This window comes from Macrotis lagotis, chromosome 8 (genome assembly GCF_037893015.1).
Source record: "Macrotis lagotis isolate mMagLag1 chromosome 8, bilby.v1.9.chrom.fasta, whole genome shotgun sequence".
Lineage (NCBI taxonomy): Eukaryota > Metazoa > Chordata > Mammalia > Peramelemorphia > Peramelidae > Macrotis > Macrotis lagotis.
The window spans coordinates 187,826,495-187,970,673 of record NC_133665.1 but is presented as its reverse complement, the minus strand read 5'-3'; the positions used below and the strand labels follow the sequence as shown (position 1 = coordinate 187,970,673).

The window sequence follows — 144,179 nt, the reverse complement described above, 5'->3', positions numbered from 1 at the left end:
AGATTATCAACCTCCTAGGAGGTCAATTTACATGTTACTCTTTTTAAATTGGTTGCTTGGAATGTCCGGGCCCATTTTCCCATAGAAATCATGTTGTAAACAATGATCAGATTCCCAAGGCAGGTCACAAATACTTATTTAATGCACAATGTAGCTGAAATCCTGAACATTGAGAGAGAAAAGTCTTTAACAACCAGATGGTCTCTAAGTTCCATTTTAGCCTTGGATTTATGATTATTCAAGTGATCTTGGTTGAGTTACTTAATGCCCCTGGTCTCAATTTCCTCATTTATCTGTAAAATAGCCTGGTTAGATGAGTTCTTACTCAAAGGTCCCCATCTCCTCTTTCACCTCACTCCTCTTAGTTTTTTTTGGGGGGGGGGATATTTTTAGGTTTTTGCAAGGCAGTGGGGTTAAGTGACTTGCCTAAGATCACACAGCTAAGTGTCTGAGGCCAAATTTGAACTCAGGTCCTCCTGACTCCAGAGCTGGTGCACTATCCACTATGCCACCTAGCCATCACCACCTCACTCCTCTTTATGGTACTGAGCTCCTCTAATACTTTGGATCCATTATTATAAAAAAATATTACCCCAGCACACTAAGACAACCGGGTGGATTTGTGTCAGGTGAAACTTTTGCTGCTACTCATTGTTCTCAGTGACCTACATTTCCCAATTAAGAGGTAGCTGAGATAGGCAGCTAGGTGGCGCAGTGGATAGAGCATTGGCCCTGGAGTCAGGAGGACCTGAGTTCAAATCCAACCTCAGATACTTAATAATGACCTAGCTGTGTGGCCTTGGGCAAGCCACTTAACCCCACTGCCATGCAAAAAAAACTCTCTAAAAAAAAGAGGTAGCTCAAAGCCCTAAGACCATATAGATGAGAAAGGTCTGAAGAGCTGTGTTCCTCTCCTTAGGGTTGGAGGAGTTTGCCCTTCTCGCTGCACCCCCAGCATCAAAGTCCAGGGCTTGGGGCAACTTCTCTGATCCTAGTTCAAATGTCACTGCCATCTCAAGACTAAGAACATACCAGGCTCTTCTTTGGACTCCACATGTTTGACTCTCTTTATCATGATCTCAATGGTCCCTGAAAGTGTTCGGTGGGGGCTCTGTGTGTTTCTCTTTATCTATCTTATTCTCCATGCCTTTCCTATTACTAGTTGCTATATCACCAATTTTCCTGACCAGAATCTATCGCCTAGCTCTGCCTTTCCGGATTAAGTTTTCTGTTCTACATTTTGCTAAGTGGAACCCACTCTGAGCACTAGAATTCTAGTATCAGAATGACGTCTTCATGAATCCAGTTCTCTTCCACAACTCTCACTTTTCCTACAGTGGGCTTTCATAGATAGCTTCTATGTGTCTTACAGGTCATTGGAGGTACATGATTAGAGCACATCTTCAGTTGGGAGTCCTCCCCCATGCCTTTCTTTCTCCTTCATTCTGCTTTCCCATTTCCTTCCTCTCTCCTCTTTTTTTTCCTTTTCTCCTTCCTTCCCTCCTTCAATCTTTCCTTTCCTCCCCTACTCATTTCCTTCCTTTCAACCTCCTTCTCCTTTCTCATTCTTATCCTTTCTTCCCTCTTCCTTTTCTCCTTTCCTTTGACTCTTGCAAAGACAATAATAAGCTGAACTACAAGGAAAAAGCAAAGATAAAGAGGATGCTAACCTGGACTAAGAATTTTGATATCCAACTGGGATTTATTATCTGGTTCTGGAGGCATTTCTTCCCTCTAAGTGAATCAGTAAGAAAAATCTCACCCTTTGGACTTGACGATGGGGTGTTTGTTTTTGTTTTTAAAATATTACTCACCAGTTGCTTAATTTCTTCTACCCTTTCTTCATCCACAGCACTTGGTCTTATTATCAATACATTGTATATATCCTCTAGGATAAAAATAGATTTTTCTTACAAAATGACAAATGAGGGGGTTTTGTACTAGAAAGTATACTCTGAACGTCTAAGCCACCTTTGTCTCTGATTGTACTATTTTAACAAGGCCTTCTTAGTTCCACCATTCTTGACAACATTGAAGTTGTCTCCCAGTGCCTTCAAATTTCCTTCAAGTTGTTTGAATAAAGGCGAGCTATAGATCACCACCACCACCACCTCCACCACCACCTCCACCACCACCTCCACCTCCACCACCACCACCTCCACCACCACCTCCACCTCCACCACCACCACCACCTCCACCTCCACCTCAACCACCTCCACCACCACCTCCACCACCCATCTTCCCAACCTCTTTCTAGCCAACACAACAGTGGTCCTCAAGTGGGTCACAGGAAAGAGGTGACAACTCTCTTTTGAAGAGATCAGCATACTCTTGATAGAAAACTTTGGTTCCAAATGAGTGATTTAAAATGGACTGGAGCCAACTTGCCATTGTGAATGGAGTTGTACCTATCTCTTTTTATAGTTAGGAAGACCTTATCTTGAATCTTTCCTGGGATACTTACTAGCTAAGTCACCCTGGACAAGTCACTTTACCTCAACCAACTTTGGTTTCATCATCTGTAAAATGAGAACCATAGCATCCGCCATCATTGTTGAGGATTCAAAAAAATTTATGTTTGTGTTTCTCTACAAACTTTGAAGCACCATATAAATGTTTGCTAGTATTGTTCTTAGCTAACTTTTTTGTTAACAGTCAAGAGATATTTTCTGAACTTTGGAACAGAACCTGAAGAGCAGCCTAAGATCTTGGAGTAACAGAATTCCTTTAGAGCTGGAAGAGGCCTTATATCTAATTCATCTCCCTCATTTTACAGATGAAGAAACTGAGGCTTAGAGAGGTTGTGTGATTTGCCAAAGGTCACACAGGCAGTATATGGCAAGACACAGAACTAGGAAGCCAAGAGTAGTTTGTTGTGGACTGAATTCTGGTAGGTGACAATCCTGGTCTGCTATATTCTTGTTGCTGGACCTGATTAGTTGTGAGAGAATAGCCTTCTTGTTCTCCTCCCTTTCTTTCCTTTCATCCTTTCTGCTTTTCTATCTCTCAACTCAAAGCTGTCAGACTCTTTTGTGTTTGTGACTGTGTGCCTACCAGTGTCTCATTCTGGCTCTATCTCTCTGTGCCTGGCTCTCTCTCTCTCTCTCTCTCTCTCTCTCTCTCTCTCTCTCACCACACTTTCACACACAGACATACATGCACATACCAGGTGAGGAGTTCTTATGGCCTTGTGGCCTTGTGTCCTTATCATAAATATACTATTAGATCTTTAGAATTCATTAAAGATTCTATTTTCATTGTATATAAAGGTCATTTGTGTTATATTTGCCCATTGTTTCTGCCCTTAGATAGTTCTCCTAAATAAAATCCCTGTGTTTAGCTATATTTTTGGTGGTCCTTGTTTGCTTGCTTTGTTTTTGGTCAGTGATACATAGTTTCCCCCACTAACTCACATGGAGAAATTATTTATATCAGATTCTCTTTGTCCAATGCCTATTAGATTTATTGTGCAAACAGGTAGGAAAACAGTGGCACAGGATGCTGTCAATGTTTTTCTCAATGCATCCTCCTCTTCCAGTAGCTTCATTAACCCATTTCAACCCCCAAAAGGTTTCCTGCCCAATCTCAAAGAGGTACCACTGACCAGGTATGTGTCTGGAAAGCTCACAACCATCATGAGGTAGGCTCTCCACATGGCCTTGTATAGTAAGAATTAACTTGATTGCGTTGAAATGTTGAACTGAAATTACTAATATTCCCGCTGGTGCCAGGAAGTGACCCTTCAGAAGAGGATATGATCTGGCAGATTCTGCCAGGAGGTTGAGAATGGGCAATAACATCTAAATAGCAGCTGAGGCAAGCTTGGAGAGTCGCCCTTATACTCCTCCTGACCCCAGCCACATAGAATGCTGGTCCCAGGATAATCAAATGCTTTTTGTATTTGTCTTGCATTTCCCAGAAGTCTGGATCCTAAGATTCAGAGAGATTGTTATCTGAGTCTGTAGATGGAGTGGCCCACTTAGAAGCAATTATGAATCTTTAATTGCCAGAGCTATTACAAATTTTAATATTTTATTAATATTAAATATTAATAATAATTAAATAATTAATTAAGTGAGTAATGATAAATAATACTTAACTATTGATATTAAATTTAATATAAATATTAAAATATTTGATTTTTTTAAAGTGCTCAACATACATTATTTCACCTGAAGTTCATGACAGCCTTTCTGAGGGAGGTGCTACAGATATTTACCTCTATTTTACAGATGAAGAAACTGAGACTCAGAGGAATCCTGTGACTTGCCCTTAGTTACAAAGCTAATTAAAATAGAGGAGGTGGGATTCAGAGACTTGGGTCTTCTTAAATCTAACTGCAGTACTCTATTATCCACCATACAGCTCTCTTCTTTAGAAATACTAAAGAATATGATATGCTAATAGGAGACACAAGTCACAAGATAATCAGAGATAGCTTATTGACTTAAAACTGTAGTTCACCTGCATATACCAAGGGACAGTATATGGGGAAAGCCAATGCTGGAGTCATCCTCTTTGCCATCCTTCTCAAAAGTTAGTTGTATTCCCTAAACATTCCTAAATTTCTTACCATATTCTCTTATATATTTGCCATTTTTTCTAAACCATGAACTTATGAAATATGAACTTCATATTTATATTTATATTATTCATATTTATATATGATTGAGTTATTATTTCATATTAGGGATTTGTAAAGAAATAGTATTTGGAAGGTTTTGAGATTTGGGTTTTGGGGATTTGGGGGTTTCTTTTTTTGGAGCATATTGTAATTGTGCAAGTTGGTAAACAGTGGTGTCAATTAGAGTTTCACGGTTTGAACAATGAGAATTGCTGTATGTGTTTTTAACTGATTCAAGAGGACATAACAATTCTTCCACTCAATTATGGTTTTTCTTCATTACTATATTTTAGGTTTGGTGGGGGTTTTTTTTTAGGACTTTGAAAGGCAAATGGGGTTAAGTGACTTGCCCAAGGTCACACAGCTAGGTCATTATTAAGTGTCTGAGGCCGGATTTGAACTCTGGTCCTCCTGACTCCAGGGCTGGTGCTCTATCCACTGTGCCACCTAGCCACCCCCATTACTATACTTTAAAGGATGATAGGAGCAAGTTTTAAAGAAATACAAACTAGATACAACTATGTTCCTTTTCCATTTTTCTTTAATTTCATCCTTTCTTAATCTGATGCTGGTTCTATATCTGGCTTAAATATAACTATTCACCCCTGCCCCAGATGGCCTGCGATTTGTCCAAAGTTTTAGAATCTTTGATGAGGTTTGTCCAAGTTTCAAAATATTCCAATCTTTAAGAGTCACCTTCCAGCTAGGTTAACTAAAGAGCTTGCTTTTCCCTGAACTCTTCATTTTTACATAACTTAGAACTTAATTCCCTCCTAGCTTTTACCCAGCTTCCAACATTTTTTGAGTTCTTGTCTTCAGAGCTGCAGATGTCTGCTCTTGCAGACACTTTCTCAATTAGTTACTGAAGAAACTCTCCAAAGATTTTCAGTCCCTTCTCTCTTCAGGGACTTTCCTTGCCAATCCACACAGCTCAGGAATCATCCAGAAGCAGGAAAAACTGAAGGCCACCATGCTTCTGCACAGGAGCACTGAATTCCTGTATCATCTTCATTTCAAAAAATTCTCTATAGCTATTGGAGCACATCTCTCAAGTTTAAGTGTGAGATTAACTGATTAATTAAACAGCTCTCTGTCTCTGGTTTTAAAGACTGTGCCTCTCCTCCCAGGCAGTCATTAAAGAAAACCTTTTAATGAGAATAGAACCAGATTAGAATAGTGATATAAAGTTACCTTTACATCTAAAGATCCCCCACTTTAATCCTTTTAAAACTATGGTAATATTTAAACAACTTCTAGTCATCCCCCAGGACAATGGAAAGACATATGTCTTGCTTGAAAATATAGTGCAAATGGTTGCAATATATTATCAAATGTAACAGGGCTTTGACACAGAGCATCTCTGAAGGTGGCAACCCTATGGGAGATTGCAGGGACTTGAATCAGGGAGAGGGCATCCTACATTCCTGAATTGGTTAATGGGTGGGAGTAGCCTCTTTCTATGAGGTGTCTAGTTAGGACTGCCTTCATATTTTAATCTACCTGACTAAGGCACAGTCACTCTTTTTCTGATGGTATCCAGTGGGGAACTCATTCACTCATAATGGGGGCACTTCGCCATAAGCTGGGCATGGAAAGTCTGCCCTCCCCCTCCCCTTAGCACCTGACTCTGAAAAACTGTCCCCTGGAATCTCAGCATTTTTTGTCTTGTTTCCCTTGCTCTTTTCAATTCTAGGTACACAAAATGGAGTCCCCCAAACTGAGAACTCTGTCCAAGAGAACCTTAGAGACCATCCAACATCTGGATTCTATACCAGAGGCTGTAACCAGCCCTGTACAGAAAACCTAAAAAGCCAGGGTCTTGGGTTTACAGTTCCCCATGGCTGTAGTTCTGAGGTGGGGAGGGGGAGTGAGGGATCCTCCCCTAACCCTAGAACTGAAAAAAACAAACAAAACAAGACAAAAGACCCAACCCCATTTGCTGGGGTGAAACACCACCCTTACTCATCTAGCTTACAGGCAGCTATCCCTCCTATGAGTGAATGAGCTCTTCATCCCTGATGCCACCAGAGAGAGAACTAAAGGAAGGCTCCAACCATCGAAGGATATGACCAAGAGTTATACAGGATTGGGAATCATCTTTGAGGAGGCCTCTTGTTCAGAAGATCACAAGTTGGTCAAAGATTAGAGATAGATAAAACTCACTCCAGGATTGTAAAAATATCTTAAAGGCAAAGAGTTCCAAGGTATTTTTAACCCAAGTCAACTCACACTAAGTTTAACACCATAGACTCAAAAAGAGAAGGAAAATAAACTTTCATAATGCACCTACTACTGTGCACTTTATACATTTTATCTCATTTGACCAAAAGGATATGCTCTGCATTGGTCTTTTAACCCTAAAACTTAAATAAAGGCTTTTAAATCTGACTAAATTATCCCAGGCACCCAAAGAAAAGAGTCATGGATCCCATGCTGCCTCTCTTTTTAAGAATAAAGACTAAAAAAATAATAAACTAAGGGAAGGCATGGTTCCCAAAAAGATCAAAGATGCTCTTCATCTTTGAAAGATGGTGACTCTTGAATTTTTTTCTAAATTTCCTTCATAAGACATATTAGAATCATAAGCAAGTCTCTTTTACGTTGAAGAGATGCTGTGTTTTGTGGGTCACCCTAGTCAAAGAATCCATTAACTGGTGAGTGATTAATCTATCAATGGCCAGTCTCCCCATCCATAAAGAGCGGAACCCTCAGACCACGGATTCCAGCTCCCACCAGGACCATATCAGAAACCTGTCAGAACTGGACCCTGCTGGTATAGCCCTCAAATGTGCCATGAGGAGGATTTTTGTAGTTGGGAGAATCACATTACACTCAAAAACCAGGGAACTTTTGCTTAGTTTTTCATTTAATAATAAATATACTTGCCCAAAGGTACTTGTGAAGTTTCTAGTGCGTCTTCACCTTCATCTGAATCGATCAGTGCTAATTCCGGAAGCTATGGAACAAGTAAAGGATAATAACTAATTTGATGATCTGTAATTTTTTTTAAAAAACTGAGCTACTTGAATAAAGAAAATAATATATAAAACTATAACAGTTTAATATAAAAATTGTTTTTAAAAAATCCAGAATTGTGTGTAATTAAATTAGGCAAAACTGATCTAAGACAAAATTAGAGGAAATGCAACTCATTCTATTTCATTGCAAAGTTGGGGGGGGGGGGCACAGCTAGGTGGGGCAGTGGATAGAGCATTGGCCCTGGAGTCAGGAAGAGATGAGTTCAAATTTGACTTCAGACACTTAATAATTGTCCAGCTGTGTGATCTTGGGATGAATCCAAATTCTAATAGCCCACACACATCTCATAACTGACAATGACATGAAGGTGATCTTTTCCAAACGGGAAAATATTACATATCAAAAAATGATTCTAATTACACAAGATGTTTACTGTATGCAATAAAGAAATAGGAATACGACCTTCAAAAAGGTGAGATATATGATTACATTCCCAAAATGACCCCCCCAAAAGTTAAACTTTCTTTTCAAGGTTTTTATCAATCTTAATGATACCAGTAGCAAAGAGCTGTGGCTAGTAAGTCTTGTACATAGAGTGAGCAGCAGACTTGTCTAAGGAATGATCACAGTACAGTGGAAGAAGGCCTGGGACACCAGGAGATTTTAGCTGTTCAGGATGGGGGGAAGCAACAATTGATCTATGATCATTAACATTCCTTAGAAAATATTAGTAGGGGGCGGCTAGGTGGCACAGTGGATAGAGCACCAGCCCTGGAGTCAGGAGTACCTGAGTTCAAATCCAACCTCAGACACTTAATAATTACCTAGCTGTGTGGTTTTGGGCAAGCCACTTAAACCCATTTGCCTTGCAAAAAGAAATCTAAAAAGAAAAAGAAAATATTAATAATAACTACTAAAATGTAAACGTGAACAGTACCTTGCAGGTCTGTTCAAAACATGCAGAAATTTCATATAAACTAGTTTGAGAAGTTTTATATAAACTACTTCTCAGGTTTTGGAGGGGATCACTAAATCTTCATCATAACAATGGCAATGCTACTTTTAAAAATATGTTATACCAAAATAAGTAAAAGAAAGCAGCAAAAAGAGAAAATATTAATATTTTGTTGCATTAACTTTTATCTGCTTTCCATTTTCATTGTCAATAGGTTGTTTGAATAGAAGATGTTGTATTGCCTCAATTCTGTACTATACTTTCTCATTTTTAATCAATCTTATCTTTTCACTATCATGTTTATGGCTTATCAAGACAGAAGGCTAATTTGGAACTATCTCACAAAAAAGTATCCAATAATTTCCTATCTATTAAAATATAATAAATCTCATTTTGGGGGTAATATTGTTGGTTTCTCGTCATGTTCAGCAACTTCAACTCTATGAAGAAAGTATATGGGAAAGGTGACTACAGGGGATTGGTATTGTTGACAAGCCTCCCATCCTATGACCTGCCACAGAGCTTTGCCACCTCCTTCTATGGCTACTTTCACATTTTAAAATTGACACCGTTTACATTTGCATATACATATAAAAGTATATCATTTTTTTAAAGTATATATTGCCTCAGAAGCTCTTATAATGAGTTCAGAGGATTTCTCAACTTCATCCTCAACAAAAAACATTAACACACAAAAGTTGCAAGGATCTTCAGGTGATCTTTTTGATGATATTTATCATAAGCATTGGGAATAAAAGATGATCAAAGGTTCTATGAAATGACATTTTGAGTTGACTCCAGAAACAGGATAAAACCAGTTCTGCCAACTCCTTTACTGTCTTTCCAATGAGAAATTGTGAGGCATCCTTCCTCTGAACTAGAACATTCTTTGGTCTCTTTCCTTTATAGCAAGAGACAGAAGAAGAATTAGCTTTGTTCAAATTGGAAAGGGAAAGAACTAGGAACCAAGGTAGAAAGTGGAAAGATGTCAATTTTGGTCTGAGGTGAAGAAAACCCTCCTGATAATGAGACCAAGTCCAAGTGGAATGGATTACCATGAGAAGAGTGGGTTCTCTCTCTCTCTCACTTGGAGAAGTCTAAAAGGTAAAACTTCAGGCTGTTGTTAGGTGAAGACCTCAGAACCATAACTGAAGCACCATTGCTGCATGCTAGTAAAGGGGAAGACTAGGGAGAAGCACCTGCTGTTTGTCCTAAGAATTTAACAAGATGATACAAAGACTGTATGTATCTCTTGGAGATTTTTGAAACTGGTAAAAAGGATCCTTGTGATTGTGTGTTCTGTGCTTACCAAAGTCTGGCATACAGTCAGAATTTAATTAATGCTTTTTCATCATTCATTCATTCATTTATTCATTCATTCAGATCTTGCTTTGCAAAGGGGTCTTTGACCTTGCTTCCATAACATAAAAATGCTGTCTCTATACCTTCAGCATTTTAAACATGGATGCTAAGCCATAAGTCATTACTTTGCATATTCACAAAACTATATAAAATCTCCCCAGGCTCATCTATGACTTGGAACTCTCTGACACTGTAGCTATATACAGAGCCAGGACCACTTGTAGCTCTATGCCTACCCATGAGTTCACTCAGTTGGTGTGGTAGACCTCTTTCTGAGATCCTATCCAACTTTGAAATTCAAAGAGGATCTCAATGGATAGGATCCTATCTTTCCCATCATAATTTGACATACTGGTGATTATGGGAAATGGGGACATCCAGGGGGTACTTTAAGTACCCCCTGGATGGCCTCAGGGTGCCCCCCCCAGTCACAGATCTCTGACTTCCTCATCTTACATTTAGTATTTGAAAAGGTAAATGAATGTTTATAAAGTCTACAATGGACCTTAAGTCAGGAAGGCCTGGGTTCAAATCCAGTCTTAGACATTTTCTAAGCATGTGACCCTGTGGAGTCACTTAACAGTCATTTGCCTCAGTTTCTTCATCTGTAAAATGAGGATAATGATAGCACCTTCCTACAAGGGTTGAGAGTACCAAATGAGAAAATAATCTTGAAGAGTTTAGGACAGGGGCTGGTACGTAGTAATCACTTTATCATTATTTATGATTAACATTGAAAGAAATTTGGCTTTGGATTCAGGAGAGTCGGGATCAAATATTGGCCCTGCTCCCTAACTACCTATCAAACTTGTTTTCTCATCTAAAGATGAGAGAATGGGACTGGATGGCTTCAGGGTGCCCCCAGTCACAGATCTGACTTTCTCATCTGACATTTAGTATTTGAAAAGGTAAATGAATGTTTATAAAGTCTACAAACTGTGATTCTTTGTCCCAGTTATTTTCTTCCACTCTGACCCTGCCCCTCCCTCGTGTCTGGATCTCCAAATCTCAAAATTCATCCTCAAGTGACTAGTCTACTGATGATAAGGTTCTTGGCACTCAACTCCATAATTATATATTGGAATAGAGCCACAGCCATCACTGGGACTGTCCTCAAAGTTTTTCCAGCTTAGAAGAACCTGTCTGAGTGGGTATTATTTGAATATCGCTCCCCCTCTCTGCAATGTGGAGTGCTAAGGGAAGACTTGGTGTCCCTGTGCAAACCAATATAAGTTGGGCATCCTAACCCATAAAGATTTGTACGCAGATTTGTAAATGGAAAATCTAGCTTATACTAGCCTGCCCTCATATAACAAGTAAGTAAAGAATCCGAACAAGGAGTACTCCAAGAAATGATCAAAATGATCAAAAATGATCAAAAAATTGTTCAAACTCATTATTAGAAAAATGTCATTTCAAACCAGTCTGTGACAGTCTTTTATATTTCAATCTTCAGATGGGTCTGTGAGCTAGTGGATGTGGGCTTGTACTCCCAGGATACAGGTTCTCTTCCTCCATCCATGTCTTTATACCCTACATGAATTTTCAATCAGCCAATCAACAAACACCTGTTAAGTGTTTCCTCTGAGTTGAGCATGGTGTTAAGAGCTGCCCTCGTGAACCTTACATTCTAATATGAGTTAACCAGCATATAAATAAGCAGGTACCAATATTTACAGATTAGATGTAAATTAACTTAGAAACCAAGGTTCCATGAGCTTGGGAAAAAGTGAAAGACCTCCCTCGTAGGAGGCAGAGGTAAGGATTCTGAGTTCCCATATATCAATCATAAAGGGTTCATATGAGCAGAGACCTTCCTCTAATGCTCACAACTAGTCACAGCCATTGATGGAACACAGGAGCTAACTTCAGTTCTACCTCATGATTGCTTTTCGACCAATCCAATGTTTTCCCATGGCATAGTTCTCCCATGACTTCCATGACACAGCTTCTCCTGCCCAGTTCCTTGTTTGCTTGCTTGTACTCAATCTTCCTCTTCCCTTCCCCATTCCCTTCTTAGCAATAATCAACTTTAGTTCTTTAGAAATGTGCTCTGTCTCTTGATGATGATAAACAAAGAAGACAGGGACATCAGGGAGCTGATGCCATGACAAGCAGGTGAACTGGATTTGAGTGGGGGATGCTGTGCTTTGTCACCAGCCTCACTTTCTCCTCCAGAACCATCTGGGTTTAGTGACCAAATATGAATCAGGATGACTGGAGATGGCCCTGGATGGTAGGCAATCAGGGCTAAGTGACTTGCCCAAGGTCACACAGCTTGTGAGTATCAAGAGTCTGAGGCTGGATTCAAACTCTTGTCCTCCTTACTCCAAGGCCAGTGCTCTATCCACTGCACCACCTAGATGCTCCATTCTATCTTTTAGAGAACAAATTAATGTTATAGCAGTTTGTTGTTTAAATAAATCACTTTTTGATCCACAACTGACAGAATAGAACTATCATCCAAATAGTTTTTTCCCCAAAAAAAGTCATAGGAATGGATTAAGGTTATCTAATAAAAATAACTGCTGTAGGATCACATATATATTTGTATATAGGAATGCATCTGTGTGTTTATACTATATATGTATATTTGCAAAGGATCTTAATATGAGTCCGCATTTTTACAGATGAGTAAACTGAGACTCAGAGGATTTAAGAATAACTTGCCCAGAGTCACACAACCTGGAAGAGGCAGAGATGAGATCTGAATGTCATTACACTTCATTACCCTTTCCAGAGGACTACATGTTGCTTTGGGCATGAAGGCACCCCTGGTCTTTTATCATTTAGCACTGGCTCTGAGATGTTTTCATAGATGGCAGGGAGCAAAGGGGCTCAGTGAATTTTATTGGTAAGCCCAAGGTGTTTTTAATTATCAGATTAATTATTCAGATTACTTAAAGATTTAGATATTCGTCCTCACAGATGATAAAGACCTCCAATCTGCAATCCCTTCTTCTGTTTTCTACTGCGAAAATAATCAAAGGCAACTTTTGAAAGCCTCCCCCCAAAGAAAGATTCTTATTCATCCTTTGGTCAAGTAGTTTCCCCTCCCCTCAAGTAACAAATTAGTGATGTGACAGTTTTGTTCAACTGAATGCTAAATGCTAGGTAACTGTTCCTAATCATGAACTGTGGACAGAAAGAAGTTATGGGAAAGACTTTGGAAGAAGCTATCTGTCTAGACTGAGATGGGCAGCCGTCCTAACCATAACTAGGTTATGATAACTAGGTCACTACAGTGACCAGAGCCTTGCCCCAAGCTGGTCCGTTTAGGGGGTACCTACAGTATTTCCAATTCTTCAGCAACATAGAAACAATAAATGTGGAACCCACTTAGTGAGAACAATTAGCTCTTCCCCAAGATGGTGTCTATCTCCCACCAGTCACCATGAAGGAATGTCAGTTGCCCCAGGAACAGTTTCAGTGCAACATCCTGAGACAGAATGATGAATTCTTGTGCTCCTTTGCTGCCCCTACTTTATTAGAAAATCAAAATAAAATCTCCAGTGCAGTGGAGTTACACATTTACTTAGCTTTAATCACTGACTGGGTATTGCCTCAGTCAAACCGAGACCTGGGAAAGATGTTATCTTAAAAAGACTAAGACATCCCACTGTATCCAGAGCCATCTCCAGTCATCTGGATCCATATCTGACAACTGCATCCAGATGGTACAGTCCAACTGCAATTAAATTCAATTTAAAAGTATCGGGGCAAGTATGGGGGAAGCTAGGAGGTGCAGTGGAGTCAGGAGGACTTGAATTCAAATTTGGTGTCAGACAATGATTACCTAGCTGTGTGACCTTGGGCAACTCATTTAAAAAAACACAAGTATGGGGGCAGCTAGGTGGCACAGTAGATAGAGCACCAGCCCTGGAGTCAGGAGTGCCTGAGTTCAAATCCAGTCTCAGACATTTAATAATTACCTAGCTGTGTGACCTTGGGCAAGTCAACTAACACCATTGCCTTGCCAAAAAAAAAAGAAGAAAAAAGAAAGAATGAAAGATAAACAATAACATAGGAAATATGGACAAGAATGAAACATGATGGGGAAGCTAGTTGGCACAGTGGATAGAGCACCATCTCTGGAGTCAGGAGGATCTGAGTTCAAATGTGAGCTCAGACATTTAATAATTACCTAGCTGTATGACTTTGGGCAAGTCACTTAGCCCCGTTGCCTTAAATTAATAAAATTAAAAAGGAAAAAAAAAGAATGAAACAAGATGAGAAAGAGTATAGTGTATCATCTTTGTTTCCTTAGTCCCTCTTTCCTAGGATCTACCCTGTTGCAGTTCCCTTGGGTCTCTTTTTAATGTGCCTCATTTATACCTACATATGTGTGTGTTGTCTCCTTTGTTAGAGCCCTTATGGGCAGGTACAATTTAATTCTTACCTGGGTTTCCTCACACAAAAGGTACCTACTAACTGACTGGTGATTGAGGGGCTATATTAGTTTACATTGGTGAAGTGATAACTTTATCAGTATCTCATAGTCTCCAAATATCTCAAGTAGAAAGCAAGGTTTTTGGTAAATTACCACTGGGCGGATCATTTCCCCTGCTAAAATTTTTCTTTCTTCTTCAATCAGTTGAATCACTTTAGCATTTACCAGTGGTGCATTTACACCTCTAACCATTGATACAATTTTGCCATTCTGAAAGAAAAGAGGAGAAAAACCATGTTCTCAGTGTAATTCCATGATCAGTTTTTCAATTATAATTATGAATAATTATCAAAGTCTTTTTCCACTATTTTAATTCATTGTTTTAAAATAAGCCCCCACTCCTCTCAGTAGACATAGATCACTAGAACAAAGTGTCCTCGGATACCATCAGTGTATGCGCTGTTTTTACTTAAACATCTCTCATTGTAGCAAGAAAGCATTGCATGGAAACATCAGAAGAAGTGGTGCAAAACCAAAAGGTATTAATGAAATCTACTTTGACAAAAATAGCACTAGATGCCAATATCCCATGAAGCCTTGCCTCCTTTATCTTCCCACCCACACTGCACTTTTTGGGATGCTTTGGCTCCAGTATGGACTACTGGATGAATCTTTGCTCCAATTAAAAACCTATCAATAAAATTCAGACTAAATGTAAGACACTGCATTGAGTGCAGGAAATAGATTGTCAAAAACAAAAGCATCCAAAATAACACTTAGGGGTTTACATTTATTGGGAGCAGGTAGAGAATTACAAGTACACAGAGTTAGGGGCAGCTAGGTGGTGCAGTGAATAGCGCACCAGGCCTAGAGTCAGGAGTGCAAATCTGACCTCGACACTTAATGATTACTTTGGGCAAGTCACTTAACCTCATTGCCTTACCAAAAAAAAAAGACAAGTACACAGAGTTAGAAAAAAGATTATAATCTGAGATTATACTGAAGAGGAATGATTGGGTGGGAGGATCCCATAGGAAGAAAATAGAAAACGTTTCACCCAGGAGATTGAATCTAAATTGAGTCTTGAAAGTGACAACAGGGACTGGTAGGTGGCACAGTGGATAGAGCACCAGCCCTGGAGTCAGGAGGACCTGAGTTCAAATCTGATCTCAGACACTTAATAATTTACCTAGCTGTGTGATTTTGGGCAAGTCACCTAACCCCATTGTCTTGCAAACATAAAAACAAAACAAGAAGCATTTTGGATTTCGATGGAAAATCTTGGTGCCAAAAGACAGGAAAAAAATATGTCTTTGCCTAGCTGTGTGACCTTGGGCAAGTCCCTTAACCCCATTGCCTAGTAAAAACCATATATATCTTATGTCTCTTCTATACAGTGGGGAGCAGGGGGAGCTGGGGGTTGCAGGTTGGAAGCATTGCATATACCTTCAAATTCAGGTAATAGATTGGTAAGCTTTGTTGAACTGCCTCCCCCCCTTTTTTTAAACCTTAGCTATATGGGATGACTCACTGGCACTAGAGGGTGAAGGGATATATTCAGCCATGAAGCTGATATGAAAATAAGATGTCAATAATGGTTTTTAATGAAGCATTCTGGAAAGATTTATTGCTTTATTCTTAGTACTTTACCTACTTTTGAGGTCTTCTATAAAATGAGTAAACCAGACTATTATTCTGTAATTTGTCAATAATTTACCCCAAGTTTGAGATGAGCTAGTCCCATTACAATTGATTCCCACTGTACTATCCAACACCGTAGAAATTACAGATTTCCAAAAGTGGAATAGTTGCCCAGAGTGGCAGAAAGTTTCCCCATATGGCAAGACATCAAGTATGGGTGACAGCGGAATGGTACTCGTGAGGGATATTTTAGAAGGGATTTCCATTCAATTACTTGGACCCTATGATGAGCCCAATTTCCAGGATTTCAGAAGTCTATGAAATGTTAATTGAGTGGATAGAGCCAGGAGTACCTGAGCTCAAATTCGGCCTTAGACACTTAATAATGACCTAGCCGTGTGGCCTTGGGCAAGCCACTTACCCCATTGCCTTGCAAAAGAAAATAAATAAACCTGAAAAAAATGTTAATTGAACACCTAATGGTTGGTTGGACACTGTATGGTGAGATAAGTCATGCATTTTATCTGACCTCAAAAAGCTTAAAGACTAGGAAATAGTGTGGTGGGCAGAACAGGGACATCCTTCATCATCAGTGAATTCAGCCATTGTCTTTTGGCCTACATTTCAAATTTTAAAACTAGACAAGACAATGGTTTGCATAGGTGTGATACTTACAAGACTAAAGAGGAAAACAGGCTCACATTTGTCTCTAAATGGCTGCAGGCTCGCCAGACTGTCCGCCTCTGCCTGAAATAAAGGCAAAAATTTTATATATTCACAGGCTAGTGTCTACACATCAGGTTCAAAACTGTATAAAATCCATTTCTGCATTGATTTAAAACAGTGGAAAGAGAACTCAACTTGAACCAGTGGATTTCACAGTTCTAGAGAAATCAGTTAGTATCCCTGGCCTCAGTTTCTTCATGTGCATGATGAGCATAGTTGATTAAATGATCACTTTTTTCTGGTCCCTTCCTACTATAAAGCCTAGACACAAAGTCAGGTGCAACTGATAAGGCAGCTTGGGATGATGAAGAGGATGCTAGACAGTAAAATTTGAGTTTGAATCCTGTCTCAGACACTTATCTCTATGACTATAAATCACTAATCTCTCTGGTCTCAGTTTCCTCATCTGCAAAGTGAGAACGATAATAACATCTTCCTGACAGGGCTCTCTTGTGGATCAAATGAGATAAGATTGGGGTAGTCAGGTGGCACCAGTGCTGGAATCAGGAAGACCTGAGGTCAAATGGGACCTCAGACACTTGTTACAGGAAAATGATTTATACTTTGAAACCTCCCCTCACTCCTCTCAACATGCCATACATATCCAGAGCTTCATTTTCATTTCCAAAAAGTGTTTTCGAGCCCCATTGATAACTGAGACTCAGTAGTAAGAGTAAATTAAAGCACTAACACTGATGCATTCCATGAATGTGGCTCTTTTTTGGAATAGTGTCTATCAAAGAAGATAGTATAGTGAAGAAAAATGTTAGTGCATTTTGCATGAAAAATATTAGTGCATTTTACATGACTATTTGTGACCTCCATCAGTGGTTCTAATTATGATGTTTATTTTCATGAAATAGAAAATTTTAAAGAAAATTTTTGTTGAATTTTACACTAAAGTTTAAATTGTTATCTTTTTATAATTATTTGTTGTGTTGGCAAAACAAATAAGTAAAAAAATGGAATACATTCTATATTTCATAGTGCCTTGAAACCTCAGATATAATAATTGTATCTTTCTTAAAATTAAAATGATTTTATTAAACATGCAAATTATAATTTATATTTATGAGATTATAATTTAATAAATTAAATTAAATGGAAATTATGCTTCAATTGTTAATAGAAACTTAGAAATGTTTTCATGTCATATTATTTATAATAGCTCAAATAAACATAACTATGAAAATTTTTAATCCAATATTCCAGTCTATATACAAACAAACCAATCACCCTTTGATCACAAACTGATGAACTTGGATATACATACATTCTGATGGTGACCTGTCATTAATCTGCCCATTATAAAAACATGAGAATTTTTTGATTTAAACATTTTGCTGCTACTGTCATAACATGATTATTATATATTTTTTTAAAACATAAAGGAAGAATGGAATATTTTGTGAATCATTATCATTTAGGTAAAAACCCCTAGAATTTTTAAGCAGTCAGTGCAGGATCTATTAGAAATTTCTAAGAAAAAAATAGCTGCTTCTATCTATATTTCCCTGCCTCTTCTTCTGAATGAAAGTATTCATCAAATCCACCTACATCATCAAGGGTTACCTCAAAGCCATGAGGAGGCATCCAAATGGAACTTCAGTGGAAATACTAGAAATATAATCATTTTTCCTTTGTAGATGAGGAAGAAGATGAATAATTCACCCAAGTTAAAGTAGCTGCTCTTTGGCAAACATAAACCAGGCAGAAGGAGGAAGGGCAATATTAAACACCATGAAAAATATGCTTCAAGAAATTCACCTCAGTTTTTCAGGATGTTCGAAGGACTGAATAAGAGGACTTTAGGGATCCCTTTCAATACTACATCTGAGGCCTATAGACGTAAGTCCTTACCACAGCGAAATGCAGAAGCTCCTCCTCGGATGAAAGCTCATTTCTTAGTTTCCGGAACAAAGCCTGTATTGCTTTACAAGGTCCACACCAAGCTTGATAAACATCAATTACTAAAACAGAAAAGTTTAGCAAGGATTAAGCAACCTCAGTGACAGCTACAGACCCATCCAAATCTGGGCTAAAGGCAGGGGTCACTTTTGACCGGTCAGCACATGACATCCATAAGTTTAGAGCACCCATCCCAGGTGTTCATAAGGACTATTTGTGCCCAACCTGTAGTAGAGCATTCAGAGCTCATATTGGGCTAATCAACCACAGATGGATACAACTGTCATTTGTCTCCAACATAGTGATGTCATTTTCATCTTCTCTGATAACAAAAACCCAGAACCAACCAACCAACTGGGTGACTATTTGTGAACCTTAGCAGAGGGGCAGGGAGAAAGACACTAAAGGGCAGTCATTCCCAAAATACCTGTTAGGCCTTTGTTCTGCAACATTTCATCCCAGAGTGTTTCATTATTGATGAGTGTCTATAATAAGGAAAATATTATGTAAGTACCCGGGATTAAGCCACAAATGAACCCAAACTATCAAATGATTTCATAGCTCATGATACGTACCTGTAACTGGATGTCTTTCTTCTTGCTTGCCATTGGCTAGCTAAATGGGTAAGAAGAGAAAACCAGAACTCACTGAAGAGAACGTGGGAAGATAACTGTATTTTATCCCACAAAGGGTTGTATATGTCTAAGGGGTCGTGGCCACACAGTCCAACCTAACCCAGGCAGGTACTGCAGTCAGTGGAAATATGCTTTTCATTCTACGTTGGGTGGCCTCCTTCTGACTGCTCTGACCCCAAAGTCTAATCTCTGCCGATAAATGTTCCTTTTCCTCTTCTCCTTTTGAAGAAGATCTAGCAAGAACAGAAGTTACCAATACAGTCACCTAATCCAGGGGGCACACTCTCCCTTCTATGCCTGCAGAGGCCACTGTCTTATTGTTGGATGAATTGAACTATAATGGCCCTAGATTTCCTGAATCACGGAGTGAGAGAGTTGGAAGGAAACTCTATGCAACCCACACAAAAAAGGAGTCACCAACATAATAGACCCAACAGGTGGTCATAAAGCATCTGCTGGAAGACCTCCAAGAAGATGCTAGGCAGATAACGCATTTCACTTTTGGATAGCTCAAATAGGAAAGTTTGGCGGTTCCTGTTTTCCTTCCCTTTGCTTCTGATTCTGCACAAAAGAGAAGTTTATACCGCACTTAGCACATGGTAGGTGCTTTACAAATATTCATTATTATTCTACAACATGGTGTTATTTCTTCTCCTACATGATAACCCTTTATATACCTTGACATCATCCAGAAGCATGCTTTTCCTACAGGTTAAACTTGCCCTTTTCTTTGATTTCACTCTTCTGACTGTGCTATCCAGTTTAGCAGGGTCCTTCTTCAATTGCCAGAATTAGAGACTGTCCTCTTAATTAGGTCAGGCAAAGGTAGAATAGCAAGGATTCTCCACTCTCTATTCCTAGAAGCTATGCCCCTCCTATTACAGCCCAAGCTCAGAAGGGAATTTTTGATAGCCTTGCCATACTGTTGACCCACATTGAGCTTTCAGTCTATGAGAACCCCAGATCCTTTTCTGAATATGTTCATGTCTATTCATGCCCTTCCCATCTTTGGCTGTTTTTGTGCCTAGGGCAAGATGTCACATTCATCTTTACTGAATTCCATCTTAGTATGTTCAGCTTCACATTCTCGCCTTTGGGATCCTGACTCTATTAGCCAATTTGTTAGCTAGCCCTCCTGGTTATGTGTCATGTGAACATTTGCTGAGCAGGCCATTAATGTTTCTATCCAAGTCTTTGATGAACCAAGTCCAGACCCTAAGGTACTCTCCTGGAAACATCCTATCCCTATGACTCAAACCAGTTCTGAATGCTTCTGTTATCAGATTATCTAATACAAATCTCACTGTCTCCACAAATATAAAATGTGATGCTTTATCAAAAAAGCTTTACTAAAATTGTTGCTCTCTTCTGTTAGCTTAGTGACACTGTCAACAAAGGAAATGAGGTCAGTCTGACTCAATTTATTTTTGATGAAGCCAAGGATTTGGCTGCTTTATAATCTCTGCTTCCCTTTCCGGGGACTGGTTCCTCAGTCATCTTTTTAATGGGTTACATTATCCTAAGAACCAAACTTCGATTCACTGATCTCTAGTGGACAGTCTCTGTTCTTTGTTTTTGTTACTGTAATTATTTAGCACCTCTCCTATTTTCTATGATCTTTCAAACAACATTGACAGGGGTTCTACCCTCCCAGCTGCCACTTCTGTTAGGAATGGGGATACAATTCATCTGGGCCAAAGGATTTAAATCCATCACTGGGAACTGGCTTCTCTTTTACTATTTCCTTATTTATCTTGGAGAGCAACTCCCTGTGAGTCATTTTCGGTCCCTCCCAATCCAAAAGTCTTTTTCTTTGGTAGAGAAAAACAAACAAAATGGGAATTGGGCAGCTCCATCTCCACTCTCTAATAGATTATTAATCATCATCCTATCTTCCCCAAACAAAGGTCTAATGCTTTTTCAGATTCTTCTTTGTCTCCCAATATAATTTTTTTAAAAAGCCCTTGTGTTGTTCTTAGGTATTTGTTATTGTACGAGAAAATTGCCACTGTACCTTCCATTTAAGATGAAATGTCTATATTAACAATCATTGATTGAGTTGCTTGCCATCTTGGGGAAAGGGGAGAGAAGGGAGGGAATAAACACTGGAACTCAAAACCTTTTTTTTAAAAAAGGGAATGTTGAAAGCTACTTCAGAAAGTAAAATTCTATTTATAAAAAATAAATATGCTACATCTGATATCTAATATTCTCCAAATTTAAAAAAAAAATAGAGAGACAAAAAAATGACTCACAGGGAACTACTATCAAAGATGAATAAGGCAATAGTAAAAGAGAGCCCAGTTATCAGGGATGGATTTAAATTCTTTGGCCCATTGATTGTAATGCTTCTTGTTCCTTTGCTCAAAAAAGTGTTCAATTCACTTTGAAGTATAGCTGCTGTTCACCTCCTAATTTTCATGCTTAAAAGATCCAAAAGATTTGGTTTCTCCTTTGCAAAAAGTCCCCTGGGCCTCTGCTCTCCTACTGTGAGATGGTAATCAATTCGTCCAATATTATTCCAAGTTAATTGTTACCATAGGCTCATTGATCTAGAGCTGAAAGAGACCTCAAAGTGGCCTTGTCAAGCCCCATCATCTTACAGATGAGAAAACTGGACCCCGAGATTTATGGTTTGCCCACTATCACACAGATAATAAATGAGATATAAAACATTTGAACCAGTGTTCTTTTGACTCTCATGATAGGCGGACTTGCCACCCTGACAGGCAGTCAAGAGTCCACCAGGTGACTGAATAAGTGTCACTCTTAAGCTAATTAATATATACCTTTTCTCTTGCACCCCAATAAAAACTCTATACCATCTGGGCAGCTAAGTGGTGCAGTAGATAGAGCACCAGCCCTGGACTCAGGGAGACCTGCAAATCCAACCTGATACTTAATAATTACCTAGCTGTGTGACCTTGGGCAAGTCACTTAACCACTTTGGCTTGCCAAAAAAACACCTCTATGCATTTAAAGCTGCTAATAACTTGACTGAAGGACCAGTGATAGTGAAGAAAAGCTAAACCATATATATCCATGGGTCTCTTAGACCTCAAACCTCCAAAGCCAGTTTTTAAGAAACAGAATTTACTGGTAAGTGATATCAGAAACAAGAATTTTTTCCCTGTATAAAGGAGATTAACTTAGCTAGAACTAGAGGCAGCCAGGCAGGCTACTGAGACCAGACAATTCTGTCTTATTTTCTTTGTACTTTGTACTATTATCTCATTTGATCCTTAGTTAAGTTTGTACAAAACAGTTGTGGTAACTTGAAATGTTGAAGTTCCTCAAGAACATTTCACTGATTTCCAAGATCTGGACAATCCAGATATCTAAACTCCATATCTAAAATTATATAACTGGTATTTTTAAGCAGGATATAAACATCTTTTAATAGCATTTGTGTTCATGAGACCAAAGCAAACATCAAAACAAAAAAAATATGTTTGCTTCCTTGGTGGCCTGAACTTGGTGACCATTAATTTGGACTTGGGCTCAGGAGATGTCAATGCTTCTCACACTTACTATCTAAGCCTTGGTTTACTCAACTGTAAAATGATCACCCCAGTCGTATTTATCTCAAATAGTGATTTTGAGATCACTTGAAATAATACATTTAATACTGAACACTGAAAAAAGCCAAGAATGAAGGCCAGGAATGGATTGTTAAAAGTAATTATCCATTTCTTCCCATGTCCAAAGTGAAGCAACCTGCTGAAGTGGATCAAGGTTGACCTCAGGGGAAGTCTTGAAATCAAGCCTTACCTTTGATCTATACTGGCTGGGTGACTATGGGCAACCTCTCTGAGCCTGTAAAATGGGGATAATAATATTTCAAAGGACTCTTATAAGGTTCGAGTGAGATGATGTAAAGAGCTTCACAAACTCTAGTGTTTTGTGCAGCATCCATTGTCCATTGAAGGATTAAGAACCAGACAGGACCAGAAATCCTCCACCCCAGGTACAGGAAATCAGGAAGATCTAGGAGAGGTTTGGTTGTCAGGGATGTAGGGATGGTGGTCGTACCGACTTGAGGGCTGAGGACCTGGCTTCAAATCTCTCTGGTACTTCCAATCGGTGTGACGTTAGAATCATCACTGATACCCACCGAGAAGTCTTCTCCTCCACCACTACCACCACCACCCCTCCACCATCCCTATATTTCCTTTCCTTTGTTCTTTTCATATACCTGAGGAGTCACACCACAATGTGTAGAACTACAGGAAAGATGGAGAAAGGGAGACAGGATGGTAGGAGGAGAGGAGTCTGGACCGTCTTGGGGCAAGATGGAGACGGGCTGCTGCCCCAATGGCTGATCTCATGGAAATACCGAATCCAAGGCTCCGGGAAGCTGTCCAACCCCAGGTGCCCTCGAGCTACTGCCAACCACTGGCCTCGAGCCTAGAAGGCCAGGAGGCTTGGGTCCCGTGCCTCCCTTTCACTCCCCCTCTCAACACCCTGTCCTAGGGTGGGTGGGGGGCGGCTCTGACTCTCCGCTCTTTGTGCAGCTAGTTCTCCGTCCGCTTGGCCCCTGACCGGCCCTGACCGGCCGGATCTAGGACCCTCCTCTCGTCTTCTCCAGGGGCGACAGAGACGCCTCACAGTCTGGAACGTTCTGGACTAAGCGGGTCAAAGAGCGACTGTCACTAAACTCTAAGTGTACCACAAAGGTGGTTGAAATAGGCTTTGTAGTCTAATCAGATTCCAAGTGTCCCACAAAACCTATTTCAAACACTTTCATGGTCATTGGAAAACATTGTTTCCTTCTGCCATTTCACTGAAGAAAAACTTCCCATGCTCGAGATAGACGACCCTCAACTCAACAAAGGGTTAGAGACCCCTTCATGACCTTCGATCTGCTTTAGCCCATCTACCAAAATGGTTTATGGAAGTGTGGTTCCCGCACTTGTAGCAGCTCCTTGGAGTCACGGGTAAGATGTGGCTGAATCAGATGGTTACCAAAGGTGGAAAACAGCCCTGAAAAGGACTTGGTAGCCCCCATACAGAGATCCTGGTCTTCCCAGTCCACAACCTATACCCCCAGCCCATAGTATGTGTCAATAGATACCTGTTGGCTAATGGCTTGTTTGACTGAGCATGATGTAATGGAAAATGGGTAAATGAGCCCATTTGAATGCCTACATTTGAATCTGGTTTAGCACCTAACCTTAGTCAAATCATCTCACTTATATGAGTTCTCTGGGACAGTTTCCTCAACTATAAAATAAAGGGGTAGATTTCAAGGATTCTTAAGTTTAACCTGTAAACTTGTTTTTATAGATATTTTAATAACTATTTCAATGTAATGGGTTTCCTTTGAAATCCTATATAGTTTATGAATTTAAATAATTTTTCTGAGCAGTCCATAAGCTGTACCAGATTGCCAAATGGGTTGCACAAGAGGCCGCAGCCAGTTCTACAACTTTGTTTTTAGAAAGCCATCCAAAAGGTAGCTCTCCAATCTTCACTGCCTTTTCCATTGTAGCAAATTATTATTTATGAATGAAGAAGATCATGTAGCTTCCTGGATAGAATTTAACATTAGACTTGAAATTATAACACCTGGGTATCAATACCATCTCTGACTCTCACCACCTACATAATTGTGACTAAGTCACTCAAACTCTCTGAAATTCAGTTTCTTCATCTGTGAAATGAAGGGGTTAAACTATTATATGGCCTCTGAGGCCTTCCTTTCCTAAATCTATGATCTTCTAAGTCATTCATTGAAACTTCAGAAGGAGAGTTCACTATTCTCTCCCATTCTACAGTACTAATAATTTTGTAAAGGATATATATATATGTATATATATATAACATATATTCATATATAAGTAAGAATATAGGAGATGATATTTATACTCAGAAATGCTTTGTAAAGACTATTTTGGAGAAACAAAAGTGGATTCAAATAACAAATGAGGGGCGGCTAGGTGTCAAAGTGGATAAAGCACTGGCCCTGGAGCCAGGAGGACCTGGGTTCAAATGCGGTCTCAGACACTTAATAATGACCTAGCTGTGTGGCCTTGGGCAAGCCACTTAACCCCGTTTGCCTTGCAAAAAACAAAACAACAACAACAAAAAATGAATTCATCAAGGTTAAAACATATATGATGTGCAAATCAACAGTCCAAGGAATAGTCTACCTGTCAGAGTTATGAAAAAGGGAAGAATTTATGATGAATGAGAAATAGAGAGCATTACCAAGCATAAAACAGATCCTTTTGATTATAGTAAATTAATAAGGTTTTGTACAAACAAACCCATTGAAACCAAGATTAGAAGGAAAGCAAGAAGTTGGAAAATAATGGTTACGGCAAGTATCTCTGATAGAAACCTCATTTCTTAACTATATAGCAAACTGAGTCAAAATGACAAAAATACAAGTCATTTCCCAATTGATAAATGGTCAAAAGATACGAACAGATAATTTTCAGATGAAGAAATCAAAGTTATCTATAGCCATATGAAGAAATGCTCTAGGGAGCAGCTAGCTGACGTAATGAATAGAGCACCAGTCTTGGAGTCAGGAGGACCTGAGTTCAAATTCAGCCTCAGACATTTATTTACTTAGCTGTGTAACCTTGGGCAAGTCACTTAACCCCATTTGCCTTGCCAAAAAAAACAAAAAAAAAGAAGAAGAAAACTAGCTAGAGAGGAGGTGATTGTTAAAATAAATTTTAAAAAGAAAAAAAAGAACCAGGAGAACATTGTAAACAGTAATAGCAACATTGTGTGATGATCAGCTCTGAATAACAGTTCTTTTTAGCAATACAGTGATCCAAGACAATTAAGACAAAAAAGACTCATGATCAAAAATACTATCCACATCCAGGAAAAAACTGCTGGACTCTGAATTCATAGCAAAGCATATTCTTTTAAATTTATTTATTTTCATCATTTTTTTCCCTTTTGGTCTGTTTCTTCTTTCATAACTATAACTCATATGGAAATATGTTTTATATGAGTACACATATATATACATTTATGTGCATATATTTATAACCTATCATATTACATACCATTTTAGGAACCAGGGAGATGACTTCAACTACATTATTGCATTTGTATCAATTTTTGCTCTGAGCAGGGCCAGTTATCTAGGTGGTTATGGGAGGTAGGCACCATAGTGACTAGAGCACTGGGTCTCAAATAAGGAAGATTTGATTCAGTTCTAGCCTCAGATCCTTACTAGCTGTGATACTGGGCAGATCACTTAAATCTCTGTCTGACTCAGTTCCCTTATTTATAAAATGGAGATAATAACTTCCCCTATTCCCAGGATTATTGCAAAGATCAAGTGAGATCATAATTATAAAATGTTTTTGCAAAGCTTATAGGGCTATTTAAATGCTTAGTATTAATAATATTTTCATATTCTCACTTTTTACTGCCTTATTGTTCTAAGTATTTTCTTTTTTTGAACATTATTTTTTTTTAGGTTTTTGCAAGGCAAATGGGGTTAAGTGGCTTGCCCAAGGCCACACAGCTAGGTCATTATTAAGTGTCTGAGACCGGATTTGAACCCAGGTCCTCCTGACTCCAAGGATCCACTACGCCACCTAGCCACCCCTTGAACATTATTTTATTTCAAATTCATGAAAAGATCCTTGTCAGCATTCATCTTTTTGTAAGCTTTTGAATCCCAAATTTTTCTATAACTCTCTTCCTTCCCTCCCCCCTCCCCATGTCAGAAAGTAATCTAATATAGATTACACATATATAATCATGTTTAACATATTTCCATATTAGTCATGTTGTGAAAGAATAATCAGAACTAAAGGGAAAACAACCATGAGAAAAGGAAAAAGAAACAAGTGTTATAAAGTGAAAATAGTATGCTTTGGTCTGCATTGAGACTCCATAGTTTTTCGCTAGATGTGGCTGGCATTTTCCATCCCAAGTCTTTTAGAATAGTTCTTAATCACTGAACTGCTGAGAGGAATACATCCATGATAGTTGATCATAACACAGTGTTGTTATTGGGTATGATGTTCTGGTTCTGGTCATTTCACCCAGCTTCACTTCATGCAAATTTTTCTAGCCTTTTCTAAAGTCTACCTGCTTATGATTTCTTACAGAATAATAGTACTCCATCATGTTCATATATCATAATTTTTTTAGCCATTTCCCAATTGAATTCCTTATTTTTCAACTCTTTGCCACTACAAAAAGAGATACTATGAATATTTTTGTACATGTGGGTCTTTTTCCCTTTTTATGTGATCTCTTTGGGATACAAATCAAGTAGTGGTATAGCTAGCTGGATCAAAGGGTATGCACAGTTCGATTGCCCTTTGGAGGCAGTTCCCGATTGCTCTACAGAATGGTTGGATCAGTACACAACTCCACCAACAATACTGTAGTGTCTCAATTTTCCCACATCCCTTCCAACATGGATCATTTTCTTTTTTTGTTATTTTAGCCAATTAGATCACTATGAGATAGTACCTCAAATTGTTTTAATTTGCATTTGTCTTTTTTACATGAATTTAGATAGCTTTAATTTCTTCATTTGAAAACTGCCTGTGCATATCCTTTGACCATTTATAGGGGAAGATTTGTATTCTTCTAAATTTGATTCAGTTTTCTAGATTTCTTCTACTGCAGACTCATCATTAGTTTTTCTTTTGTATTCTGTTCTTTCGTATATGTATGCCGATATATACATAATATACATATATATATATATATGTATATATATATATATATATATTCATAAGGACTATTTGTGCCCAACTTGTGATAGGGGATACCAAGCACAGTTGAACACACTGAAACTTGACTCTAACATAGTGATGTCATTTTAGTCCTTTTTGAGAATGAAGGGCAACACCCAGCCAACCAACCAACCATACATCTATATACATTCACAGAGAGAGAGAGAGAGAGAGAGAGATAATTCTTTGCTACTTAATTGTTTTTTTTCTTATGTCAAGACGTTTAAAGCTATAAAGTTTCTTCTGACTCCTGCTTTGGCTGTATACCATAAGTCTGCATATATACCTGAATTATCCTTATTTTTAACAGAATTTGCTGTTGCATTTATAATTTCTTATTTCATCTAATCATTATTGTTATTTTTTCTTTTCACATGAACATAACTATATATTGTACTTATTCTTCCATTATTTAATATACTTTATAGTATTTGAACTAATAAATGTTGATTGTAAAACATGTTGTCCATATTTAACTATACTTGTCCATGACCTATAACATGAAAAATTTTTCTGCAGGTTTTATGTTCATTAGAAAGAGAGAAAAAAGAAAAATAATATTCTTGCCTTTTCCATTAAATTCAAATGATATTTATATATATTCCTTTAATAGTCTTTCTAAATCTGTAGTCTCTTTCTTATCTTGTTTAAGATGTATCATATTCTGATCGTGTGATATTAAAAACTCCCATTATTAAAATAATAAATATAATATTCTTGTAATAATATGAGCTTCTCCTTAAAATTTTTATTATGGGATTATGAGGCATGATATATGTGAGTATTCCAGGATAATGGTGGAGTGAGTAGGCCCTCAATCCTTATTTCTCTACTCCATAGGCCCCAAAGTAATTTAGAAATTTAGGAGGAAAGGAAAACAGCCACGAAGTCTTAAAACAGAATAGCATCTCAGATAACAGCAACAAACAGCAGGAAAAACAACAACAAAATAAAATAAAATATCCTGAAGAGGTCCTAAGGAAGGACAAACAATAAATTACCACAATGGTGACCCTGTAAACATGTAATTAGACAAGGAAATTTAAAGAAAATGAAGGAGAAGCTTATGTGAATCAAGTGGGATCTAGTGTCAGTACTGAAATTGGAAGAACTCTCAGTGATCCTCTGATCCAACCATGCCTGAGAATTAATTCCCACCACAATGTGCCCAACAAGAGGTCATCCAGACTCTTTCTGAAGTCCTACAAGAAAGGGAAGTCACCCCCTCCCCTCCCCCACAACCCATTTCACCTCCACAGCAGTTGTTCCTCACATTAAGCCTAAATTAACCAGTTTGCAACTTGCAACCAGGACTCCAGGGACTACACAGAACAAGGCCAATCCTTCTTCCAGGTGATACCTTTTTGGATAGTTGAAAACAGAAAGAAATCATCTTTCTCAAGTCTTCCCATTTGAAGGCAGAGTTGAGCCTCACCTCTGATAGCAAATGGTTGCACACATCCAATTGTTGCACACAATACAATAAATGTGTACCAGATATAAGCTCTCAACCCTTCCAGAGTGAGACTCAGTTCTACCTCACCTGGTGCCCCCTCACCTCAGGTCCCTATCATGCAGATAGGGTTCAAAGTTCTTTACCATCTTCATTTCCCTTCTCAGGACGCACTCTCCATGTCATATTGAAACTGTAATGAGTAAGATAAGCTGAGTGAAATCTGCACACTAAGGCTAATACCTCTCTAGTCCTGGAAGCTATTCCTCTATTAATGAAAACCAAGGTCATCTTAGATTTCTCATCTACCATTTCTCACCATTCATGTTGAATGTATTATAAACTTTTGATCTTTTTCAGACAAATTTCCTCTCCATCTTTTATGAACCCAGGGAAACGAATATTTATTATTATGTACCAGTCACTGTGTTAAGCTCTTCATAAATATTATTTCATTTTATTCTGTTTTGAATCTACTTACTCAAGCTTTCCTGAATCCACCTATGTGTGTAATGCTTTAGACCATACCTCTCTGTCCACAAAAATAGTGTGAAATACTTGATCAAATACTTGCTAAAATCCAGTGGAATAAATAAAGAATAAGAGCTGGATAAACTACATTGACTAAGTTTGTATTGTTTCCTTATTCAGTAATACTGCCTGAAAAATATAATATTGTAAGATTATTCTTCCATGATCAACTTTTGATGAAGTCATTCTGACTCTTTGCCATCACTACTTTTTTCCCTAGATATTCATCAATCTTTTCTTTAAGGAGTTATTTTACAATTTTCCCAGGAATCAAAGTACAGTTCCTCCTTGGCTTACACTTTGAAGACTTTGCTATTCCTTGAACATAAAGGAAGACATCTTTCTGGAATGGTGCAGTACATGTCATTTCTCCATATTATTTGAATTATCCCTGATAGTGACTCCAAAGTCATATCTGCCAGTTCTTTCAGGAGTCAAGGATTGATCTTGACTGAGCCAAGGAATATAAATTCATCAAAGTTTCCTAGAGGCTCTCATAGATGTCTTATGTATCTTGAGAATCAACTCTCAATTAACCATCTTTGTTCTGCCCCTTCTGGCCCAAAGGTCATTCTCATTGGTCAGAGAAAAAAAAAAACAGAATCAAAATAGCATTGAGCATCTCCCTCTTCCTCCTGCTGGCAGTTATCACTGTCCCATTCAAAGAAGGCACTGATGTTCAGCTTCTTTGGCCCTCTTGACTTCCTCATCCACAGTATAGTTTATTTAAAAAAAAAAAAAGAAAGAAAGAAAAAATCCTGTTGTCTTTTGCTTCCCCGGCCTGCTACCCTCCATTCTTTTTTTTTTTAGGTTATTGCAAGACAAATGGGGTTAAGTGACTTACCCAAGGCCACACAGCCAGGTATTATTAAGTGTCTGAGGCCAGATTTGAACTCAGGTACTCCTGACTCCAAGTCTGGTGCTCAATCCACTGTGCCACCTAGGCACCCCTTACCCTCCATTCTTCTTTTTTAGGTTTTTTTTTTTGCAAGGCAAATGGGGTTAAGTGGCTTGCCCAAGGCCACACAGCTAGGTAATTATTAAGTGCCTGAGATCATATTTGAACTCAGGTACTCCTGACTCCAGAGCCGGTGCTCTATCCACTGTGCCACCTAGCCGCCCCTCTTACCCTCCATTCTTAACCTTAATGGTCCTGACATTATCCATATAGGAACAAGTCAGAATATTATTTTAGCTCTGTTACCCACCCTTCCTTCCATTATGTATATATAGCACATATATGCACATACAAAAGTATGTATGTGTTGAAGATGCAGAACAAGAGAGGTTGGAAAAAGTGTGAACAAACAATGACACCAAACACTCTTTGCCATCAAGTTCCTCAAGGAAATCCCCTCAGAGTTGATATTGTCAAAGGGCACAAGATTTGAGCTAAAATATACTTGGCAAGCGGCTAGGTGGCATAATGGATAGAGTACCGGCCCTGGAGTCAGGAGGATGCAAGTTTAAATGTGGCCTCAGACACTTATTAATGACCTATCTGTGTGGCCTTGGGGAAGCCACTTAACCCCATTGCCTTGGAAAAAAACCTAAAAATAAAATAAAATAAACTTGGCCTGCTCTCTGATGGGTTATGGCATTCTATTGCTCTGCCATAAAGCATCAACCCCAGGGAGAGGAAAATAAATCCTCTCCCACACAGCTCCCTGCATCTCCCATACTTGGAAATATTTACAAAGCAAAAACAAAGGATTCTCTCTCAAGGATGAGGGTCTTCCTTCAGAGCTGACTCTATTCTCAAATCCCAGAGATTACTCATCTTCAAGTTTATCCTTGCTTTTTAAGACTACCAAGGATGTGGCTAAGCTTATAACAATCAAGTTGGCAGAGGAACATCTTCAAAATGTCTAGAGAAATAAATGAAAACAATTCACACATACTTGACACTAGCCAGTAAAAGTCTAAGAGAGACACACCTTTTACAAGCTCTGAATAGTCAGTGAATAGATGAGTTACTTAAGGCTCAATGTACTTTATAAATATTTAATAAGCCAATCCAAATATTGTACCCTCTATAATATGTAAATAGGACATTCAAGATTATGATTCAATTATCTGAAACAAAACTTCAAATGAGCTTTGCCCCACACCCCTACACTAGAAACTGGGTTGGTGCAATAGGTGTGTGTTGGAATGTCTTAATTTATAAAGAAAGGGGGAAGGAATGGAAAGATGTAAATTAAAAAAAACAATAACCAAAATGATAGTTGAACTACTCTGGAACACGGGTTTAGAAATTTAGGCAAATCCCTGATTTGTTTATGAAGAACTAGGTGTGTTTGTAAATTATGCCTAGGGTTGTTTATGGGTGTTATTGGAAGTGGTTATATAAACAGGACTATGTTTGAACTAAAAGGAAATAAGGTAGATCTTACATTCTACTGATAAAACAAAACTTCCCAACTTAACATGAGAGAGGAAAAATCAAATTTAACACTAATGACTTAACATTAATGAACTGAATTCACCTATAAAAAGAAAATGAACTACAGAATAAGTAAAATGACAATGACCCCCAAATTTGTTACTAATAAGAAACATACCTAAAGTATAAAGACACAGATTTTAAATGATGTGAGAGGAAAGAGGAGAGGAACTCATCAATATTCTGCTGCAACCAGTTCAAATTTCTTCCTGGTCCTGGTTTGGAAGTTTCACCTAATTATTCAAGGATAACTGTTCTCTGTTGATGCTGCTGCTGCCCCTAGCATAGCGAAGCATTGTAATTCTCTTAGAATAAGACCACTCTAGCCACCTCTTCTATTCATCATATTTCTAGTTATGTTTGTAGGCTGATAATTCAATCTGGAGGACCCACAAATGGGCTGCTCCAGAAGTAATGGAGACATCTTCACTTGCTTTTTTCAACAAAAAGTACTCTTGTACTCACTTCTAGTCATTAGTGTGACTTTATTTCATTCACTCCCTTTCTCCCTGGCTTAAGGCTCAAGTAATTTGCCCCATGTGTATATGAGATAGGAAAGTGGAGGGAGAAAGGAAGGGAGAGAGAGAACTTATTCAGTGCTTAACTATGTCCTATATCTGTGCTAAATACTGATCTAAACACAAGGAAGCAAAATTGTCCCTACCATCAAAAATTTTCTAATTAGAATATGCTCTAGTAATGAAAAACTAACATATAGCAGAGCTGGAAAGCAGGAAGTAAGAGTATCTTCATGGGAGGAAGGCTGCTGATAGAGATGTAGACTTATCCAGAGTGGAGCTATGAATGAATCTAGCCTGGCCCAGATCCCTCATGAAATGATGGGTGGGGCTGAAAGGGAGGTCTCAGGGCCCAGTGAAGGGCAGAGGAACTCTAGTCTGGAGAATGAGTGGACTTCTCCTTTTCAGTCTTTTTTTTTTTTGGCTAGGCAATGGAGTTAAGTGGCTTGCCCAAGGCCACACAGCTAGGTAATTATTAAGTGTCTGAGACTAGATTTGAACTCAGGTACTCCTGACTCCAGGGCCGGTGCTCTATCCACTGCGCCCCTCCAACTTTTTGATAGTAGAAAACATTCCTCTTTCCATTTGTCTTCTGTTTCCTACATCTATTCTAGTGAGTAGCAGCAGATAGATAGTACAAATTACCCCAGGTGCCAAGAAACATAAAAGTAACATACAGAGACTGTAGAAGAAGGGACAATTGGTAACAAAAAGGATGCAGATTCTAGAAAAGACTGAGGACCCTGCTTCCAGAAAGCTATAATGAAAAGGTCCTTCCTCCTGATCTGAAGCAGGCACAGGGATTTTCTAATCATTTCTAGACTAATAACCATATGGTAAAGAAATGGACTGTTGATTGGCTGCACAACTAGCTTACAATGGGTTAGATTCAAAAACTATACCTGGGAAAAGGTAGGATCTTCTCTGATTCTTCTCTGACTAGTTGTGTTCAAATTTAGAGGCAAAGAATGCTGCAAACCTCTCTCTAATAAGCAAAAAGGCCTCAGACTTTCATCTCAATACCTGGGCCACCATGATGGTACCTGGGATCTCATGATGTGACTGTTGCTATTGTGTCTATTCTTATAACAAAAGGAGTATTGGGGATAGCTACACCCCTGTAAATTTCCAAAGTCCAAAGTTCTGGGAAACAAAATCTATCCGTTTTGTGGACAGCCCAGATGGTAAGGAACAAAGTTCTGAGAGACATTTTTTAGTAATATTTTGTTTTCCAATTGTATACAACAGTAGTTTCTACCTATCGTTTTCTATAAGGTTTTGAATTTTACAACTTTGCCCCCACCCTTGCTTCCCTCTCCCCATCCCCCCACAGAAGGCAATCTGATAATTTTAATATTGTTTCCATATAATATGGAAAACATATTGGTTGAAAAAAATATTTGAAATTGAATGTATTGGGAGAGAAATTATCTCCTTGAGGAGAAAATAAAATATTAGAGATAGCAAAATTATATTGTACATAAGACAGTTTTTTTTCAAATTGAAGATTTAAAGACTTTGGTCTTTGTTTAACATCCACAGTTCTTTCTCTGGACACAGATGGTTTTCTCTGTCACAGGTGCTCTAAAATTGTCCCTGATTATTGCAAAGATGAGCAAGTCCATTAAGATTGTTCATCAGCCCCCATGTTGCTGTTAGGGTGTAAGATGTTCTTCTGGTTCTGCCTGAGAAACATTTTTGACCCAATGTCAATCCAGGGCCATTAACTATGATGCATTGGGGAAAATAATTGATCTTTTCTTGATCTACCTTCACAGAAAATATTTCTTTTTAATTGGCTAACTGAAATGAGTACAGATCACTGATGAAGAAGACACAATAGAATGGGTACTTGAACCAATAACATTAGGGAAAAAAACACTTTTGAATTCTCCTAGAACCCTAAAAGGGGAGATGAAGTTATACTCTGCAATCCCAAACTGTGTGTGTGTGTGTGTGAGAGAGAGAGAGAGCGAGAGAGAGAGAGAGAGAGAGAGCGAGAGAGAGAGAGGACGAATACTCAATTTCTTGTTAAAATTCAAATATGGACATTATGTTTATAAAAATTGATTATACCTAGGTCCTGAAGAAGTTAAAATGAACCATGAATAAGTTGTTAGATGCTGGGAACACAAAGAAAAATAAAAACCATTGTCCTTGAGGGATTCACATTCCAATGGGGAAGAAAACATGTAACTAAGTACATAAACCCTATATATAAGGGCTCCTACATAAAGTCCTTTTTCTCTTCTATCCACCATATCAAAAACTCTGTATATATCTTCTCTCTCCCTTCTCCATTTTCCTTATCAAAATTCCTCTACTCAGAAGTCTATTGTTGGTAACCTCTATCTCTCTTGGAGGCTTGCCCCAGTAATCACTATTTTCTCCATCTTCAATTCTTTTTTTTCTTTGCTCTTTCCAAATTGTTTTCATATTAATTCAAGTCTTCCCCTTTGTAAAATAAAGTTTTGATATGATTAGCCCATTCTTTGATGCAATGATAATTTTTTCTCCTTTTCTCAAACTCCTAGAAAGACTCTGTAAAAACAGCATATGAAGGTCAAATTTCAGAATAATTGAGGGCAATTAGAAAAACTAAGACTAATGAAAGTTTTAGTGGAAAGTTATAGTGGTCAGTTAGGTGATACAATAGAATGCTAGACCTGGAGTCAGGAAAATTCATTTTCCAGAGTTCAGCTCTGGCCTCACACTCTTAGTTGTTCTTTGCCACACCAGTATCTTTCCTTAGAAATTTCTAAAATGGGGTTGTGGAGAGGCAGGTGTGTCTGAAATGACTGAATGAAATGTCCAAATTTATCTATTCCTCATCATCCTTCTCCATCCTCTCCCATGAGCCTTTGCTTCCCTTATTTAATTTTTTGGAATTTCTGAAAATATTAGATATTCTTAAAATATTATGGAATCTATAAAAGTCAACAAACATGACTTTTCCTATATATACAAAGGAAGACATGAATATAATATTGTTCCAGAAAGTGAATATTATGTCTAACTTGAATTTTCTAAAATATTTTTTAAATTTAATATGATAGTAGCAACGTAGCTTCCTTCTATGAATCTTCCCTTGCCACACAGCTTAGTGTAGTGTTCTGACACACTCCTTCAGGGCCGGCCTACAATAAAATATCTTCAGGGCAATTCGGTATCTAGAAGGGACTGAGGAAGGGGGAATATTCTTTATTGCCATCAGCCCCCAGAGTTTCTACAGAGTAGTGGTGATGACTGGAATGGGTATCACCCTCAAAGAAAAAACTTAGGTGTAAAAGCTGAGATTTTAATTCACAGACCTGCAAAGTTCACAGATTAAACTTTATCCAGAGAGACAAATTAAATGAGAACAGGTTGAATAATAAAAGTTGAAGCTTAAATGCTGGAGGGAAAAGAGAAAAGGAGACAGAAAAAAAGCTGTTAAGAAATGACCTGGCTTAGAACAGAGTCCATCCCCAAGTTGAGTCCATATTAGTAGTTATAAACCCAGAAGTTGGGAAAGAAGTGACATTAAAAGAGAGAAGCTTAGATCGATATACATCTAGCCATATGGAGCTGGGGCCATATCGTTACAGCCATATGGCCAGGCCATGTGGGTCTGGCTTAGAGAGAATGTACAAGTCAAGCTCCCATCCTAAAGGAGAAAAGCAAAGAAGGAAGAAGGGTCTAAGCCTGAGTAGAAGTCCACTTAAATACCTTTCCAGTGGGCAGAACAGTGGTACTTGGGGAGTATTCCAGGTATTCTCCAATGGATATGCCACAGGGGTGAGCCCCAAGGAGTGGGGATTGTTCTACTTTTCAGGCAGGATTACATGATTGCCCTCTGCTCTGCTTCAATAGTCCCAGCAAATTCTTGTCCAGAACCTTTTTTTTTGTTTTTTTTTTTTAGGTTTTTGCAAGGCAATGGGGTTAAGTGGCTTTCCCAAGGCCACACAGCTAGGTCATTATTAAGGATCTGAGGCTGGATTTGAACTCAGGTTCTCCTGACTCCAGTGCTCTATCCACTGTGCCACCTAGCCGCCCCTCTTGTCCAGAATCTTTACCAGGTGATCCTACCAGGTAGGATCACTGAAGGAACTCCCGAAAAGTTCTTCTTGCTCTTTGGGGGCATTATTTCTACACTGGCTGAGAAATATGGGTTCAATCTAGACTCCCAGATTTCTCTCTTCAAAATTCCTAAGGTCACTTCCTTCACCAGAAATCAGGAGCAAAGGCATCACCAAGATCCCCAAGAGGAAAATGAGGCAAAGCCAATTGGCAGGGGTGACAGGACTTTTTGAATGTCCGTACAACAAGTGAACAGTCAACTGAAAAGAGTTCAAGAATGTCTACTCATGTCCCACAATCTGTCTTTCCAAGGCACTTCCCTTGCAACATCATAATTATCCAGGAAACAGTTCCCTGACATTTTCCATATGAACAGCTATCTGGGCATAAACTCATTACTAAAGGAGAAAAAAAAAGAAAACATGATAATGATGGTAAAGATGATGATGATGGTCCTTTGTTCTAGAAGACATCAGGAAAGTGATGCTAAGAAATGCACAGGAATTGGATTTGAATGAGGGGGTGCTATGCTATATCATCAGCCTCACTTTCTCCTCTGGAGTCATCTGGGTCCAGTGACCACATATGAAGCAGGATGACTGGAGATTGCCAGGATGTGAGGCAATCAGGGTTAAATGACTTGCTTGAGGTCACATAGCCAGCAAATATCTGAGACTGGATTGGAAGGTCCTTCTGACTTCAGGGGAAAAAAGAAAATATAAAAACCAAGTCAATGGTGGCAGCTAGGTGGCACGGGAGTCAGGAGGACCTGGGTTCAAATTCAGCTTCAGACATGTAATAATTACCTAGCTGTGTGGCCTTGGGGGGAGGGAGAGAGAGAGAGAGAGAGAGAGAGAGAGAGAGAGAGAGAGAGAGAGAGAGAGAGGGGAAGAGAGAGGGACCTCTCCCCAAAAGGCAAAATTTGGGCCACTCCCAGGTCACCACCCCCTCCCATGGACTCTGGGAGAGAATTTAAGGAGATCAGGTGAAGGGGCTAGTCCCTTTGACCCTCCAGTCTCCCTGGCCAGCTGACCTGGCCAATTCAATCAGCAGTCCAAGTGATCTTCTCTTAAAACAAACTTTTCTATCCCTTTCTTAATACGCTGTAACTTCCTTTAATAAACTCATTTTTCTTTCCAAAACCTGCATTCCTGAGTCTGAGTCATGATTCTTCTTGGAGCAGAACCGAATCCAAGAAACAAATCAAGGGCTACACTAGAATTAGCTTTCAGGCTCAAAGGACCTTAAAGATTATTGAGTCCACTGCTTTATTTTTCAGATACAGACACTGAGGTCCATCAAAATGAAATGACTTATGCAGCTAGGAAGTAACAGAGCTCTGCTTTGAGTCCAGATCCTCTGACCCCAAATTTAAAGCTATTTCTACTAGACTTGACTACCTTTAATGATATTAATTGCAGAAAAATACAGGGATTTGGGGTTTCAAATTCAGTGAATCTTGCAGGCTACATTAATGGTGCTACATTGACTTTTATTTATTTTGTTAAACATTTTCTGATTACATTTTAATGAAGGGGAGGCTGATTTATGCTTCAGGCCTGACAATATACTGTCAGATGACTAGGGGATTGGTTGAAAGGCAGACCCCAAAGATTAGTCATTACTGGTTTTTTGTCAATCTGGCTGGATCCCTTTTCAGGCCCTCCTCTGTTTCACATTTTTATCAGTGACTTGAATAAAGCAATTGATTCCCCTCTTATCAAGTTTAAAGATAACACAAATCTGGGAGGGAGGGAGAGCTCAGAGGGTAGAGTCAGGGTCCAAAAATATCTTGACAGATACAGTAATAAGAAATGTCATTGAATGAGCCAAGACTGCTGCTGCCTGATCCAGACATGCGCTATCCAGTTTGCCTACACCAATTTATAAAATGATTAAGAAAACCCATGAGAAAAAAAGAACAAGAGAAATCTGGCCTCCAAGAACAGCAAAATAGGCCAGCAAGAAATCAGAGACAATAGAAGGAGAAATCTTGCCACCAATACAAGAGTCAGAGAGAAATTATATGTAGCCTGCAAGACTCTGCATCATGGGCAGCAAGATCATAGGAGTCCTCTGAGAAAGGTATCAGAAAACCCTAGCATAGAATTCTTGGGTTATGAGCAGTAGCTGACATTGTCTAGCAAGGTCCTAACCTTGTGAAGCGTCAGCTAGTCCACAGATCAAAACAGCCCAAACCCTGAGATTCTGTGGTCTCAGACATTCAAACCTGAGATAGTGGAGAGGTCCTTAAAGACCCAGCATTCTGAACTTCAAAGATCCAAGAATGAGCAGACCCACATGTGACCAATACTCCAAGAACCCAGGGGACTCAGGGAAAGATTAAGCAGCGCTGAAGACTCCATCCAAGTTTGGATTAGAGCCTGGCCTTGCTGAAATAGAAGAAATATTAAAAGAAATATTATCTATAAATAATGTGTTCTCTCTGCACTGAACATAGTCTGACATTTAACACTGATCTCCATTCCATTACTCAAGGTCATTGACACACCTAAGCACCCCTACCCCATCCCATTGTTGAAGGAGATGAGGTCAATGAACTTTAGTAAAATATCTAGCTCCTCCCTGGGAAGGACCCATAAACTCCTGTCCCCAGGCACCAGACAGGCCCCAACAAAACAATGGATCCCTGTGCTAGCTTGAAAGGATTTAGTCTTTGAGCTAATCCCCTCATATACATATCCTTAAGTATCTCATCTTTGCTCTTTAAGCTACATACAACCCACCAACTAAATATCCCTTGGGACTTCTTCCTGCTCCTTTAAAAGTTCACTTTCTCCTTAGATGAGAGAATGGTCTTCCCTTAGGGAAGCCAGCTCACTCTTAGGGAGTGTGATCCCCCAAATAAACTCTCATGAGCTTATGTCATTGTGTAACTGCCCTTTACTTTTCCTGCTTTATTGCTATGCCAAATATTTCCTTCTATGCTGGCCTTGCATATCCTGTACATATTTAATTTTCATCTCATTATCTAGATAAATAGCTGCCATTGTTGTACCACCAGGAACTTTCACTCTAAAAGTTATCTTGCAGAAGGGGGAGATTGGCATTCTTATTCAGTATACTTTCATATTCAGAGAAAGATACTTTGGTGTGCCAAAGGTTAACCTATCAAAAAGGGAAACTGAGATATAAATACCCTAACTCCTTCCTTACCCTCTTCCCAGCACATACACCATATGCGTTCCTGTATAAAGCTTGCCCTTATCCCCTGCTAGCTGCTGATTCAACCCAGTTGGAATCATCTTGCAACTATTCTTAATTTCTTTATGCTATCTCTCCCTATTCTGCTTACCCCCTGATAAATGCTGCTGCTGATCAACCTAACATCCCTAATTACTTTACTAAACTTCCTTTACTGTTTACTTAGTCACTTTCCTTTACTACCTTAACAGAATAAATCTTTTTGCTCCTAAATACTTCTGGGTGGAGTCAATCCTTTCACTGAATTTATTCATTCATTCTCAAAACCCAACATATTTTTTTCTTCTTCAAGAAGAAAGAAATGAGGGGCAGCTAGGTGGCGAAGTGGATAGAGCACCAGCCCTGGAGTCAGGAGGACCTGAGTTCAAATCCAGACTCAGACACTTAATTACCTGTGTGGCCTTGGGCAAGCTACTTAACCCCATTTGCCTTGCAAAAACCTAAAAAAGAAAGAAAGAGAGAGAGAGAGAAAGAGAGAGAGAGAGAAAGAAAGAAAGAAAGAAAGAAAGAAAGAAAGAAAGAAAGAAAGAAAGAAAGAAAGAAAGAAAGAGATGACCCTTCAGTGGAATAGGAGGTTAAGTATTGCTGATGAATATGCTGGACCTGAGAAGGAACTTTGAAATACCAACATGAATTCAGAGACACTGAGAAAGGTGAATTTATTTGAGCAATAAGAAAGAACTGAATAAGGATCTAATGTTAATATTCTAATGGAGGAGGAAAAGTTTCCTTCAGAACTCTAATTTATTCAAAATATTGAGGGAGTTAAATAAAAAAAGGGGGGGAGAGAGAACCTGGGGAGAAATGGGTTCTGTTTTGAGAGTTTGAAGTGGGAAAGGAGGGAAGAAAAGGGAGGATAATAGATTGAAAGGACTTATACAGTAAGGCAAAAGAAGGGGGTGGAATTTGATATTTCTTCAAATTAGGGTGAAAATAGGCAGATATGGCATTAGAAAAACCTCACTCTTATGGACAAAGAAGGGAACACACCAAGTTCGGTGAAAAATAAAAGGAAGTAAGTAGGATGGGGACAGGTATTAAGAGGAAAGATAATATGGAGAGGGAATAGACTCAGGAAGATTTAGCTTCTTGACAGATGAGTGGAGATTAAAAAGAGGGTAGGAAGAAAAGAAAACAATTAGTAGAAATTAAGGGAGTGCTTTCCATTACCTCAACTGTGGAATGGTTGAAGAAATTGTGATAAAAGAACTTTACTGGGCCATAAGAGAGAACAAGACATTCTGGTTCACATGACTTGTAGGACTGAAGGAAGCAGAAACAGGAAAATAATTGATGCAAAGACAATATCATGGTAAAGAAAAACAACTTGGAAAGACTGAAGGACTCTGATCCAAATCATGACCGATAGTCTCCAAAGAACCTACGAAGCATACGCCCATCTTCTCAAAGGAAGGGATTAGATTATGAAAGTTACAGTAACCAGATTGTACATTTTCCTTTTCTTTCACTGGTTTGAAGAGTGTCCCCCCTCTCAATTATTTGGGGAAAGGTGAGAAGAGAATGTGGAGGGTGTTTGGCCAAATAGTGATGACAAATAACAACAAAAAAGAAGGCACATTTTCAAATGCACATATTATCAGTGGCTTGTAAATACTTAGTCCAGAGTGAGTAAAATGGCTTTTATTAAGACATCTCAATAAAAGGACCACCTGGTTCTCTTTTTTTTTTTTTACATTTTTGCAAGGCAAATGGAGTTAAGTGGTTTGCCCAAGGCCACACAGCTAGGTAATTATTAAGTGTCTGAGGTCAGATTTGAACTCAGGTACTTCTGACTCCAGGGCCACCTAGCCTCCCAGCCCTGACCACCTCTCTCTTAAGGAAAGAGGGGCACCAATTCAGGACAAGACTGGATCTTATATGCAATTTGAAAGGCTTGTTCCTACCCCTTTATGCCAATCATTGGCCAGGGTCTCAATCTAATTGATACAATCACCTCCATACATTCTCTGGACCTGTTCCTTATACCAATGAACACAGGGGAGTGAATAGTAATCTCCTTGAGTATTCCCAAAGTAGGACACAGACCCTAGGTTAACTCAGAACTAGGTAGGGCAGGTTTTGATCAGGTTGAAGCTAAGGTTTTTGTCTTACACTTACATAACTGTCCACAGGCACCAATACAGGCAGATCCAGTCTTTGTAATGTAAACTAAAAATCTTCCTTCACATTCATGTGGAGACCAAACATCCCCATAGTCCTCATACGCAGAAGAGAATAGAAGGAAATTCAGAGGGAAGCACAGACAAGCAAGAGTTTTGAAAGTAATATGCCATATTTATTATGCTATTTTAAAAAGCAAATCTTGTGAAATGGAGATTCATTGTTTCATTGAATCCTCCTTTGTCTTCTACTTTATATATTGACATTTGGGGGGGTTGTGTTTAATTTAGAATTTAAATATAAAATTGAAAAAGAATGTAATTGGATAAATGCAAATTCTCAAACTTGGGTTCCAAAAATTGACTTCTCAATAACAAGATGGAGAGACATGAAGGAGACAATCTCTTGGAAAAAAATATGGAAATTGGAGAGAATTGCGATCACGCTCATTATGAGTCAGTCACATGAGGAAGGAGCCAAGGAAATTAATGTGATTTTTTTTTAATTTCCATATTAGTCATGTTGTAAAAGACATGAAAAACAAAAGAAAAACAAAACACAAAAAATTAAAGGAAGTGAAAAATAGTATGCTTCAATCTGTATTCAGAGGCCATCAGTTCTTTCTCTGGAGGTGGAAAGCATTTCTCTTCATAAGTTCTTTGGAATTGTCTTTGATCATTTTATTGCTAATAATAGCTAAGTCATTCACAGCTATCATTGTCTAATATTGCTGTACAATGTTCTCCTGGTTCTGCTCACTTCATTTTATTACCAGTTTATGTAAATCTTTCCATATTTTTCTAGAATCTACCTTCTTGTTATTTCTTATAGCACAATAGTATTCCATCATAATCATAAACCGCAAGTAGCTTAGCTGATTCCCTACTGATGATTATCCCTTCAATTTCCAATTCTTTGCTACCACAAAAAAAGAGAGGTTATAGATATTTTTGTATAAATAGGTTCTTGACCTACCCCTTGACCAAAAGATATTTAATTATCTTTGGGGTACAGAATATGATTTCTTTTTTGAAAAAAAGCAAACTTCAGTGTCTTGGGGCTGGACTAAGAAAGGCCTAGCTCTCAGAAACAAACAGATGAGAGTCCTAATATTGGCTGCCCTGGTCAGTACACATTTAGGTGGTTTCTAGGCACCAGGGTAGGAAGGATATTGTAATCTGGAGAGTGACCAGAAGAGGGTGCCTAGGGTGCAAAAAGCCCTAAACTCATGTCCTATGATTTATGAATAGCAGAAAGAAGGAAGTTTCACCTAGAGAAGAAATGACTTAGGAGATGATGTCATAAATCTATTTAAGTTATTTGGAAGAGAGATTCCACTAGTTCTGTTTGGCCCCAGACAACAGAATCAGGGGCAATGGCGGATTGTTGCAGAAGGGCAAATGCAGGTTCTATGTCAGGAAACAAGATAGTATTGATTGGAGCAATAACCAAGGGACTTGGCCTTTCTCAAAAGGCCCTTCCTGAAAGGTCTCCAACCAAGACTGGGGCCCCACATGTTGGGCATATTGTGGGGGGGGGGGGATTCTTTCCTGGAATGGTTAGAATTCACTGCCTTCTGAGATGAGATCAGTTCCAACTATATCTGTGATAATGTACAATGGCAGAGAGAGAGAGAAAGAAAGAGAGACAAAGACAGAAACAGAGAAAAAGAGAGAGACGGAGAGATAGAGACAGACAGTTACATAGGTATGCACACACACACACACACACACACACACACACAAGCCAAATCATTCCTCCAAGTAACTGTCCATTGATTATGGAAGTCAAAACTAATTCAGGATGGTTGGGAAGACCTTCTGATTATCTTTGGAGATATCCAAAAAGGACTGTTAATTTTGGTTATTTTTTATTTGCAAATGAGGTCTGTATCCCATTGTTTTTTGTTCTTATTGCAAGGTGACTTGTCCAGGGTGACACAGTTAATATGTATCAAGTATCTGATGCTGGATTTGAACTCAGGTCCTCCCAGCCCTAGGGCTGGTGTTCTATTCACTGTGCCATCTAGTTGCCTCTGTCCCATTGTTTTCAATGGTAGCCTAATAGTGTGACAGTGTCTGGAGAGAGACTGTGCTAGAAGGGGAAGGACCAAGAGAACGTCTTCCACCATAAGCTATCTGGTCATCAAGAACCAGACCTGCATAAATGGTTGAAAGGTATGAATAAACAGATTTTGAAGGAAGAAATCAAACCTATATATAGTCATATGGAAAAAATGCTCCAAATCATTATTGACTAGAGAAATGCAAATTAAAACAACTTGAGATACCATCTCACCCTTATAAAATTGGCTAAATTGACAGGAGAAAGTGACTGTTTTCAATGGCCCATAATTATAAATACTTAGTCCAAAGTGATTAAAATGGCTTTTATTAATTTCTTTGCAAAGAAGGACCATCTCTCCTAGCAAGAGAAGGCAGTAAATTATGACAATGTATAGCATTGTATACCGTTTGAAAAGCTTGCTTCTTTCTCCCTTTTGTGCCAATCATCGATTGGGGTTACATTCCAATCAATAATCTTGGCCCCATATTATTCTCGAATAATGTTTCCCCACCCCCGTCATTATGCTAATGAGCACGGAGTTGTACAGTGAAATGTATGAATTTCATTGAGCGGATACAAAGGACAAGGACACAGACCCTAGATCAACTAGGAAGCAGGTGGGCCGCGTCTGATCTAATCGCAGTTGCCCACAGAATGTACAAGGAAATTGTTACTATAAATATATATATATATGTCAATTCTTTTATCTTACACTCACATACCTGCCCATAGGCACAATCACAGGCAGACCCCAGTCTTTGTAATGTGTGTGTGTGTGTGTGTGTGTTTATTTATTTATTTGTTATTTAAAATAACAATTTCCTCTTCCATTCTGTGGGAGTCAAACACCCTACATTCCTTCAATGATAAATGTTATTGGGGGTGTAGAAATTTGGGACACTCAGGCACTGTGAACTAATCCAACCATTTTGGAGAACTATATGGAATTTTGCCCAAAGAATTATAAAACTGTATATACCTTTGAACCAGCAATACCACTATTTGGTCTATTTCCCAAAGTGATCAGGAAAAAAGGAAAAGAACCTCTATGTTCTAAATTACTTATAGCAGCTCTCTATTTAGTAGCAAAGAACTAGAAATTGAGGGGATGCCCATCAATTGGGGAATGGCTAAATAAAATGGGGTAGGCAATTGTAATGGAATATTTAAGAACTGATGAGCAGGTTGATTTTAGGAAAACATGCAAACAACCAACTTGCATGCAACAATGAAGAGTAAATTAGCAGAACCAAGCAGTAATAGCATTATTATTCCAAGAACATTATAAATGAACAAGCTATTCTGAGAAATATAAATATTCAAATGAATTTCAAAAGCCTTGGGAAGGAAAATGCTTTCCACCTCCAGAGAAACAACTGATATATATGGAAGGATAATTTGTATAGTTTCATGTATATATATCTGGGTCAAATGATGCTCTTCCCTAGTGATGGTTTGGGAGGAAGGGAGGGAGACAACTAGAAACGCAAATTTAATAATTAAAAATATATAACATTTAGCAAACATCATATTACCTTCTGTTGGGAGGAGGGGAGAGGGAAAGGGGGAAGGAGAAAAATTTAAAATTCAAAACCTTGCCAGAAAAATGATTGGTAGAAGCTTAGCACTATATGTAATTGGAAAAAACAAATAAAATATTTATATAATAAAAAATAAATAGATAGATATGTAACATTTCTAAAGGACATAAAAACAAAAGAAAGAAACTTTCATAACCTGATACAAAATGAAGTCAGCAGATCTGGGAAACAATATATCCAATCAGTATAACAATGTCTATGGAAAGAACAGTAACCACCAAACAGTTGAAAGCTGAATGCTACAAGATTATAAAGAACCAGAAGACACTTCCAAGCCCTACCCCCCCCCCCCCACCTCTTTGGTAAGGGTAGTGGGACAATGGATGTGAAACCACCCAAATTATCAGATTTTTTTTTAATGGTTTGATTGCTTTTTTTTCAGATTTTTTTTCTCTCCTTAATTCTTTGTTTTAAGGAATACTCTGGAAGTGGGAAGGGTGAAGAATAATGCAGGAAAACTGGATGCTGTTAAAATAAGAGATAGCCATAAAGTGACTTTTCAGAGTTTTCATCTTCAGAATCTCTTGGCTGATTAGGAGTCCTATGGGGCTGAGCGAGAATACCCCAGAAGACAGGATCAGAAAGTATTACTAAATTAAATCCTTGGGGGGCAGCTGGGTGGTGCAGTGGAAAGAGCACCAGTCCTGGAATGAGGATGACCTGAGTTCAAATCCAGCCTCAGACACTTAATAACTACCTAGCTGTGTGATCCTGGGCATATCACTTAATCCCATTGCCTTGCAAAAAACAAAACCAAATTAAAATTAATTAATCCCTTGGATGAGAAGCTAGAGGAGGATATTATTACCAGCAGTTTCTCATCCTTTAAACAGTCACAATTTGGCTCTGGTTTAGCTCTGACCTAATACTCAAGAATTCCCAGGAGCCCCCAGAAAACCATGGTGTTCTGCCTGGTTTGCTCGCTCTAAGTCTAGGTCAGTTGTTTATTATTTTGAATTGAATTTTCAGCTGTGCCTGCTACGGAAATCTGTTCAGTGTACCGGGAAATGATTAGCTCTGGCCCTGAGTTCTCCTAGTTCCACCCATGTTCCTACAAGGATCATTAAAGCCAAGTAATTAATCTGAGACAGAAAGGCAGAAGCCATGGCCAGTGACCCTAATGAGACTATTAGCCATTCTCAAATGGGTTGGGTTGCCTTGGAATCCAGCTATAAGGGCAGAGCTAGCCCAAGTTTCTGGGTTGGTGCATTTGACCCATGATGAAGGATGAGTAAGGAGGCCAAGTTACCTGATGGGCTTTTTGTGACTCTATATTGATGCTCTCCTGGGTTGTGTAAGTTCCCAGTGAACATCATTCAGTAGACAATACTCTACACCCAAGGCAAAAACATCATTGGGTTGGGCAGTGATGACACTATGTTATGTGAACAGTGACTGTGCCATCCCTAAGGCCCTGCTCCCTTCTCCTAGGAGTGTGTGTGCGCGCGCACGCGCATGTGTGTGTGTGTGTGTGTGTGTGTGATGAGAAGCATGGGACCCCAGAAGTCAGAGATCATGGGCCCTGACACATATGCACTAGAATCTCTTTCTCCCTCCCAATCCCAGTTTGGGAATAGTGAGTCAGCTTGAGGCTCTATCGTATTTTGAAAGCCTTGAAATTGTTCCTAATGATGTGTCAGTCAGTGCCAACTGCCAGGGCAGCTGCTCCTGTCTCCAAGGAGCTGTCACTGAACTGGATGCTGCCAGTCTCAGAGATACGCCAGCACTTTAGGGATAAGATCTAGCTCTTTGAATAAGAGAATGAGGTTAACAAGTGGCTAAAAGGACAACAGGCCACAGCTGAGATCATATACCAAAGAGGCACACCAAAAATCTCAAAAAAAACCCCTCATATTTAAGAATAATAGCTACCGTTTTTATAGTGCCATCTGTATGCCAAACACTGGGTGAAGCACTTTACAAATATTATCCCATTTGATCCTCACAACTCTAGGAAATGAGTGTTATCATCTTCTTCATTTTTACATATGAGGAAACTGAGGCAAACCAAGGCTAAGTGACTCAAGTCTTCCCAACTCCAGGTCTAGTGTTCTACCCACAATGATACCTAGCTGCCTGCATATTTGGATAATAATGTGTTATCATCAGCTCTAAAGCAATCTTTAGGAGATCCATGGGATAGTAAAGGGGGAATTTGTTGCTGTTCAGTCATTTTTAAGTTGTATCCAACTCCTTATGACCCTATTTGGTATTTTCTTGGCAAAGATACTGGGAAGGTTTGTCATTTCCTTTTCTAATTCATTTTACAGATGAGGAAATAGAGGCAAAAAGAGTGAAGTGACTTGCCCCAGGTCACAGTTAGTGAGTGAAAATATTTAAATAGCTTACAGTGATATAATACTCCTTTCTTTGTATTCCATTCTGAATTTGTTCTGTGTTCTCTCTTCAAGAGGTAACTAGGGGCTTGTGTGAGACTTCTGTGCTGCTCTAGGATAGAGGTTTGGTTGAGAGGGGAGGGGGTCCACTACCATATTTTGACCTTTGGGGCCACAGCACATAGTGCACCAAAGAGAGGATCCAAACGAGGGTCCTTTATGTTATGTGACCATATCTCTAATTGAGAAACTGAACTTGGGTCATAGAGTTCGGGGGGACAGAATATACTAGCCCAACCTCATTTTCAGTGAAGACCCTGAAGACTTTGCTCTATTAGGTTTCAAAGACACATTTTTACAAATTGGACCTTTATGTCAACCCTGCTTCAAGCTAGTCTGTACTCTCCATCAGCTCACATTGTGTCTCTGTTTCCCATTTTAGTAATTCTCACAATATTTCAAAAAAGAAAAACAATATTTCAAACTGTTTTCGATGTTACTATTCGTGATGGTGATCTGTTATTAGTGAAAATCTACAATGTCCTCTAGCTGTTGAAGTGAAAGGAAGGGAATATCAATGCAGCAAACTATTTTTGTCGGTTTAGTTTTCTTTTGTTTTTGCAAGGCAATGAATGGCGTTAAGTGACTTGCCCAAGGCCACACAGCTAAGTAATCATTAAGTGTCGAAGACCAGATTTGAACTCAGGTCCTCCTGACTCCAGGGCCAGTGCTTTACCCACTGTGCCACCTAGCTGCCCCTTTTTGTCATTTTAACAGATTGCCACAGTTACCCTAACCTTCAATAACCACCACCCTGATCGTTCCACAGCCTCAAGATTGAAACAAACCATTCCATCAGCAAAAAGTATAACTCACTGAAGGGTCAGAAGATGGTCAGCATTTTTGAGTGATAAAGTATTTTTAATTAAGGTATGAATGCTGTTTATTTAGACATAGTACTTGTAGACTTAACACAGTTTTCATATTCACTGGGAAACCAAAAAATTCATGGGACTCACTTTATTGTGAAAATTGCTTTTTTTTGCAATTTTGTAAGGTCTGGAATTGAATCTGAAATTATCTCTGTGATCTACCTATACACTTTAGAGAGAAAGGCAAGAAAAGGGGCAGAGGAGAAAGGGCCAGCTTTGGAGACAAAGACTTGCTATTAGGAGACCATCTCAACCAATGGCCTCCCACATGATTTTGAGTAAGCCACTGAACCCCTCTGAGGTTGGGTTTCCTTTTCTATAAATTGAGGGTGCTGACCTCCATCTGTTGTCTGCCTTCTGGGCTTGGGAAGGGTAATGGTCTCTATGGCCAGCTGAGAGCCATATTAGTTTGGTGTTGCCAAGGCAACCTCAGGTGGAACTTGAAATTCAATAAATCTAGGAGATTTTTAGGGGTGAATTAAATGTTTGACCAAATATAGCTGGTGAATGATGCTATAAGTATCCAAATGGCCCTTGGGGAGAAAAATGTTCTCCATTCCTGTATAGGAAGTTTTTCCTGGTACATGCCTTCTCCCTCTCTTCCCATGCCTCAAATGCTAGTGCCTTCCTCCCAAGGTTGCCTTCCATCTATTTTGTATGTTATACCCACACATACACACACACACACACACACACACACACACACACACACACACACATATTTATATGTCCTTCCCTCCCTATGTAAGCTCCCTACAGACAAGGACTTGAGCCCTCCAGTGTCTAATTAGTATGGTGTCTGTCTCAGAAAAGGCATCTAATAGATGTTTGTTGATTACCTACTTGATTCCTTTGTCAGAATTTCAGGGCTGGAAAGACTTCAGCAACTTCCTTGACCAAGCAGTACCTGCCCAGGAGACCCACTTGGCCACTCACCCAACAGGGAGTCTTACCCAGTCTTTGTTTGAAGGTCTCCAAGGAGGGCAAAGCCCTAAATTCCCTGAGGCCAGTCCCTTCATTCCCCTTTGACACTATTCTCATTGACAGGGAGTTCTTGGTGGATGTCAAACCCAAATGTGCTTCTTTGCAGATCTCACTCTGATTCTATCTGGAGGGGTAGCTAGGTGGTGCAGTGGACAGAGCACTGTCCTTGGAGTCAGGAGTACCTGAGTTTAAATCTGGCCTCAGACACGTAATAATTACCTAGCTGTGTGGCCTTGGGCAAGCCACTTAACCCCATTGCCTTGAAAAATCTTTAAAAAAAAAAGCCTTCCAGATTCTATCTGGAGCCAAACAGAATTAATCTCTATTCTACAAGACAGTCTTTCAAATACTAAGTTGTCCAGGGCATCTTTGCTCCAGGCTAATCAGCTCCAGTTTCTTCCACTGAGTCTCACAGAATATGAACTCAAGATCCTTCACTGTCCTGATGACCCTCCCTAGTTCATGGAGTCCTTCCCACAATGGGATGCCTAAGACTGAACCCAAAGCACAATCTCTCAAGGATCCCATCATCCCCATGGGACAATGCATCTTGTTGCTTCAGAATGCAATAGTTTTTCCTTGCCATTTCCCTGAATTCTTTAGGGGCAAGGAGAGACAGAAGATGAGGGCTCTCAAACTGACATCAGATCACACTTTTCTTGCATTGACTGGATTTTTAAGAGAGGGAAGGAGATAATACAGTGCTCTGTTTGTAGAATTTGGTCTTTTGGTTGGCAGAATATTCCACTTTCTCTTGGGAAATAGTTGTGGCCTCAGGGGGTTTTCTAGAACAAATCTTTGAGCTAGGCTACAAATAGTGGCCATCTGGAAATTGGATACTTATCTATGTGAGCACGGAGGAGGTCAGAAATCATTGGGGTGGGTCACTTTCCCTCTTCTCCCTTTTGATTTTGACCCTGAGAAAGTCTGATAGCACCATCAGTGCCATCAGTCCCCCTGGGAGAGAAAAAGAATAGAATTCAGAATAGAACAGGGAAAAGGGAAAATCCAGGTTTGACCTCAGTAGAAGCAACTTGACTGAAGCCCCTTGGATGTTGCTGTGATTACATTTATTTTTCAGTTTCCTCTTAATAAGTTCTCTTTGGTTTCTGTGTCATGTGAATGAATTATTTGGAAGACTCTTGTCTGAGAAGGAAAAAGAATGGGGATCCAATGGGGCTAAGAGTCAAGAGATCTGGAGTCACTATTACATACCTAGGGGCTTAAAATATGAGTCCAGGAGCACTAAGGGAACAGTTGGGAGGTTTCCTTGACCAGGAGTTTCTTTTTGCATTCTAGATTGGGGGTGAGCTGGTGGGTAGCCCAAGCTTAGACTTGCCTTCCTGCATGCCCAGTGAGCAAACTGACCTAGTTCAAACTTCAAGCCTCATCTGGTGACTTGAGCAAAGCTATTTAGCTTACTCTAAGCCACAATGTCCTTGGGAGACTTGAACTGTCCCTGTTTAGGAGTGTTAGGGATCAGTGGTGTTATGGTGGACACATCAGCACAGATTGAGAATACTAAGATCCCAAGGTAGTCAGAGGTGCCATTGGATTGGTTGCCAGATCCCTCAATGACTTCTGAGCTATTAGTACAGGACATTCTCCAAATCCTTTCCCCACCTGGCTCACCCCCAATTGAAAATGTATAAAACAAACTCATCAACTCCTCCCTCCATCAGATTTCTCTTCCAGACTTCTCTAGGCCTATCAGATTGTCATCCCTCCAACAGTCCAACTAGAGATGATGACTTTACTTTTTTTTTCTCTAGATTTTCTCTTTTACCCTCATACAAAAGTTCTTTTGCAATTTTTATTGGGCAATTAACACTGCAGGGAGAGGAGAGGAGATAAGGCAGGAAAGGTAGCAAGCTATAGGAGCAGCCCCGGAGAAGGAAGAAATCCATGCCCCCCACTCCCCTTTTCCTCTCTCTCAAGTGGCAACATTATCAAGAAGTGAGGCCCAAGGTCAGGGTGGGCGGGGGAACTGCCATTTTTGTTCATAAGGTGATTCTGTCATATCAACACAACTGCCCATGATAAAGAGGCACCTAGGGGAGGGATTGAATTTCCAAGACAGCAAGGACTCCTGATGCCAATCTGCATTAGAAGGTGTAGACAAGAGAGCCAGGTTTGGTAGAACATGAGACCCAAGTCAGGGGTGAGGGGGAGCCAGGCTTTTTTGTTGTAAGGTGGTTTTGCTACATCTCTACAACCACTAATGACAGAGAGGAGCCTATGGGTGGAATAAGAAGGAGAAGGTTGTGTTTCCAAGACAGCAAGGGCCCCTGATGCCAATTTATTTCAGGAAATGTAGGCGGGGATAAGAAGGAGAAGTGTGTTTCTAAGACAGCAAGGGCCCCTGATGCCAATTTATTTCAGGAAATGTAGGCAGGGAAAGTTGCATCTTGGTATTGGTGTTGGCAGAGGGCTTTGCTTATCAGGGCTCCAGTCTGTCCTCAAACAGTCTGACTCTCACATGAACAACTCCGGTCCTCTGCCAGTGTAGACACAAGTAGTATCCAAGTCACTGGGTTATATGAACAGCTGACTCTAGCAAAAATTCCCCCATTGCCTGGGAGGAACTGTGGGGATCACTGAGCTCTTAACACAATGAACTGATGAAATGTCTTTTCAAATCATCCCTCCTTCTGGTAAGAGGCTGCCAGACCAGGTCTACTGGAGGTTTCCTGGCACTGCCCTCCCTTTACCAGGTGGTAGAAGTGAGTGTCGGGAGCTTGCCAAATGTCATCATCTAGTATGAATGGAGAGGAAGGAGGTTCTGTGGAAAGAGTAATGGGTTTGGCCCCAGTCAGGGGGCCCAGGGGACCTCGGCCTGAATCCTTGCTCTGCCATCCATGTGACTCAACATCTCTAGACTCTGAAAAATAAGAGATTTAGACTAGATGGGGCCTGAGGGCCAAATCCCAGCTTTACATCTATGGTCCTGTGGAAGATCCTTGATGACACATTCCTTTCTGTCTTTCCACACCAGTCTAGGGCAGTGCCTGGCAAGTTGTAGGCCCTAATCATGGCTTGCTGATTGTGCCTGTGATGGTGTTCACACCTACCAAGGAATCAAAAGCAAAGGTTTAATCATTTTGTTGAGTCATCATTCTTGATTAGGTCATTTGCACAATGAACTTGAGTTCTCTAGAGGCTTCTCAAGAATGCAAACAGTAGTGGTAACCCCCTGGGCTTTCCGAAGGACAGATGAAGAGTTGTGGGAATGGCTGTGTGTGTGTGTGGGGGGGGGATTGCTGTGTCAGTTGAAGCCTAGGATGGGCTTTTGTCTCTTCGGCAAAGGGATAGATAGTTGTTTGGCCTTCCTTCTGGAAGAGGAGGGAATGGGATTTCAGTAAGGGAGGAGGAGTCATCCAGATGGCCCAGAGTGACGGAAGGCGGCCTGGGATGCCATGGGAGACGGGCCGGGCACACCCGGTGGGTGACTGGGTTAGGTAAGAGGCGGGAGCCAGGAATGGCCTCTTGTGTCCAGTGCAGATTCAGCCCTCGGGGTCCCAGGTCTGCCGCGGGCCGCTCGGGAGCCGCTGTGCCCGGCTGGGAATGCCCAAGCTGTCTTGGCAGAGGCCCACATTGCCATTCCTTTGAGCAGAGCCCCCAGAAGTAAGGGAGGGAGGGAGGGCGGAAAGGGGTCCCCGCGGCCCGCGGCGCGCCAGCTCTCCGGCTCCTGCGGGCTCTTCTGGCCCAGCGGGCATTCGTGGGGCCCTGGGCACGGGGCGGGGGCACGGGGGTCCTGAGTGGGCCGCGGGTGGAAGCAGGGGCTGAGCCGCGGTCAGGCGGGGTTGGGAGGCCTGGGGGTGCGGCCGCACTTGGGGTCTGGGCACGGTTGGGGGGGCCCATCCTCGGGAAAGGGGGGCTGGGAGCAAGAGCCCCGAGGCGCCGGGCGGTCAAGGTCAGAGACACGGCCGGGCCCCTCCCCTTCTGGGAGGAGGGGGCGGGGGAGGGGCAGGACGGCGCGCTCCTGCGCACGTGCCGCCGGGGGGGGGTCCGGGGCCCGAGCCCGGCCCCTCCCGTTGGAGCCCCGCCCCCTCCCGGAGGAGCCCCGCCCCCGGGAGCCCCGCCCCGCGGCGCCCGGCGGACCGTTAGTCCCGGCGCTCGGCCCCCACTGGCCGCCGGGCAGGCGCAGGCGCTGCGTCACGGGGGCGGGGCCTCTCCCGCCCCGCCCCCTCTCCTTTCAAAAAAGGCCCCGGCCGGCCCGGCCCCGCTCGGCCCCGCTCGGCCCCGCTCGGCCCCGCTCGGCCCCGCTCGGCTCCGCTCGGCTCTCCAGACCGGAAGTGCGAGGCGTGCGGGAGCGCCGCGGCCCTCCGTGACGTCAGCGCCCGCCCCCCGAAGCCGCTCGGCCCGCCTCCCCGAGGCCCCGCGCCGCCCAATCGAGTCCGGGGAGAGGGGCGGGACCTCCGGCGGGGCCGCGGAGGCTCCTGGGCCTCGTAGTTCCGGGGCCGGCCGGGGCCGGGAGGGGCCCGCCTGGGCCGCGGCGCTCGGGGCGGGGCCGGCGCTCCCTCTGGGCAGACGCGGCGGCGGCGGCGGCGGCGCCGGGCAGGGCAGGGCCGGGGCCTGAGGAGGCCGGCCGGGCGGCATGGTGTGAGCGCTCCGCGGCCCACCCGAGGCAGGCGAGGCAGGCCGGCCGCGAGCCCCGGCATGGGCGGCTGAGCCGAGGGCCGCCCGGAGCCCCCCCCGCCCCGCGCCATGGCGGGGGCCGCGGAGGAGGAGGAGTACGCGCGCCTGGTGATGGAGTCGCAGCCCGAGTGGCTGCGGGCCGAGCTGAAGCGGCTGTGCCACGAGCTGGCCGAGACCACGCGCGAGAAGATCCAGGCGGCCGAGTACGGGCTGGCGGTGCTGGAGGAGAAGCAGCAGCTCAAGCTGCACTACGAGGAGCTGGAGCTGGACTACGAGACGGTGCGCGGCGAGCTGGAGCAGCTCAAGGAGGTGCGCGGGGCGGGGGGCGCGGGGGCCGGGGGCGCGGGGGGCGCGGGGGCCGGGGGCGCGGGGGGCGCGGGGGGGCGCGGGGCCGGGGGCCGGGGGCGCGGGGGCACACACCCGCGGGGCGAGCTGGAGCAGCTCAAGGAGGTGCGCGGAGGGCCGGGGGCGCGGGGGGCCGGGGGCCGGGGGCGCGGGGGGGCGCGGGGCCGGGGGGCACACACCCCGGGCCCAGCTGGAGCAGCTCAAGGAGGTGCGCGGGGCCGGGGGCGCGGGGGCCGGGGGCGCGGGGGCCGGGGCCGGGGGCGCGGGGGCGCGGGGGCGCGGGGGGGCCGGGGCCGGGGGCGCGGGGGCCGGGGCCGGGGGCGCGGGGGCACACACCCGCGGGGCGAGCTGGAGCAGCTCAAGGAGGTGCGCGGGGCGGGGGGCGCGGGGCCGGGGGCGCGGGGGGCCGGGGGCCGGGGGCGCGGGGGCGCGGGGCCGGGGGCGCGGGGGGCACACACCCGGGGGCGAGCTGGAGCAGCTCAAGGAGGTGCGCGGGGCGGGGGGCGCGGGGGGCGCGGGGGGCCGGGGGCGCGGGGGGCACACACCCGGGGGCGAGCTGGAGCAGCTCAAGGAGGTGCGCGGAGGGCCGGGGGCGCGGGGGGCCGGGGGCCGGGGGCGCGGGGGGCGCGGGGCCGGGGGGCACACACCCCGGGCCCAGCTGGAGCAGCTCAAGGAGGTGCGCGGGGCCGGGGGCGCGGGGGGCCGGGGGCGCGGGGGCCGGGGCCGGGGGCGCGGGGGCGCGGGGGGCGCGGGGGGGCCGGGGCCGGGGGCGCGGGGGCCGGGGCCGGGGGCGCGGGGGCACACACCCGCGGGGCGAGCTGGAGCAGCTCAAGGAGGTGCGCGGGGCGGGGGGCGCGGGGCCGGGGGCGCGGGGGGCCGGGGGCCGGGGGCGCGGGGGCGCGGGGCCGGGGGCGCGGGGGGCACACACCCGGGGGCGAGCTGGAGCAGCTCAAGGAGGTGCGCGGGGCGGGGGGCGCGGGGGGCGCGGGGGGCCGGGGGCGCGGGGGGCACACACCCGGGGGCGAGCTGGAGCAGCTCAAGGAGGTGCGCGGAGGGCCGGGGGCGCGGGGGGCCGGGGCCGGGGGCCGGGGGCCGGGGGCGCGGTGCCCTGCAGGATCCGCCCGGGCCTCGGCCCCTCCGGGGCACAGCGCGGCGGGGCGCCCCGACCAGCCCCAGGAGGCCGGCCCAGCCCAGCCCAGGCGGGTCGGGGGGACGCTCCTCGCCGCGGGGGTCCTGGCCGGGTCCCCCCTTCCCCCGGCAGCGGCAGGCTGGCTCCGGGCTCCGGCCGCTTGCGCACTCCAGGCCGCGGCACCCTGGGGGTCCCGGGCCCCCTCCCTCTCCTCCCGGGGGGCACCCGCGGCGCCACGGGACCCCTCCACCCGGCTCTTCCGTTACTTGGGCCGCAGTGGGGGGCAGCGACTCGCCCAAGGTCACACGGCTCGCGCCGAGCCTCCGGGGCGGGATTTGAACTCGGACACTCCGGCCTGGCTGACCCATTCGCCCCGACAGCCTTCTCACCCCGCGCCTCCCCGACATCCAGGCCTGAGCCAAGGCTCCGAGCCCGCGGGGTGCCGGGACCCCCCGCAGGACTCCCTTCTCCCCGGTTCCGCCGATGGGCTGCGGCCCCCACCCCCACCCCACAAGCATTTGTTGAGGAGCTTCAGTGCCCTCCTTGCTCGGGGCCTGAACTCAGCGCACCTGGATGTCAGCCCAGGAGAAAGGGGAGGAGAAGGGGGAGGAGACCCGGGAGCCCTCCTGGGCCCCGAGAACGTCAGGCTAACTTTGGGACAAGTCACCCCGAGGTCAGGCCCCGGCGCCGGCCCTGGATTCGGAGCAGTTCGGTGAACCTGGGCCGGGGCCTCAAACCGCCTCAGTTTCTTCAGCTGTAAAATGGGATTATTAACGGCACCTTGTGGTGACCATCAAGTGCAAGGCATTTGCCCAGCTCCAAAGACTCACCCTCACACTCTGCCCGACTCCTCCCCAGGGCCGGATCTCCCAGTCAGTCCCCCGCTGTTCCTTTTGGCCAGCCAGATGCCATCCCCTGGATGGTTTCCCAAGTTAGACACTTGCTTCCTCTTAACCTTTTCCTCCGATGGAGCCCCCTGGCCTTCTCCGGCCCTACCTCCAAACTCTCTAGACCCTATGGCCAGGGCCATCCTACTTAGCCCCTGCCTTACGCTGCCTCAGATTTGGTACAGCTTGGGGGCACACGCCAGTCACCCCAAACACTTGGAGGAACTTCCTGACCATAGCGACCCCATCAGTCTTACACTTCTGCTTCATCCTGCCCTTCCGTGCCCAGACCGTGCCAGTCAGCACGACAACCACCCGCTTCCTCCATTCTGTTTCGGTCCAGTGTATTTATACCCTCTCTATTTTTAGTCTTTATCTCCTAGAGTGAGAGATGGTAGGAGGGGCCTGGGAGGGCACCCCTTCCAGCCCTCACCCCCCTTGGCCTTCCGTGATAGAAGGTGCAGTGGGACTGAAACAGCCTGGGCTCCAGAGGCCAAGACCTGGTTCACATCTCCCTGGGCTCCCTGCCCCCTGTGCGAATTGGAACCAACTCACCCGGTCCTCCCTCCACTCCACCTTCCTCTTCTGGAAAGTGAGGGTCCTCCCCTAGGTCTGTTTTAGGGTCCTTGATTCTCTTGAATGCTACCAGTGACAGAGAACTCATGCCCTGCAAGGAATGCCCATGCAGTTTGGGTCAGTTTTGATTATTTCCATGCTTCATCTTGAGGAGAGGTTCTCTGAGCTAAGCTTCCTTATCCGTAAAAGGGACTAATAGTATCCTGCCTCAGTCTGCATCTGGGAGGACAGTTTGAGCCCCTTCCATTGGAATGTCAGCTCCTTGAGGACAGCCACGGGCTCATTTAGGATGCCCAGAGCCCATATAGCCTGGCATGCAGTTGATGCTCCACAAATGCTTGTTCTTTTTTATTGAATTGATTTGAAATCTGCTTCCCTCTACCTTGGACCTCTTGCTCCAGAATGAGACCACCCACCTCCCTCCAGCCACCTGAGGGCAGCAGCCCATGGCTATTCCTGCTGATTTCTCTCCACCCTCACTAAACTTTCTCTATTCATTGAGCTGATTTTTCTTCTCAAAGAGTTAGTTCCTGGGTCACCCACTGTCTGGATGGCCTCCAGATTCATCATTCTTCCTTGCAAACTGAACATAGATTTCCAGATGTGACTGACCAGGGCAGAGGATACTGGGACTGTTGCTCCCCTAGCTCCTGGCTCCACATAGCCCCACCTTCCTCACCTCTGGTCCAGTTTTCAGACTTTCCCAAGAGTTCATCCCCACACTCTTCTAGACTCAAAGTCTCTGGGACTGTTGTGGGTCTAATTGGAGTGTCATTGTCCTCAGAGAGGTGACCGAGGAGACAGATCTCTAACTCACATGTCTTTTTATCCCAACAGGGGACTAATTGGTTCCCTCACCAGAAAAGGTCTCTTTTTTGCCTTAAAAAGTTTAGTGATAATCTTTAAAAAAAAAAAAGACTGTTTTCCATTGCATCTCTTCCTCCCCTTTCTAAAAGAAACAAGTTTGAGTAAACAAAACAAGTCAACATATGACATGAGTCTGGATGTGTTTGCTGCATTCAGCCCCATTGGCCACCACCTTTCTGGAGAGATGTGGTGGGTGAATTTCACTAGCATGCTGGTGCTGAAGTCAGAATTCTGTCATAAACTAAGAAGTGAAGAAGCTCCTACTGTGGTCACTACATTGATTGCAGTGGGGAAATCTTTCCAGTGTGGTGTTTTTTTCCTGTATGTGTTGTTTTCCCATAACTGCCTATTTCACCCAGCATCAGTTCATACAAGTCTTCCCAGGTTTCTCTGAATTCTTCATATCCATTTCTTAAAACCCAGAAATACTTCCATTATATTCACAATACCCTCATTTCTTGTAGCCTCCTGAATAGGTATTCCTGAATACCTATTTTGTTTACTATAAAAAAAAGGAGGGGCTACTATTAATATTTTGGTGTGAATGGACTTTTGTCTTTTCTTTGGCTTGCATGTGACCTCTAGATTCCTGAGTCAAAGAGATAGTTGAGTCATTTTGAGTTATGATTCCAAAAGGTTTTCCAATCTGGACCAACTCATCCCTGACCCAGCAGAGCATAGGAGGGGTAGACTACTTTTTCCTCAGGTTTTAATTCACTGCTGTTTCAAGACAGTGAATACCTAAAATACCTGACATCAGCCTGACATTATTGCACCCCTTTTCCCACCTATTCCTTTCTAATCATGATCATTTCTGTAGTCGGTAGAAGACTTTACAAATATCAACTCATTTAGACCCCACAACTCTGGGAGGAAAGTGCTGTTATTACCCCCATTATACAGATAAAGAAACTGATGCAGATTAAATGACTTATTTAGGGTCACCCAGTTCCTAAGCATCTGGGGCAGGATTTGAACTCTGACTCCAGGTTTGGGACTCTCATCCTCTGCCTGCCATGTCTCTGTTAGCTTGACTATAGGAGGAGAGTTGTAGCATATTTTTAATTAATGTGTTAGAACACACAAAGCAGTTACTTTACAAGCCCCTAGTGAGGTAGATTGTCATCATTTCCTGGGTCAGAATTACCCAGGTGAAGGACCTTGTCCAGGGTCCTCGAAGCTCAGGACTTGGTCTCTCAGACCAGTTTCTTTCCATTCTACTATACTCCCTTTCATGTCATTAATTCAATCAAAACAAATTTAAATGGGGGAAGAAAGACGGAGTTAAATGGGGGAAGAAAGATGAGAGAGTGAGTGTTTTTACAAATAAGTGGGAGGGGTAATAAAATTATTTATTAAAAAAAATGCTGCTCAGGTACATATACTCCACTCAAAATACATAAGCCATTTAACCTTTTTTTAAAAAAAAAATTTTTCAACAAAAATTTGTCTTCACTGAGTGGTGGTCAGAAAGCCTTTGCCCTCCCCATGTGCATGATTAATTGCTAGGGGGTCCTGTATGCATACAGTTGAGTCAGCAACAGTGACTTCACTTTGTAGCCTGTTTGTTTCTAAAATGAGATTGATATCTGTACTATGAACTCACCTTGCAGGATTGTTGGAGGAGCAAATGGTCCTGTTGCAGTCATTGAATACTTTGCAAAGCTTAACATGGGAGGTGGGAGTGTGTCAGTTGTTGACCCTATACCTGGATTTGGAATTGTGGTTCTTTTCCCTACGTCATCTTGGCTAAATCTCAGTCCTTGAGTCTTTTCTCATCTGTAAAAATGGGTATACCAACACTTGTTCTTTATACCTTTCTATGGTGTGAAGAAAATGCTAATGGGAGGAGAGGCTAGTGTTGGAGTGCTGATGTTATTGGAATCCAGGTCTTCTTTGTATCACAGAATTTATTTCTTTATCACGGGTTTCATTTACTCCTGAGAAGGAGGGAGAAAATCCTGCTTCTTCTCCCCCCAAGTGTAAATTCAATTGCCTCCGTGTACTCCCTCTAAAACAAAAAAAACCAAGAACCAGCTCCTTAATACCTGTGGGTGCTTGGTTATCCAACCTGGAGGTTGGTGCTACCTGATCTGTGTGATGAGGTTAGACTGCTGGACCTGGGATCTAGAAATCAAGGATTTAAACCCCTCTTCTGAAGTTTATAGCTGTGTGATCTAACCTCTCAACGAGTATCCGTTTCCTAATCTGTAAAATGGAGTTACTGGTAGTGCTTCCTTCCCAGGGCTGTTCTCTTTCCCTTCTCACTCTTCCCATTCCTCCTCTCAATCCCTTCCATCTTCCCTCTTCAGTTGTTAATGAGGTCAGATTAAGGGCTCCCCATTTGGACTGGGCCATGGTAATTTCTAGGTCTTCTTGTTGTGCTTAGGGAGGTTGGTTTATTGGTGTTGCTAAAGAGATTCTGCCTGGGAAAGTTGTGCTCTATGGCCAGCCCCTCCCTGACTCAGGGTTCAGTGGGAGCTAGAGTTGGGGGGGGTGTCTGTAACTTGGCATCACCTTGGCCCAGCTTTTTATCTGCCAGCTTCTTGCCTCTGATCTGTTTCTGGAGACTTAACTGACTTGGAGAGTACTGGGGGGGGGCATGAGTCATGGCTGGGAAAGCCCACCCCAAGCAGGCTCGATGCTTCAGAAGCAGGGACCCCTCCCCACACACACACACACTGGTTCAGGTGGTCAAGTGTTCCCCCCCCACCCCGGCAACTGGCTGACCTCCATGGACTGCATTCTTCCTTGGCAGCTCCCATGGATGGCTTTCAGTTGTCTGTCCTCCATTGGGTCTGAGGAATGTCCAGCTCTCATTTCTCACCAGAAGCTTAGTTGATTTTTCAGTCACAAGATCATTTATCTGGAGCTAGAAATACCCCCAGCAGCCTTCTGATCTCTCTCCCCAACACCACTACCCCTTTAACAGATGAACAACACTGAGACTCAGAATGGGGAAATGACTAACCTAAGGTCCCATAGGTAGTAAGTAGCTGAGCTGGGATTTGAACTCAGGTCCCACTCTTTCCATTACACCTAAGAGGAGGCTGCCCTTGGGTTTAAGGGGGGGGGTGCACTGGGCAACCTCTGAAGTCCTGAGGCTTAGCTGCCAGACCATCTTCTCTCAGATGAGGGTGGGGTTAAAGGTCCCAGCTTGCTGTCTTGGTGATAAGCTGAGTTCTCAATTCTGGAATCTTCTTTTCACATGGAGGGAATGACAGCCGTCTCCTTCCGAGGCATGCCCAGCACGCCTGGCATGGCAACCAAACCTCCTCATTTGGAGGCTTCCGGCTCAGGAATGAGGGGAGCCAGCCAAAATTCCTTGCTGAGCTGGTGTGGGCTCACACTCGGTTTGTTTGGAATCCTAGACTCGCTTCAGCTTTCCCAATTTAGTCATCCCAATTGGCCTTATGGAAATCTGATTGCTGGACTGAGCTAAAGATGGCTTCTCTCCTTTGTGTCTCAAGGTGGGACAGTCTGGGCAGTATGGTCTGAGAGGGCCACTGAGACATCCTCTGGAGCCTCAGGAGAGGCCCTAGGGCTAATCCTCAGATTTTACAGCTTGGGAAAATGAGATCCCAGCCAAGGAAAGTCATTAGCCCAAGGTTACCCACTAGTGACAGTGAGGAAGGGCCACATTTGGCCTCTAAATGACTCCAAGCTTTCCAGGACAACCAAGAATAGGATGACAAAAATCCCTCCAATGGAAGGAGAAACATTTTGTGAACTCTCACAATAAATGGTATTTGGAGGAGAATCATTTTATTCTATTTTTAATGCAGCATGATTAGTGAATGGAGTACTGATCTGGGAGACAGACTGAAACATCCAGAGAAGCGCCTCTCCTAATGAAAGCACTTGCCCAGCCCCTTTTCAAATGGTGGCAAAGTCCTCTAGAAGTGGGGCCATGAAATAATCTGCACCCAACCCTGCAAGCTGCAGATTAATTTAGAAAACCACATATTAACATTATCTGTTTTCTCTTGTATTTTTACTTGCTTTGTAAATGTTTTCCCACTTATATTTGAATCTGGTTCAGGCTACTGGTGCACTTTGGAGTGGCCCAGTGTTTGTAAAAGTTATAGGCCAAGGGCGGCTAGATGGTGTAGTGGATAAAGCACCGGCCCTGGAGTCAGGAGTACCTGGGTTCAAATCCCGTCAGACACTTAACCCCATTTGCCTTGCCAAAAAAACCTAAAAAAAAAGTTATAGGCCAGGGGATGGGGCTGTCCATTGCCATTGGTATCCCATGTAGTGTTTATGTATTCAGAGAAAGATTCCTCAGCATACAAGGTGACCTCCCTGTGGAAGATTCCTGGGAAGAGATGGATAAGAGCTTCTCAGGAAGGGAAAAGGGGGAAATTGTTGTGATATCCACCATGATAGATCCTTTGGGGAATAGAGTGTGGCCTCTAATCAGATCATTTCAGTAATCTATTTCAGATCGGCTAGTCTAGCACTACCCCAACTCATTAGTCAGTAAAACCCTTGGGATCCGGTAATCATGTAGCCAAAATTCTTGAGTGTGGGATCAAGGTGATGGGGGAAATTTTAGAGGAAATTCACTTGATTTCCTTATTAACCAATATTCCATGTATCTTCAATAAGACATTGTTTTGTATTGAATATTTTGGAGGTGAAACAGTGGGTAGGACTACTGGCATATTCTTATGAATTCTTCCTAGTGATGGGGAACCCTGATGACTAGTTTAATCTCTGTCCCCAGTCAGGAGGCTTTGGAATGCAGCTTTTTTTCAGCTCGGGTGACCCTGGATCTCAAAGAATGCAGCCTGGCTCAGGATTATACCTCAGGGCACCCATCAAAGTGCCCTGACTATTAGTAGTTAAATAACTGTTGTGTTAACTTGAGAAATGAGGTCATTGGATCCATCCCTTTCACTTGGCAGGTGAGATTGGGTGATTTACCCAAGGTCACCCAGCTTTCTGATCCAGACCCTTTGACTATATCCCCAAGTATTCTTTTGGTCACATCTAGAGGTAGGAGAGGGGAAAGCAGTCTGGTGCAGTGGAAACAACCTTGGTCTGAAACCTGACTTTGGATCCCTGAGCATCCCAGGATGGCCTCAGTTTCTTCTTCTGTAAAATGAAACAGTTGCACTTGGTGGCTTCAAGTTCACTCACAACCCTAGGACTTTGCTCCCTTTGGAGCTGAAAGCATAGACTGATCTTGCATTGGGAACATCCTTGAGCTTTCAGAGGGAGGGGTCATTTTTGTAGGAAGAAGACCTGGCCAGAGGCTGGTGTAGGCCTTGCATTCCCTCTTGGGCTGGAGGAAGCCCTACCTCTTGCAGAAGTGGCCTTTGTCTTCTGGATTCATCTGGTGGCTTCCAAAGTCTCTGCACTCAGGGCCTTTGAATCAGAAGGTTCAATTATCCTCTGCTGTTCCAGTGCTGAGATGAGGGAAATTGCCATCTTCTCCCCACCTCCCCCCAGTTTAAACCCAATTTTATTTTTCCAATTACATGCCATGCTAGCTTTTCAACATTCATCCAAAGTTGTATGTGGACATTTGTGTTTCACATTAACCCAATTTCATTTAGGCTTTTAGAGTTGTGCAGGGTTAGCACCCCAGAGCTCCCACTTGAAGGAATCTTGGAGACCAGCTAGGCTCACCCCCTCATTTTACAGATGAGTAAACTGAGGCCCAATCATAAGTTCCCTACAGTCATGGAGGTGGGGATGGGGGCTCTAACTGAGGCAGTAGGGTTCCTTGTGGTGGTCTTGAGGCAGGTTCTAGGAAGCTCATGTTTTCTTCTTTAGAAGAAATGATACTTGAATAGAGGAAAATAGATTTCCTTTTTGCAAAGACCTCATTTTTTCTGTGAAGTTGCCTTGTTGGAGCCCATTGGGTGTGGCTTCAATGTGAGTGGGGAGAGGATAGAGAACCCCCAACCTGGCCCCTTGGGCTGGTGGGATGCTGCCTTTTCTTCCAGATAGATCCAAATCCTAAGAAGAGCCCAGTTTCCCCTTCTGGTCAGCAGTCACATTGAGGGGTAGAGGGCAGGGCTGGAGAAGTCACCTGTGAGCTGGAGCTCCCTTTCACAGAATCCTAGAACTCGGCTCTCTTCAATGTTGATTCAAGACAGCCATGGTAGAGTTGATCTGAGCCATCCTTGAAGTGAAAAGAACTAGGCTAAGACTAGTTGCAGAGAGGGTGCCAACCTGCTTTGGTAGAGGGTGTTTCCCCATCTGCAAAGTCTTGATATCAATGAACTTAATAGGCTTGGCCCTATACTTATCTGAGCTAATCTAAGAAACAGTGGTGTGGAGAAGACTGGCAAAGAGGGCCTGGAGCTCTAGATTAGGGACGAGGAGCCAGTTTATGGGTTGAGGCCTGCCTGGAGGCCACTCAGTTGGATGTAACCTTGGAAAAGTTCTTAGGGGATTAGATTGGAGAACAGTTCTGAGCTCCCTTTGAGCTCTGAAATTCCTTGGTGCTTGGGTAAGGGTGGTTGGACATGCCAACTGGAGACACGGCTGTTGTTGTTCCGGGCACTCTGTCTTGGCCAACTTTTTGTGACCCTGAGGACCAACTAGCTATGTGGTTTTCTTGGCAAAGACACTGGAGTGGTTTGCCATTTCCTTCTCCACTTTTATCCACAGCTTTTAGATGAGGGTTAAGTGACTTACACAAGGTCACACAGCTAATAGGTGTCTAAAGGTCAGATTTGAACTCTGGTCTCTCTGACTCCATGGCTAGTGCTTTCTTTCTCTGTGCCACCTAGCTGTTCTAATATGGCAGTTTTGTGGGAACTCGGGTGAGTGAGTCACAAGCTCTCTGGGCTGCTTCCTCTCCACCTCTCAAATTCTGACGCCTTTGATACCCCTTTCTTTCCACCTGATCCAGGAGGTCTGGAGCAGGCTTGGAAGAGACCTCCTTCCTTCAGACTTTCTTTGTTTTAAGCCTTGGAGCCTGGAGATTTGTTCACCTGGGGCAGTGGAGGCATATTTGCTCCAGTGGCAGGGATGATTCTTGGGGTACACAGTTGTAGAGGACATGCTGGCATAGATTTTCAGCTGATGCCAGAACTGAGTCTCTTCAAGGGGCAGGGCCTTTGGTAAGCAGAGCCTTCTGCCAAGCTGATGCCAAGATGCTACTCGGCTGTCTACACTTCCTGAAGTAGATTGGCATCAGCAGCCCTTGTTGTCTTTGAAACTCAACCTCCCCTTCTTACCCCTCCCATAGGCTCCTCTCTGTCATTAGTGGTTGTGTTGATGCAGCAAAATCTTCTGCCAAAAAAAGCAGCCTAGCACCCCCCCCCTCCCCGCCACATCCTCACCCCTGACCTTGGGCTCATTCCCTGCTGCTGCCACCCAAGAGGAGGGGTTAGGTAGTGGGGGGGCAAGGATTTCTCCTCCAGAGACAGATTTTCTCCCAGACACCTTCCTTTCCAACCCTTCCTTGCATTAATATACAATAGAAGAGACTTTTACAAAAGAATTAGGAGGGGCCGGCCCTAGCAGAGTTCATTTGGAGACTAGAGATGATGTCCAGGGGGCAGAGGGTCCGTGTGGAAGAGATAGAGAGGAGGGAGCCAAGTGAGAATGAGGTGAGGAAGAAGGGACTAGAGGCCTATGACTACCAGGGGCTTGAAGGTGCTGGGCAGCTGGGTCCATTTGTAAGCAGCAGAAACATGATTTGGCCTTTGTTTCCCCAGATTGGTCTGGCAGATGTGGGGTGCTTGAAAATGGGATGGGGGGACATCTGAGTGGCGCAGTGAATAGAGCACTGGCCCTGGAGTCAGGAGGATCCGAGTTCAAATCAGTCTCAGACACTTAATAATTACCTAGCTGTGTGGCCTTGGGCAAGCCATTTAACCCTATTGCCTTAGTTTAAAAAAAAAAAGTGGGATGGGGCCAGAAAGCAGGAAGACTCATTGGAGCAGGTCATTCCAGGAGCTCAGGCAGCTGCGTGAGGAGGGAGAAGAGGGCCCTCTTTCTTTGACTTTTCCTTGTCTTCCCCTAATAGCCAGACATATAGACCAGGCTGCTCGAGATGGTTCTACCCCTGCCTCATTCCTGCCAACCCATGCCAGGGCCACTCTTGGTTTCTAGCTCAGTCCTACAACTAAAGGGCTTGGGAATTCTGTGATCCCAAGCCACCTCTAATACAGGCCCATCTTTCTCAAAACCTCCATCACTTCCTGGTGATGTTCTGTGCCCCCACCCCAAGCAATAGTACTCCTAACTCTGTTCCTCAAAATTCCCTGGAATTGAGGGTCCCCCTGGGCCCCTTTTAGCTGACTTCAGAGTAATTAGTCTGTAGCCCAAATCCTTAAACTTGACCTTCAATGTTCTGAGTTGTGTCTAGGGAAGCAAAGGTTGTGTAGGTGAAGCACCCAGGTGAGAGGAAATGATTTGTGAATGACACCCAGGCTGAAGGGTAGGGCCATGGGGAAGAGGGCTAGGAGTCAGGAAGATGACCTGAGTTCAAATCCTTCCTCAAACAATCTCAGCCTTAGTTTCCTCATTTACAAAATGGGCACAGTAACAGCAGATACTTCATGGGATTGTTGTGAGGAGCAGATAAGAGAACTGGAGATTCTGGGCAACCAGGGTCCATTTTTCACCCTTTCTGTAGAGGGCTTTGCCAATGTTGAGAAATGGGTTTTCTGTCACCACCTGGCCCAGTCTGGCCTCGGCAAGGATACTTGACATTGTTTCCAGGCATGATGATGATTGAGCAGCCTTTTCTCTCCCCCTACCCCTCCTGCCCTGCCAGGAACTGTGGGGAAGTGATTGGACTCTGCAGTGTGAAGGATGAAGGCACCTCCTGAGGCCTCAGGTTGGAGGTGGGTGGGGGAAGGGCTGCCAGGCTGGCAGAAAGCTGAGCAGGCCCAGGTGGCCCTCCAGGCTAATTATGGAGATGACAGACACGTGGTTGGTCTCAGGATTTGCCCAGACGTGAATGCTTGGATATCTGGAAAATCCGGCCCTGGAAGCTCTCTGCCTCACCTGTGTTCTGGGTAAGGGAGGTATTAGCCCCATTTTACAGATGAGCCTGGTGTGCCTCAGAAGTTCAACAACTTGCTTTGGTCTTAGCTGGTGACTCTGCTGGGAGCTGGCAGACCTGGAATAGGAACCCAGAATTGCTCTTTTAAAATGACAAGTCCTGGCCCTTCTGAGCCTTCCCTTTGGGGAGCCTGGAGATGCCTGCAAGAGAGATCCCTAGTTCTGGCTGGTTGAGTGCTGGGAAGTGTCTCCCCATGCCACCCCATGGCTCACAGGACCTCTTCTTCAGGAATGTGAAGCTGTTACTGTCCCACCCCACCTCTTCCCTTTCATTTTCCCAGGGCGTCCTGGCTCTGGGCAGCTGGCCTGCCTACACTCAGGGATTGAGGTCAACTCTTTGACATTTTCCCCTTCCCTGCATCAGGCCCCCTCCTGCCCCACCTCAGGAAAAGAGCAGGTAGAGGATAAATCAATTTAGGGGTAGAAGCAATCTAGGCCAAGCCTCTCCTTGTTCAGGACATGTTCAGTCCCCCAGATAGGAAGTGGAGGGGCTGAGATGGTGCTTCAGGAGCTCACTCTTCCTACTAGAGGACCATGCCTGCTGTGCAAGGCTTCAAATCTCAGGATACCTTGCTGTTTCATCTGACTCTTTGTGACTCCACTTTGGATTTTCTTGTCAAAGATACTGAAATGGTCTGCCATTTCATTCTCCAGCTCATTTTACAGATAAGAAAACCAACCTGAGACCAACAGACTTAAGTGATTTGCACAAGTTCACACAGCTGGAAAGTGTCTGAGGGTGAATTTGAACTCAGGACACTTGCCAAGTGATTTTTGCCTCTGACTGCAGTGACAGAGGAGCCAGTCCGATGACCCATAGTTGGCAGAGCCTGGACTTCAGTGCCCAGTTGCCCTTTCTCATAAGCAGGGGAAGGCATCTGTCAAAGCTTTTCAAAATGTCCTCAGAAAATGCAGAATAAAATAATGGGGAAGCATAGATTTGGTGTCATCAGGGACCCCAGGCGAACTGAGGCATGACTTTGTAGTTGGGGGTAGACTTGGAATTAGAGTTCGTCTATATGGATGACTTTGGCATTAGAGAAAGGGTGGTAGATTCCTTGGCCTTCATGACAAGAAGACTCCAACTGTGATCCATCACCCTTCCATTGGTAGGACACAATGCCTTTAGTCTGTCTGCTGCCCCAGGGTGGAGCTCTCTGGTGCCCATTCTCAGCTCTGGTCCTCCTATGAGCCCCTTGTCTTTACTCTTGCCCTAAGTTTGCCAACCCTGGTTCTACTCACAGTGCCTGTTTCTCTGACCTCCTGGGAAGCCACTGCTTCCTTCTGAATATCACCTCCCTCAATCTGCCCCGCTTCTCTCAACCCCTCTTCCTTTTCTTTCTGCTTTCTCCTTCTCCTTCCCTCCCTTTCTATCAGTCCTGGTTCAGGTATCAGCACCATATTGATGTCATAGAAGGAATTTGGGAGAATGCCTTCATTTTAAAATAGTTCATATAGAATTGGAATTAATTGTTCTTTAAATGTTTGGTAAAATTTACTTGTAAATTCATCTGGCCCTGGGAGATTTTTTTCTTAGGGATTTCATTGATGGCTTGTTTAATTTCTTTAGTTTTAGTTTATTTTTTTTTTAGGTTTTTGCAAGGCAATGGGGTTAAGTGGCTTGACCAAGGTCACACTTGCTAGGTAATTATTTAGTATCTGAGGTTGGATTTGAACTCAGGTACTCCTGACTCCAGGACCGGTACTCTATCCACTGTGCCACCTAGCCTCCCCTTATTCAATTTCTTTTATAGAAATGGAGTTTAAATATTTAATTTCCTCTTCTGTTAATCTGGACAATTTATATTTTTATAAGTATTCATTCATTTCACTTAGATTGTCAAATTTATTGACATTCCTTTGGGCAAACTAGCTCTGAATTATTACTTTTCTCTCCTCATTGATGTTGAATTCACCTTTTTTCATAGTAATTTGATTTTCAAATTAACCAAGGATTTATCTATTTTATTGGCTTTTTTGTAAAACCAACTCTTAGTTTTATTTATTATTTTCTTTCAATTTTATTCTATTCTTTGATTTTTCAGAATTTCTAATTTGGTGTTTGGAGATTTTTAAATTTGTTCTTTCTCTAGCCTTCCCAGCTGCATACCTGATTCATTGATCTCCTCTTTGGCTACTTCATTCATGTAAGGTTTTATTGTCATTGAGTTGGATGAAATTATTTCTAGGATTTGTTGCTTGATCCACGCATTCTTTAAAATTAGGTCCTTTATTTTTAGGCTATCGTTCTGTGGCCCATACATGTAATTTTTACTGCATCATGATTTGAAAATGATACATTTAATATTTCTGCCTTTCTGTATTTGATTTTGAGGGTCCAGCTGCTGCTCCCTGCTCCCCCCTCTTCCCTAACTATGTCTGCTCTGTCCCTCTCTTCCCTACCCTTCCCTGGTGCCCTCTGAGGTCCTCCTTCTGTTAATGAGACAGAGCACCTTGTCATTCCTTCCTGTTCCCCTATTTCTCCCACACTGGAATGTAAGCTTTTTGAGGTCAGGAACCGTTTCTTTGTCTCTTATCCCTAGGATCTGACACATAACAGGGGAGCCAACAGTGCTTTGGAATTGCATTAACTTAAGGATGAAAGGAGGGCTCCTTGAGCTTGGGCCCATGGGAGCAGTCACCCCCTGGGGCAGCTTGGAACTCTGTATAAATGACTATTTCAGGGTTCCATGTTCTATTGATGTCGGTGGACGTGCTCCCAATGGCATTTCAAGCTCTTTTTGACTTGGTAAGCAATCTCCCTTGTTGTAAGCACAAGATCCAGATAATGAGCTGGCTTATCTTAGCTGACCTGGTGCTTAGATGACCAAAGATGTTCCTTCATCCAGGCCATTCAACACTGGAACTTATCCAGCACTGACTCGGGCCTCTGGAACCTAAAGTCCCTTCCAAATCACAGTGCAGGACTGAAAGGGGCTCAGGACCCCAAATGACCCCAAAATGAAGACTTGTGGAGTGTTTGGGAGCTAAAGAATGGCTGAGGGATCAGGAGTAGCTCAGGCCTGGTTTTGGCCTTTGCCATGGGTCAGATGCTTTTTTGGGTGGCTGCTTAATTCTTTCTTTTTTAGAAAAATAATTATAGCCCCTCACCCACGGGCCAGCCTCCTATGGGAGAGGCCAAACAGAAACTGTCACCATCCCTCCTTTTGGATGAGAGCTGACTGGGCTGTCTGGCCCTAGTTTGGTCCTGGTGAAGTCTTCCCTGGGGGGGGAGAGAAGAGGCATTCTTTTCCCCTCCACCACCCATTTCTTCTGCTCTTGCCCCTTAGTACAAACTTAGAAATCAGATCAGGACAAGACCTTAGAGCCACACAATCTATCCTGCCGTCCTTTCTCTTCTCCTTGTCCAGCTGTACACTGAATGAAAATCAGCCAACATTTTTTAAGGGTCCATGATGTACTGGAGGTACAGAAGCTCAAAAATTAAACCACCATCTCTGTGTATCTGCAAGGGGGCTAATGTTCCATGGGGGACTGGAGTGAGGCGACATCCACTGAGAGAACTTCAGTTTTTCAGTTGGCTGGAGCAGGGGAAGAACTGCTCCCTCCCCTTTCCCATCTGGGCTTGGAAGGAAACTGGAGATGCTGTGGGGAGGAAAGAATGCATTTATTTACCTGTGTGGTTGTGGGAGATGGAATGTTTGGGGCTTGACGAGAGGGTGCTTATCAGGGAGTGATGCAGAATAGGACCAAAAGGTTTAAATGCTGCTAGGAGGCCAAAAATCAGGTGGTTAAACCTCTAGACCCTGGAGTCAGGAGGACCTAAGTTCAAATCCATCCTCAGGCACTTGACTTACTAGCTGTGTGACCTTAGACAAGTCACTTAACCCCAGTTGCCTCTGCAAAAAAAAAAAATATTGCTAGACATTAAAGATAAATTGGCACTCATCCTAACCTGGCCCTTCATGCACCCTTCCTCTTCTCTGAGGACCCTTGGACTCCAACCCTCCACTCCCATGCTGCCTTTTCCAGCATGTCCCTCCTGCTGCTGCTTTTCCCTCCGAAGTTACCTTGTGTGGGCTCTCCCAGCCTTGCCCGGCTTCCCCACCTCTTCCCACCCCCACCCCCCCACCCCCCATACATACTTTAGCCTTCATTCAATTGTCAGCTCCTGCCTGCATTTTCTCTCCATTCCCAGAGCCTGGTCTGTAGAAAAAGCTGGGCGTTGGATCCAATTTCCCCACACATTTTTGGAGGAGAGTGGAGAGAGGCAGAGAGCAGGACAGAACTTTGGAGAAGTTGACCTTTGAGTGCCCAAGTAGGCCTAGAGCTCCTTTGCCTCTTGGTGGTCACATTGTAACTTGCTCTGAAGTTGGCTTCCATCCACCCTATACTAGAAGAATTAGTGTCTGTCTTTGGGCCCTTAGTGCCTTAGCAACCAGTAGTTGCTGCTTTGACTTTGCCCTTAACATCCGTCTCCCACTGGCTCCAATATACTCCTTTGGAACTAGGTGGGCCACTGTGGATGTGGAGAGGATTAAGGGCTTCAGTCCCTGCCCTCAGGAAGTTAGCATTTAAATATATATATATTCATTATTATTATTATTATTATTTCTCTCACCTTAATTTCCCCCGTATCCCTCCCTTTCCTAGAGATCCTTCCTTTTAAACAAAGAATTTCAAGATTAAAAAAAACAACAGAAAAAGGCACCAACTGGACAATTAAAAGAACGGACAATACATGCACAAAATATCCACACTCTTGGACCCACCCTGTCACCTCTGCCAAGGATTGAGATGGGAGTCTGCTGAATGACTCCCCAAATTATCTGCTTTATCCTGCCTCTGCTAGACGCTAGACCAGTGCTTTCTGTTCAGTCACCCACAGGACCAAAATGCACTTGATTTCTCTGCTGAATGACTCCATTTCTCTAAGCTGATCTTTTCCTTTTAACCTGACTCCCCTTCCCAACTCGAGCTACAGGGTGGGTCTCTCAGAACTTTAAAGTGGTCTTGGTCTTCTCTTTCCTTCATTTCCCTGGTTCCATTGGTCATGAATTCTTATCTTATCATCTCTTAACTGCCTTTCCATTGTTATACAGCCTCCTCATCCTGTGTACTGAATTCCAAATTATCTTCATAAACACTGCTTTCATTCATAGCCCTTCCCTGCTTATGAATTCATAATGGTGCTTTCTCTAGCTTATCTGATCGAATCTGAACATCTTATCCTTACGTTCTGGGTCCTCCCCCTCATCCCATCCCAATTAACTAGCCCCACCTTGCTGCCCAACTTGATTTCCACTACTCTCCATCTGCTTTAGTCATCTTACCCCAGACTTACACACCATTTTCATTCCTGCCTTAGAGAGCTGGGGAGTCATGAAATGAACTGAATTGGAGCAGGCTTTTGATAGAAAGGGCACTGAATGAACGTTTTGTCAGATGACCTGAGTTTGATTTTCCCCCACCCCCCAGCTTAGAGATGTGTGACTTTGAGCAAGCCTTTACACATTTACATAGAGGTAAAATTTTAAACAAACAATGCCAAGCAGCATTTATGGATGTAAGATGTTTAGAGTTCATCTAGGCCAGTGGTTCCCAATGTTTTTTGTTCCTCAAATTCCTTTTCAAAAAAAAAAAGGCTGTGAACTTCCATAGTCATGTTACTTTAGATTTATTCATCAAATGCTTGTGATAACTTTTGACCCTCAGAGCTCTAAATTAAAATCATAGCTATAAAAGTTTAAAAAAGCATAATTAGGATCTTGATCATGTGATTACCTAGCTGAACAGGTAAGATTATAGGATGATAGAATGAGGGAGCTCCTGGCACAATACACAGAATGCAAATGAGGAAATGCACACACACCTGACCTTTGTAAAACTTAATAATTTAGGGTGAAAAAATGATAAAAAATGTTAGACATGAAGTTTTATTCTCTAGGATTTACCAAGAAACCTAGGGATGGAGAGCATCTATCCAAGATGAACACCCTAACAGAGGGAGACCAGGATATTTATATATAACCAAAGATAAGGAAAACATTCAATTTCCTTGGCCATTTTGTTAGTTTGCATAATTACTCCTCAGACAATGCTATTTTGTCTAAATGAGGATCCATAGATATTTTTTCCTGGATTTAAGGTATTGAGAGGTTCAGACTGGCTTTCTAATCATTTGTCTTGAGTTTGTAATTAACATAATGAGAGATAACATTCCATTCCTTATAATAGGAAGAAAATCAGACTTTACCAGACATAGGGATTTGAAAACTTATTTAAACTTTGACACCATCTATTGGTGCTCAGCTTGAGCTCTATTTGCTCAAATAATAAACTCTTCTGGTGCTTTGGAAACAATTTGATGATAGATTAAGAAACATTGGAATGATCAGAGCATGTTGAACAAATATGAAAATCTGTTCTGTACATAGGTTTTGAATCTCGGCTAAAACAAAACTAATGCCTCATATGCATTGTCACAGAAGAAAAATGTATTTGTAACAATTATTTAATACTTAAAAGTACCATAAAAAATTTTTAGCTTGAGCCATCAGGCCCATCATCAGTAACCTCCCCACCCTTCCTTGGGAGTTCTCAGGCCACTAAAATGGGAATTCTCTTTATTCAAATGAGCTCTCCAGAAGGGATGTGATCTAACCCAAGTCAGGCTTGGATAAATGATTGTGCCTGTGAAAAAGAGCTATCATTTAATAGTTTACAAACTATAGGAGTTCACAGTATAGACTGACAGTAAAATATAATTTATTAAAAAACTACTTTGATCTTAGGCCACATTAAGAGGGAGCTGTGAGTCTATGATCTCAGACCTTTTCGGGTGAGAGAGGGTTCTACTGTGCTTGCTTTTTATTCTCTGCAGCTGGGTGGTACACTGGATAGAGCAGCAGTCCTGGAGGCAGAAGGACCTGAGTTCAAATCCAGCCTGTATGGCTAGTGACTGTATGACCAGGAACTCCTGACTCCAGGGCTGGTGCTATATTCACTGTGCCACCTAGCTGCCCTGAGACTTCTCTAGCTTTGAGAGGTTGTTCTTGGTGACCTGTTGAAAAGCCCAAGGAGCCAGGACTTCTATAGAGAGGCTGCATTAAGCTGCTATGTGTTTTCCTGCCCCAGTCACCCAGAACTCTCTCACATTCAGATCCTGTAAAAATGAGGTAAATAGATGAGGTTCCTCAGCTCTAGAGGCAGAGAATATCTGCTGCACTTTGCATCCCAAAGATCTGAGTTCTAGCCCTGCCTCTGACAACTTGACCCAGGGCCACCTGACATCTTTCAGCCCCATTCCATGATCTAAAAATTGGGGAATAATAATGATTGGGTCCACTTGAGAGAGTTCTTAGAATCCTAGATGTAAGAAGTAAGGAGAGGGTCTGAAAAGACCTTCTAGGCCAAATCATTCATTTTACAGATGAGGAAACTGAGGCTAAAAGGCTAAGTACCCAGGGTCACCCAATTAGTATGCATCTGAATCAGGATTTGGAATCTAGATCTTGGCTGCTCCAAATTCAGGCCTCCCTTGAAGCAGCAGCTCCTGCCTTTTTTTTTTTGAGGCCGGATTTGAGCCCAGGTACTCCTCACTCCAGGCCCAATGCTCTCTACCTAGCCGGCCCCCCCCCCCCCCCCCCCCCAGCTCCTGCCTTCTTATTGTGCGTCCTCTGTAGGATGAAGTCTGTAAAAGTGTTTGGGGTTTGTTGATTTTGGCAAGTTAGATAGTATCTGTAGATGTCCCTTGTTTTCTCTAATGGTCTGAAGGTTCACACTCACCATGCTTTGGAAGGATACTTTTTTGTTCCCCTTGGTGGTCATTTATTCTTTGTCTCCCCTGGGTCTCCCCTTTGATCAGTCCTGTCCTGACTACTGAATTCACTTTAGGGTGAAGGTTTTGGGCAAATGACTGTTAGGGTTAATGGCCAGGGTGTCCAACTGTGGCTGATGAGACCAATACAAGCTCAGAAAGCTCTACCAAAGCTTGGGCACAAATAGTCCACGTGAACATTTGGATTAGAAATGTCTCCATTGCTTTGGAGTTACAGTCATTCTGCTTTGCTGTCAGAGTGCAGCTTCCTTCTTTGATGTTGGATAGTCATGCGCCAGCATCTCCTGTGTCTTCACAAGGGATCCCAAAGCTCTTCAGAGGAACCTTGAGAGTGGCCCTGTATTTGCTTCTTCTGGCCCCTGGGTGGCCACCTGCTTTATCTGAATTCTTTTTAAAACAGTCCTTCAGGCAAATGTGCATTAGGCTTTGGAACAATGTGGCCAGCCCGTTGGAGATGCACTTTCCACAGTAGAATCTGGATGTTTGTTAGTTTGGCTCAAGAAGGGACCTCCAAAGTCTGGAACCTTCTCCTACCATTTGGGGAGACATCCCGCTGACAGTGCCATGGGACTGGATAGAGGAAGGGACCAAGAGGAACAGTTGAAAAAATTGGTCCAAAGAAGGAACCACATGAGAAGCCATGAGCAAGTCTTGCTGGAGGCTTTGCCACATAGGTCAGTGAATGGACTTGTTCAGGGTCTCATAACCAGTCTGGGTCAGAAGGAGACTGGAAAAGACCCAAAATAAAATAAAATAGTAATAATAGTAGGGGTGGCTGGGTGGCAGACAGAGCATTGGCCCTTGAGCCAGGAGCACCTGGGTCCGAATCCAGCCCCAGACACCCAAAGATCACCCTGCTATGTGGCCCCAGGCAGGCCACCCAGCCCCACTTGCCCTGCACCCTCCCCCAAATAATAATAACAAAAAATGTGTTTCAGTCTTTGTTCCAACACCAACAACTCTGTCGTGGGTGGATCACATTCTTTATGATAAGTCCACCACAAAAGTTACTTCCATATTTTTCCAACGTTGCCATTGCTGATCGCAACTCCCTCCTTTCATATTTCTCCACTACCATGTACTATATTTTCTCTCTCCTTTCACTCTGACTCTGCTGTAGGGTCGCAGCAGACAGATCCCTGGTCCTGGGGCCAAGAAGCCCTGAGCCCCTATACCACCCCTTAGGCCCAGAATCCACCTGGCCCTATGGTCCTGGACTGGCCATCCAATCCCAACCCCTTGCAAGAAGTAAAAAAGAAAATGTGTTATATCTGACCACTCTCCCCCCATGGTCCATCCTCTCCTCCTTTATTCACATCCCCACCCCTTCCCCCTGCTCCCCCCTCCTTCCAGATGTCTATACCCCATTGAGTATATTTGCTGTTTCCTCTCCTAGCCATCTCCGATGGGAGCAAAGTTTCCCTCATTCCCCCTTGCCTCCCCCCTTCCATATCATTGCAATAGCTCATTGTAATAAAAAAATCTTATTATGTGAAATATCTTGGACTATTCCCCCTCTCCTTTTTCTTTCTCCCATTCCATTTCCCTTTTTTTCCTATTGACTCCATTTTTACACCATTTTATCTTCGAATTCAGCTTTCTCCTGTGCTTCAACTATAAAAGCTCCCTCTACCTGCTCTGTTAACTGAGATGGTTCATATGAATATTATCAGTATCATTTTTCTATACATGCAGTTCATCCTCATTAAGTCCCTCATATTTGCCCCCTCTCCTCCAATCTCCATGCTTCACCTGAGTCCTGTATCTGAAGATCAAACCTTCTGTTCAGCTCTGGCCATTCCAAAAGGAACATTTGAAATTCCCCTGGTTCATTGAAAGTCCCATCTTTTTCCCTGGAATAGGACATTCAGCCTTGCTGGGTAGTTCATTCTTGGCGCAGCAAACTTTCCATCTTTCTCCTTTCCTCTTCCTCACCCCTCTCTTTTCTTCTTCCTTCCTTCCTATCTCTCTCTCTCATCCTTTTTCCTTTCTTCTCTCCTCTCCCTTGTTACTTGTCCTCCCCTCTTCCCTTTCCCTTTTTCTCTCCCCTCTTCCTTCCCCACTCCCCATCTTAGAAGTAGTCATTTTGTGGACCCAGGATGGTAAGGAATCTACTTAAGAGAGTCAGGAACCCTATCTAGGATAGTGAGCAGTGCACTATGGCTCAGGAAGACCTGGACTCGGCCTTCCTGAGGCACTGAGCAGTTGAGTGACCTTGGGAAAGTCACTTTACCACTTTTATGCCTCAGTTGATTTGTAAACAAAAGGTTGGATTAATGATCTCTTTGGCTGCTTTCAGTCTATGAACCTTGTTGCTTGGAGCTTGGAAGACCTGGGTTCAAGCTGCTGCCTCTGTTTAGTCACTGTGTGCTCATGAGGAAGTCACTTTACCTGTCTATGCCTCAGTTTCTTAGTGTAAAATCAGAATAAAATTGCCTACAGTTCTTATCTTTCATGGTTATTCTAAGTATTGAAGGAGACTGCCACCAAGAGCCATTCCATAGAGCACAATTTGGGTGACTGTTGCTATTATCGCTGCCATTGCTCTTCTCGTTGCCATTACTCTAGCAGTGAGGCTAGGCTGGAAGAAGGGTCAAAAGGTAGGACAAGGCTTGGAGGGGACACTTGGATTTGGAATGCCTATGGCCCAGATGAGTGGCTCCCTCCCCAGCCCTGGGCCTGGCCTTCTGCTGCCACCAGCACATTCCCTAGGATTGGGGGGGGGTAGTGGAGGGGATGCCCAGCTGTCAGGTCAGACCCTGGGGGGAGGGGGGTGGGGCTTCCTCCCTCTGTTGATCTGTGGCTGCTGAATAGGGGGTTTGTGGCCTTTTTGAATATGGATGCAGAGGTCTTCACAGCTGGCCCCGGAAGAATAGCTGGCTGCTTCTCCCTCTCACTGCCAGGCTCCCACCCCTTGCTGTCCTGCCTGGGGCAGCTCCCTTGCCTGTTCTGTAGATCTCATCAGGCTGGTCTGGGTGACCAGTGCCAGGAAGGGCTTTGGCCTTGGGAAGCAAGCAGGGCCCAGGGCAATTAGGGGCTAAGCTGTGCTAAATGGTGCCAAAGTCATTATAAATCCCTCCCTTAGGCCAGAATTGAGGATGAATTACATTTTATAGGTCTGGGGCACTGCCTCAGCAGTGCTGTCTGGGGAGGGTCTGGGCTCCCTAAGTTCCCTCTCATGTCTGCCCCCCCACTATAGGCCCAACTTCCCCACTGCTGCCCAAGTCTAGGAAGAAGGCCAAGCATCACCCTATCTTAGATAATCCCCCCAGATAAGGCCTTTGAACTCAAGAGATCTTGCCCAGGGTCAAAAGGGAGCCGAAAGAGTTAGGGTCAGAATACAAACCTAAATTCTCTGACTCAGTATTCTGGGAACAGAAGAAAATTCGATGTCAAACTATCTCTCCATTGTTGAAAAGTCCTTGATTTCTTCTTCCATCCATAAACCAACTCTGCTTGACTTGGAGTCCTGAACTCTGAGAAGGGGAGGAGCTGAATTCAGTCTAGAGGAGACTGATTGTTTCTGGAGCCCTGGGCCCCTCCTCCTCCTGCCTCCCAGGCTGGCCTAGGAGGCAGGACTGGGGTGGCAGGCAGCTGGCAGGTTCAACTCATTCCTCCTTGGGGCCCTGTTTTCTAAGCGACCCTCCCATCTGGTCTCTGAATGGGGAAGAACCAGGCTGCTGTGGCCCTGTGTGGAAGGGGTCTGTTCCCTCCCTGGAGACTCAGTGTCCTTGTGCTGCTTCAAGTTCTGCCTGGCCTGTCTGTCCCCTAAAGGCAAGACTTCATCCTCCTGCTTTTTTTTTCAAATCCTTCTTCTCTTAGTTGGAAAAGACTCAGATTTTGCCATTTCCCCAAGAAGTATTAATAATTTATCCAGATTTAAAAGAGGAGTAGATTTCAGAGGGTTTGTGAACTTGGATAAGAAAAAAAAATTACATCAGGTTTGAAAGAAGAGTTCTAACTCACATCCCTGGTCAGAATTTCAGGCTGATAGTGAAGGACAGATTTTGAGAGCAGAGAAGGACCTGAGCATTAGGAGATAAGATCCAGATTGTCCCCAAATGTCCAAATTGGAATGGGGATGGAACCTCAAAGGTAATGGAATCCCAGTCTACTTGAGGTGGGAGGTGTGGAGAGACCCTCCAGTTAGACAAGCCTACCCCCTACCCTACCCACATGGACTATTTGTGCCCCAACCTGTGGTGGAGATTGGTCAGATCCACTGTCATTTGTCTCAAACATAGTGATTTCATTTTGGCCTACTTCAGTAAGGACAAGAACCAACCAACCAACTAACCTCCTACCCTGTATATACAGGTGATGTTGGGAAGAGACATAGCCAAGGTGTCTCAGTTAGTCAATAGCAGAGTAAAGACTAGATCTAATTCCAAAGACCTTACCAGTTCTAGAATAAGCATCCTCGTGCCCATTTTGCTTCTGAGCCCTCAAGAAAAAGCCGACCAATCACTTGTTGAATGTATTAAAGACCTAGGGAGCCTCATTCAGGTGGGGCTCAGATGACCCTGAGACCCCTTCTAACTTTGCTCCTGAGATTCTTTAGTTAGAGGAAGGAGGGGGGCTATTTATAGGAGCTCAGAAGTTGGTTTGTCTGTAGGTTCTGAGAGAAGGCAATTCTGAGAGCTGACCATAACACCCAACCACCCTTCTAGCTCTCTTTTAAGGTTTGCAAAAATCTGTGTAGACATTGTTGTTGAGCTTCTCACTAGAGGGGCACCATAGTTATTCTTGCTCCCTGGTTTGGATGAGGAAATAGAGCCTCAGAGAAGATAGGGAATTGGGCCAGTAAGCCTTCTTGGTCAGCCGGCAGCATTGATGAATCCCTGTGTGGTCAAAGGGGTGATTTGAACCTAGGTCTTCAGTTCTGGATGGTATTCTTTTTTTTTTTTTTTTAATTTAAGGCAATGGATTTAAATGATTTGTCCAAGGTCACACAGCTAGGCAATTATTTAGTGTCTGAGGCTGGATTTGAACTCTTGTGCTCTTGACTCTAGGGCTGGTGCTCTATCCATTGTGCCACCTAGCTGCCCCACTGGGCAGCTATTCTTGATAAGCAGTTGATTGTGTGGTCCTGGGGGAAACTGGACCTTTTCCAGCTTCTCAGGACTTCAGGGCCTGGTTTTGTTCTATTTGAGGCTGTTAGAAGAGACCCTACTTTAATAATCTCCAGATAGAGAGAGGTCAAATCCAAATTGGGGCCTGGGGTGTTAGCCTTCATTTTAGATTCTTTGTGGAACTGTCTTTACCCTAGAAATGGAGTTAATGAGATGGTTTGCCCCTTCTGCACTGAAACCTGAGCTTTTGGGTTGGGGCCATCATTTCATGGCATCTGAATGATGGATTTCTTCTTCTTCCCTTCTCTCTCAGGCAGAACTTTCTGACTTTGAGATTATAGCATGAAGACTGAGGGGTGCCTTGAAGATTATCTAGCCCAACACCCACCCTCATTTTACAGATGAGAAAACTGAGGCCTAGGAAGATTTAAGGCACTTGCTTAAGCTCACCCAGGTAGTAAGAGGAATGGACCCAGGGCTTCTGACAAATCCCCACTCCACATTCCCGCTGAAGTAGTACCCCAAATGTGGCATGGCCCTCTGAAATCTCTGCCAGGTTTAAGGCATGCTTTGGAACAGTATCTGATCTAAATCCACAGTTCCTAGAGCCCTCATCACTGTTTTTTTTTTAACCACATAGACCACCCAGAGAGCAACCAGTTCAAAGCAAATGAAACAGGGTAGCTTCTCTGACAAATTTGAATAGCATCTCCCTCAGGTTCCTTCACTAATGGAAAGAGCATACATGAGCCAAAGGGGCCCCCCCCCCATGTAGGGAAGCCGCATAATCAAGGCAATTCCTTCGACGCCATCTCTTGCTGTTTCTTCGTCTGTCATCCTGAGCTGCTAATGGCAGCTGATGGTATGACTCCCAATCTGGGGTTCTTGGCAGTATTCCATGCCACTTTTTGCCAGTGACAGCCCTTAAACTTCTAAGAGAGACCTTTTGTTTCCTAGTATCTGTCCCTTCTGCTTCTCCTCATTATTAGAAATGATCAACCAAAAAACTTTGACCTCAAACCCTCAGTCTCCATCCTATGTTCTAAAAGCCAAAAAATTCTTCCTGAGAGGAAAGAGGTGACCCTTCCTAGGCTAAAGGCTAAGAGCAGATCCATAAAGAATCTCAAGTGGAGTCTAATCCCCACAGCCTGGCTTCCCTGATGACTCTAGAGCCCCTCTGGTATGAGTGCTGCTGGGGTTCAAGGTATACTCTGAGCTCCTGGGAGAGGCCGGTGGCTAAGTCACCAGTGACTCATCCCGCCACAACATAGCCCCAACCTGATCCCCAATAAATAATAGACAAAGAAATAATGATAATAATAATACTCAGGATAGTTGGTTTTTAGATAGTCCATTAAGGTTTGCACAGGGCTTTACAAATAAATATACTTTTTCTCACAAGAACCTTGGGAGATAGGGGCTCTTATTCCCACTTTATAAAAGAGGAAACTGAGGTAGAAAGATCAAATGATTTGCCCGTGGCCATACAGCTGTTAAGGGTCTGAGGCACTATTTAAAGGAAAGGTCTTCTGACTCCAGATCTAACATCTTGTGGTCTGGCCGAGTTGTCCTCCTTTCTTACCATTTCTGTCTGTTCTCTCCTGCCCTAGAATGCGTTCAGCGCTCCCAGTGGTCTCTTAGAATCCCTGGTGTCCTCACTGGATCATTCATACATACCCATGTATGTCCCTGTTAACCCCCGTATGAATTCCTTGGGTTGGGGTCTTTGTACCCCCACCATGTGGAAGAGGGCCTGCCAGTGCAGTAGGTGGTATGAAAAGGCTTGTTGTTGCTTATGGAACTGCTCAACTCCAACTCCATGGGTGGTACCTTTTGAGTCTTAAAGGAAACCAGATTTAGGGAAGCTTGTGTGGGCAGATTCAAATCCTGTAAGTGCATGCATACACACACACACACACGCACACGCACACGCACATGCACACGCACACACTGAACACAACCCATGTAAACAGAATGGAAGCCTATTGTGATATGATTCCTTTATGTGGCTTTGTATATAAGAGGGGTGATGACTTCTGTTGGCCTCAGTTTCCTTATCTGCAAAATCAGGGGTTGGACTGGATATCCACGGAGATATGGATGGCTTCCAGCTCTGGGAACAATCCAGTGAACTCTGGAAAGGCCTTCACAGAAGTGGCTAAAAGACTATTGAATTATTCAGCCATAGCCCTGGTCAGTGTCTTAGTTTGTGAGGGACAGGCTTAGGGTAACTCCCGAGGGAATGACATGTCCTTCAAATACCAAAATATTGGACTTCCCCTAAAAAACCAAACAAACCCCACCCTTGTTAGGGGAAGATCAGGACTTGGCCACCATTTCCTTAGGTGTAGGCTGGGGTGGCCTGGCAACATCACCCTGACCCCAGACCCCAACATCACAAATCTGTTGCTTTTGAGTAGGTTTACACTTGGTCAGGGAATCCAGAGGCCTGTTTGGGGTCTTTGAAGTAGGGACTTCTCTGGTGCCCTCCCCTGCCCTCTGGCCCTCCTTTCCTCCTGCCCAGTCTTAAGAAGCTGCATTCCCTGGGCTGTGTGTGAAGGATATGGGTCAGGTGAGCCAGCTGTGATGAGGGCCCAGGCAGGGGCATTCTCTGCTCTCCCTCATTAGCCTTGGGGAGGGCAGTTAGAGGATGTCTCAGGGAGGAACGACTGAGACTGGGCCTGAGCCTCCCCCGGGCCCCCTCAGCCACAAGGGCTGCTGCTTCCTGCTTCTGGAGAGCTGTGGAGAGAACATTGTCTGCCAGACCATGACCTCATCTCAATGAACTGCTTGGGGCATGAGGAGGAAGGGGAAACGCAGCCACATGACTCAGCTCTGAGCAGGGGGAGCTGAACCCCGCAAGCCACTTGCCTGTTTCCTTGGCGGTGGCCCCGGCCAGCCTGGGATTTCCCAGCAACCTGGTGGCTCGGGCGGGTGGTCTAAGAGAGGTCTTTGCAGATCCTCTACAAGTGGGAGATGGGTTTTTAATAGAGCCTCTGCCAGGGATCCACCTCAGAGACCTTCCAAGATAAAGCCAGTATTTTACAGATGAGGAAACTGAGTCCTAAAGAGACAAAAGTCTTACAGGAAGACCTGCAGCAGCCAGAAAACTTAGGTCAGGATCCAATTCTGCTACGTATTAGCTGGGACCCTGACCAGATCACATCACCTCAAAGCTTCCCAAGAGCAAGTATTAATAATGGGGGGCTTGTGTAGAGAAGCAAAAGGGAAGGCATCCAATATCCTTGGGGGAGCACTCAATAGCCCCACTTGACTAGACAATAGAACATAATGGACACAGAGGAGGGCTCTAGATACTACCAAGAAGACTGCATCTCACCCTAAAAGGCCATGTGGCTCTGGCCTGGAAGTCTGACCATTTGAGCCACAGTAATCTCCAGCCTCCCAAGTTGATGACCTACCTGCATTGATAGATCATCTGAGAGTCCTCGGTGTTGGCACAGTCACAACCGGGTCCCCCTCTGTCTTCCTAGCTGTAATAGGGAGACACTAAAGGTTCTTGAGCTACAGAGTAGCACGGTCAGACCAGACATGAAGGATGAGGGACTGGATTCCAGCTCAGATCTAGATCTCAGTGAGCAGGGATGAGCCCACTTCAGACTCAGGCTGGTCCATGTTCCTCCTGCCTTTGGGACATGTAGCTTTCATTCCTGTGGTCATTGGGGGTGACCTTTGGGTGTCTTTGGTCAGGAATGGTGGCTTGTGTACACCCCGTCCCCCTCCCTGCCAATGGTATGTAGTGGGAGGAAGCGATGGACAAAGCTGTGGCTTCCTCCAGAGGAGGAGCCGGGCTGTGTCTGGTTGCTGGGGTCCAGGGAAGATGAGGGGTCCAAGAAGGCAGAACCAAGCCCCAGGAGCCCCATTCCTGGTGCCTACATTCTCCTCTGAACATCCTCTCTTACAAGACAAAGCCTAGGTTTAGATGGCTTGAAGGGAGAAGCCCACCCCCATCTGCAGGTGGGTCACCCAGGGAGCCAGAGCTCCAGGGCCAGCCCTGGAATGTCTGTGAGTTTGGCCAGCCACAATGTGACCTCCTTCACCTCCTTCCTTCAGGCTTGCTTGCTTTCATTCAGTAAACTTTGAACCTTAACTACATCTCTAGAAAGAAGCAAAGCTCAGGGGCTGATTCTCTGGAACCACAGAAATGAATCTTTGTCTTCCTGCCTTTCCAAGGCCTCTGAAAGGTACTTCAGGATCCACCCGAAGAGAGAGGTTTGTGCCTAGGATAATGGCTGGGGAAGCTGGAGGGTGTTTGAGGACAAGAGTCAGCTTGCCAGGAGGCTAGGGCCCAAGAGCTGGGATGCCGTCCCCTCCAGAGTAGCGCCGGAGCCATGCCCTGTCCTGAGAGTAAGCCTGACGTGGCATCTGAGAATGCTTTGAGGTGGGGGTAGCTGGGGACTAGCCAGGAGGGGAAGGAAGGCAGGCCCTCTTCCTGTTTTGCATGAGGCAAACAAAGCCACCCTCCCCAGACACCCAGGCGATTCATTAGGCCGTGTAAGCCCCCGTGCTATGCTGCAGTCATGGACAGGAAAGGCCTTTGAGCACAGATTTTGGTGGGGGGGGATGTTAGATGTTGGAGACTTGGATAATAATCACATTGGGGCCTTTGCCATCATTTAGTTCTTCCTCCTAATTCACTGCTGACCTTGTGGTCTCTCCCCTTTCCTGGCTCTGTCCCTCTAGTTTACTACATGTGACCCAGTGAGTCTGACATCTGTTTGCTAGCTGTGTGACCCAGGCTGTCACCTAACCTTTGTGTGTCTCAGTTTGCTCATCTGTTGATGAGGAGGGCTGGATTTCATGGCTCCCAAGGTCCCTTCTAGCTCTAAATCCAGGAGGAGAATGTCTTTCTAGGATCCTCCCCCAGAAGGACTGGGTGGCTTCCTGAAGTCCTCCGGAAGCAGCCTTCTCCTTTCCAGTCTCCAGCATAGGTTCCTGGGCTCAGCAGCACTGGCCTTCTCTGGCTGTCTTGGCCTGCTAGGAGGACTCTCCCTTCTCTTCTCTGCTTCCCTGGCTTTCTAATCCCCTGCATGCCCCCTCCCCCCAACTCTCTTCATTCTGGCATCTTCTCCCTGTTCATTATCTTGTTTGTCCATATTTGTTTGCTGCTCATTCTCCCCAACTCCATTAGACTGTGACCTCCTTGGAGATCAGGGCCAGCCTTTTGCCTCATTTTGTTCCCAGCACCCAACAGTGCCTGGCCCATAGTGGATGTTTAATAAATGCTTATTGGTTGATTGGCAATGGAGACAACAGAGAAAGGTTTCCCTAAGGAGATGGGAGACTTCTTTCCTTACCTCCCCCCCCCTTCTAAAGCAGCTTGAAGCCTGACATCTACTATAGGGAGCTGGCCCTCCAGAGAAGCCATCCCTTTCCCTAACTGCCCCTTAGGATTGGCCAACCCAAATTTACCTTGCAGACAAGTATAGGAAATACCAGCCTGTTGATCCTTGTTTCTGAGCCACCTTGATCTCTGTCCAAGGTGCATTTCTTGTCAAAGCAACTGTAGTCCCTTTTGACCTAGATAAAGGAGTTACTAGAAAAGCTGATCTTGGAGCTTGGTTGGTTCTCCAGAAGGCTCCCTGCCATTGTGGGCAGTTCCTTGGACCTTGGCATCTCTGGAAGGCAGACTCCCAGGATGCTTGGGGGCAGAACAGGCCCGTGGGTTTTGGCAAGGACAAAATACAAAACCAGACTACTAGGCGACAGTGGGATTTGAACAAAAGAAGCTAACTAACTTCAGACATATTAATGAAACTATTTCCTGGAACTCTTTCTCAATTAATTATGATGCTAGGGCTCATCCCAGTGTCTTAAGTTGTGTGGGTGCCTTGAAATAACCAAACTGGTTTGATGGAAAATTCAGAAGGAAAACCTGTTGAGGAGGAGTCCCCTGCCCCACCAAGCCTGCTGGGGTTCCATGGTACCTTTTAGTTGGCCAACATCAAAGGCAAGTCTTCTTGGGAAAGACCTTCCATGGCAGTTCTCTGTAGCTTGGGCATCAGGAAGAGCTGCCAGTCACAAGCAGCAGCTCTGAGCATTCTTTCTGACTCTCAATCCTGTGATGCTCAACCATGGGGTGATTCTTGGCTTGTGCACTAGTATTCCCTGGGCCTGAAGAGTCTCCAAGGCTCCAAAATCAGTGGATTGTGAGAAAGGGAGAGCCACTGTTCCTCTGTAGAGCCACAGAATCTGAACTCTGGGAGGGGCCTCGGAGGCCAGCTTGTCCTGGGATCCCATAGAGAGCTGAAAAGGAGGTCCTTATGAAGATCACTGCCAACCAAGTGGGCCAATTGAGGCCCTTCACATCCTTGGAAATAATGAGGAAAAGAGCCAGTGAATGAATAAAGAAGCTGAGACCTAGAGAAAGGTTAAGGGACTTGCCTGTAGTCACATAGTAAGTAGCTTCTGATCCAAATCCAGGCCCTGTCCCCCTGACCACATGGCTTCCCAGCTGTCCTTGATGATTGTCAATCTGAGGAGAGTCATTAATCTTGAGTTTAAAACTTAGTTATAAACAAAGGCAAAACACAGAAACCAAAAGCTCCAGACCATTTCTTCTTTTGAGCCTGTGCACGCACTAATTTGGTTGCTCCCTGGAAGTCATTGTTTCTAATTGACTATTACGGAGAGGAAAAGTTCTCTTGGCTCAATCCAGTCCTGGGAACCATTTTATATGGTTTTATTTGTGGCAAGGACGATGGCCTGTAAACTGGCAAGTATAAAAGAGAAGCTGATTGAGTGGGAGGTAAATTCACAGCATTTGAGGGAACCTAGAGTGAAACCCTAGGAGAAAACCTAGGCAGGAAACTGAGAGTTAGCACAGACTATGACTAAATGCTTCTGGTTGTGGGTCATGGAATCAGCTTAAAGGAAGCTTAGAAATCATTTGCTCCAACCTTCTCTCCCCCTACCCCGCCACCATTTTGTAGATGAGGTGAAGTGTCTTGCCCAAAGTCTCAAGGGTACAAGTGGGAAAGGCCCCCAACTCTGAATCAATCCACTGTACTACACAGTCATTTCTTTTGGAAGGAGGGCAGGATAATAAGGAGTGAGCAGCCAGCTACCCAAGGAGTGTGGAAGGTGGGTTTAGTTTCAGGACTGTAGTTTGCAGTATGAGAATATTTGTATACTGCCAAGGGATGGAGCATATCTAGCGAGGACTGGAAAGAATGTGCTTAGCTGGAGATTCGCCAGTCTGATCAAGAAATATGAGGAGAGGGAGGAAAATGCCCAGATGGAATGGCAAAATGAGACACTTTATAGGACAGCATGTATGACACAGCAAAATCAGTGGAGAAAGGTGCCCAGATAAGGATTCTGAAAATGGCAATAACAGGAAAAGGGGTTGGGATCTCCATTGTCCATTGGCTAGCTAGTACATAGGATGCGATAATACACAGCATCAACCTAGTTTTGGATCTGCTTGTCTATATAAAGGAACCACAAGGATGAGATCAGTGGAATATTGCAATTAAAAGTTCCATCTCCCAAGTGTCATTGACATGTGGTAGAGAACCGTCGAAGAGCATGTCTGTTTTAAATAACAGGAGCCAGAATCCTATTCCAAGGAGAGGGATGGCCCTCAGTGGAAATATATTCACCTTAGAATGGAACATGGTCACTCCAGCCTTCAGCTAAGGATGAACATGAGAGAAATAGAATGGATTTGGGAGCATAGTCTAAGCTGGCTAGCCAGATAAGAGTCTATGGATGATAGATTCCTAATGAAGATAAAGGATTTGGCACAACTCATCAGTAGCAGGCAGTCATCGCAACCTTGTAGAATAGACAGTGCAAACCATATTACGTGAGGAAACATTCAGAACTAAGGGGTTGACAGAGGCTGGAAAGCATTAGAGCCAGTACTGAAATCCCGGCTTCTTTTGTCCTCTCTACCTCATGCTGCCTCCATGGTAGTAGACAATTTTCATCCACCAGGCCAGAGATGTTTAACCTGTTTTGTTGGAAAACAAACATGGTCTAAGGAATCTTATTCATCCCAGCTCAGAACCATCTTTTTAAATGCACAAAATAAAATACATAGGATTTCAAATGAAAACAAAGGTTAATGAAAGTAAAAGTGCCTGTCCAATTTTAAGATTTGCTGTGGACCCAAACTTAAGAACTTCTGCTCTAGATGTGTTACTTGTTGTTACCTGTGAGCATTCCACCCTCTGCCCTCAAGCACTGGGCTTTGGCCCCATCCTTAGAATCTCCTCATGCTTCACTTCACCCATGGCACCATCTGTCCCTGCAACACCCTTGCCAGTTCTTGCCATTCCTTGTCTTTCTCTATGATTTGGCATTCCTTGTCTTTCACCATTGAACTTGCTCTGCCAAGAGGAAGGAACCTTCCAGATTCTTTGGAATCATAATAGACATTAGAACTAATCCATTGTTTCTATTTTATATGCAGGAAAACTAAGGCCCAAATTCATTTGTCCAATAGGTCATCATTGGTGTCCAAATCAAATCAAAATCAGGAATCCCCTAGGTAAGACACTTCTCCCAGCTCTCCCTGAAGCCTGTTGATCCTAGGGAAAGCCGCCCCTTTTGGGCAACCATGATCACTTTACCTGCCTTTGAACCATTTCTCATTCTGCCTTCTGAGGCTCAATTCAGTCTTCCCTCTGCCATATGGCAGCTCCCAAGGCCATGCCCATTCTTTAGACCTGGTGGGAAAGACACCAGAGCTTCTCACTATAAACCTTTCTAAAACAGACCCCATATATCTCCAGCTTTTGAAGGCAGCTATCCTGTCTTCACTTGGGTCTTTTCCAAGGTGAACTGTCCCAGGTCCTTCTTCAGATATGGTAATCATTGCCTTCACCAGATGGTCATCCTCCTGAGCATGCTTCCCTAAAAGGTGGTACACAGATGTGCAAGATTCCAGATGTCATTTGCTCCAAGATGGGAGCTGGTGCCTTTCTTCCTTTGGCCAAGGAACTTAATGCTTTTTGAATACCTTTTATCTTCCTTCCTTGTGCCACTATTGACTCAGCTTGAGCTTGCAGACCATGCAGACCCTCCCTGGCTTTATCCCACATAGACAGCTGTCTAGCCATGCCTCTTGTAGCCAGGGTTTTGGCTCTTGATTTTTGCAGCTTAAATGGATGAATTTACATTTTGTTTTATTTCCTCTTCATAGAGTTGGCTCATGGTTTTTAGGTCTTTTGGCATGCCATTTGATATCCAGAGTACTGGTTATTCTTTCAGGTTTTTTTGTCATCTACAAACAAATGAGCTATTTATACCTTCATTCAAACCATTGACACATGAATTTAAGAAATAAGATAATACAGTAGAAAGAGTGCCCCATTGGAGAACCTGGGTTCAAATCTTGGATCTTTTACTTTCTGTCTTGTCTATATGAGCTTGGGTTATTTCTACATAGTTTCCCCATCTGCAAAAGGAAATGAACTAGATTGTCTCCAATGACCCTTTTTGTTTTAAATATTGACATTCTCTCATTAACTGCCATTCTTTAGGTTTGGTCTTCCAATCAGTTCTCAGTCCCCTCCATTTTCTGTGAACTCTTCAGACCTCCCTTTCTCCAGCCACCTGAAACACTTTGAGACACCTTGCTGAATTTCATTCTATCTTTGACTGTATCTGATTGGCCAAAGGAGCTTGTTCATAGTAACATGCTTACGGACATTTTCATCTCTTAGTTTGAGGAAGCAACTGGGAGAATTCATCATAGCCAGAGAATGGCATTGGGGCATAGGCAGACACGTACCCTTGGTTTTAGGAAAGCAGATTTCAAAAAAATGAAAAAAAAAAAGGCATGATCCCATCCCCAGAGATTTTAAAAGAACATACCTTAAGGGCCGGGAGGCTCTAAAAGAATAAAATTCAGGCGCCATGATCACAAATGATGGGAAGAAAGGGGGAGGTACCAAAGAAATGGGGTGACTTGTTCAGGGAGGGGCTCAGCCTTGGAGAAATACATGGAATGGCAAGAAGCTGCAGGGTTGTTGTTAGGACAGATGGTGCCATGGGTGAAGTGAAGCATGAGGAGATGCTAAGAATGGGGCCAAAGCCCAGTGCTTGGGGGCAGAGGGTGGAATGCTCACAAATAACACCAAGCAAAACTGGGCAAAGCAGCTCCTATTTTGCTTAGCTCATCTACCCAGAATAATCAAACTAGAAAATGAGAAACCCACAAATAAGCAAAGAGCTAATAAACAAGGACCTCATTTCTTTTTTTTTCTTTTAAAGATTTTATTTTGAGTTTTACAATTTTCCCCCTAATCTTACCTCCCTCCCCCCACCCCCCACAGAAGGCAGTCTGTTAGTCTTTCCATTGTTTCCATGGTATATACTGATCCAGATTGAATATGATTAGAGAGAAATCATATCCTTAAAGAAGAAACATAAAGTATAAGGGATAGCAAAATTACATAATAAGATAAAAGGATTTTTTTCCTAAATTAAAGGTCTTTGTTCAAACTCCACAATTCTTTATCTGGATACAAATGGTATTCTCCATCACAGACAGCCCCAAATTGTCCTTGATTGTTGCCTTGATGGAATGAGCAAGTCCATCAAGATTTACCATCCCCTCCGTGTTGCTGTTAGGGTGAACAATGTTCTTCTGGTTCTGCTCATCTCACTCAGCATCAGTTCATGCAAATCCTTCCAGGCTTCCCTGAATTCCCGTCCCTCCTGGTTTCTAATAGAACAATAGTGTTCCATGACATTCATATACCACGATTTGTTAAGCCATTCCCCAACTGAAGGACATTTACCCAATTTCCAATTCTTTGCCACCACAAACAGGGCTGTTATGAATATTTTTGTACAAGTGGTGTTTTTACCCTTTTTCAAAGGACCTCACTTCTTTAAAAGATTTCATATCCAGGCCTCAGTGAGTGCATTGCCTATCAGGAAGAGCTTATAGATATATCAGAAGAGTCATTGCTAGGGGCAGCTGGGTGGCACAGTGGATAATGCACTGTCCCTGGAAGGACCTGAGTTCAAATCCCTCCTTAGGCACTTGATGCTTACTAACTGTGTGACTAGCTTTGTGACCTTAGGCAAGTCACTTAACCCCATTGCCTTGAGAAAAAACAAAAAAAGTCTTAATATTCTTTGAGGAAACCATGATCAATAAGTGGCTTCCCTAAACTGGAGGAGAATGAAGACAGAAAATGTTAACTCTTGCCCAGAAAGATAGTCTAGAAGATTATGTACCCACTTGGGAGGGGAAATAGTGATCACTAGGACCTGACTTGGATTGAACAAAACAAGCTTCAACCTCAGTTTTGTTTTGGCTTGGATGGAGCACGTGTTGATATTAGTCATTCTGTATCTTGGTTTCAGCAAGGCCATTTAGAGAGTCCACCTCAAGATTCTTTTGGATGAGATACGCTAAACATAAATTTACTCCCAGGTGACTGTTCTGTCCCTCTCCCCTGGCCAAAATAGTGATCTTCGTTCATATCATACTGACCTCTGAAGTTCCTTACTACTCTAAACCTCTGGACCCAGCAGGTGTCTTAACTGGTTTGCCTCAAAGTGTGCCTCTGGAGCCCTATGGGATCGTTAACTTCAAAATGTGATGGCGTTTCAAAGGTATTGAGTCACTTCCCACTTTTATTTTACAGATGAGGGAACTGAGGCCCAAAGTTAAAGTCACTTGCCCAAAACCACACCAGTAGGAAAAAACAAGTCTGGGGTTTGAATCCTCTGATTCCAAAGCCATTGTGCTTCTTGCCTGGGATCATCTCTTCCACCATCATGTTTCTGTCTACCCACTGAGAAGTAGAGGCTAAGCACCCTCTTCTTCCTCTGACCATGTTGAAGTGGGGATTTCTTTTTTTTTTTTTAAGAAATTTCTGGCTAGCTCAAGATAGGAGGCAAAACTCTCAGACTTCAGTAGACCAGAATGATGACTGAACCCAAACAACAAAGGTAAAGTGTAGGTGGGTCAGTCAGTTGGTTGGTTGCTTTTAAACATCCAAAATAAAAATGGAAAAGAAATGACTGACCAGCAATTTGGGGGAGGGAGGCAGAGTATAACTTAGCAGACTGTAGGGTAGAGCAGCCAGTCCCAGCAAGGTTGGTTGAGTGTCCCAGGGCTTGGACAATGCTTAGGCCACATCTGGCTGCCAGCCTGGGCATCACTTTTACTCACTACAGTTTATTAAGTACCTACTATATGCCTGGCACTTCTAGGTGCCAGGGAGGTTAGGGAGTCTGGGTCCAGTGGCACAAGCTAAAAACTGCCTGCTAAAATTATTTGGTCCCTCCCAGGCTTGCAGAAACAAGGCTGGACGAATCAAAAGTCAGAATGAAGCTTGCCAGAAGTCATCGTCTCAGATATGCAGGCACTACCATTTGGATGGCAGAAAGAGAGGACTTAAGAAGACTCTTGATGAGGGTAAAAGAGAGAGTTTAAAGCTGGCTTGATACTTAACATCTTAAAAACCAAGATGATGGCAACTGGTCTCATTGCTTCCTGGCAAATAGAGAAGAAATGATCCGGTTTTCTATCCACTGACTCAACGATTAGTGCAGACAGTGAAATTAAAAGACTTCCATATAGTCCAAGCTAGGGTTCTTGGAGTACTATTGTATGTCTATGAGAGTTGGACTATAAGCAAAGCTGGGAATTGATGCTTTCCCGTTGTGGTGCTGGAGAAGTCCTTGGAGAGACCCTTGGACATCACAGGGATCAAATCAGTCAGTACCTATTGGGAGATCAAATACTGACGCTGAAGCTTGAACATTTTGGTCACAATGTGAGGAGGATCTCATTGGAAAAGATGCTGATGTTAGAAAAGATTGAAGTAGAAGATGAGAGGGACAGAGAATGTCACAGAAACAGTGGATGGGAACTTGGAACAGACTTGGAGAAATAGTGGAGGATAGAAGGGCAGGGGTTGCTGTGCTCCCTGGAGTTAGGAGGTGTCATGACTGAGCCACAGAACAACTACAAAAGACTCAGTTTAAAGCTGAGTAAACTGAGGCCAGAGAGGTTAAAGTCATATAAGGAATATGGGAGACTCTTGTTTAGTCCAGCTCCCATAGGGCTTCTTGATCCCCCGCTTTCTGTCAGGGACTTGCCAGTATTTTCCGAATAAACTCTGGTGTCACCTTTGGTGGAAAACCACACGTCTCCCTGCCATCTCTCCCTTCTTTTTCCCTCCTTGTTTGTTTGTTTTCTGGTTTCTCCTGAATCCCTCCCTCTTCCATCCTGGTCCCCACATCCTCTGGTTGGTGGGCTGCTTCCAGGCTTCCCCCTCCCTCAGCTCATCTTGCGCACCCCCTGCACAATCTTCCTAAGTAAACTCTGAAATCTGATAGCAGGCTTCAAGCTTCAAGGCCTCAGGCTGGCCAGGAGAGTGGAGACTTGGAGGGGGAGGGGAAGGAGGAGCCGTTTCCTTCACACGTGATCATAATGAGAGCAGGATTATTAGATCACTGTCAGGTTTGCAAAGCAGTTTCTCCATAACAACTCTATTATCATTGCATAAGTAACATTTTATCAGCCCTGTCTTAGAGGTTAGCAGAATTTGAATCCAGGTCCCTCCTACCCTGAAGCCCAGCATCTGACCTGTCTCCCTTTTCCCCACTGCTAACCTGAAGGCAGCTGCTTCTGAGGCTTCTGGTTTGGAAGATCTCCTCCTTGGTTTGCCCTTACATCACCAGCTTCTGACCAGGTCTGTGCCAGGTCTAGTGATTTATTCTTGTTAAACCTGGAGGCAGGATTCCACCTGGGTTTTGAATTTCAGAAGACTGAGTGATGAGCATTTATTTAGTGCCTTTCTGCATGGCTGACTGGTTCTGAGCCCAGAGGATTCAGCGACTAAAGCGGGTGACTATCCTCAGGACCTTGCCTTTCTTGGAGGCTGAGGATGGGACTGTAGAACAATACACAGAGAGTGATGATACAAACTCCTATTTATTTACAAATGATCTCAGGGATTTAGCAGCACTTTCTTTCCCTTTCCTCTCCTGCCTTTTAAAAAAAAAAGAAATAAATGAAGGTGGGGAAAGGACAGTTTTAACAACTGACCAGTGAGGTCATGCATGCAACATAGCCTCCTCACAGCTCCAGCTTTGGGGAGCTGCCTGGGAGGTGCAGTCACTTCAGATCTTCCTCTGAGGCTAACTTGTTCACCTCAATTAGCTGATTTTCTGGTGTGATTTTTTTTTTTTTAAATTTGCTTTGTAGGTATGTATATTGTTTTCCTGGTTCTGCTTTACTCCTTTTGCATCAGTTGGTACAGATCTTATGCTTCCATTTTTATCATAATCATTGCTTATTTCCATTTATCCCAACTTGTTTGGCCATTTGGCAATGGAATGGTTCCTCCCTACCCCCACTGTGTCAGGGCACCTGGCTCTGTGAGAGGGGAAAAAAATAGCTGTGTTTGTCCTCCTCCTTAGTCCCAGCCCCATAATTATGACCTGAGGAGATTAGAACCCTGCCCCGAGGTCCCATCCCATCCCCTCCTTGCCCCCTCATACTCTTTTCCCTCCATTCCTACCCTTGAATGCATCTCCAATCTTCTCTCTGATCACTGACTCCTTCCCAGGTGCCTGCACACATCCAAGTCTCCCTAATCCTGTATAATTCTCCCTTGGACTCTCTTCCCTCCTTGACTGCCAGTCTTCTAGCCAATGTCTCTGCTTGGCCCCTCTCTACAGTGACCCTGCAGGGTTTGGGGCACTGATGTGGGCTCCCTTTCAGAGGTCACCTAATGGATAAATCCGATGACTTTTTCTCCCTCCTGTGCACATTGAGGACCAGAAGTGAATGGGCTGCCAGGTGAAGTAGTAATCTCCCCATCATGAAAAGTTTTAAGTCACCTTCTGCTTTTATTGTGGGTCACTGCAGGGACCTTACTGGATGCTCTAGGCCCCCAGAAGGTCAGGGTAGCATTCTGGCAGCAATACCTCTCTGAGAAGACAGAGGCAGGCTTCTTTCCCAGAAACAGCAGGTGGGGGCAACTCTGGGGTGGGGGGATGCTGAAGTTTCGAGTCCCCCAGTGAGAATCTAGGTGGGCAAGCAGGAGAAGAAGCTGGGCCTGTGGTGGGAGCAGAACCCCCTTCCTGCGGTGCAGGAGTCCTTGAGAATCTGGTTGGAATAGTGGGTCCATGATAACTCAGCTGGCATGAGACAAGATCACGGATGCTTTTCCCAGATGTGGAACCTAAGCATTCTCCAACCTTGGTTGTGATTTTCCTTTTCAAACAGTTGAGGGATTTCTTTCTTTTCTTGTTGAGGTCCTCTAGGGACCGGGGGGGGGGGGGGTCGTCGGTCCACCCAGCTGGCACAGTGCCTGAGGCAGAACTGGAAGTAGAGTTCCTGCTGGCTCCAAGTTGCCATTCTTTCCACCTTACTGTGGGGGGGTTGTGTCAGAGGTTCCAGAGGCAACCCCCCCCCCTTCCTTCTGGAGCCTGACCCCAGGGAAGTTGGCCTCAGCCCAGGAAAGCCTGGAGTTCCCAGCTGTGAGAGAGATGGGAGATCTTGGACGTCATTCAGAGGCAGTGTGGATGTGGAGCTTTCTGGAACCTTTTGTGGAGGGAGAGAGAGAAGAGTGTGTATGTGTGTCTTTATGTCCTGAAAAGATGACCCAATCCTCTTTCCTTTTCAAACCATGAAGCCCCATGGTCACTTAACTACTCTGGTTTGGTCTGATTGGAGAGTAGCCAATTGTCCCTCTCTCCAGCCTTGGAGGACTCCCCCCAATCTTGGGAACTGAATTTGGAGGTTCAAAGTACTAGTGGGAAGAGGGTTCTTCTTAGGGACAGCATCTGCCTTGGACTGCAAGATAAATGCTGTTTTCCAAGCACATCATGGGGACTGGAAAGTGCTTATAAATAAAGCTCCTTTTGCAAATCAAATGTAAGAATTGGACTCGTGGGCCTCTAAGCCCATGTGGACCCCTTGAGAGCTGACTTGGGTCTCCTGCTTGAACTCTGGATTGCTTTGGGGTTCCAGAATTTACTCCACTCCTGGCCCCCATTTGGGCTGCTGCAGGTACTGGGAGAATATGGAGTGAGAGAAAGCCCAGCTACGGCTGCCACCGGTGCCCTGTCTCCTTTCTGGGTCTGGTGCATATAACTCCATCATGGGAATGGCAGGGGCTCTGTTCTGGGGGCCTCCTCTGAATGGGTGGTCCAGGGCTAACTGCTTTCTCTCAGGGGCCCCTGGCAGACCCTCTCTGCTTGGTGGGTCCCTAAAAAATTAGATTCAGGTACAAAAGGGATCTCAGGCCATCCAGCCCTACCTCTCATTCCCTTATGAGGGAACTAAGATGCAGGCAGGGAAGAAGTGGCTGGGCCAAGATTTCAGTCCTTGTTTCCAGCCTGTACATTCTCTGTGTAATTTGCTCTGGTATCTGGGCTGCCCTCCTCCCCCTTCTTCTTCTGACTTTGCCCTCTGCCCACCCCCTTGGTGGGCCACATGACAGGAAGCTTCCCCTGGTTTCTTCACGCTTGGTGGTGCATAGAGAAGTGTGAAGGCCACCGAGTGACATGCGGCCAGGGCTTCTGGCTTTGACTGGACTTTGAACTTGGTGCCCACCCCTGGGATGAGCTGCTTCAGCCTCCTTTCCAAAAGCTCAGCTTATCCCTAGTCTTACCAGACTATACCCCCCAGCCCCACCCCTCTGGGTCCCCACAGGTTCCAGAGGACCAGGGCTCAAGTCCAAAGCTGGGCCACTTACTACCCGTGAGGTCTCTATTTACTTGTCAGTACCTTGCCATTCAAATACCCTTGACATCCCTTGGCATCGCTTTCTGTGTTTGCAGTGGTTTTTGTTCGGTCATATTGTGTTTGTTTAGAATAAGAGGTGTTTGTGAACGGGAGCTTGGCATAGATCGCAGATCTCCCCACGGTGTTTGCCAATGCTTCATAGATTGGGCACAGCGAGGACTGGGTATCACCAGGTGCCACCAGTGTCCCTGCTGTGTCCTCAAGGTCAAACAAAGCTTGACCTTCAATTAAGTGTGAAACGATAGACTTACTTACTGAAACAGCTGAGCACCAACAATGGCCAATCAACAATTTATAATGTAAAGGAATGCCGATGGCTGGCCAGAGTTATGCCTTCCTCGGTTGCTGCCCACTGATCTTGCCCCAGGCAGGAGTAGCAACAGTCATTAAATTCATCAGGAACCCCTTGGACCCTGAAGGAAATTTTGTTCAGCCTTGGTTGTGGAGGAGGGGGGAACTCTTAGCTTCCCAGCAGAGCCTGTGGTGCCTGTGGCACCTGTGCCACCATCCTGGAGTCTAGACCAAGATTCTGATCTCACTTAGAGCTCACTTGCCACGTGACACCAGGCAAATCTGCTCAGTTCTGGGTCCAGGTTTCTTCATTGGGAAAAGAAGTACTTTCATTAGACAACCAAGGGTTCTCCCTTCTGCCTTCCATCCCTGTCCAGAGCCCCCAAAGATGTCACCAGGAAGGCAATTATGGGACCCAGAGAATGGCCCTGAGAAAATCTGAGAAAATCTAAATGAAGTCTGTTGTCCCAAGTCAGAGAGCTTCGTTCAGATCTACCATTCTGCTCTATCCCCACTGCTGCTCCCCTTCCCTACTGGCCACAGTCAGTTGGCTAGTGTGTGTCGCTGGACTAAGCTCAGCTCTAATGCTGCCCCATTGATAATGCATACCCCCCCACACACAACTGAGTGTGTATTTTGTATTTGTTTATCCTCTGACACCCCACCCAGGAAGAGGACTATTCATTTTGACTTTGTGCTCACTCACACAACCTGGCTCATAGTAGGTTCTTAGGTATAGGCGCTATCTTTGGTCAAGAGCAGCCGCATCCCGGCATTCAGTGATGCTGGGAATGGAGAGATCCATGGCAAGGTTGTTATGACAACGTGCGAGGTGATCAGCAGGAATATTTTGTTGTCATGCCCCCTCCTCCATGTCTTCTCTTGCAGAGGTCTCCTTCGGGGCAATCGTACTAACACTTGGGTAGAGGCATCAGAGGAGTACCTGGTTGTTTGAGGCTTGGGGATGGTCCCAGACCTCTTTCTTCTCCAATCCAGGAGCTTCCAGGCTGGGCTGTCCAACAGGACTCTCATTCTTGCCCTGCTTCCTCAGACCCTCTTTGAATCCCACCTCCTTTGGGTCTGTCGTTTACATTTGCCTTGTGCTTTGATATTGGCAGAGCCCTGCATCTGAACAATCTCCATTCTGAGGTGGGCACTTTGTTCCCATTTTCCTGAAGAGAAGACTCAGGGGTTAAGTAAAGGTGTCTGAGGCACAAACCCAGGGGTTGTCATCCTCACTTGCATCCCCCCCCAATCCAGTTGCAGGTTCTATTTTTCAAATCTTGATTGGTCCATGTAAGATGCCTTTTGTCCTGACCTGTCATTCCATTTCCCAGCAGGTACCTGCAGATAGAGAAAGGAGATGGTGATTGATTTTGCATGATAGTAAGACCCTTGGACAGAGAGAACTGGAGCAGGCAGCCACCTGCCCCTTTCAGAAATGTGGCTCAGGTTCTAGTGGTAAACAGCTTTTACATTTGGGACTTATGAGGTCATCTAGCCCATCTTCCTCATTTTATATATGAGGAAACTGAGGCACAGGGATGGGACTGTCTTCATTGTATTAAAAGAATATAATGTGAGATAAGATTAGAAAAGGTCAGTAGGAGCCATTGACCCTCACTGAGCCTGGGAATTAGATAATGAGAGGTGTCCATAGCACAGGGGCTTAAGAAATGCTCACAGACGGGTTGGAGAGGGAGAGCTCTGAAGCATTTCTCTGATGGATGATGAGGGTCCATTGGAAGAGGAGACAGTTCTGTGGTGGTTGTCCATGTTCTCCAAGAGGATCCAAATGACATCACTAGATTCAGAGTCAAGTTAGAGTGTCTCACTGAGGCTGATCAGACCAAGAAGAATGATATGGTCTATCGGAAATAGGGAGAACAAAGGCGTCTTCCGTGAGCGGAAGGGGATGTGGACTTGACCACCATTTTTTAGGACCCCTCACATTTTGTCAACGTAATGTCTTCCTGCTTCCTAATTTCCCAAGCCCAGCGAGTAAAATCTTATAAAGCCTTGATGGGAGGGAGGGAAAAAGAATGCCTCCCCTTGTTTAATGAGGGTGTGTGGAATGAACACATCTCCAAGCAGAGCTCTCTGATGTGCTGCTGTCTGGGGAGGATAATTAGAGGATTACAAAGAGCCCTGGCAAGGACCTTGGAATCCAGACTCATCAGGGAGGGGCAGCTTAGGGGGCCAAAATCAATTTCCTTTTTAAAAAGAATTCCTCTTCATTAAAGACCCTCAGACAGAATCCAACTACCCTGTCCGTCCTCTGGCCTTCCTTCCTCTTGAGGCCCATGTTGGGGACCTGTTCTTGCCCTTCCTCAGCAGTCTTCTGTGGCTCCCCACTGAATCAAATTCACTCCCAATGGATATCTAGGCTGCAGCCATCCTGCTTTTGAGCCAGAGGCTTCTTTCTGTTCCTCTTTCCTGGGTCCAGAAAACCACTTTGTCCTTTTTGTTTGATTTTACTGCCCCTCTGACTGAAAGGGATCAACTGACTTCATCAGTTAGAGGCAAAAGGGACTGTCCAGGCCAACCGTGCATTTTACAGATGAGGAACTGAGGCTCAGAAGCAAAGGCGCTTCTTAGAATACAGTGAGTGGTAGAGTTGGCATTCCAAAACCAGTACCCTTTCTGTGCTGGTCACAAACCTATGGCTCCCATTCCCCTGCCAACAGGGACCTCTCCTAGCACTTAAGCTACTGCGTGCTTCTTCCAGGCCCTCCAGTCTCAAACCAAACAGTCACCACATGGGATCACAGATTTAGAACTGGGTCAGGAAACTGAGACCCTAAGAGCTCAATGGGCAGGCTGGCCAAATAGTCACCCTGTAGCAAGTAATATAACTGAGATCCCACCTGGGGCCTCCCACAGTCATGTACCATGCTGCCAACTCAGCACAAACATACACCTACCCAATTATTACTTGCGGTCTGTTCTGGGGGAGGGCCTAGGCTCCAGATCAGTCCATCTTTATATAATACTTAAGCACCTACCATGGACCCTGCCCTCAAAGACTGCAGAATAAGAGAAAATTTGACCCCCCTGGTGATTCCAGTAATTTTCTGCCTCCACCCTCATTCCTGTCTTCATTCATTATCCACTTGAGGAGTGATCAGCAGCTTCCCTGCTGACCTCCTTTCTCCCCTCTTCTTCAGTGGATCCCTCATAGGTTTACCAAAATCACCTTCCTGATTGCTACCTGGTCCTGCCCTCTGCTAAGGATCATCAGTGGCTCCCTTGGCCCACAGTTTCAAACTGGCCATTTTTCCTTTGGGCCAATTCTCCAGATGCTTGGGTCTCCTTTTTTCTTTCTTCCTGGCCATGTGTTTTATTGATGCTCGTTTTATTCTTGGAAGAAAAAAAAAAAGGCAACCCTCTCCTCCCCACCCCAGATAGAGCTGATCCATCCCAAGGATGGAACCCTCATTTCAGTGTTGAGGTCTGGTCTTTTGGACTTTCTGTAGTGAAAAGCTTGCTTCTGGGAGGAAAGAAAGGCAGGATCCTGGAGGGGCTCAGGGGAGGGCCCCCCAGCAGGTCCTTGAGCAGAGGTGATCCAGGAGCATGCTGACTCTGAGATCATATCTGCTCTGAGTGCCAGAGCTAGAACCTTGGTGCTGGAAGATGGACAGTGCCCATCTATGGCACAGCACATTGGTCAGCCTGGAAAAGAGAAGCCCAAAGTGGGGTGTGTGGAGCTTGTCAGTAGAGACATAGTTGTCTAGGTATTCACTCATTTTCGATTCTTCATCACCCTGGGTGGATCATGGCAGGTCAATGCTGCTCATGCTCCTCTGCTGCCACTGCTTTGCCATTTTCTTGGAATTAGTAAAGTGATCTGCCCAAGATCACACAGCTACTGAGTGGATCTTTCTGATTCCAGGACCACATTGTATCTACTGAGCCCCCCAGCTGCTTCCTAATGGGGAGGGGAAGAGGAGACAATAGAAAGAAAACTGATGGGCTTTGGAGAGGTGGTTGATGGTTAGGATCCTGATTTTCTGTGTGATGACCCTTAACCTTTCTGAGCCTCAGTTTGTTCATCTGTAAAACAAGGAGATTGGACTTGATTGACCTCACAGATCACCTTTAGCTCTTTGTAAAGCTGGACCCTGACTTGATCCCTGTCCAGTTCCTTAGGAGGCTCTTGCAGGTCATACCACAAAACATCCCAGTCTTGTTGGATATCCAATTGTCCTTATCTTCCCTTTTCTGACTCGTGCATCTTCATGTCCTTCCCGTGTCTAACATGGTATCTTCCACAAAGTAAATCCTCAGTAAATTTTTGCTGAGTAAATGTGATGATGTTGAATGGACAACCCCAAGATGTTTTGTTGTCTTAACATTACTGTAGGGGCGGCTAGGTGGCGCAGTGGATAGAGCACTGGCCTTGGAGTAAGGAGTACATGAGTTCAAATCTGGCCTCAGACACTTAATAAATGACCTAGCCGTGTGGCCTTGGGCAAGCTACTTAACCCCATTTACTTGCAAAAACTAAAAAAAAAAAAAAAAAAAAAAAAAAACCATTACTGTAAGAGGTGGGAGGCCAATGGGGACAATTCTGGTCTTGCCGCCTCTGGGGCGTGTTCAGGACAGGTTGCTCTCTGACGCTGCCCCAGGGCTATTCCCCAAGAAGCTTCATGTTCTCAAAAGAGCTGACTGGGCCTGCAGCTGGCTATTCATTAGGAAGCCAGCCAGCCAGCATCCTCCATTCTCCCTTCCTTCATCCTCCAGCCCTGCCCCAACCAGAGCAAAGCTTGCACACAACCCCAGGAGGAGCCCAGACCCCCACACAGGAATGGCCTTGGATGTTGAGCACCACCAAGTTAGGCCAGACCCCCTTTTGTCTAGAAGACAAACCACCAGGAAACATGATTGGATCTTGCAGGACTTGGGCAGATCCTTATCCTTGGTGGTGCTATCCTAGGATAGAGCCCAGGCCTTGGAATTAGGAGGACAAGAGTTCAAATCTGGCCTCAGACACTTAACTCTTAATAGCTGTGTGACCTTCCTATGAAAATGGGGAGCCTTGACAGGTCTTTGGTCACTTTTTAAATGGGGTGTTCATTCAGCTAACTTGTCTAGGACCTCTCTTGCTTCATAGCATTTCTTCAGAATTAGTTGTGTACCTTTCTTGCCCCCAGCCCCAGCTTCACCTCTCACCATTTGTAAAAGTCCTTCAGCATCAAGACAGTGTCCAGATCAAAACCAGGAAGGGATGTCAGAAGTGTGTCCCAGAATTTACAGTTGATTTCAGACTCCCAGACTAGGACCATTGGGTCATTGTGCCTTTGTTCTCACATCCTCAGCTCCTGGCCCTTGGGAGGCATGCAGACTAGTAGGCCTGAGCCTAGCTCCAACTAGCAGGTCTGAGTCCCACTAACCCAAGATACCCCAGGCCAGAGGAAGCATCTGTGACCCACGAGTGGAAAAGGTCCTGTTTTCAAGGCCCATTGATTAGATGGGAACGAAACTCACTGGGTTTCCTCCCAGGCCCTCCCTGGCCCCAGGTTTGGGGATCCAGCTCCATAAGGCCTATTGAGTTAACCCCTAGCTTGTAGAGTATTTAACTGTCTTCCACTCCTCTCCAGGAATGAAGGAAAAGTGGCAAACTTCTTGAGGGTGGGGAATGAATTCATGTGTCTTGAGTTTAGTAGACCAATGAGTCAACACATTTATTAAAGGAAGCACAGACAAGAACAACCTCTGCCCTCAGGGACCTTGGAAGTCTTTAGTGCTTGAAAAGTGCTGATCGGATTGATTGGAGACCAATTGGTTTGGAAATGAGATGGAGCTGCTGGTTTTCAGACCAGGATTGGAACCAGTCTTGTGTCCCTCCTTTCTACAGGTCAGTGGAGCGTGACCCTTTGGTGCTCCACACCCCAATAACCATTGCCGGTCTTCCTCTAGAACCTGTGGTAGGTGTGGAGGCTCAACCCTGTGAAGGCCCAGGTCAGAAGACTTTAGGCCTTCTTGTTATACATAGCTCCCCATTTCTGATTGGGCTTTTTTCCTTGCCCATCCCTGTCCCATCAGCCTGTTAGAATACTTTGTTGGCATGAATTTTGCCTTCGTATATAATGTTTGTGTTCATGTTGTCTCCCCCATAGAATGGAAGTTCTTTAGAGCAGAGATTTTTATTTTTGCCTGTGTCCTGGCCCAAAGTAGACTCAACATGCTTGGGTTTGTTCTTTTTTTTTTTTTTTTGCAAGCCAATGGGGGTTAAGTGGCTTGCCCAAGGCCACACAGCTAGGTAATTATTAAGTGTCTGAGGCCAGATTTGAACCCAGGTACTCCTGACTCCAGGGCCTGTGCTCTATCCACTGCACCACCCAGCCGCCCCTAAGGTGCTTGTTGGTGGTTGACAGTGGGGGCTGGGACTTGGTGATCCTAGCCAACCTGATCCCCTCATCCTAGTCTCCCGTCTTTTGGCACCGAGGTGGGGGGGTGCTAATCTGTCCTGATATGCCAATTACTTCTTAAATGAAAATGCCAGTGACGGGACAAGAGCAGCCACTGAAATCTTCCCTTCCTCTCATTAGAGCTAATTAAAAAACATAGAACAACAAGTTAGCCCTTCCTGACACTCTGGCTCTGGTTTTGCATCCTGATTGGCAGGAAGACTGGATTTTATCAAAGGCCTTGGCATCATTTTCTGTGACGTCCTTGGAGCTGAGATGGAGAAACAGACTTGGTGGCCAGGCAGTCTCTTTGAGTTAATTTGGGTCTTCTGGTGTGGATCTGAGGAGAGGATGTTCTAGGTTTGAGTTTCTCCCTTGTATTCTATCCAGTGTTTTTATATATGACTTGGAAGACATGGTCAGTTCGTGCTTATCTGACTCAGAGGTGGCAGACTCGGAGATTTTAATAATTGCTATTTTTTTTATGTTGCTAGTGACCCCTTTTTAAAAAAAATGTTTATTTAAGGCAATGGGGTTAAGTGGCTTGCCCAAGGTCACAGAGCTGGGTGATTAATAACTGAGGTCTGATTTGAACTCAGCTCCTCCTGACTCGAGGGCCAGTGCTCTGTCCACTGTGCCACCTAGCTGCCCCTACTAGTGGCCCTTTTGAGGAAGGGGAGAAACTGAGGATCCAAAGATATCATGATGAGCTGAAATAAATAAAACCAGATTGTATGGGGATAAATGGATGGCACCTGCACAACTCCCTCTCAAGGTTGTTCTATGGACAAAATGAGATAATAAATGTAATGGACTTTGGAAACTTTGTTATCGTTATTTGTTTCAGTCGTATCCAACTCCTGGCTCCATTTGGCATTTTCTTGGCAACGATACTGGAGGGGTTTTATGTTTCCTTCTCCAGCTCATTTTCCAGATGAGGAAACCAAGGCACGCACGTGGGCAGCTAAGGCCCCACACTGTGCGTCATGGCGCCACCTGGCGGGCGCCTGGCAAGCCTTAGCTCCTCTGAGCAGCTAAACCCCATTGTAGATAGAACAGTAACTTTAACCCGGACGGACCCTGGTGCGGCTCAGATCCCTGGATTGAGCTGAGTTTCTTCTCTAGCCTTTGTGACTGGACTGGAGGACACACCACAGGGACCCAGGGCTTGAAAGGTTTTCCTGTGTGGGAGGAGCCGTCTCAGAATTTTGCTTTAAAGGCCCAGAATAAAATCCACCAAGATTACTAAGAAAACCACTGGTGTTGAAGATGACATCTGTCAGTATCTTGTAATATCATATCATACAGTTAGATGACGCACCCAGGCCAGAGCGCGGCCCAAGTCCAGGTTTTCATCGGCTTCACCGCCTGCCCCTGCTTTAGGAGAAAGCGAGTTTGTTCGGAAGTTCTATAGGAGGCTTCTGGGTTTCATTCAGTCCCACAGCATTTGTTCAGTCCGTGCAGCCTCTGCCCTTTTGCTCTCTTGGGGGCTGACATCATGGACCAAGAAAAATGGAATTCAAATTCATAGTCCCTTCAGATGATGGTCAGGGCTGCAGGTTTCCTAACAGATGGCCTTCTGTTCCCTACATTCCAGGGGGAACCATTCCCCCAGGCACCAACTTTGACCCATTCAGGTCTAAATGCAGTCAGTGGCCCCCTTGCTTCCGAACCTGGGTGCCACTTCTCCTCCCTTTCCCCTTTCTTTCCAAGGCTGCAAAGCTCTTCCTTTATGATGATGCAGAAACAAGGCCCATGAAAAAATTCTCTGTATTCAGTAGATCATCTTTTTCTAGTCCTCATTTTAAAAAGTAAATAGTAGGGGTGGCTAGGTGGTGCAGTGGATGGAGCACTGGCCCTGGAATCAGGAGTACCTGGGTTCAAATCTGATCTCAGACACTTCATAATGACCTAGCTGTGTGGCCTTGGGCAAACCACTTAACCCCATTTGCCTTGAAAAATCTAAAAAAATAAAAATAAAAAGTAAACGGCATACATAGGATTCTTATTTCTCTAAACAAGTTTTCTAAACAAGTGGCCTCAACTTGACCCCTTTGTGGGTCCAGACCCTTGTTCAGAATGATTTCCTCTTTGGACCTTCATCCTTTCCAGAGGAAATCCAGACTTGAACTGACAAGTATTTGAGTGAGGGTTTTGCTTCTCTCTGCAGATTGACTCACCAGCTTTCCTTTATCCCTGGTATGAGCCCCTTTTGACACCTTCATTAAACCCTCTCTTTTCCCTGGTCCGGGGTGAGACCCATTTCCTGTGATTAGGAGGAAAGATGCCCTAATCCCATTCCAAGCTGGGTACAGGTTGGTCATGAGACGTGGAAGAGGAAGGGTGGGGAGGACTAGAGGCCAGGCTGGGAAAAGGAAGTGGAGCTCAGAGGCATTGTCCTGACCAGTCTTGACCTTGAAGGCAGAGACAGAAACCCACTTCTTTCCCCTTCGGGGGGGGGGGGGGAGGACTCCAGGTCCAGGATACTGCCCAGCAGTTCTTCTGGCCCTAGGTTTTGCTTCTCCGGTTTTCCCGTTTGTGAGGCAGTGGTAGCCCTGGTCTCTTTTCCTTCCAAGGCCGTTCTTCTCTCCTCCTCTGTTGCCAAAGTGTTATTCTGAAAACTTAGGTCCAACCATGTCACTGTCCTGTTCCATAAACTCTGGCTTCCTCTGATCAAGTACAGACCCCCTGATGGCCATTGAAAGCCCTCTCCCCATGGGGTCTACCTCCCATTTCCCTTCCCAATTTTGAGTCCAGCCAGGTTGGTTCCTGGGATATTGCATCTCCCATCTCAGCCTTTAGCCAAACTGCTTCTCAGAACTCTCGGTTTCCCCACTGCCTCCTTCTGATCTATCCTCACCCTCACCCCAACCTTTATGGTTGTACTTATAGTATATGTTCTTATATATTCACCAGCTTTCCATACGAGGGCATCTGGGATCACTATGGGGACAAGGGCTGGGGTCTGGAAAGAAGGTGCCCCTGTTTTTGACCTTCCACTCAGAGTCAATTTCCTTTGTCTCTGCAGGCCTTTGGGCAAGCTCACACCAACCACAAGAAGGTGGCTGCAGATGGCGAGAGCCGGGAAGAGACTCTCATCCAGGAGTCGGCCACCAAGGAGGAGTACTATGTCCGCAAGGTTCTGGAGCTGCAGACAGAACTGAAGCAGCTGCGCAATGTCCTGACCAACACACAGTCGGAAAACGAGCGACTGAATTCTGTGGCCCAGGAGCTAAAGGAGGTAAAGTCCCTCTGAGGATGATGGGGGATGGCCACATCTGGAAGAGTCAGGGCCTTAGTTGAGCAGGAGAAAAGAGGCCATGCCCAGAATTTAGCTCAGCTGAGAGGAAGATGGCCAAGCCCAGGTTGGAGGACTTGTGTTGACCAGGATGTTTGAATGATAATGAACATGGCCTGTTGGGGCAGGTGTTGAAAGAAGGAGAGTAGAAATCAAAGCTTGCCCAGTCCAGGCTCTATGTTGCCCAGGCTCCATCTTCTAGGCATCTAGGAGCTTTTGAATGTGTCTGAGGAGAGCATTGACCAGATAAAAGGAATCTGGAGGAGCAGTGTCCTTGGGGCTCCTCTTCCCCTTGGTTCAGGCCAATACTGGACCTGCCCCCCTCCATCTGTGGTCACAAATCACAGCAGAGGCAGCCCCTACCCCACCACACCCTCATCCTTTGGAGGACCCAAAGGGCAGCCCCTGATTTCCATCAGGAAACCATATGTGGGCACACTTTAATGACCTGGAGCCCAGTGTAGCCTCAGTCTTAAAAGCTAGGGCTTTAGCTTGTCCTGGTTTCTTAGATTTATGGCTGGAAGGAGGAACAGAAAAGCCCTCCCCCTTCCTTCTTTTCAGATGGAATTCATTGACTTACCCAATGTCACACAGGTGCCAAAGAGTCTGGGTTCCCCGACAGTCTAGAGGAAGCACAGGAGAACTCAGCCTGGCACGAAGGTGCTATCCCCAGAGGGGCACCCTAGATGGTCTCTTGGTATTTGAAGGACTGCCTTGGTGGGACTTGTAGTAAGAGAAGCAGAAGACATAAGTTACGGCTAAGGAGGAGGTGACCCTTCTGCCCACAGGGCCCACATGCAGTAGAATGGGCACTAGCATCAAGATTCTTGTATACCAGTCCTACTCCTGCCTGTGGTGGCCATGCGAGGGAGCTGGCTCAGCTTCAGCCACTCAACAGGGGAAGTAGTCATCTCAGGACTAGGGACGTGTTCCTTTCTCAGTCCCTTCATCTCCTTGCCATGCCAGAATTTAGCTCAGCTGAGGCCTCTCCTGACTTGGGTTTCCCAGTGACATTGTGAAGCAGGCCCTCCTGGTAAACTAGCATCCCCATTTTACAGATGAGGAAACTGAGACTGAGAGGGGTTAAATGACCTATCCAGGTCATCTCAGACTTAGCAGTAGTATCACTCGAGCACCAAACCTGGGCTGCAGACTAGGGCAGACCATATCCCAGCCCTGCCCATTTTACAGATGAGAAAACAAAGGTCCAGAAAAGTGAAATGACTGCCCTAGAATCACTCTGCTAGTGAGGATGTCATGCTAGTGAGATTAGATCTCAATGTATGGGGTGTTTGTTTACTAAAGGAATTTTAGGTTTGTCTGGAAAGTTTGGTCCTGACCCTCTCTTGTCTCCTCCAGCCCCCACCCCTCTGACCTCCCACAAGGTGACTATCCCAGAAGGAGGAAGGGCCAGGCTGGGCTGGCCTGTTTATCACGAATCTTGGCCCTCTGGGAGGAGGTCAAAGATCAGTCCCAGCTCCAGGAGTCCTCCCCTGTCAGTGGTGTTAGAGCTGGGCCTGGTGGGCACAGTGGTGGCCACCAGCACTATCCTGGAGTGATTCATGACATCATGTATTCTGCAACGAAGAAAGGGGTCTCCCTGCCCTCTGCCATCCAGAGTCTGGTGGGGAGGGGGATAGTGAACAGACAGCAGGATGTCTGTCTGGCCTCCAGGAAGAGATGGCCCCCTGGCCTGACCTCTTCTCATCCCATCTCCTCCTGTTCTCTTCCCCATCCTTACCTCCTCCCCAGGGTAGGCTGCCATCTTGCTACTGTGCTCATATTCCCTCCTTCCTTTCAGTTTAGAACAGGCTTGTCCTTTGGAAGCATGTTGTGGCTGGTCTCACCGGTCTGATCTCCCCCACCCCACTGGGCCCGGCAAGCTGAGGCAGCTCTGGGCAGGCGGGGTGGGGGGTGCAGCTTTGCTGAGTCAGGGTCTGAGACTGGGTTTACCAGGCTCTCCAACGTGACAGTTCCCAGGCTTTCTCCCCAATTTACTAAAGAGGGAATTGAGACTTCAGGAGGTGATTTATGAGGTGCCCACCATGTTGGGTGTTGAGTTTTCATCCACACAACCACCCCAGAAGGCAGGTGCTGCTGTGATCCCATTTTACAGTTGAGGAAACAGAGGCAGATAAGTACCTTGCCCTGGACAGCTGCCTAGTATATATAGTTAGATTTGAACTCAGATCTTCCTGACTTGGCCCCAAATTACTTGGTCTTTATTGATCAGGGTCTGTTAGGCACCACCTCCAGAAGAGGCATTAGGTGGGGAGGGTCAAGGCCTCCAGTCCTTGAGGCGAAGAGGGTCACAACAGGCCAGGGAGGGGAGAAGGAATATCACATGTGGAGAGGATGTGACATGATGGGGTGGGTAATGGGGAAGACCATGTAGGAAGCCAGGAGAGGAGCCCCTGGACCTAATTGGCCAGAGGAGTGCCCATCATCAGCTTTCTGGGGGATAGTTGTGCATCCTCTGCCTTGGGGAGAGGCCCACACCATGTTAGGACAGGTCCAGCTCCTCACGTAGAGCATTGAATTCCTTAGACTGAGGTCAGGCAGGGCCTCCTCAAATGTGTTCGTCATGTCAGAGCCATCCCTGGGTCTGCCAGGGATGGCTCTGGTTGAGGAAGTGGACATAGCCAGCCTGGGTCCCATCGCCCATCTCTGCTCTTGACCTCCCTGACCTTGCCCAGATCTAGGATCCCTCTCATCTGTCTGTACTCCCACGTGGCTGCCCTCATCCTGACCCCGAGGCCCAGCTCTCTTGGGCCAAGTTTCCAGCTACCTGGCAGACAGTCGCTGCCTATTTTCCCTTCAAACAGGCTCCTGTTGCCCTCTGCTACATGACTCTTCATGATCAGTGAGGAAGGTCACGTCGGATGGTCTTTCCATGGGGTCCTTCTGGAGCCTGGCAGGTCCCCAGAGCCTGGCTCAGGGCCCTGGCTTTTCCACTCTGATTATTGGAGCTCCTTCCCAATTGCATCACTACCCTCTGCCTCCTACCTCCACCCCAGCACACACACATTCATGTGACCCATGTCTCCTCCCCATTGTTTGGAGAAGCAGACCCATATGCCCCTTTCAACTTCAACCTCCACTGTTATTTGGGGCTCACAGACCCCCCCCCCAGAAAAAAAAAGCTCAGCCAGGTCATCCTCCAAGAAGCAAAAGAAGCTAGCAGCCTGGACCGGGTCTGAGTCCACATCCACATTGACTTCTTACACCCCCGCTTCTCCCTCCTTTTTGTCTCTTCCTCTTCTTTCCCCTTCTTTCCCCCTTCTCCTTCTTCTCCCTCATTCCCTCTCTCTTGTCTGTCTCTGTCTCTTTATGTCTCTCTCTGCCTCTCTTCCCACTCTCTCCCTACCCTTTCTCTCTTCTCACTCTTTCTCCCTCCATCCCCATCCCCAGTCAGACTGGCTTAATAATGGACCTTGTTCTTTCCTGCCCCCATTATGTCCCTCCAATTGATGATGGCCTCCCCTCTTCTTTGTCTCTAACAAATCTTCCCTCTCTCCCAATCCAGCTTGCAGCCTGTGTTCTGAAGTCTCTCTGGACCCCTATGCTCCCAGTGACACCCCCCTCCCCAGGTTCTCCTGCAGAGCCAGGCCCCTCCACTATTGTCAGCCTCTATCCTCTGGCTGACATTTGTTTTCTTTCTCTCCTTTGGTTCCCGTCATTTCAGCTAAACTAAACTGTTGGTTTCTGGGGTGCCTAAGCCCCATAGAGAGACCCCAGTCTGCTTAGAGCTGGAAGGGCTCTCCAAGACCAAGCTTGGGGCCCAGGGAGGACTTGTCTAAAGTCGCTTGGATGGGAATCATCTGAGGCGGGTTTTGAACCCAGGGCCAGAGCTCACTGGACCTGCTGTCTCTTGTTCATGCCATAGTGTGTTTCCTCCTAGGATGGACACAGGCCAGAGCCCATTCCCTGCCAAAAAATGAATGGACCCTGAGTGTGGAGGGCAGTAGAGACAGGGCAGAGCAGGGACCTTCCCCATCCTCGGAGGACAAGGATGACCTCAAACCCATCTTGGAGCCAAAGTGAAGGCTACCTGACCCTGACAGGAATTGGGAAGTGTGGGGGGATGGCAGGATGGGGCAGGGGTCAGCCACTTGTGTTTTCTGGGTCCTGTCCCTCTAGAAGAATGACAAGTAGTATGATTAATCGTGCCAATGCCATCTACTTGGCTCCATATAATGGTAAAGGTGAAGTCAAGGGCTCCCCTCCCTCAGTGTTCAGACCTGGCAGAGATGGTTGAAGCTAGGCTTTCTCCAGCAGGATTTTCCCAGTTGAAGCTGGGGATGAATAGAAGCCTTTAGAAGAGGGTCTGGGGACCAGAGGGAAGACTCTGAGCTACCGTTGGGGGAAGACCTCTGGAAGATGGTGCTGTCCCCCACCGCCCAGCTGCTGAGGGTCCCCAGTCATGGGCTTCTCCATTTTTGAGTTCCACCACCTCTAAAAACAACAAATGTGAAATCATAGCTCCAGCAGTAAAGTTTGAATGAGCTGCTAATTCGGGAGCCACTAACAAAGTTGGCTTGGGACTGGCCCGTTGCTGAACCCACCAACCCCCCCCTCCCCGCCATGGTTCTGAAAAGGTCACCAGAGCAGCAAATCGATATGCAGGGGGAGGGGGCATTCCAGCCAGCTAAAAGGTGATGCCTGACTTCTAGGCCTCTAGGACTCAGTTTCCTCATCTGTCAACTGAGAGGGTCAGTTCTGGGTTCGAAGTACACTAAGTGCATATTGAGACTGCGTGGGCTATCTGTTTTAGGGAGGGGCAGTCCTGCCCTCAAGGAGCTCACAGTCTAAGGGAAGTCGCCAAATACACCCAGACTAGATAGATCCAGGATAAATTGGAGATGGACTTCCTGTAAGGGGGGCGGGGTTGAACTGGGCAAGGTCTATAGAGGCCCAGCCAAGCTCGGGGCCCTGGTGGCTAAAAAGGGAGGAGATGGTCCATACGAGCCTTGGAAAGACTCACTTATGGGTGGGCAACTCCCAGGTTGGGAGCCTGGGGTCCAGGAGGATTGTGGCACACTTGACCAGTGCAGGTGCTTTGCTACATGACCCTCCTGGACCTCAGCTTTCTCATTTGTGAAATGGGGGGAATGATACTCTGCCACTAATGCTGCAGGGTGTTATTAGGGAAGCTTTTAGTGTCTCTTCAAGGTCATGCTCCATAAGTGGGAAGGAGCCCCACTGCTGAGCTGTGGGGGCCACTGTAGAGAGGGCCAGAGAAGCCAGTGCCCATTTGGATGGAGGCACTGGGCTCCATATTCTGCCCGAGCAGTTTGCTGAAGAGAGCGTCTACCTAGGAATTTGATAAAGCAACAATAATCATGTTATTAATCATTTTGACACCTTTTGCCAGTATTAGTTGTCTGCCAGTATCTGCCCTCTCTCCCACCACCACCACCACAGAATTGGACTCTTCCTTGGAACAAAAAAGGAAACCATAAGCAAAAGCAGCCAGTCGGGTGATTCATGTTATTGTGTATGCTGCATTCTACCTCTGTGTGTCCTCACACCCCCAGACACAGGACCTCCGAACTACAGGGCCAATGCACTATTCAATGTGCCACCTCACTGCCCCAATCCCCCCCCCCCCCTTGGTACGAAGACATTATTAACTTTCTGACCTCCACCTCATTCAGACTCCTCTTTATCATTTGAGAAAAGCAAGCTTTGAGTAGCCACATAAATCAGACACAAATCCCACCATTGACCTTTATTACCTGTGTGATCTTGGGCATATCTCCAAACCTCTGTTTCTTCCCCTGTAAAATGATGGGGTTAAGCTTATGGGCTCCATTGCACTCCAGATCTGTTTCATGGACTGGAATATAGCCTGGAGGCAGACCCACCCCATGCCCTTCTGTGTAGGGCCCAACTGATGCTACCCATCTGCTCAGATCCATGGTGTTCTTTGCAGGACGCTGGCTGTGGCCATCGCAAAGGCTGGGGTTGTGACCTCCCAAGGTAAAGCGTGTTATGTCCTCCCTTGGGGAAAGAGGCGTCTGTCTGGGGCTCATTCTCTAGGCAGCATCCTTTGTCTTTCTTGGCAGCCCACACAGCTAGCCTGCAGAGAAACCACTGTGGATCTCTGCTGCAGAGACAGGCACCTGGGCAGCTCCCAGCCCTCTTACCTTATCTGCCTCCCACCCCAAAATGGCAGAACTCTTGTTGTGGTGGTGTTTCCTCTTCGGTGACCTATGGGCCTCTCTCCAGGCCACATCATGATCCTGGGGTCTTCCTCTTAGCCTCCCCATAGCCCCTACAATGAAGTACCAAGCTTGGAAGCCAAATTCTTTTTTTTTTTTTTTTGAAGATCATAAACTTTGGTCTTTATTTAAACTCCACAGTTCTTTCTCTGAGATACGGATGGCATTCTCCATCACAAGTCCCTTAAAATTTGCTTTGATTATTGTACTGCTGAAATGAACAAGTCCATCAAGGTTGATCATCACCCCATGTTGTTGTTAGTATGAATAATGTTCTGGTTCTGCTCATTACACTCAGCATCAGTTTATACAAGTCTTCCCAGGTTTTTCTGAAATCCTGTCCCTTATTTCTTTTTTTTAATTTATTTTTATTAAAGATATTATTTGAGTTTTACAGTTTTCCCCCCAATCTTACTTCCCTTCCACCCACTCCCCACGAAAAGCAATCTGTCAGTCTTTAATTTGTTTCCATGTTGTACATTGATCCAAATTGAATGTGATGAGAGAGAAATCATATCCTTAAGGAAGAGACAAAAAGTCTAAGAGATAACAAGATCCAACAATAAGATATGTTTTTTTCCTAAATTAAAGGGAATAGTCCTTGAACTTTGTTCAAACTCCACGGCTCTTTATCTGGATACAGATGGCACTCTCCTTTGCAGACAGCCCAAAATTGTTCCTGATTGTTGCACTGAATCCTTCAAGTCCTTGAATATCACCCCCATATTGCTGTTAGGGTATACGGTGTCTTTCTGGTTCTGCTCATCTCACTCAGCTCAGTTCATGCAAATCCCTCTAGGCTTCCCTTAATTCCCATCCCTCCTGGTTTCTAATACAATAGTGTTCCATGACATATATAGCCCACAGTTTGCTAAGCCATTTCCCAGTTGAAGGACATTTACTTGATTTCCAATTCTTTGCCACCACAAACAGGGCTGCTATGAATATTTTTGTACAAGTGATGTTTTTACCCTTTTTCATCATCTCTTCAAGGTATAGACCCAGTAGTGGTATTGCTGGGTCTAAGGGTATGCTCATTTTTGTTGCCCTTTGGGCATAGTTCCAAATTTCTCTCCGGAAAGGTTGGATGAATTCACAGCTCCACCAGCAGTGTAATAGTGTCCCAGATTTCCCACAACCCTTCCAACAATGATCATTATCCTTTCTGGTCATATTCACCAGTCTGAGAGGGGTGAGGTGGTACCTCAGAGAAGCTTTAATTTACATTTCTCTAATAATTAATGATTTAGAGCAGTTTTTCAGATGGCTATGGATTGCTTTGATCTCCTCATCTGTAAATTGCCTTTGCATATCCTTTGACCATTTGTCAATTGGGGAATGGCTTTTTGTTTTAAGAATATGACTCAATTCTCTGTATATTTTAGAAATGAGTCCTTTGTCAGAACCATTAGTTGTAAAGATTGTTTCCCAATTTACTACATTTCTTTTGATCTTGGTTACAGTAGTTTTATCTGTGCATTTAATTTAATGTAATCAAAATCATCTAGTTGGTTTTTGGTGATGTTCTCCAACTCTTCCTTAGTCATAAACTGCTTCCCTTTCCATAGATCTGACAGGTAGACTAGTCCTTGATCTTACAATTTGCTTATAGTATTGTTTATGTCTAAATCCTGTAACCATTTGGATCTTATCTTGGTAAAGCGTGTTAGGTGTTGGTCTAATCTAAGTTTCTTCCATGCTAACTTCCAATTTTCCCAGCAGTTTTTATCAAAGAGAGAGTTTTTATCCCAATAGCTGGACTCTTTGGGTTTATCGAACAGCAGATTACTATAATCGTCTCCTGCTTTTGCACCTAGTCTATTCCACTGGTCTATTTCTTAGCCAATACCAAACAGTTTTGATGACTGATGCTTTATAATATAATTTTAGATCAGGTAGGGCTAAGCCCCCTTCTTTTGCACTTTTTTTCATTAAGCTCCTGGCAATTCTTGACTTTTTATTTCTCCATATGAATTTACTTACAATTTTTTCGAACTCGTTAAAGTAATTTTTTGGAATTTTGATTGGTAGGGCACTAAACAGATAGTTTAGGTTTGGTAAAATTGTCATTTTTATTATGTTAGCTCTACCTATCCATGAGCAGTTGGTATTTGCCTAGTTATTTAAATCTGATTTAATTTGTGTGAGAAGTGTTTTATAATTGTTTTCAAAAAGTTTCTGAGTCTGTCTTGGCAAATAGACTCCCAAATATTTTATGTTGTCTGAGGTTACTTTGAATGGGATTTCTCTTTCTAGCTCTTTCTGCTGTATCTTGCTAGTCATATATAGAAAAGTTGAGGATTTATGGGGGTTTATTTTATAACCTGCAACTTTGTTAAAATTGCTAATTGTTTCCAGTAGTTTTTGGATGATTTCTTGGGATTCTCTAGGTAGACCATCATGTCATCAGCAAAGAGTGAGTGAGAGTTTTTTGTCTCTTCCTTCCCAATTCTAATTCCTTCAATTTCTTTTTCTTCTCTAATTGCTGAAGCTAACATTTCTAATGCAATACTGAATAGTAGTGGTGATAATGGGCACCCTTGTTTCACCCCTGATCTTATTGGGAATGGCTCTAGCCTCTCTCCATTGAATATAATGCTTGTTGATGGTTTCAGATAGATACTGCTAATTATTTTAAGGAACAGTCCATTTATTCCTACACTCTCTAGTGTTGTTAGTAGGAATGGATGCTGTATTTTGTCAAAAGCTTTTTCAGCATCTATTGATATGATCATATGATTTCTGATGGGCTTGTTGTTGATATAATTGAGTATACTAACAGTTTTCCTAACCAACCCTGCATTCCTGGGATAAATCATACTTGGTCATAATGTATTATCCTAGTGATGACTTGTTGTAATCATTTCGCTAAGATTTTATTTAGGATTTTTGCATCTATATTCATCAGGCAGATAGGTCTATAATTTTCATTCTGTTTTAACTCTTCCTAGACATTGGTTTCATAGAAAGAGTTAGGCAGAGTTCCATCTTTCCCTATTTTTCCAAAGAGTTTATATAGAATCGGAACCAATTGTTCCTTAAATGTTTAGTAGAATTCACTTGTGAATCCATCAGGCCCTGGAGATTTCTTCTTAGGGAGCCAAATTCTGCTGTGTGACCCCAGTCTAGTCACTTAACTACTGTGCCCAAGTATCCTCAGCTGCAAAATAAGATTACTAATAGCTCACCTTCCTTCCAGGGTTGGTGTGAGGATCAAATGGGATGAAACCTGTAAGGTGGAGCCCAGTGCTGGTGGACCCACAGCTTAGCCAGGGATTCAGGTTCCTGGTCCCAGACCCCAGGGAGGAGAGAACCCAACCCTTTAGAAAGACAAGTGCCATGTCTTATACTTTATGTTTCTTCCTTAAGGATATGATTTCTCTCTCATCACATTCAATTTGTATCAATGTACAGCATGGAAACAATGGAAAGACTGACAAATTGCCTTCTGTGGGAGTGGGGAGGGAAGTAAGATTGGGGGGGGAAATTATAAAACTCAAAATAAATAAAATCTTAAAAAGAAAGACAAGAGGCCAGCAAGGATACAGACACATGGGGGATCTGCCTCAGTAGGGAGCCTTGAGGGGTCAGGGGGAATCCTCTGTGGGGAGGCATCATCCAAGATGATCCTTGAAGGACACATGATCCTTCCAAAAAGAGGTGAGTTTGAAGGGCAGGGAAGTGACCCAGGCCGCCACAGTTCTGTTCAAGCATGCAGCGCCCTCACTTTCTCTCCAATTTGAGTTTTCTTGAGTGCTGTAAAGAGATAAGCAGTGAGGTACAGCACCAGAGGCCAGGGACTTGGGTTTGAGTCCTGTGTTGTCCTCATACTTGTGTGTGGGCCTCAGATCTCCTTCCCTGTATGGTGGATCCCTTCCACCTCCAGAGTGACTGCCCAGAAGCTAGCTGGGGATAAGAAAGGAGAACTCTGGTCAGGGGAGGCCTGGGAGGTCCTCAGGGGTGACTAGATGGCGCAGTAGATAAAACACTGGCCCTGGATGGGTTCAAATCCAGTCTCAGACACTTAATAATTAATTACCTAGCTGTGTGGCCTTGGGCAAGCCACTTAACCCGATTTGCCTTGCAAAAACCTAAAAAAAAAGTCATTCCTCAGAGGTTGGCCTGGTTTTCCATTTTAGGTGTCAAGATGTTCACCCATCATCTAAGTGGGTCGGCCATTCTGGCCCTCCTGAGCCTGCCCTGGGGTCCCACGTGACTTCTGGCATGACAGGCCCAGCCAAGGTGTTAGGAGAAGTGCCTCATTCCAGGGGCTGAGGGCCCCTGACCATCACCTGTGTACAGGAGAGGCCCAAGGGATGATGCCAACTGACCATATCAGCTCCTTCTAGGGTGGGAGGGAGTGACTCCTTTCCACAACCATCCTTGTAGTTAAGCTTTGGGGCAAGAATAATTGACTGATTAATTGAGACAATTTCTCAGAGGCCCTAAGAAAAAAGAGAGGATTCCATTTAGAAAATGAGGCCAAATAATGATACTGAGATGGAGCCCTTTGTAAACCAGAAAATAAAACTCTGAGCTCCTGTTGTTACTACTGATGTCTCCAAGAGCCCCTCTGCCAGGCTCCATGGCACAACCTGCAGACCCTCATGAACTTTGTATTCTGCAAAATATATTCTCAGTCTATCCACAAACCAGTTGTCTCATTGCTGGGGATACAGAGCACCTGGAGGTTCAGGTCAAGGAAATTGGCCTGGATGCAGCAGTGGAAAACCAGTGAAGGTTAGTGAGGGATCTGAATAGTGTTTGAAGAAGGCGAGGCCAACTGGGGCTGAGAGGCCAGGGATTGAAACAGTCAAGAAGCCATTGCCATGGTGCTGGGAGTGGGGGAAGAAAGAAGGGAGAGAGGAGGGTGACCCCAACATGTTGTTGGTTGGGACCCTGGCCTTCATTGACCATGTTTAGCCATGTGATGCTGACCAGGACCCCAACTTCTCTAACCGTGGGCCTCTCCCATGTGCTGAGCTTTGCTCAGATTCACCCAAATATAGCTTATTGTTGGCTATAATTGATGATTTTTGAGCCTCATGTCTACCAAGCATTAGATTGCATGATAACCTTGGTCAAGGCTCTTTTCTCCAACCTCAGTTTCCTTATCTGTAAAATAAGAGATTAGACTTGTCTTAAAGGATCTCAAGTGTCCAGAAGAGATTTGAAGAAGGTAGAAGGAGATATTGGGGTTGGGAGGGGAAGAAGGGCTGGTGAAGAGTCCAAACAGGCTTCATGAAGGAGGTGAGCATAAACCAGATCTTGAAAGAAGTGAAGACTTCCTTTGTATACTACTTGGTCTCACTCTGATTATAGTGATTTGCATCAGCCCCATCCAAGATGATGAACGCCTCTCCTCTGTTAGTAGAGGACCTTGACACACAGTAGGTATTTTAGTACATCTTTAAACATTGATGTGTGTTTGCCGCATGGAATATGCCAACTGTTGAAGGTGCCTCACTTCAGATAGACTGACCCTGGACTCCAGGAGCTTAAATTCGCCATCCAAAGGGGAAAGTCACATCCAGACCAGAAGGTGTCTGGTAACAGTATAAAAGGGAAGTGTCATCTTACCAGTCAGTAAGACTTGACCACAGACCAGTTTTTAGAGTGGCCAACAAGGATGTGTTAAAGACAAGGTCACCTTTGGGCTTGGGTGTCTGGGAGAAGGATGGATCATGTTGCAGCCTGAGAGTGACATCAAGGAGAAAGATGAATTCCAGTTTGGACATGCTAAATTTGAGGTACCTGGGGGCTGGCTGGCAGCCTGGAAACAGAGTTCTGAGGTTAGGAATGGCCTTGGGCATTGGAGTGGTGTCCGTGTAGACCATGTGATCCCTGGATCGAGGGGACAGGAGGTGCCCTTTCAGAGAGCGGATGGAGAGTCAAGCACTGACTACGTGGCTAAGGGTTAAGAGAGAGATCACGTGCTGGGAAAGGTCTAATTGGGAAGGATACAAGACAGGGTCGAGAAGACCCTGGCTGTACATGATGGGACTAAACTCAGGCTTGTGGCTCTCTGAAGGTGAGGGGACCAGAGAGGGAGAGAAAAGAAGTTTTGACAGCAGATTGAGGTGGAGGGGCAGAAGATGGCTGAGGATGCCTCCGAGGTTTGTAGACATGGGTGACTCAGAGATGGGTAAGCCTGCCAACAGACGTAGGGAGGCGAGGGTTAGTGATCCAGCACCATGTCAAAATGAGATGAATGGCAAAGGTGCGTTATATATGGAAGTATTTTGCAGACCTTAAATGGCAATATAACTGAGCCAATAAAAAAATTTTAGACAGTATTACCTTTATGCATAAAATTTGGGTAGATTGAACACTCTGGGCAATCCTAAAGCCTGGAGTGGGTTACATAGACCCGACCCCCCCCCCCCCCCCCCCCCCCCCGGCCAAAGTTGAAGCCAGAATTGTCAGGCTGATAGTGCAGGGAGGGTCAGGATCACAGTGTCAGCTTTTTTGGTATTTTATCAATACTTTTATTTTTTCAAAATGGTCTTTTGAACAACCAAATGAAAATGCCTTTAATGAGATCTTGTTGCAACCCCTCTCCTCTCCCCATTAAATATGTTTTTGTAACAGAAAGGTTATTGACTGGGGAGTCTGTCACATGTCACATTTTCTCATTTGTTCTTTGGAACCAAGATTCATCCTCCATGATTGACTTCTGCCAACTTGAGTTGCTTGTGTTTTGTGCTTCATTGTTCCCATGGCCAAGCTTCTGTGAGCCCAGGGCATGGTCACAGAGAGGGGGCTTTTGGTTGAGCCCTCAGCCCCCCAGCTCTGTGCTCCAGGTCTCGGCAACCTCTATCTGCTCTGTTTCCCTGACAGATCAACCAGAATGTGGAGATACAGAGGGCCCGTTTGCGGGATGACATTAAAGAGTACAAGTTCAGAGAGGCGCGCCTGCTCCAGGACTATACAGAGCTGGAGGAAGAGAACATCAGCCTGCAGAAGCAGGTGTCCATCCTGAAGCAGAACCAAGTAAGTGACTGCAGAGTCGCCATCAGACTGGCCCTGCCGGAGGAGACATATGGCCGGCTCCCTCTTTTCCTGTCTCCAGTCACTGGAAGTGAATTGCCCAGTCTGGCCCTGGGTGGTAGTCAGGAGCCAGGCTAGAATCTGAACCTGAATCTTAATTAGAAGAAATCCAAGAGGCAAAAAGAAAATCTGGTGGGTGTATTAAAAAAAAAAAAACCAACCCAGCCTGGGGGCTTTTTCAGAGAGGCACAGTATTCTGGTTAGGAGAGCAGATTGGCCTGTTACACCACCTCCACCATTTTAGGGATGCCTTAGACAAGATGGAAGGTACCGGAATGGGGAAGACACCAGAGACCTTGCCTCAAGAGGATTGTTACAAGCATGGGGAGCACAAATAAGACAAAGAATTTAAGAGTTGGACAAAATCTTCAGTCACTATGTAGTCCAACCAAGCCTCTGCTGTAGAGGGAATGTCCTGGGTGGGTGTCCAGGTTCTCTTTGGGGACCTCCCACTCTGGAGGCCACGCCCACCCCACCCCACCTTTTATGTGTCAGGAATTCAGGGACAAAAACCAGGAACAAGAGGGCAGAAACTACAGAATATCAGGAAGAAAAATTAATAACAGCCTAATGATGATTAAAGTAGCCCTCATTAGAGGTTCGGGAGCAGTCTGGGGGGGGCTGATGGGGGGGTAATGGGAAGGCCACCACAGCCTGACATCCCTGTGACTCTGCCAAATCTGTCACAGGGATTTTCTCTCCCCCTAATCCTCCTGGGGGGAACCAGGGGCATGGGGGGGGGCAGCAGGGGTCAGATTCTCCTGTGCTCACAGAATGACTACTCTGGCTGGCTCCCAGCTGGCCCTGACCTTGCTCAGGCCATCAGCTCTAAGGGGCCTTTCCAAGAGCAGACTGGGAGCCTCGGGACTCACTTGGGGCCCACCATGTGACTGTGCTGTTGTTGTCTGCTCTCCTCCCCAGGTGGAGTTTGAAGGCCTCAAACATGAAATCAAGAGGCTGGAAGAAGAGACTGAATATCTCAACAGCCAGTTGGAGGACGCGATCCGCCTCAAGGAGATCTCTGAACGCCAGCTGGAGGAGTCCCTGGAGACCCTGAAGACGGAGCGTGAGCAAAAGAACAACCTCCGGAAGGAGCTGTCCCACTACATGAACATCAATGACTCCATGTACACCAACCACCTGAACTTCTCCCTGGATGGCCTCAAGTTCAGTGACGAGGCAGCTGAGCCCAACAACGATGACATCATGGTGAACGGCTTCGAGCAGAACGGGCTGCATAAGGTGGCGGCCTGTGACAGCAACAAGACGTCGACACCCAAGAAGGAGGAAGGCTTCCCGCCAGCCCCCAGCCTGGTGTCTGACCTGCTGAGTGAGCTCAACATTTCGGAAATCCAGAAACTGAAGCAGCAACTGATGCAGGTGAGGTGGCACTGCCCAGTTATCTGGATGCTTCTGGTTCCATGGGAATCACCCAAGCTCTGGATCTCATTGCTAGATACTTTGATCTTTTTTGTATAATATTTGATTGCTAGTTTTCTCCTTAAAACCAACATTGCTTCCTTCTTTTTAAATGCGAGTTCCATATTCTCTCCATCCCACTACTTCCCCCCACCCACTGAGAAGGCAAGCAATATATCAGTTATCCATGTGATATAAAACCATCATTGCTCAAATGATGCCTTGGCCCTCCCCAGTCTCACCACTAGCACCAATGAAACCCTCCTTTAAAACACAGATGGATAGTTCAGAAAAACAAATCCATATATTCACCATGTGTGGTAGCGTATGCCTCATTCCACCCCTGTAGCCCACTGCCTCTCACAGATGACACACTTTCATCCTCAGTATCCTGAGGGCACTGTTGGTCAGTGAAGTGCTCCCCCGCTTACTGAATTACCTTAGACTTCGATTTTTCAGCTTGAAAAATAGAAGTGATGCTGTACCCTGCAACTACTCAACCAGGCCTTGATGGCATGTCACCCAGCTCCCTTTCTCTGACCAATACTAGGTGATAAGAGCTGAGGAGGACCAGCAGGACATCACTATTGGGGTCAGCCAGCATTGTGACTACTGGTGCAGGTACAGGCTTAGATCCTGAGAATATAACATAAAAAAGACAAGAATGCAAATCATTCCTGCCTTCAAGGTGCTTGTGTTCTCCTTAGGAGAAACCTCACCCACACCCAAAAGGAAAGAGGAAAATCATGAAATCAGTAGGACGTCACTTCCAGGTGCTTGGGGGGATCCCAGAAGGGTCTTATGGAGGACGTGATGCCTTAAGGGTCAAAGGATTACCTGGGAGGGAGAGGATGTAACTGTCCCTGTGGTCCAGACCACCCCCAGGAATATACCTGGTGAAGGCAGCTCCCACTCCAGTTAGCCACTCTGGGTCTGCTCAGCTTCCAGGCTCCCTGTAGCTGGTGGCCTTAAACAGTGTCGTCTGAGGACGCTGAAGGAGGAGTGGAGTCAAAGGACCCTAAGTGGGACTGAACCCAGGCTCTGGGGGCACCACCTCTGCCAGTCTCATCGCTCTGTTGGTCTCATCGGGAGGAGGCAGAAAAGTGCCATGGGCATTTCTGTCCATGTTTCTGACTTTCTGTTTAACATTATTTTTGGTGTTGGTATTTTGGGAAGGCTCCTACTGTCATTCTCTTGGTTGGGAGTTAGTGTTTGAGGGTTCATAGTGTTGCTTTGGAGAGAAAAATGGGGTATTTGCTTGTCCATAACCCACTGACTGTATGTCTTCTGCCTTTGAGACAAATGGCCGCTAGAGAATCACAGGCCTGTTTTGTGCTTTTTCAGATGGAGAGAGAAAAGGTGAACCTACTTTCCACCCTGCAGGAGTCGCAGAAGCAGTTGGAGTCCACCCGAGGAGCCCTGTCTGAGCAGCATGAGAAGGTCAACCGCCTCACCGAGAACCTCACGGCCATGAAAAAGCTCCAGGTGAGCAAGGAACGCCAGTCAGCGCTGGACAATGAGAAGGACCGGGACAGCCACGAGGACGGTGACTACTATGAGGTGGACATCAACGGCCCCGAGATCCTGGAGTGCAAGTACAAGGTGGCCATGGCAGAAATGGGCGACCTGAGGGAAGAGCTCAAGACCTTGAAGGGCAAATATGAGGAGTGCACATCCAGATATGAGGAGGAGAAGGGCCGCTATGAGACCGAAGGCCAGGCCCTGACAGAAAAGATTGCGCTGCTGGAGAAGTCCAGCCGGCTGGACCGAGAGCACGTGGCCAGACTGGAGAAGGAGCTGAAGAAGGTCAGTGACGTGGCGGGGGAGACGCAGGGCAGTCTGAGCGTGGCCCAGGATGAGCTGGTGACTTTCAGTGAGGAGCTGGCCAACCTTTACCATCACGTTTGCATGTGCAACAACGAGACCCCCAACAGGGTGATGCTGGATTACTACAAGGAGGGCAAGGGCGGGGGTCGCGTCAGCCCTGAAGGCAAAGGCAGACGCTCGCCCATCCTCCTCTCCAAGGGGCTCTTGGCCATCGACCTAGGCAAGTCTGAGAATGGGAGCGGTGACAGCTTGCCCTCTCCCAGCTCATCCCTTCCATCCCCCGTGTCGGACCCCCGCAAGGAGCCCATGAACATTTACAATCTGATCGCCATCATCCGGGACCAGATCAAACATCTGCAGGCAGCCGTGGACCGCACGGTGGAGCTGTCCCGCCAGCGGGTGGCCACGCAGGAGCTGGGGCCCGTGGTGGACAAGGACAAGGAGGCCCTGATGGAGGAGATCCTGAAGCTGAAATCCCTGCTGAGCACCAAACGAGAACAGATCGCCACACTGAGGACCGTGCTGAAGGCCAACAAGCAGGTGAGGTGGGGGCGGGGGCACAGGGTCTGGTGCAGGCCTACTGGAAGCTGCTGCTTGGCAGAGGCCTGGGTTTGAGTCAGTTTGGAGGGAGCCGCAGGCTCTGGCAAGCCTGACCTGGCCTTCTTCCCTGGTCCGTCTCCCAGTGCATGAGCCTCCTCAGTTGTCCCTTCTGAGGGGCTTGGGGTGGGGGTGGGGGCATCTTGTGGTCCTCTCAGCAGGAGCGAGTAGCGGTACTGAGGCTTAGCCCTCCCTGTCTGCCCAGCCTTGGGGATGCCCTCCACGTTCAGGCACAGCCTTGGTGACTGGAACTCGAGGCTCCTCAGCTAAACAGAGGGCAAGACTTCTTGCCCTCTTGAGAAAGTAGAAAGCCATGGGTGGAAGGGTGGATCCCTAAACGTGGCACGCCAGGAGCCCAAGGAATCCGGACCCAGCAGCACAGGAAACAATAGCAAGGAAGCTCGGGCCCCAGTCTCTGGATGCCATCCTCGTCCTTTCATCTCTAAACTTGGTACTCCCCCCCATAATATGACCAGCATACGATTGGAGTCAGGGCCAGCTTTGCCCTGCAGTTATGTCCAAGAGAGAGCGCCCAAGGTAGCTTCATAGCCAGAGTCCAGCCTCTGATGGTCCTGGGCCTCCGTATTCTCATCTGTAAAATGAGGTGGGATGAGATGGTCTGAATCCCCTTCCGACTCTGTGGCTCTAGGATCTCTTTAGACCTCAGTTTGTAAAATGAGAGTGTTGGAGGAGACAATGGCCTCTGGGGGTCCCCCCACCTCTGACCCTCTGATATCTCCAGGTCACTGGAGGCCCCAGACAGCTGATCATGATCCCCACAAACTGAGCAGCTCCATATCCAGGCTCATGCTTGCTCACACTAGGTTCATGAGAGAGAAGGACCCCAGGTTGATGGGTCCTGGCCCAAGTGGCCAGGAGTCTTGGACCTTGCCAAGGCAGACTCCTCTCTCCTGCATCCACATCCTCCTCCCTCCAGCAGATTTCCTGGAATTAAAGTTCTTTCTCCAACCTGTCTTAGTGTATCCGGAGTAGCAGGCTTCCTGCTCAGAGTTCTGCCCTCCCTGGAGGCCACCAAGCAGAGGCATGTTGTGGGGAGGGCTCTTCTGGGGGTGGGGGCTGACCCTGGCTGAAATCCTGCCAGTTTCAGGATGCTGGAAACCTGGGACCTTGGTTTAGGCCCCGTAACTGAACCCCTCGGTGGGGGGGGGATAGTGACTGGGGGAGGCGAAGAAGAGGTTCATGGCTTTCTTAGGGCCACAGGCAGCCTTATCCATGTGTGTCGTCCACAGACAGCTGAAGTGGCCCTGGCCAACCTGAAGAGCAAGTACGAGAATGAGAAGGCCATGGTGACCGAGACCATGATGAAGCTCCGCAACGAGCTGAAAGCCCTCAAGGAGGATGCCGCCACCTTCTCTTCACTGCGGGCCATGTTTGCCACCAGGTACCACCCCCCCCCCTTCCCTTCCATACCCAACTGCATGGGTGGGCCCAAGGGAGAGGGGTCCCCCTGGCCATCCCCCTCCAGGAAGGTGACCGAGGGGCCCACGTAACCAGGTTCCAGCCAAGGACACTTTAGCAGTTTCTGAGCCTCAGTTTCCTCTTCTGTAAAATGTTGAGGCCTAGAGAGAGCTTATTTCTTGTGCTCATCACTAAAGCCAGACCCTAATTAAGTGAGCCTTTAGGGCCTGCTGAGCATCTTAGCCTGGTTGTAACTTGTGTGATCCTTGCACCAGCTAGTAGCTGTTATTACTATCCCATTTTACAGGAGAGGAAACTAAGGCTGAATAGGTAAAGTGACTTGTCTAGGGTCACCCAGTTCAGAAGGTTTCAGAGCAAGGATTTGAAATCTGACTCCAATCTCTCTTTGCCATCATGAAGGGGGGCTGCCTGACCCACTTGATGCCAAAGCCTGGGAGACAGAGATTCATGTCCTCCCTCTCTTCCTTGGGTGACCCTAAAATTATGTGCCATTCAGTAACAGCCACAGAACTTGCCATCACAGGGTTGTGGATCATCTGTGTGTGTGATGTGTGTGTGTGTGTGTGTGTGTGTGTGTGTGTGTGTGTGTGTGTTTGTGTTTGAACTTGAAAGCACAATGTCATCTTCAGGACTCAGTTCTTCTTGTAGCTTTGAAAGGCCCACACAGAACTCATCTGGGACTCAGGGATCAGTTGGCTACAAGGGCTGTGTCTAGTCCTTTCCTTCCGTGACTTTTCTTAAAGGGGAGCCTTGTCCTTGGGCTCACTTCCTCTCCCCTGTCCAAAACCTTCTGGCCTAGCTTTCTAGGCTGAAGGGAGAACTTGAGGAGGGCATCTCTGGGAATGAGCTTCCCTCTCTGCTCCATATAGTTGGCCCATTCTCTGCCAAGTAAATCTTTTGGGGGCCACATCTGACATGCCCTTGTCATAGACAAGCTGCCTGGAGCAACAGGCCTCCCAAGCTCTTGGAAAGGAGGGGATGAGAGGAAAAAGTCTTCCTGGAATGTCTCAAGCCCTGCCCAATGAGAGGACCCACCTGCTCCCCCATGGCCATGGCCACTGCCTCCAGCCACCAATGGTGGGAGCCTTGACAAGGGAGGTGAAAGGAGAGAAGTGGGGGCCTGAGCTTCTGGGGGGGTTGGCCACATTCTCCTCCTTCCTGTCTTCTGATATCTTGGGAGGCTGGACCTCAGCAGTAAGGAGGATTCTATACAGATATGGGAGAAAAACTTGTGGGAGGTGGGCCGGAGAAAGGACCTGGACAAACATTCTCACCATTTGAGTCCAGGTGAGAGTATCTCAGGATTTCTTTTTAAATTCCCTTCTCACATAACAGTGGTTGAGACAGGTCCAAGGGGGAAGCTTTCCTGCTTGGAGTAATCCCATCTTCCATAGCCTAAGGAAGAGGAAGGAGGGGTTGTCAGCACAGAACCAGAGCAGCCCCATTCTCCTTGTGATCTGCCACCAGGGAAAGCCCTTGTCCCATGGTTTCACCAGGCAGCGAGAGCCCTTTAATTAGGTTTGGAATGCAGTGTGAATCCATAGTGGGTACAGCTGCTACCCTGCCTTAGATGTGGGGCATCAGATGTAGGGTGAGCTGCACCAGTATTTCCAGCAGCTTCATGTTGTGTCTCGATGCTGGTAACAGGACTGGAAGGAAGGGGCATGAAAGGATTTTCTGTAGAACCTGCAGCAAGGACACAAAGGGTCTTGACTGCAGATTTCTGGGAGATTCTGGAGGTTTTTCTTCTCCTGCCACCTAATATGGGCACATTAGTATTCCCTTTGTCCAGGTGCTTTCTCTGACCTGCATCTCCCTTATCTGGATGAAATCTTCCTCACTGCTGAGGTCCAATCTCTTGGGCTACCCCAATTTGCTCAAGGTATCAGGAGAGACAGAAGGAGGAAGAGAATGCAGCCAACCCCACCAGGAGCTAAGGCTCCTGGTGGATGGAGGCAGTGGCCGTGGCCACAGGGTGGTGGGGGGGCGGCGGGGGGGGGCCCTCACTGGGCAGGGCTTGAGGTCACCATTGTAAGCTTGTGGCTTCAAATGATCATAAATAGCAGGAGTTTCTTTTAAGTGAAGGTTTATTTGGATCACTGGAGCCTAGATCCAAGCTGGAAGAGGCCTGAGGGAGAAGAGAGGTCAACTCCCTTATTTTCCCAAAGAGCAAACTGAATCCCAAGCAGAGAAGAGTCAGCCAGGGAGATTGTGAGAGGAGGCAGGATGAAACCATTTCCTGCTGGACTGCTTCCTTCCAGAGACTTAGTTTGCAGATTGGGACCAGCAGCCTCCTTGTGGCCAGAAGCTCTGACCTCAGAGATCAAGGCCACGTTCTCCAGAAGCTCCCTGGCCCACCCCTGTCTCAACCAGTCCCAGCAAGCTGAGGGCTCCTTTGGGCCCCTTCTGCCTTGCCCTTCTGTAAAATGGGAGAATAGTTGGCAGGTTTGAATGGCCAGCTTCCTTTTTACCAGGACAGTTGTGGCAAAAGGGCTTTGTAACCTTGGAAATATGATGAAGGCATGATCTCTTCTGTTTTGTAAGGAGAGAAAGCAGAAATAGCCCAATGAACTGTGTTTTCCCTAGATTGACTATTAAGTATGACTTTGAGCAACTTAGTTGGGCATCAGGAAGACCCGGATTCAAATCCTGCCTCATTTACAAACTGGCCATGAACCTTCTGAGCCTCTGACCTCTCTCTTCTTTTCTTCCCTGATCCACAGTCTTCTGGTCCTAGGCATCCATCTCAATCTATGTCCCTCTAAGCCCTTTGGAAAAAACTAGGTTTACATCAGAGAAATAGAAACCTATGGAGACCAGACTTTGGATAAACCAGTCTCTCCTGATTGATGCTTTGTTGAGCACACTGCTGGGTTCTGTCTCTCCTAGTGGTCATCACGCTGACTGCTCTTATTCCCATTTTACAGATGAGGACACTGAGGCAGCTTTCATTTAAAAATTAACTAGCTATGTGACCCTGGGCAAGTCATTTAACTGACTAGGGTAGGATTTGAACTCGGGTCTTTTTGAGTTGAGCACTGCTGCCCTACCTAGATGGCTCCAAGCAGAAAGTGGGTAACTACTTGTCTAGGACTTCCTTTCCTATTTGGGCAAGTATTTGAGGCTCCTGGGAACTCTTCCAACTCTCAGAGGATTCCAGAATCTTGGAGCTGGGAAGGTCTCTATGCCCATTGCCCAGTCAGGGACTGCGGACAGGAGGGCTGGATGGAGAGTTGGGACCACCCTCCCGTGCTGGTCACTCTCCTGGTCAGTGCCTTTTGAATGGACCCAAGAAACCTCCCAAATTTGGACCCTTTTGAAGGCTCCTGTTGACCTTTGTCGTTGCAGATGTGACGAGTATGTCACCCAGCTGGACGAGATGCAGCGTCAGCTCGCGGCCGCGGAGGACGAGAAGAAGACCTTGAACTCCCTGCTCCGCATGGCCATCCAGCAGAAGCTGGCCCTGACCCAGCGGCTGGAGCACCTGGAGCTGGACCATGAGCAGGCCAAGAGGGGGCGTACCAAGTCGACCTCCAAGAGCAAGGGCCACCCCCCCAGTGTAAGTCAGCTCCGGTCCTGTGCGGACCGGCCCGAGGCGGCCGTGCTTGGCAGCCAAGTGTTCTGCAGCGAGAAGTATAAGATTTATTGTGACTAGGGAGGCTCAGGAAGCCGCATGGTACGATAATGCGCATCTAATCATCAGCTGTCTTTGTTGTCCGCTTAACACCCCACTAACATTTCAGTGATGGAGGCTCTCACTAGTTTGTCCTTACCACCCGCGTCATACACGCTGCATTACGCTGGTCTTGATGATGAGTAATTCATCCGTAAGGTTCCTGTAGTGGGGGATGGACCCTTTCCACCACGAACACGGATGTGGGGGAGGGGTCCTTTTTTTTTTTTTCTTGGCTATAAAAGGGAGTGTGTTGTCCAGTCTATACTACATTGGGTAACACTAGCTATAGTCTGCAGAGCACAAACACGGCCTTGGCCCCTTCCTGGGCTGGGTTCAGCTCACCTCAGATCTCTCAGTCGTCTTTCTAGATGGCTGGCTGGAGGCAATGCGGCGGTCCCAGAAATGGTGGTGGGAGCCTGTGTCCTGCATTGGAAAAAAAAAGATTCAGGACTTGCCCCTTAGTAGAAGCTGGGTCACTGCAACAAAGGTCATTGGAAGGGAAGATAATTGACCCAGCTCCAGGAGTGGGGGGTAAGAGTGAGTCTCCCAGACTTGCACATTTCATGTTTTTATACATATATCCATACATATATATATTCTAAAAGTTATGCAATTTGCCCCCCTCGGGAATATGACACCAGACAGTAGGGTGTGTGTTGACATGTAGGCTATCACCTGGCAGTGGCTCCTGGGCCAGCCTTAGGTAGTCTCTTGAAGCATGTGGTAGGTAGGGAAAGAGAGGCTGTATCCACAGGCCAGCTACACATGAGCTTTGATGGGTCAGGTAGGATGGCCCGTGGAGCTGTCCTGGCTCAGCTTTCCTTGAGCACAGCCAGGGAGCAGGTTTTCTAAGCTGAAGAAGAAGGAATCCTTTTGATACACACACACATGCACACACACATTGATTATGTAAGCAGAGCAAGCTGTAGGCACCAGTAATTAAACCAGTTCATCTTGCTAATGCTGATTCCAGTGATTCTGGAACTTTCCAAGAGACTTTGAGTCTCTTGAGTCCAATTGCCCATGAATCAAAATAAACCAGAAAGGCCTAGGACTGACTAGTGTCTAGAAGGATGTGGAAGAGGGTTGAGGATAGAAGACTGGAATCCAAAACTTGTGTGGTAGGGTTTGGGGGACTGGTCAGGTAGCAAGAGGCAGACAGTTTTTTGTTTTGTTTTTGTCTGACACCCCTACTTTCCTTTTCCATGGGGAGTCCTGTTCCATTTATTTATTTATATTTGTTAATCTGGAACATCTAAAAAATGGAAGAAATTGCCCATCGTAAGGTCAGTAGATTGGAGAAGTGGGGTTTTTATCTTGTCGTTTTTTTCAATAATAATTCTTGAAAAATAATGGGTCTGGGTAAAAAGAAAGCTCAATATATATTTTGTCTCCTATAATAAGCTCTCATTTTCATGGATTAGGCCTTTCATTTTGCTAATGAGCAGTTTATGTTGTTTTAGAAACAAATGTCTAATTCTACTGCTGTACCAGTCCCCTCCTCTCACACACTCGCATACACACACACACACACACACACACACACACAAACAAAATCTCTCCTCATGGCCCCAGTCAGTCCTGATTTCTCTCCTTAACATAGCAGATCATCCAGCCACAACTGGCTCCTTGTTCTGAACACTGCTGAGTTGTCCCTTTGGGGCAGGAAATTGCTCACACACAGACACACATACATACATACACACACAGACATACAGTCCTCGAAGGCCTCTGTCTCTAAGAGACATCCCAGTGGTACAAGGACATGTTTCAGGAGCTGAGACGTGCAGCCTGGGGAGGCTCTCGGAGTCTTTGAGATTTTTATAAAAAGGGATCAGTGTTATCAGGGGACCCAAGATGGTGTGATTTTTTTTTTTCCCTTGTCCTGTCATTGGTTTTTAAAAAACCTTTCAGGTTGTCTTCAGCCTCCATCATCTCTCAAAGGAGTAGCCAAATGTTTGTGATTGGGTCCAAAACTGAGATAGAAATGTGGCACAGTTGTGAAAAGCTAAATCCATCCTGCCAGTGTGGCTGCATGTGTAGATGATGCTCTCTGAAGGTCTGTGGGGCTTGTGCATTCTTGGCTCTTTCCTCCCGGCCTTGGTCTATGTCCAGTCTTAGCCTGTACTTATTTGGCTCTTTGGGAATTTTTAACCTGGGAAATTTCTTCAGCCATCACCTACCTCCACGAGCAGGCTCCTGTCGGTTGGATTTCGGCGTTGGCCCGCATGACCTACACTTCCTCCTGCATGTTTTTCCAGAGACTGTTTAGCTTCACTGATAAACTCTTCTGATGCTTCTTCCCAACTGGCCCCTTGCTCCTCCAGCCTCTCAATTCAGTACTTGTAAGAAATCTTTTTTTCGGCAAATGGCAAGCCCCAGCACAGTTCTCCCTGGCCCTCTTGGTTTCCAGTGCTTGAGCAGCACCTGCCTCCCCGGCTCTGGGGCTACTCCTCTAACAGACAAACACCGGGGTCCTCTCTCGCCACCACTAACCCGCTCTGTAGCTCTCGCAGTACTCTCAGTATTAAGATGTCAGGATAAGTAACCTGTTTTTTCTAATGCAGTTTCATTTTTCCCCCCCATTTTCAGCTGTAGAGTAGTACCCGGAGACGGAATTGGCCCACAGAGCCCTCGGTTAAACTGCTCCCGCTGGCGGCTCAGCCAGCCCCGGGAGCTCTGATTACCCAAAGGAATGGACTAAATCCCAAATTTCCACTCTCTCTTTTTGTTTTTTTTCTTTTTCTTGTGAATATATATACTACCTGCACTCACTTTCAAAATTGCATATCCTGGGTTGGAAAGAGAAAACCTGCACTCCTCTTGTGCTAGTGCTGCGTGAAAATGTTTTTTACAAGTGCTGAAGAAACTGCCTTCAAACGAACAATGAGTCTCCTCGAAATATTCCGGTGGGCTTGGGGAGGAGGGGGGACCTGGGGGGGCCATTTTGTTTGTTGACTCTATTTCTTTTTACCTGATTGTTCAACCTGTGCACTTTGGATACTTTGATATTGTATTGGCTTCCTTAATTCCTCATTTATGAAGCAGTGGTTTGTGCTCGCACTAGGTCTCCATCACGCATTCGTATCACTGATTGCTCCAGAGGCGAGTCGCAAAAGTTTGGACGCTGTTTGGGGTTGGTTTTGCTTTAGACTCCTTGTCGAGGAGAGCGGCGGCGCAGATGGGCGGCTCCGCTGAACTGTTGCGCTGTCTGTCAGCAGCCTTTTTTAATTATGAAATGTTATGGTTTATGTTTTAAACGACTGATTTTTAACTGCCATGTTCATTAAGAAATCCAGGGTATTCAAATTCTGGGGTTTTTTCATATCGTATTATTATTCTTAGGAATAGTTCAATGTAACAAGAAGAAAACTTGACTTTGCTCTGGTTAAAACAGTAATAGGCACTTGAAAAATAAAATAAAAGTGATGAAAGCAGTAGTATTACCTACAAACTCCAGATTTTCTGGATTGGAGGAGGTTGGGAAGCATGGCTGATTAACAGAATTTTCTACAACTGTACCAGTGAAATTCCAAATTGGAATTGTTTCGTTACCTCTTTGTTTGTTGTGCCAAATTGTGGTACATTTAGTGAGAAAAATTCTAAAGTTGTCAATTACAGGGTGTTCAATTTCAACGCCTTTTTGTTACTCATTGTCGCCAGTAGTGCCTTTGCTAATTTGAGGGAGAATCCTAGGATATCGGTTAGTCTAGAAAAAAAGGAACCAGGACGAGCTGGTCGGGAATTGGGAAGGTGTGGAGCAATAAACAAAATGTAAGCAAGCGCCTCAGCTCATTTGGTTTTGAAAAAGGGGTCTCTTCATATCCTGTGAGAGATGAGAAATTGTGCAAAATTCTGTTAGTCAGTGATACTTTCCCTGGCAAATTCAGGGCTCAAGAAAGAAAAACAAACACAGAACATTGAATACACTTGGGAACCAAATGGACTTTGACCGAACAAAGAAGCAAGCTGTGCAAAGGAAGGAGGACATTTCTGGTCGCAGCCCCACTGGGGTGTGCGTTGTATGGGTATTCTGTTCGCTTTCTGTGGCGGCAGAGGTGGGCATGGTTTAACCATTAGTATTCTTTGCGAATGTGAAGGCGAGACATTAATATCTTCTCTTGCATGTGGTATCTAATCATTGTAATTTCAGGAAACAGAAACACAAAAAGGACTTCAACAAAAGTCAGGGGCTTGCGAGCCTCAAGGCCTTTGTTGAGGCTAGTGTGAATGATTAAATTGGTACTTCTGGAGGAAAAAGAACGTGGTTTTTTTCCTCAAAAAAGTACAAATTATAATAATAAATAATAATAATATAAATGGCAGGAACAAATGAGTTCTGTTTGCTGGAATAAACATTATTATTCCTAGATGTGGGGACTTCTCTATTTTTACCTTCTGTTACAGTATTGATTTATAAGAAATATTGTTGCATTTAAAATAACTTCATCTGTCTATATGTGGGTATTTATTTGAAATGATGTCTATGTACTGTATTCTCTTCTCTGTGCATTACCCTTAGCGGCGGATTATTGATCCTTATTTTAAAGTCATATGCATGTTCTCCTGCCAAGGAACCTTTACACAGACCTGAAGAGGCAAAAACGTCCTCATTCTTTGGGGAGAGATGAAGAAAGAATGAGGACGAGAACTCTTAAGAGTATAATTTTCATGATTGGGTAATTCTCCGTTGTCTAGGGAGTACAAAAGTATGACTTTTAAATTAATCCCAAATCATTATTTATAGGAAACAGCCGGCCTGTGTAAAGAGAGTCACGTTGGCAGTTATCAATAATTAAAAAGTTTTTAAAGATTAAAATATGTCTTGTCCTCTCTTATTGACTAAATTTTCCCCGTGGAGTTCTGATCTGTGAGAACCTTTGGGAAATGGGCTTTGGGGTTTTATGAGCCTTTGGATATGAAGACGATGAGAGAGGTTCTTTTAAGTCACAGCCCCCATCCACCCATTTTCCTGCTGGTCCTCTAGGGAAGACCTGGAAGACTGAGGCCCAAGACTTGCACATACAAGTTAAAAAGAAATGGACAGTAGGAGATATTTAACAGCAAATGGAGAACCTCCCAGCGAGTTCACAGTCCCAAGTGATGGAATAAGGAAACCCCCAAAAGAAAAAAAAAGAAATCCATTCTTTAAAAAAAAGAAACCAACTAAGAAAAAGTGGAGATAAATGAGACCTCTCCTACCCCAATTTTCAAAAATGTTTTATTTTATTTTGCTTCTATAGCAGTTATTTGGGTGTTATTGCTCTACTCCACCCCACCCCCACACACACCCACACCCAAAATTGAACTCTTCCCTGGTAGCAAAGAAAAATAGTTAAGTAAAAAGGACTGATCTGGTGAGCACATCCAGCAGTGTTTGCAGCACTCATTGGATTAGAGGGTTAGAACTGGAAAGTACTTAGGAGACCAGCCACTCCAGTGTCTCTTTTCTTCACAGATGAGTTGGGGCCCAGAGATGGAAGGGACTTGCCTAAGGTAATGCAGAAAATGAGTAGTAGAGGTAGAATTTGAACCCACATCTGCTGGCTTTGGTACTGTTTGTACTACTTCTGCCCATGTTCCCCACCTCTCAACTGAAATGAGGAATTTATTATAATTACTCAGAATTTGACTTCATTAATTTACAGGATTTACTTGATCTTTCAGGGTGGAGACTGGCTTCCGGAGGACCTGAGTTCAAATCCAGCCTCAGACACTTAATAGTTACCTAGCCTGTGTGACCTTGGGCAAGTCACTTAATCCCATTGCTTTGCAAAAGAAAAAAACTTGCTCTTTCAATTGCTGCCTTAGTTCAACTGCATCTACATATAAATCTTCATGCCTCTCTGAATTTCTCTCAAAACCCAGTAACATTCAAGTACCCCAACTTGGTTTAGCCATTTCCCAATTGCTTGGCACTCATTTTGTGTTTCAATCCTTTGCTACCTCCACAGAGGAAGGCTACTCTAATTATGCTCTGAAAGGGCTTACCCTTTGACCTCTGGAGAATTGCCGCAGAATTTGAAGAGTTCATTGCCAGCTTTCTTGGAGTGTTGAAAACCTCAAGCATAAACAATGGCAATCAACTGAGTGAATCAGGCTCCCTGGTAAAGCCAGCTGGAATGGGGGAGGGGTAGAAGTGGGGGCAGGGAGATGTGGCAGCTGGCTCAGGAAATGAATAAACCTTCCCCCTTCTCGGTTACAGTACGTTACTGGTATCAGTAAGTGAAGTCTGCTCACAAATGATTCCTGCTTCCCTGGGGTGCTGATAGGACACGTCTGGCAGCAGGGAATGGGGAGGGTGGGGGGGGCTGTGTCTTGGAGATAGACTCGGGGGAGCCGCAGACCTGGTGTGGAGGGCAGGGAGGTAGTGGACCATTGACTATTCTCTTCTCCACCCCCTCTTTTCTGACCTGCATCTAGATGGGAAAGAAATAAGGGTGGGGCGACTGACATCTCACCATGCCATCTGTCTCTGACCGGGTAAGACAATTGAGAACAGAAATCTATTTAAAAAGACAAAGTCAAATTTACATCTGCCATCTGATGCACTGTTGCACTGGAGATAGGAAGAACCAAGAGCAGCCTGTGCTATCAGGGTTAACTCAACCCTACACAGAAACAGAAAGGGTCTTCTTCATCCAAGGACCTTAGAACTAATAATAATGGGATTTTATTTAGCCTTTATTAATGGTAGCCTTTTTGGATGTCCAGAAATACATCCATTCTTGTGGGAACTACATTATATCTGCCTCTGGGAATCAGATTGCATTTGAATTTCAATTCAAATTACTGAGTGTTGGGGGCAGCTAGGTGGCGTAGTGGATAAAACACCGACCCTGAAGTCAGGAGTACCTGGGTTCAAATCTGGTCTCAGCCACTTAATAATGACCTAGCTGTGTGGCCTTGGGCAAGCCACTTAACCCCATTTGCCTTGCAAAAACCTAAAAAAAAAAAATAGCAAGAAGAAATTACTGAGTGTTTACACTGCACTAGTGCCCCAAAGAGAAAAATTTTTGCCTTACATTCCTGTAATTCCAGGTAATTTGAGGGGAAATGGCCCTCTGCATGTGGGGGAGGGGTCCAGAAGAGCCCTTGGACCCGGCCTTGAAGGTTTCAAAGAGGGAGATGTGCTAACCTTGGGAGAAAGGTGTGCAAATATTTGGAAGTGGGAAATGGAATGGCATCTTAAGCTGAGAGTCTCAGGCATGAGGGGGGAAAGAATAACTAACTGCAAATTCAGGCTTAAAAAAGAAAAAAGGAGGCACCAGCTGGGTTGGAGAGGACCTTCAATTGGTATTTTATCTGAATTCCTCTTAAAGCCCACTTACATTCAAGTATCCCAACTTGGTTTAGCCATTTCCCAATTGCTGGGCTACCCCCATAAAGGGAGACTGCTTTAAATATGCTCTGTGTGGGCTTAAGAGAATTGCCATAGAATTTGAAAATTGGTCTTTTATCCCCAAAAGCAAAAGGGGGTCCCTGGAGAGTTTGGAGCAGGGCAGCAGCACTGTGCTTAGGAAGATGATTATGGTAGTTCTAAAAAAAGATGGGTCAGAGAAAAGCCAGGCTGGATGCAGGAAGATCTGTGAAGAAGCAATGAAAACCATCCAGAAAGGAAGGAATGAAACCCTAAATGTGAATGTAGAGGAGATGGGGGTGAGAGATGTTGGGGGGGGCAACCACCTTGGAAACTGATTCTTACTAAGAAGAGAGGGAGAAGCCAGCATGACACTAAGGTGACAAACCTGGGGATTGGAGGAAGGGTAGACCTAGGAAAAGAGAATGAGTTCCATTTTAAACATAATGACTTTGAGATGCCTTTGGGACATGCTGGTAGAGACAGACAGAGGCAGTGTTATAAAAAAAATTGGAACTATCTGTATAGACTCTGAATCCACATGAGTTGATGAATATCACAGAGGAGGGGAAGACCCAAGACAGACTTGGAAGACGTGCCTTGTATTAAGGTTTAGTGTTTGACTCACTTGGAGGTGCCAAGATTACCACCAATAATAAATTAGCCTTGGCAACCTGACTTCAGATTTCATCTACTAAAAGTGCTCTCTCCCAAATGAACAGTGAGCTCATCGTTGCCAAATCTAGTAATATTTTCTTAATTTTCATTTTTCTTGCCCTCTGCCATATCCCCTGAAGTCTTCTGGCATTTTGGGACATTATCTCCTTGGTCTTCCTATGACAGATCTGGTTTATCATCTTTACCACAACCACTGGAGGTTGTCCCTAAAATTCTTTCCTAAACCTTCCTCTTTCCCCTTCATCCTGATGAGCTCACCTGCGTCTCTGTGGAGATGATTCCTGGTTCTAGACATCCATCCCCTTTTCCCTCCCAGGCTTAGTGTCACCAACTGCCTATTGGACATCCTGTAGGTACCTCCAGCTCATGTTCCAAACAGATCTCAGTATCTTTCTTCACAAACTTCTTCCAGACTTCCCTGCCACTGCCAAGGCCATCATTGTCCTCAAGGACCCAGATCTCACCAGTCCTTCACAATTTGTCTCCCACCACAAGTCCACTCACTCAGCAGCTCTCAAATCTCTTAACTTTTCTCACATAATCTCCCCTAGTTCAGCTCTCCCCATTCTTGTCTTAACTCTTCCGTAGTCACCTAGTTAATCACTTTGCCTAAGGCTTTCCACCTCCAGTCCATCTTCTAACACCGGAAGTATAGATTGAAGCCTGAACTATATAAAAACATAACCGGGAAGTGTTTAACAGATAAAAATACAATCCAACGTTTTTGTGGTATAGACATGGCCAGCTCTTCATGAACCCATGTGGAATTTTCTCAAATTTAATATAGTGGTTTTCCATTTCCTTCCCATTCATTTTATAGATAAGGAAACTGAGGTACACTGGCTGAAGTGACTTGCCCAGGCCTCACAACTGCTGTCTGAGGTCATGTTTGAACTCAGGAAGATGACCCCTGACTTCAGGCCTCATGCTCTCTGTCCACTGCACCACCTAGCTGCCCTCCAGTTCAACACAGAGAATGTTCCTTTGTGGCTTTCTAACCCAACCTGCAGAGTGCAAGAAACTCCATGCATCTTCCTCTTCCTGATTGATGGCAACCTAGGTCATCTTTTCTCTCAATTCTTGCCTAACCTTTATTCACCGGATGGGCAAAAGAGGCTGAGAAAAGACCTTAGTGTAAAAAGGCCAAGGTCTCCCACTGCTCTGGGGCCATCATCAGTCACCCTGATCTTGCCCCTGAACTCTGATGCTCTGGAGGAGTGAGTGAACCTGATGACTTCGCCTTGCTTCACTCCAGTTCTCTTGCAAGTCAAGACATCCCCTTCCCAATATCATTGGTCCTCTATAAGATGGAGGAACAACAGTGCAGGGGTCTGTTTCTATTTGAGTTTGACACAGCTGATCTACACAACTGTCAAAATGATTTTCCTAAGGTTCAGATCTTTGTCCTGTTCAGTAAACACCAGGGGTTCCTAATTACCTCTAAGGCCAATTGAGCTCTACATTGTCCTCTCTTAAATTCCCTTAATATGTCACTGATTACATCCCATCAAACCTCAGCTTTGGATCATTCCCACTGTTTATCCCCTTAGTTCCTACAGAAGTGCACTGAACAAAGGTGAGAGAAAATGATGCAATTACCTACCTTTTCTCAGCAATGCTTTGACCCAAGAAAACTCTGAAGGACTTAGGAAAAAAGAGTACTAGCCACCCCAAAGACAAAGCTGATACAAATTAAGCATTTAAAAAAGCCCACGGCCCCTAGAGTATTTCTTGATCAGTTAATTGGTCTATGGTATCTTTTTATCTAAATCCAGAATCCATTTTTAATTTATTTTGATACAGGGTGTGAGATTTGAGTCTGTGCTTAGTTTTTGCCATATTATTTTCAAGATTTCCCAACTCTTTTTGTTGAATTTGCGTTCTTACACCAGAAGGTAATGTCTTCGGATTTGTCAAACAATAGATTACTATAGTCATTTACTATTGTTTCTTTTGTACCTATGCTAATCTAATGGTCCATTCCTCTATTTTTTAACCAGTACCGGCAGTTTTGATGACTGCCACATTATAGTATAGTTTTAGATCTGGTAGAGCTAGGCCACCTTCCTTCACAATTTTTTTTAGTCATTTCCCTTAATATTCTTGAACTTCGTTGCTCCAGATGAATTTTGTTACTATTTTTTCTAACTTGGTAAAATAGTTATTTGATAGTTTAATTGATATGGCACTAAATAAGGAATATATTTTGGGTAGAATTGTCTTTTTATTATGTTAGCTCTACCTAACCATGAACAATTGATATTTTTCCAATCATTTAGATCTGACTTTGTATGAAAAGTGTTTTGTAATTGCAGTTATACAGTCTCTGATTTTGTCTTGGGAGGTAGATTCTCAAGTATTTAATGTTGTCTGGAGTAATTTAAATGGAATTTCTCTTTCTATCTCTTGCCCTTGGGCTTTGTTTTTCATATATATATAGAAAGGCTGATGATTTATGTGGGTTTATTTTATAATCCTGTTATTTTGCTGAATTTAATTGTTTCAAGTGATTTTTAGATAATTTTCTAGGATTCTGTAAGTATACCATCATATCATCTGCAAAGAGTGAAAGTTTTGCTTCCTCATTGCCTATTCTAATTCCTTCAGTTTCTTTTTCTTAGTACTGAATCATTTCTAATATTATATTGAATAATAATGGTGATAATGGGCATCTTTGTTTCACCCTTGATCTTATTCAAAATGCCCCTAATTTTCCCCCATTACTTATAATATTTGTTGATGTTTTAGATAGATATTGCTTATTATTTTTAAGGAAAACTCCATTTATTGCTATAATCTCTAGTATTTTTAATAGGAATGGACATTGTATTTTATCAAAGACTTTTCCAGCATCTATTGAGATAATCATATGATTTCTCTTGGTTTTGTTATTGATGTGTTCAATTATGTTGATTGTTGAGATCTAATTTTGAGCCATCCCCACCTGCCTGGCATGGTGTATTATCCTAGTAATAACTTGCTGTAGTCTCTGTTAAAATTTTACGATTTTTGCATCAATGTTTGTTAGAGAAGTTAGTCTATAATTGTCTTTATCTGTTTTTATTTTTTTTTATTTATTTAAGGCAATAGGATTAAGTGGCTTGCCCAAGGCCACACAGCTAGGTGATTATGAAGTATCTGAGGCCAGATTTGAACTCGGGTACTCCTGACTACAGGGCTGGTGCTCTAGCCACTTTGCTACCTAGCCACCCATTCTTCTCCTGTTTCTAAAAATAGCTTATGTAGAATTGTAATTGTTTCTTAAATGTTTTGTAGAATTTGGTACCACCTCATACCTATTAGATTGACTAAAATGGTGAAAAGGGAAAACAATCAGTGTTAGAGAAGTTGTGGCACAATAATGGACTATGGCTAGAATTGTGAACTAATCCAGCCATTCTGGAGAGCAATAAGAAATCACGCCAAAAGAGCAATAAAATTAATTATAACTTTTGACTCAGTCATACCAATCCTAGGCCTATATCCAGAAGAAATCATAAAAAATGGGAAAAGTCCCACATTTTCCAAAATATTCATAGCAGCTCTTTTTGTAGTGGCAAAGAATTGGAAATGAAGGGGATGCCCATCAATTGGGAAATGGTTGAACAAATTATGGTATATGAATATTATGGAGCACTATTATTTTATAAGAAACCATAAATGATCTGATTCTAGACAAGCATGTAAAGAATTACAGGAACTAATGCTGAGCAAAGGGAGCAGAACTAAGAAAACATTGTACACATTATGAGTTTATCAGCTTTGATGGATAGAACTCCTCTCAGCAATTCAGAGAGAGCTAGGACAACCCTGGGAGTCCTGTTATGGACAATGTTATCCATATCCAAAGGAAGATGAAATACAAAATAAAACAAAATGAAAAACTACAAAATCTGAATGAACACTATGTTCACCCTTTTAAAAGGGTGAAATTCTACAAATTCTACAAAACATTTAAGTTTTTCCTTCCTATCCCATAGTTTTTTCCTTTTCCCTTAGTCCTAATTCCTTATATAGAAAATTGCTATATGTAGATATGTTAAACACAAATGTACATAAACAGTGTTCAGTAGACTGTTCACTGCTAAGGGGAGTGGGTATGGGGAGGGAGGGGGAAGTAAATCTTTTAACTTATGTGCATGTGGATGAATATTGAGAAACTTTCATAACATATAATTGGAAAAATAAAATATCAATAATATGAAATTTTTAAAAAGAAAACAATTTCTTAAAAATAGAGTCAACAAAATGGGGGGAAATGTCTTTAAAAGTAGAATTCGCTAAGTGAGAGGAGATACACAAAGCTAACTAAAGAAAATAAATCCTTAAAAATTAGAATTGGGAAGTGGAAACTAATGACTCTATAGGACATCAAGAATTTGTCAAGAAAAACGAAAAAACTGGAAAGAGAAGAAAATATAAAGTACCTTAAAGGGAGAACAACCAACTTGGAAAATAGCTTCAGGAAAGATAATTGGATTATCTGTAAGCCATGATCAAAAAAAGAGTTTGGACAGTATCTTACAGGAAATTATTAAGGAAAATTGCTCTAATATCCCTTGAATGAGAAGGTAAAATAGTCCTTTAAAGATCCCGGTGATCACTTCCTGAAAAAGATTCCAAAATGAGAACTCCAAGGAATATTATAGCCAAATTCCAGAATTATCAGCCCAAGGAGAAAATACTGCAAAGCAGCCAGAAGGAAACAATTCAGATACCAGGGAGGCCCAGTCAGAAATATTCAGAATTTAGCTGCTTCAACATTAAGGATCAGGAAGGCAAAGGAACTTGAATTAAAGCTGATTAATCAACTATCCTGCAAAATTGAGCCTAATCTTTCAGGGGGGAAAAATGGATATTCAGTGAAAGAGATCAAGAGACCAGAGCTGAACAGAAAATTCAATCTTCAAATACAAAATTCAAGAGATGTATAAAAAGATAAACAGCAGAAAATGTTATGCAATAACATATCCCTACACAGGAAGATAATATTTGTAACTCTTGAGAACTGTATTTCTACTAAGACATTTAGAAGAAGTGTATTTAATGACAGAGAGTGTGAGTATAATTTGATTATGATGTGACAATATAAAAAAATAAGACATGAAAAAAAAGGATTGTACTGGGAGAAGCACAAAGGACCTATTATTAATAAAGGAAAAGAACAGCGGGTGTAAGCATTGATTCCATTAGATTTGACTCAAAGAGAAAATAAACATGCATTCTCATTTGGGTTTAGAAATTTATTTTACCCTTCGGGAAAGCAGGAGGGGAAATAGGGAGAGAAACAGAAGGGACTGATAGAAGGGAAGGCAGAACGAGGGAGGAGGTGGTCAAAAGCAAATGCTAGTGAGGAGGGAAGTATAGAGTGAAAGAAAAGAGAAAGTATAAACGGAAAAATAGGATAGAGGTAAATACAGTTAGTAATTATAATTGTGGATGTTAATGGAATAAACTCCCCCCATAAAGCAGAAGCAGGATAGATTAAAAGCGAAAATCATACAATATGTTGTTTACAAGAAACACATTCGAAAAAGAGATACACACAGAGTAAAGGTAAAAGACTGGAGTAGAATATGTTATGCTTTGGTTGAAGTAAAAAAAAAAAAAGGAGGGGTAGTACTCCTGATCTCAGGCAAAGCAAAAGCAAAAACAGACCAAATTAAAAGGGACAAGAAAGGAAACTACATCTTGCTAAAAAAAAAATACCATAGACAATGAAGTAATAACAATACTATATATATAAACCAAGTGGCATAGCATCCAAATTCTTAGGGGAGAAGTAAAGTGAGTTACAGAAAGAAATAGACAGCAAAACTATACTAGAAGGGAACCTAAACCTCCTGCTTTCAGAATTAGATCAATCTATCCACAAAATAAACAAAAAAGAAGTTAAAAAGAAGTTAACTTAGAAAAGTTAAATATGATAGACCTCTGAAAAAAATTGAAGTTAGAAAGGAATATACCTTTTTTCCCAGTGATATATGGCACTTACACAAAAATTAACAGTGTGTTAGGGCATAAAACCTTACAGTAAAATGCAGAAAGGCAGAAATATTAAATGATTCTCAGATCATAATGCAATAAAAATTACATGTAAATTAATTGGAAACTAGTGAGTCAAACAAGAAATCATTGAAGCAATAATTTCATCCAAGAGAATAACAATAGTGAAACAATATAAACTTATGGGGGCAGCTAGGTGGCACAGTGGATAAAGCACTGGCCCTGGAGCCAGGAGTACCTGGGTTCAAATCTGGTCTCAGACACTTAATAATTACCTAGCTGTGTGGCCTTGGGCAAGCCACTTAACCCCATTGCCTTGCAGGAAAAAAAAAGCCTAAAAAAAACCCAAAAAAACTTATGGGATGTGGCCAAAATATTACTTAGGAGAAATTTTATATCTTTTAATGCTTACATGAATAATTTTTTTAAAGGAGATCATTGAATTGGGCATGCAACTAAAAATGAGAAAGAACAAATTAAAAATCCTCAAATAAGTACCAAATTAGAAATACAAAAAATCAAAGATGAATAAAATTGAAAATAAGAAAACTATTGAGCTTGTAAGTAAAACTAAGAG

General features: G+C 44.6%; 2 protein-coding genes across 4 annotated transcripts in view; one reads left to right on the top strand and one right to left on the bottom strand.

Annotated features, from left to right (window-relative positions):
- The window catches only part of NME8 (NME/NM23 family member 8), a 51,754-nt gene extending 27,936 nt beyond the window's left edge, over positions 1-23,818 (bottom strand). The window contains exons 1-8 of one of the 2 annotated variants that reach the window (XM_074199194.1): positions 23,416-23,818; positions 19,161-19,200; positions 19,013-19,070; positions 18,538-18,647; positions 16,627-16,698; positions 14,464-14,580; positions 7,511-7,580; positions 1,815-1,888 (exon numbers count right to left, since the gene is read on the bottom strand). In XM_074199194.1, coding sequence (XP_074055295.1) covers positions 1,815-1,888; positions 7,511-7,580; positions 14,464-14,580; positions 16,627-16,698; positions 18,538-18,647; positions 19,013-19,070; positions 19,161-19,193 — 534 coding nt within the window. In that variant the 5' untranslated portion in view covers positions 19,194-19,200; positions 23,416-23,818. Of the gene's footprint in view, positions 1-1,814; positions 1,889-7,510; positions 7,581-14,463; positions 14,581-16,626; positions 16,699-18,537; positions 18,648-19,012; positions 19,071-19,160; positions 19,201-23,252; positions 23,344-23,415 lie in introns of those variants that run through there. The other variant, XM_074199195.1, reaches the window with a different exon arrangement.
- A 31,093-nt stretch (positions 23,819-54,911) lies between these two features.
- On the top strand, positions 54,912-134,899 carry BICD2 (BICD cargo adaptor 2). Of its 2 annotated transcripts, XM_074199193.1 has the most exons (8): positions 54,912-55,166; positions 107,056-107,268; positions 120,390-120,542; positions 121,521-121,979; positions 123,363-124,385; positions 125,693-125,844; positions 129,231-129,441; positions 132,151-134,899. In XM_074199193.1, exons 1-8 carry the CDS (start codon positions 54,927-54,929, stop codon positions 132,154-132,156), a joined length of 2,457 nt encoding a protein of 818 aa, XP_074055294.1. In that variant the 5' UTR covers positions 54,912-54,926; the 3' UTR covers positions 132,157-134,899. The 2 variants fall into 2 exon arrangements, with proteins under 2 accessions (XP_074055294.1, XP_074055293.1); XM_074199192.1 differs by lacking the exon at positions 132,151-134,899 and having other exon boundaries at positions 129,231-129,624.
- Positions 134,900-144,179: the final 9,280 nt, after the last annotated feature.

Coding starts and splice junctions, on each gene's coding strand:
- BICD2 (XM_074199192.1), top strand. CDS start 54,927: ATGGCGGGGGCCGCGGAGGAGGAGGAGTACGCGCGCCTGGTGATGGAG. Junction 55,167..107,055: donor AGCTGGAGCAGCTCAAGGAG/GTGCGCGGGGCG, acceptor TTGTCTCTGCAG/GCCTTTGGGCAAGCTCACAC. Junction 107,269..120,389: donor TGGCCCAGGAGCTAAAGGAG/GTAAAGTCCCTC, acceptor TTTCCCTGACAG/ATCAACCAGAATGTGGAGAT.